The following is a 130436-nucleotide window of genomic DNA, read 5'->3' as shown; positions in this document are numbered from 1 at the left end:
AAAAAAAAAGTAAAGAAAGAAATGATAGAAATCCTTAAAAGTTCAGTGCACATGACATACATGTTTATTGGGGGTTTAAAAAAGATTTTTGTAGGTCTGAGCTGGTACAGAGTAGCACAGCACAAGTGTGTTTACAGGATTTGCTCCCTGCATGACTAGCGTGCAGACACTTTGTGCTGTGGCATGGTGGGTGCCTGATAACTGGGCAGTAGCTGCACATTTTAAATTTCATGCAGAGATGGGATAACAAGATGCCTTAAGATTGGGATGCCTGTACTGGAGAAGACTGAAGGAAAAAAATTGTCCTGGGAGTTGATTCTGAACTAAATGAAGAAATATGGATATGTATCCTGGCTCCCTCCAACAGAGTCAGACTTGAGACTCTGAGCTTGGTTATTATCAATGGCTTTAATCCACACTTTAGCACAGGACTGGAACATAGATCAGGATACAAATCACACAGCATTCAGATCAGAGCAAAGCACTGCTAGGCATGGTTGTACAAGAGAAGTCATCACAACACTGGGCACAACCCCTGGATCCCCCTTATGAAGGACGGCATGAGCACAACTACTTGCATGGGACTTGTCTTTCAGCTCAGGACTGGGCAAGCAAGCAGGCACTCCAGCGGGTGGGGTGGCTAACCAGCTCCGTCTGTTCGCACTGGCGCAGCCTGAGGTGCATCATGGCAATGAAGGTGGAGACAACTCGGCCAACTCATCTCCTGGTTCCATGTCTACCACTTCCTCCTGCGCTGGAGGTGTGCTGGCAGCTGCAGGCTGGCTTGGGGATGGCTCGACTGTGGGGGGCCAGGTGAGGGAACGGGCTGGCGGCTCAATCTTCTCCTTGACACCATCTGACACCTTAGACAAGGGACTGTCTATGTGTATCCCAAACATCCTTGTCTGTCACTCCCAGACCACTCGGCCCCTCCCTGGATCCCAGACCTTCTCCAACCATATCAAGGGTTCCTTCACAGGGCTCATGACAATCTGGCTGTGACAATTAAAGAAGATGGTGTAAATTAAAGAAGACTTTGGGAACAGGAAACAGAAGCAGCTAGTAATGAGTGTGTGTGTGTGGGGAAACACAAGGACTTGTTTTTTTCTGGTGTGTGTAGAAATTAATGTGAGGGATGATTTGTGTGGATAAAGAGGGCCCTGGGCCATCCAAATGCCTCTGGAAGCTCACAAACAAGGCATGAAGGTGAAGGTTTTTCCATTATTTGTTCCTGGTGCTGGGTGTCCAATGGTACATTGACTCAAACCATTGAGGCTCATTGAGCAACTGTGAATAACAACTGTCGATAGAACTATCTGAATTTGCAGTGATTAGGATCTCCTGTGGGTTTTTTGTTTTGCTAACTCACAGCCCCATGTGAGTGATTTGAAGAGTGGTGGGCTGGAAGTGTAGCCCTTTCCTCACATGCCCTTTCCCTGATGTCAATAGCATCCCCACATTGATGTTAGCTCAATGGGTTGGTAGGAAGGCGGGTACAGTGTGACAACATGAACTGTATCCTGTATGTGGAAGGAAGGAAGGAACGCAAACCAGCCAAACTAAATCCTCCTTGTTAACTTCACAGCTGCCTGCAATCAAGCTATTTTCTCTGTCCGCTTCTCTTAAACAGGTTATTAACCTTGTAGACTTTAACTGGCCCAATTTATTCCATGTTTTTCCAAAATAAAATGTTTTTATTTAAGGTTTTAGACAAGCAACAAGTTTAATAGAGAACGTTATTTTAGGAAAAATAACTAATTAAAACAAGCAGAGATACATCCAGTTATACCTATTATAGACTGTTTCCCTAACCAAATCCATACTTATCTATTTGCATCCCTCAGCTCAGCTTCTGGGTCTCTTTGTAGTTATCTCATGGCTCCTTTCTGCTCCAGTGCTCTCTTAAAGCGTTTCAGCTTTTTAAATTTCGAACGCTCTGACTCCACAATACCTAACATGACCTATATACAACATTTTCACTCCCAAACTTTTAGCCTATCAGAAGGAGAGTAGATTCCTAGCTAAGTTTCTATTTCTCCTTAATTGCCGGGTTCCTAGGCTGAACATTTGAGCTTCCTGTGCAGAACTTCCTGAGCAAAAACAGTCCCGTTAACTTAAACCTTCCTTTTGACCCTCCTGTGCAGGAGACCCTTTAAAGGCAAAAGCAACCATTTTATAATCCAAGTTTAACAAGAAAAACAAACACAAAATGGCTAAAAGTCCTGTTCCTTCACAGCTGGCCTTGGCCAAATAATTGTCGCCATCTCGTTGCCTAGATGGTCCTGAGTTAGGCCATTGGTCCATCTAACTCTGTATTTTATTTATTTTCCTATATCCTGCCTTTCTTCCCTCATGGAACTTAAGGTGGTATACATGGAGTTTTCAGGCAGGCTCCTTTTCCAGACATCAACCAGACCCAGACATGCTTGGTTACAGCAAAGTAGTGGTCTCATATGATTTCAGTGTCTATTTCAGGGTTTCAGACAGGTCTTTCCGATTCCTACCTGGAGATACCAGAGATTGAACCTGGGACCTTGTACAGGCAAACCATGTCACAGAATTATGGCCCTTCAGTACCCTGCTTCCAACAGGGGTCTACAAAATGCTTCCAGGACGCTTTCAGTTAGGGTGTTCAGTTAGCATTCTCTATTGTTTGTCTCCACTTGGTAATCAGGTAGGTATCCTGCTTCTGAACATGGAGGTTCCATTTAGCAATCATAATTGATAGGAGGGGCTTGAATAGATGAAGGTGGGGAGGGGCAAGTAGGAAGAGTTTTGCAGAATGGGTGGACTTGTAGCACTTCCATTTTTTGAAGGCACCAGGTTCTCCTGTTAAGTACCCAGTTCCTAACATATTGTGGAATGACAGACATGAGCTCTCCGTGGTCGCATGCTCAGAATAAATCCAGGCCTTAAAATAGAAGTTGCCAAGACAGTCTGCTTGTGAAAGGGTAGGTGTGGCATTTGTCCTTGTCTCAGATGTGACGCAGTGCTTTCTGTATGCTTCAGTAAGACACTTGCTCAACAAGGTTGATATGTGCCCGGGTTTTAGCCAGAATATTAGACAACTTTCTGGTTATTCTTATACCATAGCACCGTAGATGCAGCAACTGCAGTGAGGAACCAGTGAGCAAACAGCATATAGTCCCAGAGTACGTGTCAGTCTAATTCCAATACTCAAATTTTAACCCTTTTACATGACTAATACTGTTTTCTCCCAAATGGGTTCATTGCCCGGTGCGCAGTACAGCCAAAAGACCACACCCAGGTTGAAGGGTCTAACAAGCTTTATTTCATTCTGGCCAGAAGAGGTGCAAGGCGATAATTCGCAAAACAAGCACACCCCTTATGGGGGGGTGCTACACTTTTATACAATGCAAGCAAAAATCATGACACATTCTAATTGGCCCCCTAATGCCATCCTGCCACCTTTCCATTGGTCAATCTTCTAACTTATGCATGCCATCATTTCTTATGCACCCAGCACATTAATTTCTCCACCCATATCTGCATTCCAAGCTAGCCATCACACAACAGCTTCCCAGCACGTATTCTTGCTGATAAGCTTCAGCAGGGCATGTAACTTCTCTAGGCCTTGTAACATTTAGTTTCTCTTCTGTGCATTTTTCTTAAAAACGCTGGCTCTTGAGTCATCAATATTGTTAAAGAATACAGAGGTGTTTTTTTTTAATAGGACAGGGACATTATGGGTTTTATATAGTGTTAGTTCTACTCAGAGTAGTCTAAATGAAATTAATGGCAAACTTGCATCCATTATTTTTAATGGGTCTACTCTAAGTACAATATAGTTAACTACATCCTTACACGCACACACTTTAATGGTAAAGTCAGTAACAACTGGGAACAGATAATATTCTTCTGGTGTTAATCAGAACTCTTCTAAAACAGACAATCAGAGGTGGTGTTAGGGGGTGGCCCAGGCAGTCCAAGCACCAGGTCTTTTGCACTGTGCCACAGATCTCCTGCCTATTTAGCCCCTTTTTAACCTTTTTTTTTTTTTGCTTACGTACCCATCATTTTCCTGAGCTTGCTAAAATCGGCTTTCCTGAAATCCAAGGTCCATGTTTGACTATATTCTCCTTTGGCTTTCCCCAGAATCCCGAATTCCAGCATTACGTGGTCACTTTCCCCCAAGGTACCGACCGCTTTAATTCCCGTGACCAATTCGTCCGTGTTTGTTAAGATCAGGTCCAGGATTGCCGATCCCCTTGTTCCTTCTTCTCCTTTTCGAAAGAGGAAATTATCAGCAAGGCCCATCAGGAATTTGTTGGAGGCTTTGTGCTTCGCAGAGTTTGTCTCCCAGCAGATGCAGTCTGTGTTGTATATTCTCTTTCAGAGATATCCGGGTAGTTGAAGTCCCCCATCACTACTACTTCTTGCCTCCTTGAGATTTCAGAGATTTGTTTGTCCCGATTGGATTCCTCCGTTAATATACCATGAGCTTTGCCGTGCATCCCTTTCTCTCTCCCAGTGTCTCCTGTACCCTTCAAATAGTTGCGTTTACAACCCGCTGTCTTTGGATCGGTATTTAAGCTATCATCTCCATCCCCAAGAGGCTTTAGTTTAAAGCCCTCTTGATGAGTTTTGCCATACTTCTGCCAAAGAGATTCTTCCCAGTCCTCGTGAGGTGCAGCCCATCTCTTGCCAACAGTCCCCCCTCCAAGAAGCTTAGACCATGGTCCCAGAATCCAAACCTCTCCCGTCGACACCATCTGCATAACCAGTTGTTGACCTGCAGTATCTTCCTTTCCCTTTGTAGTCCTCTATCCTTCACGGGAAGAATTGACGAGAAGACCACCTGCGCCCCCAAATGCTTGACCTTCCTACCCAGAGCCTCATAGTCCGAGGTGATCTGTTCCAAGGTGTTTCTGGCCGTGTCGTTCGTGCCCACATGGATGAGGAGAAAGGGGTACCTATCTTGTTTCCCAATGAGCCTCGGCAGGTTGTCAGCGATGTCCTGGATGTGCGCCCCAGGCAGACAACAGACTTCCCGATTCATTTTGTCCGGCTGGCATACCGGTGCCTCTACCCCCCTGAGCAACGAGTCTCCAACCACCAGCACCCTCCTCTTTTTGCCGCGAGCAGTGGTTGCATCAGCTTCCTTCTTCTGGGGTGTGGAGTCTTCCTTTGCAGTCAGTGTCTCTTGATGCAGGTGAGTTATATTGAGATATAGTTGCTCAATGATGGAAGAGAATAAATCAATACAGCTGATGAGATTAATTCATGTTATAAAGCATAGTGATGTGTGGTTCTCTGAAAATTAAAATATAAAATCACCATGCACCCAGGCTTAGAAAGACCACTGGGGAACCCCTATGACTTTTGAATTGGATTTACAGTTGCTTTCAATAACTTAATAGTGTAAGGGGTTAGGTTTGGATATGTTTGGATGAATATATTGCTGGTCTATAGCTGAGGCAAAATATTGCCTCACTGCTGGACACAGACAGAAATTAGAGGCCAGAAATGCCTCACTCTGAACAAGTGACTGCTAAACACCAAGAGCAGCCCTAGAGGTATATGAAAAACAAGGTGGGAAAGAGAATATACAACACAGACTGCACCTGCTTTAAGAACATGTTTTAAAATGCCACTGCACTATATGATTCTATGGGATGCATTCAACTAAATCCTACTCTGCGTACACCCACTGAAATTGATGAACCTATTAGTCATGTCCAGCAGCTTCAAGAGTCTACTCTGAGTAGGAGTAACACTAAATACCACCCTATATCTGCACATCATTAATTTGAGTTCATTTCCATAGTTCAGGCACATACACTTACAGAAATCAATGCTGGCCTTCCAGATGGCCGATGGTGACAAATGTATATTTGATACAGAGTGTGTAAACTCCATAATTTGTATACATTCTTCATTAGTTCCCAGCTGACTTCCACCACTGGGGTGTCCTGGAGAAAAGGCACTTATGTGTTGCTTCAGCAGAGAGGTGCCATGAGACACTGAGTAATTGAAGAAATTAGATATAATGTGAAGCAGAGGCAAAGCAGATGATGCCATCTGTACCACCTCAGATATGCATGAGGGGAAACGACTTCATTGAGAATTTCCCCATTAAAAAAATCCCATTAAGTGAAAACTGAGTATGTCAAGAAGACTAGGTGCATGTGTGTGATGGTAGTTTCAAGCATACACATTTGTTCTGAGGTGATATAGTCAGGGTAAATACAACCCAATGTAACTGGAGCAGAAGTAATGAAATACAGTTAATATTCCAGCTTTTCAAAAGCTTTAGGGAAGAGGCAGCTATCCCTTTTTGGCCCGAGGACCACATTCACCCTTGACCAATCCTCTGGGACTGCATGGCAGCAGTGCACATGGCCATGCACACACACACACAGGGCCCTGATCCTCAGCTGATGATCAGCCAAGATGGGGATTATTACCTCCTCCTTGCTCATCATGATCAATCTGATGTCCAGGGAGGGACACCCATCACAGCGCTAGGTGAAGAGGTTTAAAGTTGTTTCACCCTCTCCAGTGCTGTGTCTGCATTAATTTAGTTTCTTTTAGCTGCCATCGCAAGAATCAGTGGGGTCTTGGGGGGAGGGGAGAAAAAATTGCTAGTTGGGGGGGGCAGAATCCAGTCCCCTGGGACAGAATTTAACTACCTAACCAGAGTGTGAAGGGCTTAAATCTACTGGTATTAAATTAGAATAACCCTCGAGTCTTCATTGGAGTAGAAACCCTTGGCTCTGTGTAGAAAAGCAGGGCATAATGGGGCCCAGCAGTTAAAAAGCTGAAGGAGTATGCCTGCCAAAAATCAAGCTCAACTGACCTTCATTTTTCCCTTCCTCTGTGAAATTCATTTGATAAACACTGTCTGGCAAAGCAGATAAGAGAGAGGGGGTTTGCCCCATTTCCAGGAATTTCCTCCCCCCCCCAATGAATCATTGAAACCCTATGAGTCCAAATGTTCTAGGTGACATGTGTCTAAATCCTCTTTTCAGTTCAAAATGTACTGCTCACTTAGCAAAGAGCACAACCTGATCAAGAAAACCTGTCACAAATATATTGTTAGAGCTATAGAGAGCCAAAGGACCCAAAACCACATGATTAAAAATGATGGTGACATTTGGTGGAATTCCCTTCCACACATACACACCTCAGAAATGTGAGGGTATGGGGATATGGCAATTGTCCAGTAAATACCCAGCATGGAATCAACCAAAGTTTACAGGGCACAGCAAACAGCAGTGGTGGCATTTACTGTATCAGAAAAACCGGTCCACCATGTCCTGCTTTCAAGGGTGTAGAAGTATATATCCCTTTGAGTTGTCATTATTTTGCCTCCATTACAGCAGGAAAAAAGCTTGTTTTATACCAACCATACTAGTTCTTCCAAGCTACGCAGGAAATGGATTGGACTGAGAAAGACCAACCCAAATTGTGTTTGCTTTTTGACAAATGTGTAGGGCAGTACAATATCTCAGAGAGGAGGTCAGGTCTCCTGCTCCCCTGGTGCATTCATTATAGCTGCCCAATTTCCCTGCTTTTTAAGTTTGATAGAAATATCTGTGAGCTATAGGTACGTTCTTAAACTGCAAGGTTTTTTGCCTATTAGTGAATTTCTCTGCTTTTTAATCCCGGAGATAAGAAATTTTATTTATTTATTTATTATTTAATTTGTATCCTGCCCTTCCTCCCAGCAGGAGCCCAGGGTGGCAAACAAAGTGCTAAAAACACTTTAAAACATAATAAAAACAGATCTTAAAATACATTAAAACAAAACAGCGTTAAAAACATTTTTAAAAAACAACTTTTAAAAGGGTTAAAAACATTATTAAAAAACATATTAAGCAATTCTAACACAGACACAGCAATGGGATCCTGTGCAAGTTTGCTGAGAATGGATCGATCATTTGCATGCTTATTGAGTTCAGTGGTATCTACTTCCATGCAATCATGCTTAAGATAGGTAAAACTGACCATGGGGAGGAGGGGGGGGAGATTGAGTGGGTGGGTGGGCACTGGGCAAGCCCCTTTCCAGAAAAACATTGTGAACAGCATCATTGCTTTTCAGCGTTTCCCCCACCTTTTAATTCTACAGCAGGCACATGAAGCCTCCCACCCAAATTTAAACCAAAGCTGTCCCTGGCCACATTCACAACAAACTGTTATTTCACTTTAGGCAGTCATGGCTTCTCCAAAAGAGTCCTGGGAAGTGTAGTTAGTGAAGGGTGCCGAGAGTTGCTAGGAGATGCCTTGATCCCCACACAGAGCTTCAGAGTGGCTGACTGTTAAACCACTCTGGCCACTGGAGCTCTGTCAGTGGAATAGGAGACTCCTCTCAGCACCCTTCACAAACTACACTTCCCAGGACTCTCTGGGGGAAGCCATGACTGTCTCAAGTGAACTAAAGGTCGGGCGTGGGTGTGGCCCCAATTAGGCAAGCCCAGCAGCTGTGAGTCTGGCTTTTAGAACACTGACAGTTTTTTACTGAGCATGCCTGACATTATCATGGAGTTCAAGGCAACATTTCTTAAATTAATTAAAAATCAGCCAGGTATATATTTTTTTTACTTTTAAACTGCAGAAGATGAAGGTCAGAGTATGGGGCAAAGTCAGTATCACGATTACAGGTACTCTGTGAACATGGCTGATTTTTAATGAATTTCAACAGATTATGAGAACTCTGACAGAAAAAAGTCCAAAAGGGATCTTGGTTTTCCCCCCTCTCTTTTTACACCTTGATCTCTCAGTTCTCTCTGACTGTTTTGTGTATCACCATGAAAATTTACAGGCCTGTTAAGCAAGTGTTTCTGAGTTCAGGGCTAAACATTTTGTAAGATTTTGTTTTCAAATGGGTTTATGGGAACCATCAGAATGGCATGGGGGGTATTTTCAATTTAACATTGCAGTATGTGAAAAATCTACGCTGGCTATACTATACAGCCACTCTTGTGGCTGTATAATACTTTGAGCCATTTAGGAGCTGTAACAAAATGTTACAGTGTGGAGTGTTCCAGCCAACCATATCTTCGTTTAGGACACTCCATTTCATTTCTACCTCTCTTCAGTTGTTTTGTCAGTCAGCATTTAGTGGCTACTGAGCATGCTCACTCCTCGTTCGGCTGTTTTTTGGGATGGTGGTGGTGGTTGTCTGCTTAGGCTTATTTATTATTATTATTATTTATTATTTATTAAATTTATATACCGCCCGACTAGCAATAGCTCTCTGGGCGGTGAACATAGCAATGCAATAACAAAAGAAATACAATAAATGACACAATATAATACAAGAATAATACAGTCTAAAATCAATACAGTAACATTTTTAAAGTTAAATCAATTTAGATTAGAATGCTTCAGAGAATAAGGTTTTAACCTGGTGCCGAAAAGAAAGCAGAGTTGGTGCCAGGCGCACTTCCTCGGGGAGACTGTTCCATAGTTCGGGGGCCACCACTGAGAAGGCCCTAGATCTTGTCACCACCCTCTGGGCCTCCCTATGAGTTGGAACCCGGAGGAGGGCCTTCGTAGTAGAACGTAGTGTACGGGCCGGTTCATATTGGAAGAGGCGTTCTGCAAGGTAATGTGGTCCCGCACCGTATAAGGCTTTATAGGTTAATACCAACACTTTGAATCTGGCCCGGAAACGTATTAGCAGCCAGTGCAAGCGGGCCAGAACAGGTGTTATATGCTCGGACCGCTTGGTCCTTGTTAGCAGTCTGGCTGCCGCATTTTGCACTAGCTGTAGCTTCTGAACTGTCTTCAGAGGTAGCCCTACGTAGAGCGCATTGCAGTAATCCAAACGCGAGGTTACCAGAGCATGTACCACTGATGTAAGGTCCTCTTTACTCAAATAGGGACGTAGCTGGGCTACCAACCGAAGTTGGTAAAACGCATTCCTTGCCACCGAGGCTACATGAGCCTCAAGTGAGAGGGAAGAGTCTAAAACAACTCCCAGACTCCTTTAGGGGGAGTGTAACCCCGTCCAGGACAGGGTATATATCCACCATACGATCAGAGAACCCGTCCACCAACAGCATCTCAGTCTTGTCTGGATTGAGCTTCAGTTTGTTAACTCTCATCCAGTCCATTGTCGTGGCCAGGCAACGGTTCAGCACATCGACAGCCTCACCTGAGGAAGATGAAAAGGAGAAGTAGAGCTGCGTGTCATCAGCATACTGATGACAGCGCACTCCAAAACTCCTGATGACCTCTCCCAACGGCTTCATGTAGATATTAAAAAGCAGGGGGGACAAAACTGACCCCTGCGGGACCCCATACTGGAGAACCCATAGTGTCGAGCAATGTTCCCCGAGCACTACCTTCTGGAGACGATCCTCCAAGTAAGAGCGGAACCACTGCCAAGCAGTACCTCCAACTCCCAACTCCGCGAGCCTCTCCAGAAGGATACCATGGTCAATGGTATCAAAAGCCGCTGAGAGATCAAGGAGAATCAACAGAGTTTAGGCTTTGTTGTATTTTTGCACCCCTTGGAGTAGTGATCTTTACAGATGACAATCTAATTTTATTCAAGCACTGTGCTAAAGGCCGATCCATTAAAAGCCTGAGGGAATCCATAAAAAGCCTGATCCACTGAGAGCCATCTAGGATATGAATCAACATAGATTTTTTGTCAAAGAGAGGAAGCCTAGGATATTGTTGTGTAAAATATTGGCTGGAAAACAATGTTTTATCCTGTTGTTTTTTTCCAGGATAGTTTTGTTTTGATGGAAATTCTTCCTTAGCTCTCATCAAACCTCAGGTACAGAGATATCAGTGGGACTGAGAACTGTAGTGCAGTGATTAATTGACCATTTTCAAGCAGCAATCTCATATACAATAGTTCTCTTTTTATTGCTTTCATAAAAAAAACCTGTTTCCAGCTTTAGTTGTTATCATATTCAGAAAAAGCCACAGTGCAAACACATACAGAATGGTTAAGAAGTTCGCAAGAATCACAGGACTAGCTCACACATAATGCTAAGCCAAAGTTTATTAAATAATGGTTTAGTGTTACGTGCAAACTTTGCCCTGCAGCTTAATTATGGTTTGTTTACTGCCAACAAAGCACAATGTGAAGCCTTTGTTTGTTACTGATTTATGACTTTTGGTTTGTTAACTATGGCTTGATGTTATTTGTGAACCTAGCACTCTTCCTTAACCATGTTTTTTTAATCATCCCCCTCAGATGCTCACCAAACTACAAAGACACAAGGCAAGAGTAGCTGAAAAACAAAACAAAAGTTGGAAAAATAAACCATGGTTTATTTAATCATCTGTAGGACAACTTATGGTTAGCTCATGGTTTGTTAAACAAAACCATGGCTCAGTGTTATGTGTGTACCAGATTATAGTGTAATAATCCAGTGATATCCTCATTTCCTTGGGGTATAGGCTTTACTGAGACACATTTTATTCCAGAAGTATTAGGAAAGTACATTCCACTATATAATTCAGGCACTCAAAATAGGCTTGTGAACATCCCTGATGAACCCAGCATTTAACACTATTTCAGCTTCTTTCTTTTGGTATACAACCTGTATATTATCTTACATAAACAGCCCATTTAATTTTCTAAAAAGGAGAAACAGCTGAATCAAGTTCTCTTTTAGGGTAATTATGTAATCAAATTTAAAGCTACTTGATTCAATTTGAATAAAAAAAATGAAAAGCAACACTGTCCTATTACAACATGTCCCCTGGTGACAATAACTGAAAGAGTATAACTGAACATCAGGCAAGAGCAGGAGGAAAGACAGAAGCTCCCTGGCTCCTAGCAGCATTCAAATTAAGCTTGGATGTAATTTTTATCTGTCAAGTGTATTTCCAGTGAAGGAAGACGGAGTTGATAAGTGTCAGGCCCAGGATGCGACTCAGGAACCAGACCAGAGGTTGTAGTTAATTCGTGTTTTATTAGAGTAATGTCCAACGAAGACTGCACTTTCTCATGAAGCAATACAGGGATACAGGTCCTGCGACATTGGGAGAAAGTTGACAGAGCAAGGGGCTGCTTCCCGCCTGTTCTTTAAGAAGGGGCTAAACGGGCGTGCAACCTTTCGCTTCTCCTTAACTCCCCCTCAGGTACTGCCCGCCTTCCCCCCCTTCTCTCCTGTCTTTTCAACCATCTGCGTGTGCGTGGTGAGGGGGGAGGCATCACCTCCTCCTCTTCTGAAGTGTCCGATTCCCCTATGGGTGATAAAGGAGGAGCTGAGGGTAAACCATCTCTCCGCCTTTCTGCTGTGATCAGCCCTCCCTCTTGCTCTGAGCTGCGGAGAAGGGAGGGCCTGGGAATGTCTGGGGGGGATTCTAAAACTTCAAGGCTCTCAGGCTCCCCGTTGCTAGGCGACCCTATCTCTGGCATGTCCTCTGTTTCGGCTTCGCTCCACAGAGGGTAAGTTCCTCCCTCCTCCCTCTGCCAGCCATTTGAATCCTCTTCTGACAACCCCCCAGGAGCCCAGCTCATCCTCCCGACACCATCCCCCTTCTCAAGCTGTGCCCCCCTCCCCCTGTCTGGCTTGGGGCGGTGAGGAAAACGTTGATGGAAAAGTTTTACTAACTCTGGAGCATGCACATCATCTGCATTTTCCCATGATCTGTCAGCCACTCCATAGCCCTTCCAGTGAATCAAATACTGCAGCTTGTGGCGTCTGATCCTGGAATCCAAGATTTCCTCAACTTCAAACTCAAGCTGCTCATTTATCAGGAGTGGGGACCCAGGAGGCTCCTCCGGCTGCAGCTCACTGGGAGGGGCAGCTTTCGTCAAGAGGGATCGATGAAACACAGGATGTATTTTAAACGTGTCAGGTAGCTTCAGCCGGTACGCCACGGGAATAATTTGAGTTTCTATTTCAAAAGGACCCACCCTTTTGTCTTGTAATTTTCTACATTTGCCCGGCATCTGGAGGAAACGGGTGGACAGCCATACCTGGTCTCCTGGTTGAAGGGGGGGGGCCTCCTTCCTGTGCAGGTCAGCAACTCGCTTGTACTCTGTTTTGGCTTCGTTTAACTGCTGTTTCAGTGTTTGTTGCGCCGCTTGCAATTCTTTTAGGAAGTCCTCAGCTGCCGGTACCAGCATTCCTTCTGAGCTGCTTGGAAAGACTTTAGGATGGAATCCATAATTCGCGAAGAATGGGGTTTGTTGAGTGCTGGAGTGTAGAGAATTGTTGTAGGCGAACTCTGCAAAATGCAAATATGATACCAAGTCAGTCTGTTGATAGGACACATAACTTCTTAAATATCTTTCCAAAACGGCGTTCAAGCGTTCCGTTTGCCCATCTGTCTGGGGGTGATGGGCGGAGGAGAGTTTTAATTCCGTCTGCAACTGTTTCCACATTGCTCTCCAAAATTTGGCTGTGAACTGAGTTCCTCGGTCTGAGACTACACTGTTTGGCAACCCATGCAGTCGGTAGACTTCTTTGATGAATAACTTGGCCGTTTCCTTAGCCTCTAAGGCCCCTGCAAAAGGGAGGAAATGCGCCATTTTGGTGAGTAGATCTACCACGACTAAAACGGCTGTCATTCCTTGGGATTTGGGTAGATCAGTTATAAAATCCATGGAGAGATCCTTCCAGGGTTCATGTGGGACAGGTAGCGGTTGTAACAGTCCTGCTGGTTTTCCTGTTTGTGTTTTTGTCCGCAGACAGACAGAACAGGACTTTACATAGCTTTCAATATCCCTACGCATTTTAGGCCACCAGAAGTCCTTGGCCACGTTCTGAATGGTCTTGTAAATCCCAAAGTGTCCCGCTGTGATGGAATCATGGCACTGGCGTAGGATTCTGAGCCTTAATTCTCCTTCTGGCACATATCTGGCTGTTTTGAACCATAATAGTCCATTCCTCCAGTGAAAGGTTACTTCTGAGTCTTGACTTTGTCCCGTCTCCTGCCCATATTTTAGTACGTCTGCATCTTCTTGTTGTGCCTTTTTGAGTTCCTCTTCCCACGAAGACTGGCATGATCCCAACATTAATTTCTCTGGCGGGATCACGTACTGAGGCTGGTCCTCGGATTCACTTTCTTTGTACTGTGGCTGTCTGGATAAGGCATCAGCTCTCTGGTTTTTGGCTTGGGCTTGGTAAGTGATCTTGAAGTTAAACCTGGTGAAGAACTGGGACCATCTTATTTGTCTCTGGTTCAGCTTTCTGGCAGTTTGGAGGCTTTCCAGGTTCTTGTGGTCGGAGCGAACTTCGATCTGATGAGGGGCCCCCTCTAGGTATTGTATCCAGTTTTCAAAAGAGTCCTTGATGGCCAGCAGCTCCTTCTCCCAAACTGTGTAATTCTTCTCTGCAGGCTTTAACTTCTGAGAGAAGTACGCACAGGGGTGCAGCTCCTTTCCTTCTTGGTCTAATTGCAGAAGGACCCCCCCGATAGCAAAATCTGAAGCATCTGCTTCCACGATGAAAGGGCGGGTCGGGTCAGCAAAGTGCAGAATGGGCTCGGAAGCGAACCTTCTCTTCAGCTCCTCAAAGGCCTGGGTGGCATTCTCTGTCCATTGAAACTTCTTCTTTCCCCTTAAACAGTCAGTCAGAGGAGCTGTCAGTTTGGAAAACCCTGGAATGAACTTTCTGTAATAATTGGCAAACCCCAAAAACCGTTGTACATCCTTTTTGGTGACAGGTTGGCCCCAGTCCAATATACAGCTTACTTTCCCTGGGTCCATCTCCACGCCTTCCGCTGAGATTCGATATCCAAGGAAGTCTAGAGACTTGAGGTCAAATCGACATTTCTCTAATTTAGCATACAGGTGATTTTCTCTCAGTCTCTGCAACACCGTCTTCACATGCTGGTCGTGGTCTTCCTGGTTCTTTGAGAACACCAGGATATCATCTAAGTAACAGATTACATATGTGTCCAACAAGTTTCTAAACACGTTGTTCATGAATTTTTGAAAAATTCCTGGACTTCCACAAAGTCCGAACAGCATGACCAGGTATTCATACTGTCCGTAAGCGGTCAAGAACCCTGTTTTCCATTCATCTCCCTGCTTCATCCTGATCAGATTGTACGCTCCTCTCAAATCCAACTTCGTGAAGATTTTTGCAGAGCGCAGTCGGTCCAACAACTCTGAGATCAGGGGCAGCGGGTAGCTGTTGGGGATGGTGATCTGGTTCAATGCGCGATAGTCGTTACAGGGTCTGAGTTCCCCCCCCTTCTTTTTCACAAACAATAGTGGCGCTCCAGCAGGGGATTGTGAGGGGCATATGAATCCTCGTCTCAGGTTTTTATCCAGGAATTCCTTCAGGGCCTCCCTCTCAATCTCTGTGAGAGAGTAGATTCTCCCTGATGGAATGCTGGCTCCTGGCACTAGATCAATCGCACAGTTGTAAGGGCGGTGGGGGGGGTAAAGTCTCTGCCTCCTTTTCATCAAACACATCTTTGAATTCTTCATACTTTGGCGGCAGGGTCACTTGCTTGATCTCTTGCACTGCCCCCGCTAAGGTGTTCTTGATTCCTTCAGGTTGACAGTTCTCCTGGCAATACTGTGAGGTGAACCACACCACCGCCTCCTTCCAACTTATTGTGGGTTCATGCTTTGCTAGCCAGGGCATTCCCAGAATCACCTCAAAGTTCGAGAGATCTGACACGTTTAGCGAAATGAACTCTTCGTGCCCGGGGATTTGAAGTTTCACTTCCTCCGTGGCTTGTGTCACCCCTCCTGACTTCAGGGGTCTCCCATCGATAGTCTCCACAGCTAGGGGAGCATTCAGTTTCCACCGGGAAATTCCATGACGCTTGACTAACTTTACATCAATAAAATTTGTGGAGGCTCCACTGTCAATTAAGGCAGTGGAATTAAACACCACTCCTCTGGAAGTTGTAATCCAAATAGGCAAGACCAACACCCCCTTTGAGGGAGGTTGGACCGTTGGGGGGCCTTTATACAACGCTGCCCCCAGTCCACCGGCCTGCACGTGGACTGGGTGTTCTAGTTTCCCGACGGCTCAGCTTTCCCCCCTTTTAGTCCACAGTCTCTGGCCACGCGGCCCGGCTTTGAACAATAAAAGCGTAAACGTTCTCGGCGGCGTCTTTCCTTTTCTTCTTCCGACAGTCTTGGCCTAGCCCCTCCCTGTCCCTCAGCTGCATTACCTGCCATTCCTGCAGAGGGAAGGGTCTTGCTGCGAGATGCCGAGGCTGAGTATCTCGGGACCTCCTGCTTCCTTTCCAGGCGCCTTCCTTCCATCCGGTGATCTATCTGTAGGCATAGCCGGATGAGCCCTGGTACGTCAGCGGGGGGGGAGGTCCTGGCCAACTCATCCAGGATTTCAGCATTTAATCCACTCCGGTACATAAACATCAGGGCGGCGTCATTGTAACCAGTTTCCTGGGACAGAATTTTAAAAGCGTTAGTGTACTTGGAAACAGTCCCTTTAGCTTGCTTCAGAGCGCCTAGTTGCCGCGCTACTGTTTCAGCTCTTTGCGGGTCTTGGAACATCTCGGTCATCTCCTGTATAAATCCTCTGTACCTTCTTAAGACAGTATCTTTTCTCACGAGATACGGAGTCACCCATTTTGCAGCTTCTCCCTCCAGGAGGCTAATCACGAAGGCCACTTTAGCCCCATCATCTGGAAACTCCATGTGCCTGACATCCAGATATAACTCACATTGAGCCACGAAAGTTGCCAACTGATCACTTTGTCCCGCGTATTTTGGGGGCAATCCAATGGGAACCTTTACTGCGGCAGCATCTGGTCTATCGTGGCCTTCAAGGTTTGATTATCCGTCTTCAGCACCTTGACTGCTGCTAGCAGGGCTTGGACATCCGTCTGCAATTCAGCTACCTTAGTCCTCAAGAGTTTCACTTCTTCCGTCTCAGAAGTGGAGTTCGTCCCCCCCACTGCTCCCTTTGACATCTTGTCCCAGTCAAGTGAAGAGAGCGTTGAGGGTGATTTAGGTGGCTCTGTCAAGCTGTCAGGCCCAGGATGCGACTCAGGAACCAGACCAGAGGTTGTAGTTAATTCGTGTTTTATTAGAGTAATGTCCAACAAAGACTGCGCTTTCTCATGAAGCAATACAGGGATACAGGTCCTGCGACATTGGGAGAAAGTTGACAGAGCAAGGGGCTGCTTCCCGCCTTTTAAAGAACAGGGGCTAAACGGGCGTGCAACCTTTCGCTTCTCCTTAACTCCCCCTCAGGTACTGCCCGCCTTCCCCCCCTTCTCTCCTGTCTTTTCAACCGTCTGCGTGTGCGTGGTGAGGGGGGAGGCATCACCTCCTCCTCTTCTGAAGTGTCCGATTCCCCTATGGGTGATAAAGGAGGAGCTGAGGGTAAACCATCTCTCTGCCTTTCTGCTGTGATCAGCCCTCCCTCTTGCTCTGAGCTGCGGAGAAGGGAGGGCCTGGGAATGTCTGGGGGGGATTCTAAAACTTCAAGGCTCTCAGGCTCCCCGTTGCTAGGCGACCCTATCTCTGGCATGTCCTCTGTTTCGGCTTCGCTCCACAGAGGGTAAGTTCGTCCCTCCTCCCTCTGCCAGCCATTTGAATCCTCTTCTGACAACCCCCCAGGAGCCCAGCTCATCCTCCCGACAATAAGACATCCAGAAAACAATCCTCTTCAAAAGTAAAGGCATGTGAACCAGGCTGTCAGTATAAAAGAATTCATAGAAGAAGACAAAATGTGAACCCAATGAAATACATCTCTCTAAGGGTGCTTCCAGACTGGGATGATATTTATTTATTTATTTAACAGATTTATATCCCGCCCTTCCTCCCACTAGGGCCCCAAGACAGCAGCACACAATAGCAGCATACAATAATTGATGTTCTGCTTTAAGCTGAAAGTGGAATAGTAACTCTTCTTCTAAACTTCTAACACTCTGTAGCTAAATGGACAGTCCCCCATTCTACAGCACCAAATGTTTGGGGAAGATTTTCATTGGCATCATTGTGTAGGGGGAGGGGTTAAATAATCACTTCACTGCACTCCAGATCATGATTCCTCCACCCCACTTTGATGCAATTTAGGAGAGGAGAAGAAAAAGAAGAAAGATCTAAAGACAATGCTATTTGGAAAGGTTAAAGCGATTCCTCATTCCTAAAGGCAAGAGACAGACCTTAAAAGAAGGAAATGTGGCTAGAGCACAATCAAGAAAATGGCTCAGATGATCAATCTAATTGGCTGGAATAGCAGCTACACTTGGATAAATGGCCTGTTTCAGGAAAGAACCTTTCAAGACTTATAACCCACTTGTGAAGACCTTAGCCAAAACTAGCGGTTAAAAGTCAAGCTAGATGTTAGAGTGGTGAGAGGTGGAGAAAGTTTAAAGAATGTCATGGGCAGATAATTTTAATGTGATTTTCCAGTTCCATAATACACAATAATCATGGTTGTATACTGCGTATTATATGTAAACATTCAATTAAACAATGCTTAATACATCCATAATTACTACTGCATTTGTTTTACATCGATTCCAGTACAACAAAAATGGTAATATTTTTTTCTCTAAGACTCTTCACTGAATAGATCTTTCCCTGCCATAACTGCCTATATCTTGCTATTTTATTCTTTATCGTTATAGCCCTGATTTTCCTCTTCAGAGCTTGGTACAGTATATTTTCCACATTTTTGCTATTAAAACTTGAGCAGCTATAAACATATGAAAGACCAAAACAAAATAACTTGGGGGAAGCTGGTGTTCTATATTTCCTAATAGCTTTCTTAAGGGATCTCAATGCATATTAGCACACTCTACCCCACCTCTTTCTACCTGAAGCTACTGTGCTGATTGTTGGGAAAAGGTGTTGGAGAGGGGGGGAGGGGCAAGAAGAGGTTCAATTCTCACTTCCTACATGCCTATGCACGCCTTTCAAATTTCTCCAATTCTGTATGAATTTGATACAAACCAAGATTGAATTATGCTCTTGAACGTCTAGTTTGCTCCTGAAGTCAAGTCATATGATTTGTTTTTGTGTGTGGCAGAAAGATTTTTTCCAGCCCTGGAGGTGCTTCTATCCATATTTTAGTTAACTACACATTATACTATAAACTCTAGAAACTAAAACAAGAAAAAATCTGATTGATAAAGGTGAATACAGGTTTGGAAATACAAAAACATAATGTGATAGCACACATTTCAGGTGATCATTGCTGTAACCCATTGAAAGGTTGACGCCACATATTACCAATTTGCAATTGTTCTCAGCTTAGCAAACAGCAGGGACAGGCGGTAGCTCCTTATGTTACAGAAGACCCATTTCATTATGGAGAACTGCTCTACCTACCATTTTAAGAGAAAAGTTTAAGGATCTTTAATATATATATACTGCTGTCGTATATGGTCAGCAATAAGATTTTTGTGAGATACAACTTAACATGATGTTTAATACATATGTTTTGGTCCAAAGTGATTTGTCCTACTTTAGATTTTAGTATGTTTCACAATTGCTTGCTGTGTAATAAACAGTGTTGTTACTTTAAATCTGTATGCTGGTCATCAGTCCTAATAACTTAGCTCCAGAGCAACATGGAACACAGCTGTTTTGTAAAGTTCTGATTCCTACCAGTACTCACGAGCCTTCCTACTTTGTTTTTACAACTCATGAAAGTCTACATGTGACTCTGTGAGTTGGCTGATATCAGAATTTTGAATCAGTTGAAAGATAAATTCCACTTGCTTTTCATAACCTTCAATAGATATCCTTTCATTCAACCCATGGAACCTGATTAAAAGAAAGAGAAACAGCTTTTTTCATTCCATTCTAAATTTGTCATTTACATTAGAATTACATGGAGCACAGCAATATAAGGCTTCCGATTAGGAAGACTAGAAAGATTCAGCCATCCTTGTCAGGAGCACTCAGATGACACCAAATCTGTTTCTACAGTCAATGTTCTATTTTTTTTAAAAAAAGATCATAGATGAGAAATTGGTATTTGGAATTATATACTTTCCCCCGACAGTTTTTAAGAGTGTGCCTACCACTACAAATTTCAATCAGTCAATTTAAGCTGTTTAACTTACATGGGTGCTAGCCAAGGAACCCTGTAAATTGAAGCTTATTTTTTTAAAATCATATCCTGCCTTTTCACTAAAAAAGTGCCCAGGGGAGCTAAAAATAATCATTAAAACCACACACACAAAGCAGTAAACAATAAAATACTAATTAAAAAAAACAGAAATGTAAAGCAGCAAACAGGTTCCTGAAGGTATGTACCCTCTTCTCCTATAAAGGCATGCTTAAAAAATGCCATCTAAAAGAAAAGAGAGGAGCCAGAGAATTTCTTTGTATAGGGTATTTCAAAGTCTAACTAAAGAACACTCCATCCCTGGTTGCTGTCCATCTCACTTCTGACATTATTTCTAGGAATCTCCAATAAATAATTTTCAGCAACCCAAAGAAAATTATACTTCCCAGACTACTCTAAGTTAGCTATGCACTGAAGTCTTGCATTGGAGGCAATTTCGCTTTCTATATACACATGTACACAACAAGGACTTTAATTAAAGATGATACCCATATTATAGCCATACTTGAAGAAAATACATAAAAGGATGAATTAAGTCAAGCCCTGAGAATGCTTATTGGCCACAGAGGGGTGTAACATTTTGAAATCTGATTTGGACTGTTCCTAGGATCACGATAGTGGCCTGAATGAATCTGGACCATTATTGCTTATGCCTGGGCTTATGACTCAAGCTGTAGCTGTTCATTTCTGTGAACCCAGCTAATGCCAATAAAAGCCTGCAGGCAGGAAAGCCCAAATGATGAACTCACACAGCCCAGTTTATAGGCCTACAGCCTAATAAGGCACTTTATCAAAAGCACCAGCAGGAGAGATGCCTTTGTTAAATATGTATTAAAGAATATAATTGTTGGGAAAAAGGAATATATATGCAATGTGGGAAACTGACTTGAAGGCACTTAACAACAACACATGGGCTTTTCTACCCACAAAGTTACATGTGATACAACTCCTGTTTATTACAATGATGCTTATTCTGAGATAGCGGATGGTCCATGGAGAAATCAACTGGACTTTGACTGGTGGCTGTAAAAAGCCCTGATTTGGGATCCATGAAAAAGAACCAAGTTGGGGGGCATAACATTCTTCAGCAACCACTGACCAAGAGTCCTAACCATGTCCATTACAACAGAAAGCAAGGCCTGGGTGAGATCTGTTTGGGTTTACAAGTCTGGGGCACATAGATAAACCTATTTGTTACTTTTATTTCCTATTACTGTTTATGAAGTATGCGTGTCAAGCTTGTTGTGCAAGATTAGGAGAAAAAAGTGTTTTATTGCTTTATACCTACCTGGCTTGTCTTGAGTTTCCATACAAGTAATAAAAGACTCTTTGGAGTTCAGTTCTAGGTGGTGAAACTTACTACCTGTTACAGGAGTCCAAGAAATCGTAAAAAGACTGAGGTATAAATTTCAGAAATAAATAAAAGGAAAAAGGTTGCCTCTTGAACGGAAACCTAATTTCCAACTATGGCTGCAGTGCAGGCAGTATCATAGCAGAAAGAACTATAGTACAGGTTCTAAAGAGATGCTTCAATTCCAATTTGCTTTTTACAAGGACAGGTACAGGATCTAGATCTCCGTCTAATGTCTTCTGACTAGTAGGAAAGTGTTATAGACATAACCCAAAGCTTTAGAATAAAATGCTTCTCTCTGTCAAATTTCAGTTGCCATGTCTCATTTGTTTTGATAGTAAATTATTCAATTTCTCATCTGATGTTTTCCCTAGGAAGAAATTGTCAAGTAGAATACAATACCTTGGTAAATCATCGGATTTAAAGATTACTGGGTTAAATCGATAAATGGCATTTGTAAGATTGCCATAGTGTCTGCTGTCAGTGTTTCCAACACATATACCTGGAGGAGAAATCAGTATTTTAAAAAATAAAGCTGGTAATATTGAAGTCAGTCCTGTATCAATATTTATTATTTATTTATTACATTTATACTCCGGCTTTCTTTTTTATGAAACCCAAGGAGGCTTACATATGGTTCCCAGGTGGTCTCAATATTGCAGACTACCGGAATTAAATTCCTAACTTCCTTTGAGTTCCACTGCAAACTATTTGCCATAATTTCCTTAGGAGCTCCTTATATCTATTGGAACAATGGAAGACAATTAAACGTCTCAGTAGAACTGTGTCCCTTGTCTCATTTAAATGTTAACACTTTTCTCAATAAGATATTTTAAACCAAACTGGAATACTAGTTAGTGGCTTTAAACTGGAACAGAATAAAATTACTCAAGACAGTCCAAAAGCCAAACTGCTTTAAATGGGGGAAATATATAGCTTTGCTTCAGCTCCACACAAACAGTAAAACTGCATGTATGAACCAAGAGATTAAACTCAAGGTACACCATTTGCTAATTTTCTGTTGGCTTTGTTTTTATGACCACCATTAAAACTTCCCAAACATCTTAGGTTAGAAAGAGAGGAAAACAACTGTTTCCAGTCATTAACGGTGAGTGAATGTGGATACGCACGCAAGTGGTGGTGGGATAAGATAGAAAGAGAATATACACAAAATGGAAACAAAGTAGGGATTATTGGGTGGAAACAGGACAGGAAAACAATAATCATGCATTTGCCAGTACCTGGAACTACACTGCCAACATCTGGGAAAACATCCAGGATGGTCAGACGGAAAACCTGCACTCCAAAGGTCCGGTCGTCCCAGGGGCTAACTGGAAGAGGATCAAAGGCACTCTCCACTTCTATCTTCACTCTCTTATCATCAATTGTTTTGTTTACTATATCCAGGACCTAAGAATACACCCAAAGGAATAAATATGCTAAAACAGCAAGGTGGCTTCCACTGTGGTATTAGCACAGATTCAAAACTCTTATGTAAAACTCTATAAACCAGCTACAGTTCTCCAAGTAAAGGTACACAGTTAGGACAGGTATATTTCAGGGGCCTCACTGTGGAAGTCTGCTTTCCTGTTACAGAACAGCCCAAGTAATAAAATAAGCATGAGAACAGTAAAACTAAGGGATTTCAGGGACTACTTCTAGCCTGGTGATACATTAAGGGCTACTTCAAGCCAAGAAGGGAACAGATACTCCTAATATCAGCATCAGACAGCTTCTGGATTAGTCAAGACAGGCATAAGTAACAGAAATCTGCTAATTGCCCAATCAACAGAACAGAAACTCATGCTTGTTGTCTCCCAGTCCTCTATTTGAGACTTCAGAGTTTCCAGCGTCTTTTTACTTCAGCATCTGTCCATGCCCTGGCCCCTTGCTCCATTGCCTCTGTCTTGCTACTATCTCTCTTCAGGGCTGAACCTGTTTTAATTTTACAGTAGTCTTAAGTAAGACTCAAGAGGCTACTCCACAGCTCCAGCCTGCTCTGTGAAAAATTCTAAGGATAAAACATAGTCATAGTACCTCGTCAACTGTTTGCGATGTATGGATGCGGAAATTCACAGTTGCATTTGCAGATGGTGGAATAACATTTGACTAGAGCGGTGGGGGGGAAAGAGAGGTCAAAACATGCAACAACAAATCACCTAAAATACCACCTTCCAAACAAAGCTCCATCAACCACTAGTAATTTCTCACTTATCCTATATGCATCCTACTAATATGAATTTAGCCTTACAAAATTATATTTATGGGAAGGTAATCCTTGCTGAAGTGTTATTGCTCATCTCCTTCCCTTAAGCCACTGTACTGATACTGAATGTAGCTCTGCTGTTCCTCTTTGGCAAGGTAAGGATCCATCACACATGCATGCACTTGTTGCAGCATCGACCTATGCTGGGTGGCACTGAATGGCCCACTTCTCCTAGAGAAGGGTGGGCAGGCCTGAGCTTCACTCAACTCATCCATGCCTAGGCACGATTGTCTGTTGAAATGAGTACATGTACAACTGGCATCTCCTCCTTCATACAGAAAGGCTTGGGTCTACCTTTTAAATTTTAGAATAAAAGATGCAAACTGTATGTCCTGTTTCAGTATTGGGCCAATGAGTGCATGATAAGTTGACTTCTACCCTTCTCACCTCAAAGTACTGGGGCATCTTTCCCCGGAGCATTCTCTTAGGGTGAATCACTAGGTGAGCAGTGTATGGCAAATGAAAAAGTATAATTTCTATTAATGGTAAAACGATGATGCTGTCAATTAGAAGCATAATGGAAAAGGTGCATAGTGCTCTCACAATATTTTTAGAACCAACAATAATCCTTGTTGCAGAAAGCTGAAAATGACTAATTCAGTTCCAACATGCCTTGTTGCTAAAAGTTATTTACAACATAAAGCTCAAAAATTACTTGGTAAAGAATATATCTGTAGTTAAGCTTTTTAGGCAATATACTATACTAGCACATTATAGCTGAACATATTTACATAGGGCAATTTGTATCACAGGACAGAGCTACACTGGACAGCAGACCTGTCTCTTTAAACATGGGTCTGCTCCAATCATGGATAATATAGAGCAGTGGTTCCCAAAGATTTTCTCCCCATAGACCACGTGAAAATTGCAGAGGGTCTTGGAAGACCGCTTAAAGTTTTTTCTGCCTGTTGTAGCAATTGTAGTGTGTTGTGCCAGATGCTATAGGATTTTAATTGAATTTTTACAGACTTGCCATAGACCACCTGAATGAAGCCACAGTTTGGGAATCCCTGAAATACAGGATCAGTTGTGATTTTAAAGTGCAAAAGGGGGTTGTGTACAGGGGGTGCTAAACTGTCTCATGGACCACACTCTTCCACAGTTCCTTCCTTCCTGACCCTAATGTACTATTTTCCCTCTCCTGGATTCCTGTACACAAATGAGCCCACCAGAGAGTAAAACAGGTGGGCAGAGGGGTTGTGGGTTCAGCCACCTACTCATGCGTCCTTTTTGTGATTTATACCACACGTGATTGGGCCAGACATTCTTAATGCTTATAGCTTGGGAGACTTTTAAATAAATAGAAATATGGCAAGAACAAATTCTTTCCCATTCCACCACTGGGTGTCACTCTTTAACTATCATACCAAGTAAAAGCCACTTAGCCAAGTAATATTTTTGAGGAAGCCTAAAACCAAACACTACACACTCTTTGACGTTATATATTCAGTTGCTGTTCGTTTATCTGACTAACAAACTTCTTTCATTGTTCAGGCAACCTCAGGACCTCTTCATAAGTTACATCTTCTTATGCCTGTCACATAAGACTTTTAGATATACACCTATAAATGTTAAGTGAGAATGTTACAAATAGCTGTTTGTATTACTGTACAGAAACACTGATCAGAGAACAGTCTGGCTGAACCCTCAGTGGGTGACATACACCCAGTAGCGAAACAGGGTTTTTTTGTTAAGAAATGCGTGGAGTGGCTTTCCCATCAACTTGCTGTAGGAGCTAAAATATTGGGAACATGAAGTTCTGTTTTAGTAAAACTCCCCTCTTGCAGGGAATGACTGAAACTAAAGCTTTCTGTGCCAATAGCACTAGAAATTAAGCCTTTTGGACTCTAATCAGGGGGACCAGACACAGTCAATAACAAATCCCATACTAAGATGGCAGGTATTGAATCAACATTCTTAGTTCAAGGAAGGATGCCAACAGTAATAATAATAATAATTTAATTTTTAGGCCGCCTATCTGGCCGAAGCCACTCTAGGCGGCGTACATATTAAATTCAATAAAATACAAAATACAGTAAATACAATAAAATACAAATAATCATCAGTGACAGAATAGCAGCAATTGTAATACATAGCAGCGGGGATTGAGTATATAATTAGCCCATCCCGATAGTCTCAAAGGCCTGACCAAACAGCCAAGTTTTTAATGCTCAGCGGAAGGTATCCAGGGAAGGGGCATGTCGAAGATCGAACGGGAGGGAATTCCAGAGAGTGGGGGCCGCCACCGAAAAAGCCGTCTCTCTAGTCCCCACCAACCTAACTACTTTTGTTGGTGGGATTGAGAGAAGGCCCTGCGTGGCAGATCTTGTCGGGCGGCATAGTTGGTGACGCTGGAGGTGCTCCTTCAGATAAACCGGGCCGAAACCATATAGGGATTTAAAGGTTAACACCAACACCTTGAATTGGGCCCGGAAAACTACTGGAAGCCAGTGTAGATTAAATAATACTGGTGTAATATGATCACGGCGACGGCTGTTTGTAAGTAAACGAGCCGCCGCATTCTGTACCAGTTGAAGTTTCCGGACCATTTTCAAGGGTAACCCCACGTAGAGCGCATTGCAGTAGTCTAATCGAGAGGTGACCAGGGCATGTACTACCAGTGGGAGCTGATGAACAGGGAGGTAGGGTTGCAGCCTGCGTATGAGGTGTAGTTGGTACCAGGCTGCCCGGCTCACTGCCGAAATCTGAGCCTCCATGGACAGCCTGGAATCAAGAACAACCCCCAGGCTGCGGACCTGGTCCTTCAGGGGCAATTGTACCCCATTAAACCTCAGGTCAACAAACAGTCAGCCTGCAAGGACAATTTATCACTGGGGGACAGGGAAGAAATGGATTTGCATTCTCTGTAATTCACTGGTACTAGTAATATTAAATGCCATAACTGTAGTTCTGAGACGTTTAGACCCTCATAATACTTTATGGAAAATCCAATGAATTTGTACAACAATACCTTGATTCCTGCATGAAACATAGTGATTGCAGTAGTAGTCCGAACTAAGGCATTAGTGGAAGGTGTCTGTTCAAGAAATCTATGTAAAAATTCAGATGACAAAGTTCTTAGAGATCAGAAGTAAACTAATGTAGAATTTCTGCATTCAACAAACTAATACCAATATTTTAAATCCATAAAAGAACATTCATTTCTCATTTTTTATGTACAGCCTGCCTGTCTTCCCCTGAGGTTGCATTTAATAGTGGGGGGATATTGCATTTTCACCACACGGTCTATTCATTTCTTTGTAATTACAGCATGAAATGGGCACCCACTAGATATTGTTTGATTTCGTGGTATTTGCCTTCCAGGACCCAACTCATATGCATGTATTATTTTGCAAAATTTTAAGGAAAATGCTTAAAAAAATTATATAGCAGCTGCATGCTCTCCTGCTGTATTCCAGCACAGGAGCTGGTCAATGACCAAAATAAATCTATCAGGAAAGCTCATGCTGCTGCATGAAAAATGTCATGAAGTACCACTTCTTTCTTACCTGCCAACAAGTGGCCCAAACAGCCACAGATTTGACATGATGATGTTTAGAGGAAAGCGGAACTGAAAAGAAAGGGAGACAAAAGCAAGCAGACACCAACAAGTCAGGGCTTCTTCTGATGTAACATTTGACATTCAAAAGATATGTTAAAGTGATTTTGTTTGTGCACATTTTAGAAATTGTTATAGATAAAAGGTACATCCTCTGTATTTAGGAAACAGGCCAATGGAAGAGTGGTGTGGGTGGGTGGGTGGGGGGAGAGAAGAGAACTGTGTACCAAGGAACAACTCACAGGGGAAGGGAAGACCTGAAGTACTGGATCATGCCAGTAACTTTGCAAGGGCAGGACTGCAAGGCTGACCTGCCAGACATCCAAGATCCTGTTTGTGGCATTGCTCTTGGACAAGTTATACACACAAAAAATCTGCAATGGAGCTTTTTAGTGTAATATAACTTTCCCATTTCAACTAACTTTCTAGTTTATTAGTTCACTTCAAGGAACAAAGCATGTTTCAGCAGTATAAGAATTAGTCCCGTGCTAATTCAGCATCCCCATACTTCAGTGAGTTTCTAGGCTGGTCAAAGGATATTTTGCTGTTACATCCAAACTGCCAGACTATGATTTGTACTTGCCCTCCAAACCAGCATTGCAAACCACAGTTTCAAGCTGTTCAAACTTTGAAGAGTAAGCAAAAACCATTACAGCTTGTTGGTTCAGATGTAATGGCAAACTATGGTTTGATCAAACCAGGAATGAACGAACTCAAGCCAAGTGTGTGATTGTGCGAGTGTATGAGCACTGTAATGCTGAATGATGCTGTGATGTTATATCTGAACTGAGCCACTGTGGCAAAATGAAACCTGTTGAAAAAAAGAAAAAGCTGCCACAAACTAAATGAGTTGGGAATGACTGAAAATTATTCAACTTTGTCTAGTGACAAGCTTAGCAGATCATACGAAATCTAACAATGATAATGCCAAGGTCATTTCACTGAAATTGCATGAAAGAGCATACACTGTTGAATACTTACGTCTGGCGCCAACTGCTCAAACATCAAGATTTCCGGCCCATGACCAAACAGATTGGGCATGGGATGCTGTTCCAACCTGTAATAATAAGCACCTGACTATAACAATCAAATGCAAGAAGAAAAATAAACAAGCTCCCCTCCAATGTACTATTTTGATTTATGAATTTAGCCAGATTAACAAGTAGTAAATAGTAAGAATATCTGTTGATATCCTTCACCTAAAAAACTAGGTGCTTTACAGAACACTTAAGATGACCAGTTCTGCCCAGATAGGCTTACCATCTAAAAATCCTTCCGTGACACAGGTAAGCATAAAATTACAGGCAGAGTAAGTTGGGGGAAGGGGGAGAAGAGCCCATGGTGGAGGAACCACCAGCCAGGGCAGAAGCTGGGTTTTCCCTCCCTCCCTTTTGGTACTTAGTCTTTCAATGGGATGGAAAATGACGCCAACCCAGAGCTGGTGTAGTTTCTCAACCTTGTCTGGGGTGGAATGGAAGGGCTTTCGATCATGTAGATGTAAGGTCTCCCCAGATCCACCCTTTTCACCTTCTACCCCATTAAAGCTTTCTTAGGAAGCACCATAGCTCAGTGGTAGAGCATCTGCTTTGCGTGCATGTCCCATGTTCAGTCCTTGGCATCTTCAGGTAGAGCTGGAAGAAACTCCTGCCTTAAATCCCAGAGTGCTGCTGCCGGTCAGTGTAGACAATACTGAGCTAGAAGACCAGTGGTCTAATTTGGTATAAGACAGCTTCCTATGTTCTGCTGTCATAACAAGCCAGCCTCCAGCGGTGAACTTCCTTCTCCACTTTTGAACTTCCTTCTTTGGAAGCAGAGGGAAGTCTGCAATGGCCCCTTAACTACCCTCTCTCAGTGAGCTTGAGAGTGCTCACTAAGTTAAATATTTTAGTTCCTGCCTTAAATAAGTATCATGAAGCTGTCAGATTTCAAAACAGATGGAGAAAATTCATGTTAAAACTGTGTAGATATCTTGTTATTTCTATCTGGCCCTTCTACCCTACAATGGGGCACTCAGGGCAGCTCACAATGCCATTATACACAGTAAATAAAAGCACTAAAATAACATAAAATAGATAAAAATATGTAGAATACAGTCAACAATTTAAGTAGAGTGATATTAAAAGGGGACAAAGAGGTAAAACTAGAAACGGGTGAAAATAAAATCAGTTTTAGGCTACATCTTCAGTCCTTATCTGAATAGAGGAGGATAAAAGCCCACTGTAGCGTGGCTTCAGCATTATGTGAAGAACTGTTTTCTTACTGTTCATTTCCTGTGCAAAACCAAAACTTGTCCATATACTTGAGGCACAGGAACAGTCCTCAGCAAACACAAGCCTCATGAGTGTGTGGCAAGACACTGGAAGGTATACCATGGCTGCAATAAATGGACAACAGTTCCAAGCTGTCTACAAATATTGGTGGTACGTTTTCTAAAAATCAAATTAATCCTCCCTCAGTAAAGACACACACAAACCCCTGCCCCACTGTACCATCAGTATGTATTATAAAATCATGTACAGTAAGTTTTCTACTCTAACAAGTTGCTAAGTATGCTTCTACAGAAGCCTTTACACTGCATTCTAAAAGATTGTGGGCACTGGCAATTTTTGTTTGGGCGGCAGCTCTGTAACACCAGGGCTACTACAGCAGAAGCCTTGTTTTGTACTCTACTTGATTTCAACGAGGAAGTAATACAGTAAACTCCTCAGATGACTGAAAGGCAGATAGGGATATGTTCTCCATATTTAAGACTAAGATATGCATGGATTAGGCTGTTAATGGTTCTCTAGGTCAAACACAGCACCTTCAGTTATTACCAGAAGCTAAGAAAAAGACAGTGTTGGAACAGTACAGGTTTTATATGACTTCACTGTCCCATTCCCAACATGACGTAGGTAACTGTGTCTATCACTTTCGCTCAGTAAAACTAGGGAGAAGGCAAATTTAATTTTCTATCCAATTGCAGCAGGGCACAGGAATGAATGGGTTGAGCCACAGGCTCAATGAAAAAAGCTTCTTCTTACTCATGCCTTATTTCTCTTCCCCATCCCGAAGTCACTTGAAGTGGGGAGGGGATAGGAAGGAAAATGAGAAGTTCGAGAAAGGGGGAGAAACAATGAGATATGTAGGCTTCCATTGTCTCTCCTCTCTTCTTCCTGGTTACTTTTGGGTTAACAACGGGAGATTTAGCTTGCATTCTCCAGGGATTTAGATAACATTCAGGGGCTGCAAATTGCTATCCTCTGTTTTAGAAAATAACAGCATAAAATGGAATAGAATGTATGGATGTCTCTTATTTCAGAAAACCTAAGTCCACCACAGGATTCTATAACCATTAGTGTTCCTTAATTTTGAAATATTGAACTGGCAACTGAAGACACTTCAGAGCAAAAGTTTTACATAACATCTCTAGGCTGCAATCTCAATGGAGCTTACTTTTTAAGTAGCCATGTATGGGATTTCACTGTCACCAGGTCAGGCAAACACTCACCTGGCCAATGCTTCAGAAAGAATACCAATACTTGTCCTCTTGGGTGGTGCAGAAGAATGACCAGGCTCTAATGTCACAGTGAGATTTGCTGTAATTGCACCCTTTTCTGTAATTGCTATTCTAATAAATGGGGAAAATCCATTAATGAGATTCCGGATGTAACAGCAGAGTTTCTCACTATCTTCTAGATGAACAACCATTTTTATTATTAGGTCTGGCTTTTGTCAGTAATACCAACAGTAAATAGGATCAGAAGAATTTTGCTTAAAATATATAAATGCAAAACTGTATGCCATGCTTATTGTCTATGGCCAATTCACAACCCTGCTACACAGCGCAGCATAGCAGGATACTATGCCAATGTCCATTTAGCTCCCTCAGCTCCAGGAAATCCCACACCTATCCAAGATGAAATGTCTCCAAGGCCAAGCTACCATTCTTCTTTCAGCATTACTGCTGTGCCCAAGAGGAGGAGTGGCAACAGCCCTAAATTAGGAGCCGTAGACCTGCACATACTATTCCATAGCTGGGTGTTTTTTTGATGAGGCACTCACATAACTGAGGTTAATCAGTTATACTGAGCCTGAAGGAAGATGGGGTGTACAGTAGGACCCCTCTTTTCGGCGGCCCGCTTTTCAGCGTTCCGCTAATATGGCAGCTTTCAATTCGAGTAAGGCCCACTCATATGGCGCTTGTTCCACTTTTACGGCATTTTTCGGGTGTCAGGCGTCATTTTATTGACGGAGTTCTGCTTTTAGGCGGGGGTCTGGAATGTAACCCGCCGTATGGGTGGGGCCCTACTGTATACATTTTTAACACTCCAGAGCAGGGGTGGGCAAAAGGTAAGTCAAGATCTACAGGTAGATTGCTTGGTTATTGCAGCACATTATGGACAATGTTTTACCCCCAACTGTTCAACAACAGCAACAATGGCATTGATTGTGTCAAATTCTCATCTTTCCTTACTTACGTAGCTACTGGTTTATCTATTCCAGTCATGATCCCATCGAAGATAAAGCTTCCCTCATCAAGCAAGAAAGAAAGTTGAACTCCTCTAGATTCTAGCTCAGCCACAATCTTCATTGCTCCTTTTTGACCACCCACCTGAAACACCCACAACAATGACATGTCACCAAATCATGCCACTAGCCTACTATTCTGCGTCAGGTAATAATAAGTATCCAGTGCTTCAGTGGAAAAAGCCAAAACTATAAAGGTGCACACATGCATTTTTCCACACACCCACACCCACTTAACCTTCTACTGGAGACAGCAATTGATGTGTAATGCTCCAAATCATTCACCCTTGCACCTAAATGAACAAATGTCATTCCAATATATTACTTGTGGTCTCTTGCTAAAATCCTGCACTCATAGGTAAATTGTGTCACTGAATGAGACATCTATCCAGCTAAAACATATTCACTATTATGACACACAATAGTCAGCAGCATTTATTTTTTCATAAAGCTCAACTTTTTGTTTGATTGTTGGGGGCAGGGTAGGGCAGATCCGGGAAATGCAATGCTAAAAAACATTAAAGATATGCCTTCTTCCACATTCGCAAATCCCACATTTCCATGCTGCTGAAAGTTGACTAACCAATAGGTACCTATCACTGCAGTGTGTGGAAAACTTTTTATCAGGACAGCACAAACTCCGTTAAGGAGTCTCCAGGTAAACAGAGCAGCAAGTTGACCTACTGAAGTTCAGTATTTCAGCCTTTGGGGTGAGCTACACATCTAAAATTAACAAATATGGGGAAAATGGCACAAAAGAATACCTCTTCATCATGGCCAAGACCAATATAGAAAGATCTGTGAGGCCTGTAATTTCGTCTCAGTAAGAATTCTAGTGCATGCAGAATCCCCTTGAAGAATAAAAACAAAATATTAAATATTGTCTATTTTGCATCTTGGTTAGAAAATCTGTTCCATATTTGAGAGTAATAATAATTTGACTACCAGAGCTCATACATGGTTCATGCACCAGTTTCTTTTAGTAAAGCACTTTCCAAGTCATAGGCATTTCCGCTATCCATCTTTCTCCTTTCTCTTACAAAGAACAGGATAAACTGATCCCCCAAAGCTTCTATGTAGAATTTTTTAAAAGCATTATTTCTTTCTTTAGCAGTACTATTTGGGTCTGCCCATCCTGTTCAATAGTCCCTTCCTGGTCAACTGACACAGTGAAGTAGCATGCAGTTAAATGGTGTTTTGGTTCAGTCAGAGGTTAGTACAATGTCACTGCATTCTCAAATCCCTCCCTCTAATCTGGGGCCAATCCAATCCTTCATGCTCCTCAGAGCCGTAATTTGCAGAAAAGAAACAGCAAACAGGTTTTATAACTATGAGGCTGAGATGAAACATGTAGTTCCACCCTTATCGCTGTTGTGGTGCCCTAAGAATTTGACCTTTTTGATTTTATGACTCTTGATTCCATTGCTAAAACTGGGATTTTTATATTTAGCAGTCCTTTCCTCCCCTACCTTTATTTTTTGTTATCCCTGCTTAAACTGAAAAATTGCAGGGCCTGAGGCAGAACCTATGCACTAAATAGTCAATTTGAAGCAAAGGAAAATATACTAATATGACCAAAAAGGTGCCTTTTAAAGGGCATGAATAAAATATGAAAACAAACAAATAAATAAAAATATGAATGCTTCACCTCACACCGTGAACAGAAGGCAGTGAATAATCATTAGTACATCAAATGTCATGGGACATCTGCAACTCACAAAAGGAGGTATATTTACAATGTATACCATAACAGAGTTTTTGTTATCCAGTGTTCCTCTTCCATATATAAACCCATCACGCTCCTCAGCAGAGAAAGGATCACTGACGTCCCATCCATCTGGGGAAGCTGGAACAACATCTATATGCGCAATCAGCATGTAGGGCTGTAGCTGAGGGTTAGTCCCCTGGACTGTGAACAGGTGGCTATATTCCCCAATAATTTCATGTTCAATGAATGTTGCAGAAAACACTGCAGGAAAGGCTTCAGGAAGGAAAAAGAGAGGGGGGAGTTTTTATTTATTATTATTACTGAATTTATATCCTGCACCTCCCTCCTAAGGAGCCCAGGGCAGCAAGGTTTCCTCCCATCTATGAGGTTATGGATTGTGCAAATCAATAGAGACATTAACATTTTAAAAGAGTGACGTTTTTCATCTTTGCAATAGCTGGTACACTATAATGGTTAGTACATTTCAGGAAATGGTTAATTCAAGGATGTGGAAAGGCAGTCTACAGCTCTTGATAGTCCCCCAACCCCATGGGCCAGGAGGGGAAACAGATTTAGAAGCAAATAAGGAATAATAAATACAGAGACTCTGCATTCACATATTCTTTTCCCTCTTTGCTGATGTTTATAACACCTGGAAAAAACATTGGCAGCTTTTTTTTAATAAACTTGTTGTTAATGTTGATTTTAATGGATATTTTATAGTCTTTGCAAACTGCTTAGAAGTTTTATTTAAGTTCAGCAGTATACAAATAGTGTTAAATATATAAATAATAAATAGAAACAATGAAAGTCACTCTACACCTAATCTCAATCTTTTATGATTCAATCTTATAGGATTGTATTGTACCAGTACTGACCATGAAGTGTATACAGCCAAAATAATACTAAATCATAGAATCATAGAATAGTAGAGTTGGAAGGGGCCTATAAGGCCATCAAATCCAACCCCCTGCTCAGTGCAGGAATCCAAATAAAAGCATTCCTGACAGATGGCTGTCTAGCTGCCTCTTGAATGCCTCCAGTGTCGGAGAGCCCACTACCTCTCTAGGTAATTGGTTCCATTGTCGTATGGCTCTAACAGTTAGGAAGTTTTTCCTGATGTTCAGTCAAAATCTGGCTTCCTGCAACTTGAGCCCATTATTCCGTGTCCTGCAGTCTGGGACGATCGCCAGGCTAAACACGTCCAGTTCTTTCAGTCTGTCCTCATAGGGCTTTGTTTCCAGTTCCCTGATCATCCTTGTTGCCCTGCTCTGAACCTGTTCCAGTTTGTCTACATCCTTCTTGAAGTGCGGAGACCAGAAATTAATTCACTCTTGTATAACAGCTGTAATTCCTGCATTTATTATCATACTTAGAATGCATGTTGAGTGCTCAGTGGTTTTCCCATGAATTATCTCAGAAATCTTTAGAGCAATCTTGTAAAGTAAGTCAGTATTATCACTGCTGTATAGCAGATGAAATTGGGGAGGTGAGCAGAGAGAGAGAAAGGCTTACTTAAATCCCCCTTACAAATTCATAGCTAAAATGACATTTTTTGTGGTTTGTACTCTTAGGCTGCAATTCTTTCTGGGAGTGAGCCCCATTGAATTCCATAGGACTTACTTCTGGGTAGAGATGCATAGGATTGCGCTGTTAACCCTGATGTTACATCAGCTGTCCCATCACTTTTCTAAGCTAGAATAGATCTAAGAAAACAGATCTACAGAAAGATCTAAGAGAAAATGTTTTTTAAAAGGATGGTATCTTCTAAGACAGAAATGGGAAAATGGATCCTGGGTTCTCTCACCCTTGGCAGGCCATTTGGATAGGTGGGTGGTGCTTGTCCCCCTGTCATCAGTATACCATCAGGCGAGTCATTTTTCCTTTGTAGGAAAATCCAAGCCTAGACAAGCAGAGTTTGATGTCACTTCTAATTAGCACAGCTTCAAGCTCTCTTTCTGCAGTGGTCAACTGTGCTATTGAACTCCTCATGAGGAACATGTGATGTCAGATGTGAGGCAGGTGGGCGTGGCTGGGGGAAATGGCCTTGTGGGACAAATTGGGACCTATGCCAGGCCTAATTAAACTGGTGGGCTGGAAGTTCCCCACTCTTGTTGTAAGATTTAGGAAGATAGAAAAAGACCTTACACCAAGTCAGATAATTGGGCCATCTAACTCAGAGCCTACACTGTCCGACAACAGCTTTCCAGGGTTTCAGACAGAAGTCTTTCCCAGGCCTATCTAGAGATACCTGGGTTTGAACTGGCAATCTTCTCTACCACAGAGATACAGGCCTTCTATGTAATTTATCACAGAGACAAATGCCATTTAAAAAAAGATAGATTTTATAATTGTAAAAGCCTATATTAAAAAGTTCTTCAATTCATTAAGCTGCATTCCACTCCATAATAATCCACATTTTCATCAGGTTTGTGCTCAGTTCTGTCAAAAACCCACACACTCTTTTACCATGTAAAGATTAGATCTTCTATGGATTAAATGCCCATCTGCCTTTAAAAAGCAAGAATGTAAATTCAAATACCTTTACGAATATATGGCTCAAATTCTGCCAGGGCTGTTGTATTCTGATCATTTGGCGAGAAGGAAACCGTTTGCATTCTGACGGCACCTTACATAAAACATAAGAAATTTTGTAATTTTTTCAGACAGGTAATTATTAAAAACAGTAGTGCAATGAGCTGAACTCTTCTTCCCTGCAAAACAATGTAAAGGCTATAAAGATAGCTTCCCAAAAGATAGCAAGTATCATTATTATCAATGGGTTGACAGCCCCTAGAAATGTCAGTTCCAAGAGTTACAATATTACTGAGAACATTGTGAATGGCAGCTGTGTTTGCGGTCTGTTGCATCACTGAATGATGTACAGATCCACACATTTAGATGTGTATATGGTGCTTCTGATCAAGTGGCTCAGTGAGATCCTCAGACTTCACTGAGCAAAAAGTCTGTACATCTTGAATCAGATGTTCTTTTCACATGGACAGCAACATTATATAATGAATGCACGGAGTGGAAACTGTACTCGTTGTCTCCACCTCCAACCTCCATGAATCCATTGGCTGTGTAGGAACAGTGCCTATGCACAAAGGTTCTCTCTATAATGAATACTTTTCTTTATTTAGGGGCCCGGATCATACACACAGTTCCTTTGCAAGTACCACTAGTATGTACATATGTTCACAGAGCTGCTGAACACATGGAAGCTGGGGATGGGAACACCAAGTGTGTTTCTGCTTCACCCTTGTGTTTGTTGCACACACCTTCTGACCATATGAAAAGGGTTCCACCAAAAAGTGTGTATACCTCTTGCTTGGAGGTTAGCCAGACAATGGAAAGGAGCTTGTATGAGTGGTTCTACCAGAATATTAGGTGGAATGAAGAGGTTTTTTAATGTTAATTGATTGATGTTTACAGGTGACATTTAAAAAGCAAATAACTGGAAGATAGTGTTGTGTGACAGGCTGCCAGCATAGCAGAAGCCCCAAATCTGAGCCAGTAACAAAGAAAAAGCACTAATTTACCATGACAATGGCTAAAGGCTAAAGTTGCAAAATTTAGACAGGCTATAATTTTGCTCTCTGGAATTACCATCAGTGACTCTACAAAGATGCCTGAGACAGAAACATTTACTTTGAAGAAATAAGCACTTTCCCCACCTGATTTCATCTTTGCGTTTGTGACTTGGCAAACTAACTTGTTTTCCCACAATTATGGGGTATAAATTCTATATCCACAGCTCAACAAATCAACCTTCTTCAAAGACACTTAAATACAGGAAGATCAGGAACTATAAAATACCACCTTACTATTTACTATGTGTTTGAAATTCCACTAAGCACTACACAATGAATAAAATAGACAGGTGTCTGCCAGAATGGTTTACAATCTAGTAGACACATTGACACTGCACAAATCAAAGATGGTTTGATGAAGAGAAAACAAAAAAAATTGTTAACGCCTTAAACAGCTAGGGACAGGGTATCTCAAGAATTAGAAAATGCCTATATGAATGTGCCCATATCTTTTGGAGTTTGTCCTCTGGATGCCCTTCATAATTAAAATAGATGGTGATTTCATAATTAAAATAGATGGTGACTTGGGAAAGGGGTTTTCAGTGGCAGAATCGTGTGTGAGACATCCCTCTCACACAGATCCATGAGGGACCAACATTATTATCATTGAGACAAGTTCACAACTTTAAAAAAAATCTCCAGCGCTTTTAATATGCGATTTGTAGTTCTGACTCTTTATCGGATTTTCTATTTCATTCTGATTCTACTGTTTTGTTTAGTTGTTTATTATGTTTACTATGTACATTCCTTGTGTTTTTGTAGCAGATTGTTATGTGTAATGTTTATTTTGATACCAAAGATGCTCTATTTAGGAGTTAATTGTGTTATATAGAATGAAGGAATTCTCTGGTTTTTTAATTTGCTGTTTATTTAAGATGTTTTAACCTATACTGCAAACTGCTTAGTTTAAATATAAGCTGTATACAAATTGTTCATATAAATAAATAAAAATAAATAACTGTGGCTGCTCATTTGATTTGTATATATTCATTCTTTTAACTAGCTGAATTTTTTATATTCTTAAATATAAAAATAGCATATAAATATTCAAAATAAAATTAAAAACCTAGGAGATCAGGTATATTCACAACATAACAATCAGGTAGCACGGCATTTATTGACATTGGCACTTGATTGTAAAATGTACCTTGGGTGTAAGGAGAAGCTTATCATGGAGAACAAGATAACTAGAAATATCAAGAATTGGCTAAACAGAAGAGACACACATCCACACTATCAGGTTCCTCCCAAATAGCTATTTCCCATACGGAAACTGAGTCTCCTAAGAACCTGCTTTCCTTTAACCATTTGATACAAGCATGGATAGACTGACATATAACAGCATTTAGCATAGAGTTTACATAATCCAATATGTTTGCAACCAACTGTATATATATAAAACACCAAGCCTTTAAGGCATAGGTCACCAGCTTTTTTGAACCAGAGAGCATATTTCAAATTTTGAGAGAGTGCTGGGGGCACCAGTAACAAAACAGCTGCCATGGGGGCATGGCATAACACAAAATTAGATAGTTGTGGTGAAACTTTTCCCTTAACTGTATTTGCATACTAGAAAAGGCTTGACCTGTTGAATTTCTGCCACCTATATAGCTATTTAAGGCACAAGAACCCTGGTTTTCCCCAATGCAAACCCTAAAGTAAAGTCTAGGCTGACATTTTGTACCCACTTATCTGGAAGTAAGCCCCATTACACACAAATACTTACTTCTGAGCAGAATGTATACCATTGTACTGTGAGTTAACTATACAGCTCATGCAAAGCAGGAGACATGCCTAAGCCTCTTTACAAAGTTTTCACATTTGCCTTTTGGGGGGAGAGGGGTGCTTTAACATTCACCCACAAATACTGTGTAGTAATATTTGCAGAAAATTATTTCTAGGCACTACCTAATCTCAGTTAAACTTAGCATAGAAAAGACGCATCCTGGTTGCTAGGGAAAAAGGAAGGGCAAATTATGGAGATTCATAGACTAGAAATAAAGACAGAAGCAGGAATAGTGCACTAAAAGGGAGGGCAAAGCAGCCACTCTTTACAACCCCAGGGATTCCTATTGCCCAGTGTCCAAACTACTCACTTATCAATCACAGCTCTGACTTCACTCATTGGCTAATAACACTGATAAGCAGGAGCAGCCAGGCTGGCTCATTTCACAGAAACTGTGTAGAAAGACACCTGCACATTTTGCTCCATAACTTTCTTTCTAGGAGGGCTAGAGACTTATTTTTTTAAATGAAAACTCAGATTTTGGACTACCTGACGGGGGTGCCTCTGAAGGCCTTCACGAGTGCCACAGCACCCGTCGGTGAGGGCTTGGCAATCCCTGCAAGGAAACATATCAGGAAACAAAATAAAACCCATACTGCCTTCAAGTAGCTCACTTCTCAGACATGAACTACAAATCTATTGATTTCATGATATGGACACTGGAAATACACATTAAGTCCAATGATCATGTACTGTTGTGCAAGAAATCACAATGGATATTCAAACTAAGCTCAAAATCCATGTTTTTCATATTTGGATGGTGGCCTCGAGATCCATATCATGCCTCCTATTTGTGGTCGGATTTATTTGTTAAAACATGATTTTTGAGCATCCATACATGTGGGCTTTTTTGGGGGGGGTGTCTAATTCTCTTTTACATTTTGTCACGCCCCTAGGTCCTCCCCTTTATGGTGATTGGTCCTTAAGAGTAGTTTGCTTTTCGCAAGCTTTTCCAGAAGAGTGCAAAAAATAGATAGAAAGATAGAAAGAATTAATTTGCAGGCTTGTGTTTAAATAGAAATTTCTTCAACTGCAAACGGTGCAAATTATTATTATTTAGTATTATTAACAAACTTTACTGATTTTTTTTTATAAATACCCTTGTCTGGGCTGTTACATATAATGTAATACATGCTACTTAAAATTTACTAACACAGAGGTGCATTTCAAGTTTTCAATGATTTGTTCGCATAACGTCGCAATACAGCTTTTCAGTGGAAATATTATTCATTAAACATTTAATTTTATGTTTGATCACAAAATAGTAGTTAACAAGAAAAAAGCATTTCAATATAGCTACAGAAGCCCGAAGGAGGAAGTGCCCCAGTTCAGTACCGGAAGCAGGGATTAACTGTAAGCAAGAAAGAGCAGGCATGGACAGAAGGTGGGATTTAACCCAGTCATCCACCAAAAATAATAATAAAAAGCAGGGAAAGACATCCTCATTACAGAGGTTAGAGCGGTTAATAATCGGGACAGAAATAACAATCATAGCAGGGTACAGGAAGTGCAGATTTCTGTATAGTAAGTCTGCAATGGTGGGGAACGTGATATGGACATTGAGGAATCAATGGACACAGAAGGGATTGCGAATTAAAAGGTCTGGATAGGCCCTAAGTAGCATCTCAACTATGGGTCTAACTGAAAATATTAACTTTTACACAAAGTGATGGATCCTTTATTTTTAGAATGTACTTCATAAGCATAGATGCAAGCTATGGGTTGCATTCAGTGCTGATCCTACTCAAAGTAGACCCACTGAAATCAACGAACCTACGTTAGTCATGTCCATTAACTTCAATGGATCTACCTTGTGTAGGACTAGCAATGGATACAACCCTATGATTTAATGGTGGATTTGAGGGGTAGTGTGTAAAATGTAACCAGATTTTTGCACTGTGGGGGCACTGAAAAACAGTGGGTCTGTGATTTCTGTGGTGCAGTCTGTGGACAAGGATGCAAGCTGCAATTCTATAGTTTTGTGTACTGTGCATATAATAATTATGTGAATTCAGGTAAGGAGAGGTGTGTAGATGCAGTTACAGCTCACATAAAAGTAGTGTAATGCTACGGAACTGAGATTGCAATCCTATATACACATAGATTACTTACTTCCAAATAGATATGCTTAGGATTGTTCTTTAAAGTATTTGATACTATAGAAGACATTTATTCCATTTTATACATAGGGAACACAGAACCTGAGATATAAGTAATGTAAGTATATAAATGCAATAAAAGGATAAGGTCAGAGAGCATCTCTGGAGAGTTCTTATTCAGAAAGCATCACTATGCCATGTCATGCCCAATGGAAAGAATACTAAACATTCAGCTACTATAATGTTAATTTGGGAGGCTGTTCCAGTACAGCAAAACAATGGCTGAAAAATTACCAATAGTTTTTGACTGACATTAAAATGTCGATTCTGACTTATGGTGACCCTACTAATAGGGTTTTCATGAGGTTGAGAGGCAGTGACTGGCCCAAGGTCACCCAGTGAGCTTCATGGCTATGTGGAGATTCAAACCCTGGTCTCCCAGGTCATAGTCCAACACCTTAACCACTACACCATACTGGCTCTCTGAATGACATTACTGTGGCAAAAATCTTTTGATTCTCACTTTAGCTAGGAAACTGTGGGAAATTCATGCTCTGCTTTCTCACAAATGTTCTTTCTCACAATCACACACATTTCTGTTGGCTGAGATTGGCACAAACAGAGAAGAGCTAGGTGGGTATTTAGCCTGCAAAGCAATGCAAAACAAACCTTTGCATATCTATTCAGAAGTTAGCCCCATTAAGCTCAGTGGGACTTATTCCCAGGTAAGTGTATAGAATTACAGCCTTAATTGAAGGTTGGGGGACTCCAAAGCCTGTAACACCAGAGGAGAGAGGAAGCACACCTCCCCACCAGTACCAGTGCACACTTACTCTTGACCTTGTAGTTGCTTGAAGGAAAGGCACTATCACATACACATTATCAGACACAAACTAGAAATTAAAATAAGGCTGTAATCCTAAACATGCTTACTTGAAGGTTTACTCCATCAAAACCAGTAAGACGTACTTCAGAAAAAATATGTTTTAAGACAGGAGTGCTAATGTGACATGTGCCGTTATTTCTCTTTCAGAAATGTACCCTGAAATGCACTTTTTTTTAGATCATTGTAGACCAGGGATGGAGAAATATGGCCCTCCAAATGTTGGACTCCAACTCCCATCATCCCCAGCCAGCAACGGTCAGGAATGTGGGGAATTGTGGTCCAGCAATACCCGGAACCACAGGCTCCCCAACCCTGCTTCACACACTGTACGTAATGATCTTAACGCCCCCTCCCTATTGCTTTACTTCAAAATGTTGTAAGCCAGCCCTACTACGTGTGAGGGCTCTCCTGCTCATTCTGCGCTAGACTTCTCCCCAAAGTCGAGTCCTGATGGCAACACTACTTTGCCCTTCATGTTCCCCCTTCCCAAGGATATTTTCTAATGCGTCCACAGGCTGTGCGACGCGAAATAGTCTGGGTTTTTTTGTAGTTTTTAGTATGTGGGAAGCGCTAAGGGAACGTCTCACGCTGCTGCTGCTCCTTCTGCCAACTCGTCTCACCCCCCTCTTTTTTTTTTTTACCTTGGAGTACCTTCTTGAGCTCCCGTCGCTCTTGAGCACTAAACGCAGACTCCACACGCCTCTGCTGGTCCCTCCGCGGCCAAAGCCTAAGAGCCAGCGCCGGGGGTTGGATGGAATAGGTTCGAGCAAGGACTACGATCAGTAGGGTTAGCACAGCTCCGCACAGCCCCAAGAAAGCAACCCACAGGACCCCTCTCACCCGGCTGCTGAACGCCGCCATCTTGCTGCGCTCTTGTCGCCACCCGGGGGTACCTTAGCAGACAAGCTCGTCTTCCTGCCAATCATTAATGGAGCTGGTTATTCTTTACACCCCGATGGGAAAGACTCCTTGATAGTCTTGTCTTGAAATGTTTACCAAAAAGTACCTCGGGATTTCCATAGAACTCTCCTACAAAGGGCTGGGTAATATAAGCTTGCTCTGTATGCAGTTGTTTCTTGAAGACCCAAATATAAAGTGAGACTTACTTCCAAGTAACCATGCATAAGAGCGGACTGCAGGTGTGCTTAAGACTGCAGCCTCGAGCTGCGAACATATACTTCCTGATGAGTTTATTCATAATACGTTTATTAGAAGCATTTAAAAATCTCAAGTGAACTCGGTTTCGTATTTCACAGAGCTCTTCATGACATTAAAAAAATGGGAAAGGAGAGAAATACTTTGGTGATGTAGAACTCGATCCGCAGTAAGTTAAAATCCCAACTAATAAGGCTGCTGTTCACACTTGGGAATAAGCCCTATTGAAAGCAGTGGAGCCTACCTCTGAGTAAACATGCATAGGATTGCACTGCACAATGAAATTGTGCAGATAGGTGTACGGGGCCATTAGAAAAAAATAAAGAAACAAGTTCATTAACATCTTTATTAGGACCAACAAGCTTTCCAGCACCTCATACTCAATTCAGGATGGATCTTAAAAGGGGGGAAATAGGGGGGACTGTGGAAGATGTTCCTGGTCATAGTGAAAAACCCAAGCCTGCACTTTGTATAGAGTGGTGGATGTATTAAAACATGGCAATCTTTATATTAACAAAGGCAAAGCTGGAGATTGTTTTCAGGTAATGCTGTAGGTAATTAGTTGAAGCTAAATTGTGCCCTCCAAATGAACTACTAGCTGGGATGGGAAGAAGAGTATGTTTCAAGAGCAAATATTTATTGTGTCATAACAACAGACTGGGAATAGGGTTGCCAGGTTCAGGGCCTGAGACTGACCCTGTATCTTTAGGAGAAGAGAAAGTTAGCCAAGTGCAGGTGTTCTTGCAACACTGTAATGGGAAAAAACACAAGGTGGAATTCTCCCTTTCCCCTGCACAACTTTTATAAAGATACAGAAGACCTCTTGGTTGCCAGGCCAAGGACCCATTTCTCAACCTGCCCCACCCCCTTTCCTTTGCAATGGTACAGTACAGTACTAGAAGTACAGTACTGGCTGGCTGGCCATTCCAGACCTGGGTCATAGCTATTTGGAGGGAGTGGTGGCTCTGGAGAAGAAAGGGCTCATCCACACTGGAGTTTAATGTGGATTTGAAGATTCTTGTGTCTCGTGTGTGTGTGTGTTTGTGCGTGTCCAGTTTCCCCCATATCCAAATAGCAGCCCACACTCTCTTCCCTCCTGAAACTGGATTTTCCCAATGCACATTCCATTAAGGGAAGATAATCCAATATAAAATCATATGTTACCCAACTATTGATATACTGAAGTCATTATGTGTGTAGTTGCTCTTTGTTTGTTTTACACGTGTGGTGATGTTTTGCTAGGGGTGTCTATCATTACACCCCCTACTTCCATTTTGTTTCCAGAAGCCTAAAGGAAAGGATGCAGTCTGCCCTTTTCCACTGGGTGTTGGTTAAGGCACATTCACAGTATTTTTATTTTTTTAAAGAACTCTTTTGTACACAATTGCTCTTGTACAAAATGGGTGTATTAAAATTAAAAATTAAATTTACCCTTGCAGGTACAGGAGGCAGGAAAGGAAGTGGTAGCTTTTCATAGGAGCTACTCCAAATTCTTATCTGGCTTGAAGTGACACTTTTTCTTTTTTACTGTTCTTTTGTGCAAATGTGGTATATTGGAAAACGTGTATATCAAAAGTAAACAAAAAAATCAAAAGGTGTACAGGCACATGTAAACAAATATCAGTATGCATGTCTACAAGTGATCTCAGGCTTCCTGGACTGGAGGAACGCACACACTTAAAAAAATTAATTACTGCTTTTTGTGAAAATCTGATATATATGGTATAACTTATTACACTCAGCTAAACATGTACCTGCCTGAGTGCCCACAATGGACCTCAGGTGTCTGGAACTCATGGTGGGTGGGAAGTTCTAATTGAAGGGAGGTATAACAGCACACTGCCTGAATGTATCCCATCAAGCACTGCCCACTAATGTGGATGGGAAACATCAGAGGCATAAAACTGAAAGCACTCATACATGAACAAAGGTACACAATTGAGCACACAGAAACAGCAACCCACATTTGCATGAATGCTCTAGTGTGGACATAGCCAAAGAAAAAAGGATTTTTCTTTTTCTTCCTCTTGAATTATTCCCATATGACACAGTGAGGGAAAGTTTTATTAAAGCCTCAAGGCATCCCCACCCAGCCCTGGAAATCCAGGTACTCGGTATAAACTGAGGGCTTGAGTAAGTTCCATTTCTTCTCTTCTCCTCCCCTCCCTCTTCCTCACCACTACCACCAAAATTGCACTTTAACATTCTGTGTCTCAACTGCTGTCAACCTAAATTGATAGACTCACAAGACTTCTAAACTTTTGGTTCCTTTTTCCACCCCTGAGGGCAGAAATGAGAGCTGTCCACAAGGAGTGATGGAGGAATACAGGATTTTAGTATAGCTTTAATTGGGCAGCTATATATCCCCATCTCTACTCTCTCAACAAAACGTAACTGCAAATACAAGATTTGTCTTTTTAATGTACAAGTTTCTATATTTTTGTGTCTCTGAGGAGAACCCCCCCACCTTTATCAAGTTTCAAGCAGAAACCACTCCTTATTTTTCAGTGGCTCTGTTCCACTTCCAAATTGACAGGCACTCAACTGCCTGAGTTCTTTGTTAGAGGGAAGGATGTACCCAGCTAGATAAATGGATGTGCATGCATCTGTGGCCTTAGCCCCTGCTTCCCTAATGACAACAAACTTCTTGACCTATATGAGGGGGAGCATAAGGTATCCAATAGGTGTTCACACACTTATTATAGCAGTCTTGGTCATGCTGCTGGGAGCTAGTTCTGACTTTTCCCTGTACTACCTGAACTTCTACATAGACTTCAAAGCTGGCTTCATTAGACACCACATGGGGAGGGAAAGGAATGAAAATGTGTACTACAAACAATAATGATGCAATACTTTCTTCAAATTATTGATCTGATTCAGATGTCAAGTTAAACCATAGTTTAAGATGTGATCAGTAACTTGAAGATGGTGTAATTATTATTGTCTGCAGTAAACTCTGGTTTGTCTGTGGCATAGCAGGAACAGGGAAGGAACTTTCACATTAAACTGTGTTTTGTTTTAAATTATAGTTTAATGTGACATGCAAAATGGGTCTCTGTATACAGTAGGGCTGGGGAACCTTTGGCCCTCCAGACGTTGCTGGACTGCAACTCCCATGGCTAAACATTGGCTGTGCTGGCTGAGGCTGATGGGAATTGAAGTCCAACAACATCTGGAGGGCCAAAGGTTCCCCAGCCCTAGTATATGGCTTTTTTTAAAAAAAAGGCATCCTCTGTTTCAAACGGCCTCTGGAGATGAGTTATCATTTATAACACAACTAAGGAAACTTTGATGTTGTAATCCAGGGTATGTTTGCCCACTCTGGATGATTCATGAAGTTCTCTTTCCATTGCAAGTTGGGCACCCTTTATCTGGAAGTTATAAAGTAGCTGCATAATCTTATCCAGATTACATCTCGTTTTTTTATTTTTTAAGACAATTCTAAGAATTAAACACTTGACTTCAGCTTTAAAACCATATATTTTAAAAGTTCCAAAATTACCTACATAAAGTACACTTTTGAAATCTCTTTGATTTTCCACTGTTTATAACAATGTAGATTTTTTGTTTGTTTCAAGTTATTTTCATTTTTGGCTCCTTTTTTAATTTCTAGACTACACAATGGCCTGGTTCACAAGTCATACCAAGTCAGACCATGCCTTAGTGTGAATGTGTGAGCATATGACCTCGGGAAGAGGAGATCACCACTACTTTGCTCGTTCCTGGTTGCTTTGCTATTGCACCATGCTGAGCTAAACTTAGCATGTCATATGAAACTAGGTTCATGCTTTAGCTTTTCTGGACAAAACACGAGCTATAAACTATAGGACAAACCTTGGTTACAGGTTATGATTAGTCTGAAGAGAGCTAAACCATGATCCTGGGTTCAGATGACACAATAAGTCAAACTATGGCTTAGCGCAATCACAAAACAACAGACCTGTTTTGTTTTTTCATGTCCTTTGGCTGGAGCTGTATATCTCAGGCTTTGTATTCACTTTAGAACATTTACTCTTAAATCATAGGCTTTACAGATTCAACACCTTGGGGCTCCAAGAAGGCATTACAACACAAAACTAAAACATCAATAACAATTTGCATCATTTACATTTTTATGTAAAAATTCATTCACATTTACAAAATAAAATTAAAAAAGATAACTTTTTTCTAGGTTAACTAGTCAGGCAGGTTGGCCTGAGAGGTAGATTCTCTTCATTTCTGACATACTTTAAAGAAAATCATGGGAGTGTTTGAATAGGTTAGAACATCTTGAGAGGGATCAGATAACAAACCAAACACTGCCCTTGAACTTTGCTCTGTCAGTCAATTTAGAGTCCTTCAACCAAAATTGCATATGAGGTGAAGCCTAAGCACTGAGTAGGCTATAATCTAAGTATTTTTAATATAGTACTTAGGAGGTACAATTTATCCTTATTCTATCCCATACAGAGTATGTATGGGACTGGCAATCAGGTCCAGGAAAATTGGTCCCTTCAGAAGCTATGTTTATTTCTCAATATGAGCTTAAGGTGAATGTTTTGTAAATGTTTAGTTATTGAGACCAGTAAGTTAAAGCACCAAAATACTGTGGAAGTAGCTATTCTTTTAAATTTCTAAACATAACGTAGGAGTAGTTAAAAAGGCCATTACAGTAAATGAAAATATTCTCTTTGACTTCTATGTACACTTAGTCAGGCCATAGGTCAAATAAGCTTAAGAGTTTTGGATTCAAAGTACTAGGAAAGGGTCATTCTCTGCATGTAGTTTCTATGGAAACAAATATACCGCCCACTCAAACAGAAAGGTTCTAAAAGGGGGGGGGGAGTTGTAATGGAGAAGATAGCACTACTTCTAGACAGTGGTTTGATGAGTCTTAGTACCACAGCAAATACAGCACATGTTCCAAGAAATTAATGATAGCCACTAAATATCCTTGTGCATTTAGAACACAAAAAAGTGTTGCATTAGGTTGTAATTATAAATGCTGAGGAAGAAATGAGCATTAGCATCGGGCATGTTTAATCTCAGTGTGAAGTCCATAAAGTCAATGCACACTTTAGAAGAAAATGTCCCCTTGCAAACCCAAATTGCTGCACCTCATTAGAGTGTTGTCTGGTGATCAATTAAATGCTCTTCGTGTTTCCTTGTATATCTCTTTATAAGAACAAGTCTGATGGTGGAGATTTCCTAAGTATGTATGTATGCTAGATACATGTTTATGGGTTGATAAGCATTGCTTGAAGTGTGGGATAAGGCCTAGAGAGAAACCATAATAGTCCTGCTATTCTTCTGCTTCTTCTAGTTATATGAAGAGTATTCCCTGAGTTCCTTCTTCTGTCGCCCATGCCAACTGCTTCAAGAATCACTTGCTCTGCGTTCCAATAACCAGACAGGAATGCAGGGAGAAGAGAATGCCAGGTAAGAGAGACACTATGGCTTCTGTGCTACAAAAGCACCCGTGGTCCTGTGCCAAAAATACACAAAGGCCATTGTTCTTGCCATTTAGAGACATCTTCATAAAGGAATATCACAGTCAAGAAGTTTGCCATCATATGAGTTCCTTATGAGCTCACAGGGCTGTCTGCGTGTCCGAATGAAAAATGCTTCCAAACATTTCCTAGGAGAAAAGAAGGATTTATATTAGAACTGATGCTGAAGGCACTAATAACAGACCAGAAACAGACTAAGAGACAGTATGTCTCATTTACTACCATATTTTTCTTTTAACTTACCTCTTCTAAGTTTTGGAATTCAGCACTGCTGTCTTCCAATGAGTCATCAGAGATAGAGACTTCTATCTGACTTGACCCCTGTAAAGAAACATGATAAATCACCTGTTACTGTTTGCAAGCTAAAAAAACATGATTGTTGCTAGTCAGCCATTTATTTGTTTAAAACCAAAGGCCAGCACTAGACTGTAAAAGATTCAGTTACCAATACAAACATCAGTAGGGTGAGAGATCAATATACATTTATTTAAGATGATCTCCCCAGTGTGATACAGCGATAGACAGTATATAGCTATTGTATAGCTTTTCAGCTGCTACTGCAAGCATCGCGGAGATGGTTTTCATGGCTGAATGCTAATATGGGATTTATTTTGACTTTATTCTTATCTTAAATAGGAAATATATTTGCTCATGTTGTATGTATGTATGATTTGCATTGGCCTATGGCTACAAGCAATAAATATTTATTGTATCATAGTATGGGATATAAATGTCATTTGGAGGCACTATGACATTTTTATAATGTTATGTTACACTGTTCTGGCAATAGGTTTACACTTACTTCAGCAAGCTCCTTGAACATTTTCTGTATTGTGTAAGGAACAAGTCTTAGAAGATATTTCTACACACCTTTATTAAAGAGTGACATGCCACATATATACATGCACATTTCATTGTTGGCATACCATGCATTTATTTTGTTGTATTAATTTATTCATTCCCAAGTACTAAAAGTCTTGTAAGAATAGACCAAGACATCAGTTCTGTGAATAGCTTGTTGTTAGTGGAGTTTGGATGATGTCTTTAGTAGGAAGATTGTTTTTTAAAATACATGTTTTTTCAAACATTTGGGCAAAATAACAGTTTGCCAAGGGTGAGAGTAGAGTGGTAATCATTGGAAGTTTTAAAAAAAGTGTACACAAATATCTGCCATGAATGTTGTAGACCCAGATGTTTTGTGTGTGGTATTGGAGAGGTTTCTAAAAATATTGTTCTATTTTTCCCCTCACCCCCCCAATTTCTGTTTTCTACCAAATCTCAAGATTTAGACCCACCCTCACTGTGGAACAAGGACTTAGTCCTTTGCCCCACATCTAAATGATAACTAGATGGTTTCACCTTCAACAAATCTCTTAGGAGCAAATATAGCTGCTGTACAGCAAAGATAAGGTGTTTCATCATGTCAGCTGAAGGCTGGGTCAACAAGTCCGTTATCAAGCAAAGAAATGCAAATAAGGAAACCAGAACCAAGACTACCCTATGACTTCAGCTGTTGAATGCAATATGATGGGTCTATTTGCTAGTTTGTTGCAGGCTGACTCACACATGTATGTTTCTAATCTGATAGGTGCAGCATCAAGTAGTAACTCACAAATCTAAATGAGTCACTCACATCACAGATCAAAAATACAATCAGAATTTTTGTTATTTCCTCTCTTCACATACAATGCTTTTTTAGAATCAGTTCATACATTCAATTGTGGGTTATTAGAGCAAGGTGTCATCAATATGCTGATGACACCCATCTCACTTGCTCCTTTTAACCAGATATATTGAGGTAACGAGAGCCAGTGTGGCGTAGTGGTTAAGGTGTTGAACTACGACCTGGCAGACCAGGGTTCGAATCCCCACATAGCCATGAAGCTCACTGGGTGACCTTGGGCCAGTCACTGCCTCTCAGCCTCATGAAAACCCTATTCATAGGGTCGCCATAAGTCGGAATCGACTTGAAGGAAGTACATTTACATTTTTATTGAGATAATAGGCACAGTGGATTAACGTTTGCAATTAGTAATGGACTAGATAATGGCAAACCAGCTAAAACTCAATCCATGTCAGATGAAGGGTACCTATGGTAATGAGTTTGTTTGATCTGGGAGTCACTTGAAAGTTTATCTCCACAAGAGTTAGCAGAATCAATTACTGTTCTGCATTTGGGGCTCTTTCCCCACATTTCCATAGCGAGCCTATACACAGGATAGAATAAAAAAGGCACACCTGTGAAAGCTTCTAGAGAGAAAGAAGTACCAAAGTAGGATGACCTCTGCAACCAACTTCCCAGACAGCATTCAATTTAGATGAACCACCAAATTATAGATTGCTGTTTGTGTGCACATGCATGCACACATAGAGCTTAAATTTGTGGAGGTTACCATGCTGTGATGCCTAGTCCTTGCTTTTTGCCCCCATCCACAAAACGTAACATTTCTTTACTTGCACATATCCAAATCCAATGATTTTTTTAACAGGCTTTGCTCATTACACTTAGACTGGACTGTCAACAACTGCATGTGTTTCATTTTCATTTCTAGTTTCATCAACTCTGATAAGTTTGCAGGAAGAGTAGACCACTATCTTTTCTGTAGACTCTAACATAGCTAAGGTTGGGCAGAAGGAGTATAGAATCATAAAATGGAATGAAAATGTCACCTCCTGCATGCATATACTTCACTTGCTTCCAAATCCATCATTGTCATGCGTTTGTGCTATAGCCCTGGAGGTAGTCAGGGCAGCTTGTAGCCCATATCCCCAAAGCTAGCACACAAACACTTACCCGTTGGTCAGCCACTGAACTGTGCCCGTTTATGACTAAATGGAGCCTATTACTTCATTCTCCTCAAATGTCTTCCTCACAGCATGTTTTAATAGAAAGAATATTAGCTTTTTTTTAAAAAAAAGTCTTAACAATTAGAGCTGCCAAAATAGGCTTGAAAATGGGTGGAAAAATCTGATTATCACATAGGCGATTATTAGTCTTAATAGGATCTCCAGTGGTTAGGAGTGAAGCTGTGAGTCTCAGTGGTGGTAAGTGGGAGAGGGCAACAGGTTTGGTCATATTTCATACATACTATACTGGTTAGAGCAGCCTTTCCCAACCAGTGTGCCTCTAGATGTTGTTGGACCACAACTCCCATCATCCTCAGCCACCATTTCCAATGGCTGAGGCTGATGGGAGTTGTGGTCCAACAACTTCTGGAGGCACACTGGTTGGGAAAGGCTGGGTTAGAGTGTAGAACTAAGACTGTAGAGACCCATGTTCAAATCTCCACTCAGCCATGAAACTCACTGGATGACACTGGGCCAGTCAACAACTCTCAGCCTAACCTACCTAACAGGGTTGTTATAAAATGAGGGGAGGGCCACATATGTCATCTTCTGTGTCTTGGAGAAAAGGTGGGATAGAAGTGTAAAAAATAAATGAAAAAGCCTATTAGCTAATCCAATTGCTGACTACTAACTTAAGACAAGGTCTGAAAGTAAAACAGAAAAGTATGAAACGCACACACACATGAAGAGAACTGCCCTTGCGTGGCTAAAGGTAAAAGAGTGAACACACGGTGAATCATCTATACCTGTTGTAGGACAGGATGCCGTGTAACTCTGTTTCCATTAGCTGTTGCAAACAAAACAGCATCATGGATGGTCACAAAGAGATGACTATGCTCAAGGCCTCCTTCTTCAAAGACTCCTCCGGTTCGGATATCATCATACACTTGGGCTAACAAAGGAGACAAAGATACATAGATTGACTGTAAGCAGGAGCTGCATGCTGGAAAATTATCTGTGTCAGGGCATTTCCTGTATACTAGATTTGCTGTGGAAAAAGGCATGTCCAATTGAGTGAGTGCCTGTTACCCAAGGCCTACACAACACAATGTTTTCTTATTTAAAGCCAACAGAACTTGTTGCAATTGACAGAAAATCTCACAGGTAAATGGAGCTAGGACATAGCCCTATTGCTATTCCAATTTGAAACACAAAAAGTCTGAAGGATTAAGCAGAAGGATTAAGGGAGACTGTATGCCCCTAGTGGGAAAATAGGTTTTTCATATACGCTCTTAGAAACAGTTGGCTCACATGTGGCAGAATATTTCATCTGGGGCAAGAAGTGGTATGGAGAGGGACACTGGTGTTTCATCTAAATGGGAGCATTTCTTTGTAGGAAATACACTTCTTTCACCTTCGCTTTTCATATGCATCATCCGCAGTTCCTGCTCAGTGTTACCTGCCATTTTCCCCATTCACACAAGCAGGCATTCTCTGGGGAGGATTAGTCTTGTTTTTTCATTGTGGCCCCACCCTCTATACATTTCCACTCCCTCTGGTTGATAAGGTGACCAAGTATGCTCAGTCTGTTCTAACAGCTGCAGTAAGTTCCTTTAAAAAATACCCGGAAGTGTGACTATCTGTGTTTTCCCTGGTAGGATAATACAAAACTTTGTTTGAGCAGTGTTATGCTTTTGCACACAATTTAGGAGTAAAAGAAAATAAAAGCACCATTTGCAGCAACATAAAAAAGGCCAGCAGAATGGAGGACAGCAAATGGAAGTTGCTCATTAGCCTTCAGGAAATGAAATAAACAAAGGGAAGAGGAGGGAGTGGGCGTGGAGAGGGGAATGATTGACATACCCACCTGATTGGGTTAGTTCGGATTTATGGGGGAAACTACGTGATAGTTTCTGTTTGCTGGTAACATCATGCGAACCATGCAAATTTAAAAGAGATGTGAGTAGCACCAAACATACAGTAAACCACCGTGTAGATTAGCTCTGTGTTACTAACACCTAAGATTTGGCGATTCACAATGTTTGGAACCTTGCTCAACACTCCAACATGCAGAGTGATTAATGAGTTTCATATTTGTTATTTTTTAAAAACAAATACTATCATCATATAACATTCTAAGGAAATCTCATAATCCTTGAACAGTTGTGGGATATCAAGGCTATTTTAGGGTACTCTATGGGTGAGACACCCCTGTTCCACTGAAGGCAAAAGGCAGAAGCCCCACATGATTTCATAGAACATTTGTGAACACGATTGGCTGAATTAGAATCACAAATAAAATACCCTACACTTTTGCCTCAATAGCTTGGCCTTCCCCCTTCCATGTTTCCAGCTTTCTTCCATATGATCAGCTTTAATTTGCCTCGGCATATCAATTATATGCTTTTTCCAAGAACAACCAAGTCCAGGAAATTTGAGGTATAATCCTACTTCTTATGGTTAGGTAAAGTCACACATTTACAATCATTAGGAATGTCTAATGATTTCCAAAAAGAAAACCACTGGGTATAAAATTAACGCAGTGAAGCAGAACAAAACACCAACCCCTTAATCATGTAAGTCTCTTATTCCTGTCTTTTTATCTGCTTTTGTGTGATTTTTTTTAAAAAAACCTTGTGCGTCTTTTCTTCTGGCTACAAACAGGCATGCACTATGAACACTTTAGCTGCCAAAGCAGCCACAATGAGGCAAGGTGTTTAGACCAGGGAACTGATACAAAACCAGGTCACTTTGGATATTTAATCCCAGCAGAGGAACAGAAACTACATGCAACAATGAGTTTCAGTTGTGTGATTCTTCCCCTGATTTTTTTAATGCTACTAAGCAGTAAGAAACTCCTCTGTCAAGAGTATGAAGAGCATGTAGGGTTTGCTTAACCCTTCTGCTTTCTGCCATATGACTTTTTATAGCCATACCTCCAGCTGCTTTCCCAACCATAGTGGGGGGCAAGGGGAGATATGGGGTCCACATATCTTTTCTCCCTCAGGAATAAAAACAAATTGATGACAGCAATTTTAAACAAATAGCCTGGCAGCTTCTGAGGCTACTTTGCATTTAAAAAAAACTTGGGAGGGTGTCAATCAATGATGCCACATGCTGTTTCAGCTTCATCCTCATTCAGATTAGGAAATGTTATTTGTGCTCATGTTGTGTGTTTAATAAGACCCACTCAGTACTCAGGCTACACTGTACACAACTGCACTTGTAAATTTGTCCATAATATGATGATTGTAGGAACTACAGCCTACTCTGCTGTGTAGATGTTTGCAATTCATAAGAAGGTGGTCAGTTTCACATGCAATACCTCTGCCTCCAGCAGTGGTTCTGTCCCTCTTAAGGACCCTCACAATGGAAAACAAATAAAGCATTGTTCATAGGGGAATATTCTTACCAGGTACATTTGCTAGGAAGACTTTAATCCCAATCTTCTGATAGTTGGTGCACAGCTACAGGAGGAGACAAAAAAAAGTATTTGCTTTCACATGATTTTATAACACAAAATCTGAGAAAACATGAATTTAGGATACACTCCAAATTCAAGACATGGTACATTAGGATACTAACATTACCAATTTTATAAGTTGAATAACAAAAACCAAACAGTATGTAGCACTGGCTTTTCAAAAACATGCAGTTCAGGTGATGATATTAATGCAATGTATAACTCTTAGGGATGGGGAAGAATATCTGCCAAATTGGACCTGGCACCGGATTCCAGCTGAATTCGATAGTTCGCCACCCTTTCGGACCAGCACCTATTTCTTTTTTTTTTACAATAATTTTTATTCAAATTTTCATAAAACATAGAAAACAAAATCATAAAACATTCAAAGACAAAAAACAAAACAAAACAAAAATGATTAAACAAAAAAAAATAAAATGTTGACTTCCCATTTGTCACATATCAAATCAGTTATAGGTCTACAATATATAACAATCCTGTCTCTTAAATCATATTATAAAATCACTTTCCTCCAGTAGTTATCTTAATTAATCATCAAATCTCATAAACATTACTTTATTCTTTCCACAAAAAGTCAAAGAGAGGTTTCAATTCTTTAAGAAATATATCTATCAATTTTTCTCCAAATAAACATGTCAATTAATCCATCTCGTTAATAATTATAATAATCTTATTGTCATAATCATAGTCCAAATAAACATTTCGATTAATCCATCTCATCAGAATCTGTTAGGTCCAATAATTTCAATAGCCATTATTCCATTATCCCTATTAGTTCCATCTTCCATCTTCAATAGTCCTGTTAAGTCCAGTAATTTCAGTGTCCAATCTTCCATTATCAGTATTCCATAATAATCTTGCTGTTGTAGCCATAGTCATATAATAAGAGTCTGATGGGAATTTCCTCTATCCCAAATATTTTCTTGCCATCCATTCTGAATAGGTTGCTGAAACATTGTTGTAAATTCATATCTGTGTTCTTCTTTTTTAGAAAATGCACTGGCTCATCTCTTAAGAGTTTTTCCATTGTCACATGACTGCAGTTAATTCCATAGATTTTCTCTATATCAAGCTCCATCACATCATTCCAGTCCAGAAGATTATCCAAGCCATTGATAACTTTATCTCTAATATCTTCATTAATTTCTTCAGAGATAACGTTAAATTCCAAACAGTAGATTTTATTTCTAAAATCCATAAACTCCAGATCTTTTTCCAATTCCACATTTGTTCCAATCTCCAGGGCTTGTATCTTCCCTTTATTTTTTCTTTTCTCATCTCTGATCTCATTCTCCTCTCTCACAGGGTCCCCTATTTCTTTAAACTCCTGCGTCATTTTGCTCAGTTCAATTTTCATCTCCTTACTACCCTGTCGCAGGGTTTGTTTCGTTATCTCAATCTCATCCATTATTTTCTGAAACATAATTACTTCCAGATTCTCAGCCACTTTCTTGATTGCCATTTTTAAAACCACGAAAACAAAGCAAAACAAAAATAAAGAAGAACCACTTCTTATTTCAGCAACAATTGGGTTAATATTCCAGGCTTGATGACATCACAGTATAAACAGAGCAACCTGCCTTATCTCTCTATGTTCAAGAATGCAAAATAAATTTAGTTCCCAGCATCAAAACAGTTAGTGGCGTCGTGAAGAAGCAGATTCGTCAAAATAAAATAGACCAAAAAGAGAATAGTCCCAGACAATATAATATTCCTCGGAATAGAAATCAGGAATAGAAATCCCTCTTCTGTTTATTATCTTTAGAATGCACTTCCAGGACAGCTTTTTGCGACAGAAACAGAGATAAGCTGTTAATTTCGTGAATAACAGAGAAGAGCTATATCTCACCCAGAAGTTGTCCAAAGCCGATCAATCTGACAAATCTCCTTTTGCTGCAACAATTTAAACCACGTAAAAAAAATAATAGAAAGAAGGGTGCTTGCCTGTTAGTCCGTTCTCTCTTTCAAGAAAAGATAAACGTATCGCTTAAGCAGATAGAGCTTGTTAGGAAGTCCGTCCGGCATTGTTGGCTGGACCTTATCTCATAAATTAATGAAATCCAGTCCTCCCAACAAAAACAGGCTTTGAGGTTGATCTCTACGTTTCTCCCTGCCCGGGAGAAATTTCATCAGTCAAAAAAAAAAATGTTCTGACTGATTTATATCTGAATAAGCTTCTTTTGAGGCGGGAGCCCGTCCCCAAAGCAGGCACAAGCGAAGTCACCCTTCCCGGAAGTCTGGACCAGCACCTATTTCTTGCTGTGGGCTGCAGCTGTAATTGGCACGGATTTTGCAGCCGTGGCTGCAAATCGGCAAGAATTTATTCTTTTGAACTTTGCCCCCATTTTATGTTGTTATTTTCGTAATGCTCCGTAAATGGCACATTTCCATTAAGAAGCCAGCATTTCATGCCCTTGTGACCTTCGTTACTTGTCAATCAACTGCTCACCAAGCCCCAGGCATTGCTAATAAGGAAAAGTAGCCTGAATTAGCCAATTTCAAACCATGTTTCATCGTACTTGCAAATACCCATGCCACGAAGCCTCCTGGGTTCTTTCTTTAGCCCCGTTTTTCTCTGCTCTCATGCTGCCTCGCGTCCCCAAATTTTAGGAACCTTAGTATTTTACAGAAATGTTCCCAATGAAGCCAACTTTGAATCTAGACTGTCCTAAGTTAAACGGTAACCTGTTCACAAGCCTGACACCATTTGGCTCCTATCCAAGCTTTTGCCTTGGAATCTGGAAAGCACTTGTTGAAATTACCAGAGCCCTTTAGAGGTAACCAGCTATATTGAACAGTCTGAATTCAGTCTGTCCAGTTGTAGTCAGGATGGCACCAGCTGTCCAGCACTACCTCAAGTGGGTCCGTTTTGCTTTGCTTGTTTGCTTGGAGCGTGCTCCTATTGGCCAGTACAGGACTCTGATTGACCTCCTCTTTATTATCAGATATGGAGAGCACATTGATTGGAGTTTTCACAAGACTGATATATGCAAAGATGCTTCTGCAATGTAACAAATGCTTTCCAGGTTTTGTGGCTTGCCTTCTGTATCGGTCACTAATGATGACCTATGCACGAGAGGAATGGGAAACTGTTCTTCTCTTCCCAGAGGGTCCTTCGGGATCCGCCCTTCTTTGGTAAAGAATAGATGAACAAACAACACATGAAGAGACATTTTACATACATTATAATACCAGACCTCCAATTATGAAATTTTGGCCACCGGAAAAAACCTAGTAGATTTAATCACTCCAAAACACGCATAGCAGATTGAATTGACAAATGCAAGAGCAAGCACAAACAAAAAAATGGTGGATCGGAATTAGACTATCGGAATGCAAGCAGAAACCATGCAACAACCCCCCTCCCTAGTAACCCTACACCTAACCACTGGAACAGCAATAAGAATCACTAAGTATTCAACTTTATTGGTTTAGTTCACATGTAATGCTAAGCAGAACCATGGCGTAGCCTTGGGTAGTGCAGCAGCAGCAGGACTGTAGGAAGAGCACAGTAGCCACAATCCCCTTTCCAGAACCCACCTGTTCACACTAAGCCATGGTTTGGCTTAGCATTTCCTAGTCATAGAAACAATGTGTTTTTAAAATGGATATAGCTTGATAGGATTCAAAACACAAGCTGCACACCTTGTGTGTTCTAATTACCAGGCCACTGGAGAGCTGTAGTTATGCATATGTTGCAGCAGATTTTTCTTACTCTGTTGTTTGCTGTAGACCCCAACTATCCTCTTGACCATATAAGAATATATGAAAGTCATAGGACGTATGGAAAGAGCTTAAGAAATATGTTGGCTACTAGCTATGTTTGTCTCTGACCAATGTTTATTCTGCTTCAGCAGTCTTTGTATCTTGCATCTAATTTTATTGTTGTCAAGCTTATGTGCAACATTATTTTCATCTCAATACTATGCTTGATCCCAGACTCCCTACCATTGTTCTTTGTTGACCCCTCGCACTAGTACAGCATTTATTATTGCTTGCCAGTCTCTTTCTGCTATATTCCAAGCTTCTGGCCTTTGCTCTCATCCTTGCCATAACCATGTCATACAGCCTCTCCTGACTACTGACCTGTGATTCAGCATCTCATTCTGACTGCTTAGTCAGCCATCTTACAACTGCCTCAAGCCAGCCTAACACTACCCTGTGCCTGCCAACTTTTTTCTTTAATAAAAACATTTCAACCCTTGTTCTTAAACCTAGTTAACAGTGCTCAAGGGGAAATTTTAAAGACAGCAGCTTCAGTAGGCAACGCAAGATCACAAAAATATACTGTTGGCAGAACCAAGAGAAAATACTGACCTTTCCCAAAGCTTTTGTGCCCATCAGATCCACAAAGCAAACACCACTCATGTCCAAAATAATTGTGTGGAAGTTGACAAATGGGGGTGCTGCGACTATAGGATCAACATTTGATGCTGGGATGTCACTACAGGTGCTGCTCCGATGACTAGCAATGCTTCCCTGGTCACATAAGGCATTGGCCTGCCTTGCAGATGGGTTGAAGGCAATGTAGGATATGCTGTTGCCATTGGCAGCTGTCTGGTTGTTGTTGGTATCTGTTGGAGACATGCTTCCAAAATCTTTCTGGAGCTCTTGGAGAGACATAGTCTGTAGCAAAGAAAAAGGTAGTACGTTCAAGATAAAATTATATTTATTTTATTGATTATATGTTGATTACACATACTATACAGCCACAAGAGTGGCTGTATACTATAGCCAGCATGGATTTTTCACATTCTGCACTGTTACATTGAAAATACCCCCATGCCATTCTGATACTTCCCATAAGCTCATTTCAAAACAAAACCTTACAAAACTTATAGTCCTGAACTCAGAAACGCTTGCTTAACAACCCTCTAAATTTTCATGGTGATACACAAAACAGTCAGAGAGAACAGAGAGTTCAAAGTCTAAAGAGAGAGAGAAAAACCCAGACCCCTTTTGGATTTTTTTCTCATAGAGTTCTCATAATCTGTTGAAATTCATTAAAAATCAGCCATATTCACAGAGTACCTGTAAACCTGTTACTGACCTTGCCCCCTACTCTGACCTTCATCTTCTGCAGTTTAAAAGTTAAAAAAATACCTGGCTGATTTTTAATTAATTTAAGAATTTTGCATTGAACTGAATAACAATGTCAGGCATGCTCAGTAAGAATCAACTGTCAGTATTCTAAAAGCCAGACTCACAACTGCTTGGCTAGGCTAATTGGGGCCACACCCACACCAGAGTTTGATTTCACGCGAGACAGTCATGGCTTCCCTCAGAGAATCCTGGGAAGTGTAGTTTGTGAAGGGTCTGAAAGGAGACTCCTATTCCCTGAGAGAGCTCCAGTGGCCAGAGTGGTTGAACAGTCAGCCGCTCTGACTGAAGCTCTGAGGGGTGAACTCTCAGCAACTCTCAGCACCCTTCACTAACTACACTTCCCAGGATTCTTTGAGAGAAGCCATGACTGTCCAAAGTGAAATAAAGGTCTGGTGTGAATGTGGCCAGAGACAGCTTTGGTTTAAATTTGGGTGGGAAGCTACCTGTGCCTGCTGTAGAATAAAAAGGTGGGGGAAACCCTGAAAAGCAATGATACTGTTCACAATGTTTTCCTTTGGGAAAGGAAAGGGGCTTCCCCTCTGCCCAGTGCCCACCCACCCAATCTCTTCCCCTCCCCCCTCCTCCTCTCCCTGCTCCTCCCCCAGGTCAGTGTTGGACTACGACCTGGGAGACCAGGGTTCAAATCCCCACACAGCCAAGAAGCTCACTGGGTGACCTTGGGCCAGTCACTGCTTCTCAGCAGCAGAGGAAGGCAACAGTAAAACCACCTCTGAATACCATTTACCATGAAAACCCTATTCATAAGGTTGCCATAAGTCGGGATTGACTTGAAGGCAGTCCATTTCCATTTTCAAACATGACTGCAGAGAACTAAGTATGCAACTGATCAAAGACTTCTCCCTGCTCCTCTCCCATGGTCAGTTTTACCTATCCTAACCATGATTACATAGGAGTAAATCCCATTGAACTCCATAAGCATGCAAATGATCAGGCCTAGATTTCCCCTCCTACCCCTCTCCTCTCCCTTCCCCTCTTCCTTCTTCCTCCTCCCCTGCCCACTCCAGCTGTCCCTCCCTCCCCCCCCGGTCAGTTTTATCTATCCTAAGCATGATTGCACGGGAATAAATCCCACTGAACTCAATAAACATGCAAAGGATCAAACCTGTCCTCCCCTCCTTCCTGCTCCCCTCCCCTCCTCCCCTCCCCATCCCTTGTGCTCAGTTTCACCTATCCTAAACATGATTGCAGGGGAGTAAATCCCACTCAACTCAATAAGCATGCAAGTGATCAATCCATTCTCAGCAAACTTGCACAGGATCCCATTCTTACCTCCTGGATTAAAAAGCAGAGAAATTCACTAATAGGCAAAAAACCTTGCGGTTTAAGAACGTGCCTATAGCCCACAGATATTTCTATCAAATTTTAAAAAGCAGGGAAATTGGGCAGCTATAGTGAATGCACCAGGGGAGCAGGAGACCTGACCTCCTCTCTGAGATATTGGACTGCCCTACAAATTTGTCAGAAAGCAAACACAATTTGGGTTGGTCTTTCACAGTCCAATCCACTTCCTGTGTAGCTTGGAAGAATTTGGTAACATGTGCCCCTGAGCATATGGTGAGTGTTGGCAACACCTGCAATCAGCCCAAATAATGGAAACAAGACGTGCTGTCTTGTTTTAGCAGGGAGGAAGCAACATTGTTAAGTCAGTTGATATCGTTCAGAATATATGCATATATATGCACATACATCACCTTTTTATCATTGTTGGTATCTGAGATGATTAGGAAAATATCAGAAAATGCCATATATATTATTTTTTAAAAAATATGACCATAAAATAGTCTATAGGTGCATGCACTGTTAGTTTTTGTTTTTCCATACAGTCTGTGTTTGTGGTAGTCCTTGCAAACATCTTGTTGTTCATCGAGTAATTCCTGTTTCATATATGCTGAGGAATTAACCCAGCGTTTTCAAGACAGCAACACTTGGCATAAGCAGCAACTTTTAAATTATGCTTCTCATTTTCATTTAAGTCATCGGCAGAGCAATCCTAGGGAAATTGGCTGGAGGGAAGTCACCACATCCTAAGCCCTCCCCAGCTTGCACCAACCAGGGCAAAAAGTGGAGAAGGAAGTATTTTTTTCCTTTTTCTGCAGTGGCAAGTTTTCTTTTAATCCTCATTGACCATAATGGTGGAGGAATTAACTATGTCAGTTCTATGGCTGGCACAGTTTGGGGCCATTTGGGGAACATGTTGGCTGGGGGGGGGATCAGAGGGCTTTGGATCCCATGGATTCAAGATTTACCCCAATCTGCCTCCAACATGTCCCTTTTCATCCCCTACTGCTGTTGGAGTGATAGCAGCAGATCTTCCCACAACCTCATCAAGGAGGCTTCTAGCACGGGACCATTTTCTTCAACTCCGAACCTCCATGTCCAGCCACACACTTTCTAGAGCAGGAAAGAGTGCTTATGTTTGATCTATCAGTCTGAGCCAATTTAGCTAGTAGAGATTATGGGAGCTGTAGCTCAGCAAAAGAAAGGCAAGGTTCCCCATCCCTGCTGTAGGGAGTTTTGGACACAGTAGGACTTCCTTGAGTAAGCATGATGCTGTAAAAATATAAAATAAAATTTTGTAACATTTTAAAAGCAGGGTTGTATCCACAGTAGACCTAGTGAAATTAATGGACCTAGTGAAATTAATGGACCTAACTTAGTCATGTCAGTGGGTCTACTGTGAGTAGAATAGAACTAACATTAGATACAATCCTAACACATTTATTGTGTCATCTTGAAGTTGCTGAAGAAGGATAAAATAGTTGAATTAGGTTGCACCACTAAATCAGATTCTGTTAAGTTAAGACTCAGTTGAGACAAAGGCATTCTCTCCCACTACAGATATCAGTAAAACTAGGAAGACTGTACTGGTACTAATCACTGCTGTTCTGAATGGTTACTGTGTTAATCTTGATCAGTCCGTACCTCTTGCGTTTCATGGCCTTTTGGCATGTTCAACTGTTTGACTGTTCACGTTTTCTCCCTTCTACACCCATATATTTCATGCTTCAGATGAAGTGGGCCTTAATCCATAAAAGCTTCTGCGAGTATACATCTTCTAGCTTTTAAGCTATTGCAGGATTCTTTGTCTGCATTTGCTACAGCTGATATAACATGGCTACCTATCTGGAATTGAAAATTGTCTTAAACACACATCCTCTTTTTCCCATAGATTCATGAGGATTTTTATTGAAGAGTTCACCAGTGCATGAAAGAACAACCAGAGGGTAAAATCCATATGCCTTCTGCACTGCCACAAGCCTCTCCTGCAGACAAGTGAGGACCAAACTACATCAAGGAAATAGAGCAAGTGTCTTTACAGATTTATAGCGTATGGAATAATAAAGGCACATTTCTTACAAATGTTTTCAATATTTTGTCTCTGAGGAAAAGGGATTTCTTTCCCCTCAATGAGTTGCAGTAGTGAGTGCAGCACGAAATGTGTTGCATGAGTGCCATGGGCACCTGCTGGATAGTTCCTGTGACATCACTCATGATGAATGACTCAGTCACTTACCCAGAATATTATGTGAACTTAAAAAAAACAAGACAAATGTATTTAATTTTTAAATATTCTGTAGAGGCTAACTGCTCCCCTGTTATTCCTATCAAGAGCAGGAGTGGTCATGGAGGGCAGTGAAATCTCTCCCAAAGTGGTAAACACCAGTAGCAAGAGTTTTTTCTGGCTGTGGCCAGTCTTTCTGCAGTGCTGTCGCAAAAAGCTCTACATTTTTAAAAATTGTTATAACATAGGTAGGGCTCTTTTCATATCCCCCCCAAGGCCCTACAACAAGGTTACCCTCACTGGATCGTCACCTTGTAGTGGTGAGTGGGCTTGCGTGTTCCAATGAACCCTGTGAGTAATGCCATCGGAAGTCATGTGCTCCCAGCAGGGTCACCCATGGCGGTAAGGTTGAGGGAGAGGAACCAGACAAAGAACAATCCAAGAATGTCCTCAACGGCAGAACAGGTGGAGGATAACAATGTGTATGTTACAACGGCTGTGAAGGCAGATGAAGGCTGCAACAGATAAAAGACTTCCAATCGCCGTGGTACCCATGCCATTGGATCAAAGTATTTTTCTGTCAAGATTGTGTGTTGATCATCGTGTGCCGATCTCCCCACATAGAACAAATTCACGCACAGGCATTTCCAACCAAATTATCTTGGAAGACAATCTTACTCGGCCACGAGTGATCGCCAACCACCACAACAAGGTTGCCCCTTTAATCTATAATGTAGTTTGTTAAGCATGCTGGGAAAAGATGCTCTGTGAGGGGCAAACTACAGTTCCAAGGATTCTTTGGGGAGGAAAATGTACTTTAAATAAATGTTTTTCAACCGGTGGGGCATCCCCCCGGAGGGCATAGTACATATTTAGCAATAACAGTTGCTAAATTACCTTATTCTTCCTGAAGAGAGACTTTAGTTTGCTTGTTTTTTCTGATGCTGCCACCACCTTTTCCTGATTCTTCACATACTTTTTCCTGGCCAAGTACACTTTTATGGGATCCACACCAGTCTGTTTAATTAATTAAAAAAAGACAGTAAGCTAGGTTGTTTTTCTGCCTCAACCTTTAGGTGTTCAAGCAGGGAATTCAATGAAGCTGTACGCTGGAAGTAGGGATAGACAAATCTGTCAGGTTTGGTTCTCCCAGTTTCTCATTTTTCCAGTCTTAAATTCTGTTCTCCACATTTCTGCAGCAATTCGCAATTTTTAAAAAAATATCCATATGAAAGTTCTTCAGCATTTCAGTGCAGATTTCTCCTAATAAATACATTGTTGTATGCAGTTTTGACAATTTTCACATTTTTGCCTGCAAATTCTCCTAATATAATGCATTTTTGTATGTTGTTTTTTTTATGCCCATTTTCCCCTAACATATACATTTTTGTAAACATTGTTTTGTTGGAGAACTTTATCACATAATTGGATAAGTGTGATTTTCAAAGGATGGTTATGTTTCAGTTTTCATATTGCAAATTTGATAAATTCAGTTTAAATGTGAACTGGATTGAATTTCTCCCCCATCCCTAGTTAGACAATTCAGGATGGACAAAATAAAGTAGTTCTTCACACAGCGTATGGTTAAACTGTAGAATTTGCTCCTACAAGAGGCAGTGACGGCCACCAACTTGCATTATACAAATTAATGGAGGATAAAGGTATCAATGGTTAGTCAGCTGCCATGGCTATACTCTGCTTCCATGGTCCAAAGCAATATGCTTCTGAATACTATTTCCTGGAAACCACAGGAGGAGAGAGTGCTGTTGCACTCAGGTCCTGCTTGTGAGCTTCCCACAGACAATTGGTTGACTACTGTGAGAAAAGGATGCTGCTGAATTACATGGGCCATTGGCCTGATCCAGCTGGCTCTTTGTATGTTCTTATCTGCAATTTTACTGTAAGTGGAAGAGCTGAAAAGCAATGGGGGGGGGGTCCCCATACATTTGGAAATGTTTCTTCCTTAATTGAGCGTGGGTGAGACTCATTGGGAAGCAATGGGCAGGGCTAGGATATTGGATTCTATCTGAAATCCAAACAAAATGTTTTAATGGAGCTGCGGGTGGCAATTTTTCCAGTGGCTGTTTCTGTCTTCCAATAAGCTCTTGGGCAGTGTGGATAGAGGTGGCAGTGATTTATTTACTTATTTTAAGAATAAAATAGAGGAAGAAAAACAAGAAAACAATAACATTTCAGGAGAAAACAAGAGAGAGGGGAAAAATAAGAGTTAAAAGGCCTGGGAAAATAAAAAAAATATTTTCATCTGGCTCTGAAAAGACACCAGAGTATGTGCCCAGATGAACCTTTCTGGAAGAGCATTCCACAAGCGCAACACCTGACATAGGACCTCTGAATGTGATCTCAGTGTATGGGTAGGCTCGTGTTGTGTTTTCAAGAGTGCATGGTTAAAAGTGGATGACTGATGCTGCTTAACTTTGTCCATTTTCTCTTGAAATTTCACCCTATCCAGCTTCTTCCTCTCTCCATTGCCTTTGGATTCCAGGCTTATCACTGCAAGGCAGACTAATCTCTGAAAACCTATGATGTGAAAAGCCTAGTGGTTTAAATTTTTATTTACTTAATTATTCATTTATTTATTTTTACCCAACATTTGCAGGGAACTAAGTGAGAGAACCAAAGAAGTCCAATATGCACATTTGTTTGTAAGGCATTTGCTGTTGCTCAGTAAGTGAGATCATAAATGCAAACAGTGGTTCACCACCACCTACACAGTGGAATTGTTTCTTACCTTGGCAATAACTTTCTCCCTGAATATTTCTGAATTAGCAAAGTACAGAGGGGAGCAGTAGGTGACAATTTTAATTCCTTCTGTTTCTTGCACCTGCAAAGAGAGAGAGAGAGGTTGACAGGGTTCAACTGGTGCAAAGTAGAACCTTTTTCTTATGCTCGTCTAGGGCAGGGGTTCTCAAACTCTGGTCCATGGACCACCAGTGGTCCACGAGCTTCGTTCAGGTGGCCCATGGCATGTCTGTATTAAATATTCATATTGATTTTTAATATATTTATATTGCTTTTATTTTTTTATATTGTATTTTATTATATTACAATTTGCATTCCATAGAATTTGAATTGGAATACAATATAATACAATATAAGAAATTAAAGAAGCATTTTATTCTATTACAATTTGAATTCTATAGAATACAATAAAATATAATATAAGAAATAAAATAAGCAATAGAAATACAATTTAAAATCTTACAGCAGTGCATTGCAGTTGCTACAATAGGCAGGAAAATCATTGTGGTCTGCCAGGACCAGTAATTTTCAAGTGGTCTGTGTGGGGGAGAACGTTTGGGAGCCACTGATCTAGGGAGAAATGAATATGCATGGTAGTGGCTGTATTGTGGCAGCAGGCTCCTCCCCCAGATCTGTTTGGTGGGTAAATGCATGTCAGTCCAAGCTCTCGCGTAAAAAGTTGGCTGGCAGAATCCCAGCTTTTAAACAGGGCTATATGTTCCCTGTTGCAGGTCTGAATGTGTAGCACCCATTAACGTGTGCAGTTTCTGCATCTACCTAACCTACTTCCTTAGAGTGGTGTCACTTTGGTAGGAGTTGCTGCTTTCCATTAAGGAAGGGGTTCAGTAGCTGGTTCCTATCCGTTTGAATTCCAATATTCTGGCTTTCAGTACCAATCCACCATTTTTTGTTCCCAATTGTTTGCGCAATTGCTGAGTCGTGTTTTTTCCCAGTGAAAAAAATAATGTAATTGCTATTGAAAATGCTAATGAAAATGCTTATGCTGTAGGCACTTGTTCCACTGAGTTAAGTTAAGAATGCATCTGCTTAGAGGAAACCTGATTACAAAGACCATAATGTAAAATTCGGACCAGATTTTTTTTTTATGTATTGATGACAGCTGCAACCCGCCACAAAAAATCAGTGCCTGTCTGAAAACAATATGATTGTCAGATTATGTCAAAATCTAGTAATAAATCCAAATTAGCGAATATTCTCCCCCATCCCTACTTTCCATGAACTCTTTCAGCTTAGTTCTTGCTAGGGAAAGGAACACAGGGAGAAAGAAAAAGATCAAGTAAATTTTCCTAGTATTGCACACTTTTCATCTTTTGCAAATGTTTAATAAAATGAAGTTCCTTCCAGCTAGGCCATGCAATTGGGCCAAATATGCTATAAAATAGAATCTTTGTGAATAGGTTGCTTGTCCTCCTCCCCATTCTGTACAGCTCAGAATGTGTTTGTGCATTCTTTACTAGTCAGTGTGTGATTGGCTTGGTCTGAAGTGAGCCACTTCAAAGTGCATTGGGTTTCTTTCATGAAACCCTGTGCAATCAGGGTTCCCATTTGTACTGTGTGTCAAGAAAGAATGGTGTATTTGTGAGTTCAGGCATTGGAGACAGCATGGCATATGGATCAGAGATATGGACTCCCAAAATAACATGGTTCAACATAAAGACCCCATGACCTTTAATAATCCAGATCTGCTAACAAATATGAAATGTGGAATTTTACATACCTCAAGCAAAAAGACAACAGAAAGTCTTGTGGCTCTTTAAAGACTAAATATTTGAAGATGCCACAACTCTTCGTTGTTTTTGCTGCAATAAATTAACACAATTACCCCTCTAGAAATGGTTAGATTTTGGCAATGAACCTCAAACCTCACTGAACAATAACACTCAACTTTGGCCATGAATACTATGAGTTAAATTTATACTACAAACAGAAGCTAGACTCAAATCACATCAGATGATAAAACAAACATCTCATTTGTATATTGGGCATATAATGGTAAAAACAGGAGGAGATGGGGAGATTAATTTGCAGCTCCATTTACCTTGTTGTAGACTTTGGGATTCTTGTATATGTCAGTAGCAGCAACAGGGCCAAGGACACAACCATTGCGACTAGGAAGGAAAATGAAAAGAAACTATTGTCAAAATATAGGTAGCCTAAAGAAGCAGTTTGAGATAACTTTTCTATTAATACAGCCCAATGATGCAAGTGGACTACAAGAGGAAGGATTGTGTGTTTAACTTCCTAATTATGGCACAACTAATCCCAGCTATAGTTCTGACTGTTAACCCACTGTCAGTCTGCTTGTACTGTGCTATCAGCAGGCTTCAGCATCTGCAGGGCAGACGAAGGAGCCATCTTATGAAACAGAATCCATCTTCTCAGAGACATGGAACGGCAAAATAGAAGCTGTGCCTAGCTGTCTGGGAAAATTAAAATAATGGACAACGTCTTCATTACATGAGGAAATTACTCCTACAACAGATAGAGACCAAGATTGCAAAACCATAACATGGTACCAGGAACTAGCTCTCCCTACTATATTCTAAAACATCATAATCGAAAATTTAAGACGAAGTTTATAAAACAATTTATCCCAAATTAAGAGAGATGTTGGGAGAAAAGTGCTGTAGAAGTAGTGGCCTCTGCAATGGGAGGGAATAAAATTAAGGAGTCAGGCCAGTAGAACTATGTGTTTGCGCCATCCTTTGAAAACACCATGAGTGCCAACAAATACCTCTGTAGCCACCATTTTGCTTTGTCCAATGGAAATCTCTGGTGAGCACAGCAACAACATTGGCTCAAATCTTTGTAAACTGACTAAATTGATTATTTGATTAGTCCATTGGCGATTAGTCATGGCTGAGTAAGATTGTCTTCCAAGATAAGGTCTTTAACAGTGGGTCCGTAAGTGACTGTGGAGGCCAATTCTGGATCCACACAGCCTCCCACAGTGAGGACATAGGTTTCCAGATGGAAGATGGTTGTGATAAGGATTTGTTTGACATAACTTCCACTTAGCTCATTTGTCCCGTTTGCTCTGTATTCGTGCTTCTTCAAAGTCCATAGCACCTTTGATAATAGCCGACCTCCATTTGGGACACTCATGGGCCAAGACTTCACAGTTCTCGATGCTCATGTTACATTTTTTTAGATTCGCTTTAAGAACATCTTTAAACCTCTTTTGCTGTCCACCGATATTCCTTTTTCCATCCTTAAGTTGGGAGTAAAGTAGCCGCTTTGGAAGATGGTGATCAGGCATTCGAACAACATGGCCAGTCCAGCGAAGGTGATGTTGAAGGATCATTGTTTCAACACTGGTAGTCTTTGCTTCTTCCAAAATGCTAACATTAGTCTGTCTGTCTTGCCAAGTAATTTGCAGAATTTTCCGGAGGCAGTGTTGATGGAATCTTTCAAGAAGTTGGGAGTGGTGTTTATAAATGGTCCATGTTTCACAGGCGTACAGTAAGGTCGGTAGTACAATGGCTTTGTAAATAAGCATTTTGGTCTCCCTGCGAATATCCCGATCCTTGAACACTCTACGCTTCATTTGGGAGAATGCAGCACTCGCAGAGCTCAGACGATGTTGAATTTCAGGAACGATGTCAGCTTTTACAGAGAGATGGCTGCCAAGATAGGGGAAGTGATCAATGTTCTCCAGCATCGCACCACTAAGCTGGATTGATGGTGCTACAGAGGGACTATTTCGCACCTGTTGATGAAGCACTTGGTTTCTTTAATATTAAGTGAGAGCCCAAGCTTTCCACATGCTTCTGCGAAGACATTTAGGATAGTTTGAAGATCTTTCTCTGAATGTGCGGAGACTACATTACCATCGGCATATTGAAGTTCTACAACAGAGGTTGACATTAACTTACTTTTTGCTTTCAGCCTACTGAGATTAAAAAGCTTTCCATCTGTTTGATATGTGATTTCCACGCCAGTGGGAAGTTTCCCCTCAATAAGGTGTAGAATCATAGCAATGAAGATAGCAAATAAGGTAGGAGCAATGACACATCCCTGTTTTATGCCTGATCTGACTCTGAATGGATCACTCTGAAAGCCATTGTTATCCAAAATTATCACTGTCATGTCATGAAGGAGTCGCAAAATATTCACAAATTTATCAGGGCATCCATTTTTCAGAAGGATGGTCCAGAGAGCCATTTGATTAGTCAGATCAATAAACGCCATATATAAAGGTTGATTCTGCTCCCAGCATTTTTCTTGAAGCTGTCGTGCAGTGAAGATCCTGTCCACTGTCCCCCTGGAAGGGCGCAAATCATTTTGAGATTCAGGGAGGACATACTCTGAGATTGGTAGGAGGCAATTTGCAAGGATTCTTGCAAGGATTTTACCTGCGGTAACAAGAAGAAAGATACCTCAATAGTTCCCACAATCTGTTCTATCACCCTTCTTAAAAAGGGTGAGAATTATGGCATCCCTAAAGTCTTCCGGGATCTCCTCCCTCATCCAGATTTTTTCAATGAGCTTATGTAGTTGTTGTGTAAGTTCAGGCCCACCTTCTTAAAAAACTTCAGCAGGAATCCCATCAGGTCCACTAGCTTTGTTGTTCTTTATTTGGTTGATGGCTTTACTGACTTCATCCAAATTAGAGAATACTGCAAGCTCGTCTCTAGTTTGTTGTTGTGGAATTTGCGAGAAGACCTCACCAGCCACAATGGAATGGACTGCCTTCAAGTCGATTCCGACTTATGGTGACCCTATGAATAGGGGTTTCATGGTAAGCGGTATTCAAAGGTGGTTTACCATTGCCTTCCTCATCAGCCACAATAGAGTTACATTAAGGAGGTCGTGGTAATGCTCTTTCCAGCGCAGTGTAATAGACTGTTTATCCTTAAGAAGTCTGGTACCATCCACTGAATGTAAGGGATTTGTACCATAATTTGTTGGTCCATAGATGGCCTTTGTGTCATTAAAAAAGCCCCGTGCATCTTGAGCATCTGCAAAGTTCTGGATTTTTTTAGCTTTTTTTATCCACCAGGTGTTCTTAAGTTCTCTAGTTCTTCTTTGGACCTCAGCCTTTGCACTGGCATAGGTTTTTTTTTCTTAGCAGCACAGTTAATGTCTTTCTGCCATATCTGGAAGGCTTTCCTTTTCTTGTTGATGATATGTTCAATCTCACTATCATTCTCATCAAACCAATCCTGATGTGTCTTAGTTTGGTATCCAATAGTTTGTTCACATGCTGCAATAATGGATGTCTTCAGTTTAATCCAGTGTTCCTCAACATTTTCAGGGAGTTCCGTCGGTAGATGTTTCTTGAGAGTTGTTTGAAAGCAGGCTCGCTTACTAGGATCTTGAAGGGCATGGCTGTTCATTTTACGCCTTGGTTTTCTTCCTTGGAGCCTATGTTGAGAAACAATATTAATGGCCATAGTGGATCGAATTAATCAGTGATCTGTCCAGCAGTCATCAGCACTCATCATGGCCCTAGTGACGACGATCTCCGGCATGGACAATTACTTAATCCAGGAGATGCCAGTGTTTTGACCGAGGGTGCTTCCAGATGTTTTAAATTTATTTTTCTGGCGAAAGAATGTGTTTGTAATAACAAGATTATGCTCTGCACATTTAGTCAGACGTAGAATTCCATTCAGGATGCTGTTGCCAACTCCTTCTTTCCCAATGGTTTCTGGCCATAAATCACACCCAACTCTTGCATTGAAATTGCCCAAGAGGATAATTTTATCCTCCTTAGGTATCTCTGATAAGAAGGTGTCCAGCTGGTTATAAAAATTTACTTGATGTCTTCATCTAATGTTGGTGCATAAGCACTTAGAATAGTTGCCTGCTGGTTTTTGGCAAGTTTTAACTGAAGATTTGAGAGTTGTTCATTAATGCCAATAGGAACTTCTGACAAGAGCTTCACAAGATTATGTTTAATAGCAAAGCCTATTCCATGTGTGGACTTATTTACTATTCCCCTCACCCTCCCCAATTGATAACAATCTAAATATTCAAGGGTGTGAAGAAGGGTGTGTCTATTAGATAAATTGCCTCATACATACATTAAAAAGTTGAATTGGTTTCACATGATAATTTCATGGATATGTTTCACAATATTCAAAAGAGCTGAAAATTGCTGCGTTGTGAATATGCTAGATGGTGAAATTTCATACAGCTGAATTTTTGTTATGAATGTGCCCCCATGTGGAGATATTTGATAACACATCATGGAGTAAGCTAGTGTTTACAAGCTTTTCTGCTTCATAAATATCAACTATCACCAGATGGGGGCACATTCATGGGAATAATTTGCCATCTGAAACTGAAAGGGCAACATCATTTTGTGATAACTTGGCCACTGAAAAAGTGAATATGGGAATGAGACTAAGGGCATTTCTGTCTGGGTGGTTCCACAAGATTCTTTGCAAGATCAGAATTCTACCATGCTGATTCACATATTATCCCCATGATATGGAGTTCTCTGCTGCCTGAATTTGTGAGGCCACTTTGGGCAAGAAGTCCTGGGGATTCCTCCTAGCACTTAACAGGAAAGACTACCGATCACCGCCCATCAAAGCTGGGCATGAGCAGAGCAAAGAATGCAAAAGTCCAGTGGGAAAGCCAGTCTTTGCTTCCTTCTCTTTTGTGTTGCCTACGCGCTCTACGTGGGGCTGCCTTTGAAGACTGTTCAGAAACTTCAGCTGGTGCAACGAGCTGCAGCCAGAATGCTAACTGGGGCTGGTTACAGGGATCATACAACTCCCTTGTTACAACAGCTGCACTGGCTGCCAGTCTGTTTCCAGACACAATTCAAAGTGCTGGTTATGACCTATAAAGCTCTATACAGCTTAGGTTCAGGCTATCTTTCAGACCGTATCTCCCTATACGAACCTGCCTGGGCCCTGAGATCTTCAGGAGAGGCCCTTCTCTCAGTCCCAACACCTTCACAAGCTAGACTGGTGAGGACGTGAGATAGGGCCTTTTTGGTGGTGGCCCCTAGGTTGTGGAACTCCCTTCCTAAGGAGGTAAGAATGGCCTCCTCTGTGCAGTCCTTCCGTCGGCAGGTAAAGACTTTTCCTACAGGCTTTGGGACCTGAAGGTCTTAAGGACAGGGCTTGAAGTGGGTGCTGTACTGTCATTGTTTTTCTGCATGGCTATTTAAACTGAGTTTGCAGTATTTTAAATGTTGTTAAATGGTTTTAATATTTCAATAGTTTAATTATATTTTAATGCAGATTTTTGTGTGTTCTTAATTATGTGTACTTTTTATCTGGAAGCCGCCTTGAGTTCCAGTTTGGAAAAAGGGCGGGGTATAAATAAAGATAATAATAATAATAATGAGTGGACAGATAGATGAGGCAGTGGCAGAGCAAGCAGAGATTGCTCAAAGTAGCTGCAGAGCCACCTCTGTGCACACCTATCCATACAGGCAGTGACAGTGAAAAGAAAGCAATGCGTTCGCTCTTCTGGTTCCTTGCTTCTTCTTTGGAGCTACCTTCCACTCTAGCATCAGCAATCAGGCAGTGGCTAGGGGTAGCCTGTGACACTCACTTGCCCTCTATTGTCCAGCAACTGAAAAGCATCAATGTGCATAGATCCATGACATTATTCATTATGAAGGTAAAGTGGATACCATCTCCAAGTGCCTGGAATCCGTAAGTGGATGGATGGGAAGGAATAGGCTGAAACTAAATCCCGACAAGACCGAGGTGTTGCTTGTAGGAGACAGGGGCAGGCTGGGGGATATAGACCTGGTATTCAATGGGGTAAGATTGCCCCTAAAAGACCAGGTCCGCAGCCTCGGGGTCATTCTTGACTCCCAGCTGTCCATGGAGGCTCAGATCTCGGCAGTGAGCCGGGCAGCTTGGTATCAATTACATCTGATTAGGAGGTTGCAACCCTACCTGCCTGCCCATCTGCTCCCAGGTGTAATACAGGTCCTGGTCTTCTCTCGCCTAGACTACTGTAATGCGCTCTATGTGGGGTTACCCTTGAAAATGGTCCGGAAATTGCAACTGATACAGAATGCGGCGGCACGTTTGATTAAGAACAGCCGCCGCCGTGATCATATCACTCTGGTGTTGATAGATCTACACTGGCTACCAGTTGTTTACCGGGCCCAATTCAAGGTGTTGGTATTGACCTTTAAAGCCCTATACGGTTTCGGCCCAGTTTATCTGAAGGAGCACCTCCAGCATCACCAATTATGCCGCCTGACGAGATCAGCCGTGCAAGACCTTCTCTCGGTCCCACCAGTTAGGACAGTGAGGCTGGTGCAGACCAGAGAGAGGGCATTTTCGACTGTGGCCCCCACCCTCTGGAATTCCCTTCCTTTTGATCTTCGCCATGCCCCTTCCCTGATAGGTTTCCGCCGGGCCTTGAAAACCTGGCTGTTCAGGCAGGCCTATGGGACCTCTGGGGTGGTTTAGTTTTAATACTGATATTATTAATTATTATTATGATTTTTGTGGTTTTATTGTATTTATTGATGAAATTGTACGTCGCTTAGAGTGGCCGTTGATTCGGCCAGATAGGCGACTCAGAAATAAAATTTATTATTATTTATTATTATTATTAAAGTGAAAGAGCTCTACAGCAGGGGTAGGGGACTGGATCTGGCTAGTTCATTAACTCCTCCAGCCCTTGCGGGCCAAGTTTGACACATGGTCAGGGTGATTAGGAGTGAGACCTGACCCTCACAGTCTACACTGCACCATTCTCTAACATGCTTGAGTCCCAGGGTGACCAGATGCGATGTAGGACAGGGTTGTTGTTTTCTAAAGTTGCATAGAAGAAAGTTTTTGGTAGATGCCCTTTTCCTCTGTTCTGCAGTACTGTGGTTATCCATTATGAAAAGCATCATATGGTACTCTCCATATAACACTCTCATTAGAGTTACCGTTAGCTGTACAAGAGTCCAGTCCTCTGTTGCATCTACTGTTATTATCTGGTTCCACATTCTTATCTACACTGCAGGCATAGGAGATGCCAAGGTCAGCCCTGCCAGCATCATCTGAACTCTGCATTGCCAGAAGTGATACTGGTGCAAGGTCTTTCCTATCTGGGAACAGTTTCTGAAGAGCAATTCATTAGTCTTTTTCTCAGGTGGAGAAATCCTTACTTGGTGGACACCTTAGTGGAGGTGTTTCTGAAATTGCCCCAATGTTAAAAGTGAAAACTAAAAAAGTAGAGGCCTTTCCACCATCTTCTCCCATACTAAAACAGCTGCATCAGAAGATGCCCTCTAAAGACAAAGGCTTTCTTTTGGCTCATTTACAAGACTGAGAGCCAAACCAGATGCAATGTTTGTCACACGGTTAGCCCTTGCATAGCTGATTTAAAAAAAAAAAGCCAATGCATTTGGGAGGGGGGAGCTGAATTGGGACTGTGAAATGAAGGGAGGAGGAGGCCTCTAACAATTTGTCCCTGCCTTGGTCACAACTGGAATTACGCCTGCCATGCCTCCTGCTACTCACAATGGAGGGAAAGTGCCCACTGGCACCAATAAAAGCTTTACTCCCATTGCAAATAGAGGCAGCAGAGTGGTGGTGATGGGTGGTGTTTCCAGTCAGGACTGCAGCAGGGACAGTGGCTTAAGGGCCCCTCCAGACTGGTGTTTTATTGCATGTGTAATCTGCAAAAATGTTCTTCACACAATAATAGTGTTTAGTGGTGGATTTTTTTTTTGCTTTAATTTGGTTTGTGATGCTTCCCCAATACCAGCACGTTATTGCTGTCTGGAGGGTGCAACAAAAACGGGAGAAAAATAAACCAGAACATAATTATTGCATTTCAGCAGGAAGTTACACAATATATACTGATTGGCAATGAAGCAGTGTACCCACTCCAAAACTTTTGCAGAACCAAGTAGTATTGAAAGCCAAGTAGCATCATAAGCACAAATCATCATGAATGCACAATAAAAATGATGTCTGGAGGGACCCTAAAACTTCCCAGTGCCACAGTCTCATTCCAGCTTGGCTCACCCATACTAGTTATATTTTAAAAAATCATCTACACAAGGGCAAGTTACATGATCTAGTTTGGTTCTGACTTTCTCTCTGGGTAAAGTTACCACAAAGAAAGATCAGCCTAGCCCAGCATCACATTTATCTCTTATATTGATGGAATGAGTAATAAGTGAGATTTCCCTTGTATGTATAATGGATTTGGGAAATGTAGGATAGGTGCAACAGCTGTTCTTAAGCATGACGTAAATACTTTCATATTTATACCAGCCTTGAAATATATTCATGACAATGGCAGATTAGGTAGCAGTTATCTGAAACTGACATCATTGTTTACTATCAGGGACTGGTACTTTCATGTTACACGTGCTGCGAGTCACACCTGCCTTTGAAATTTTGACCCAAATGTTGGAAAATGTCCCTGCTTGTACATTTCTGTTACAGGCAACACCAGGATAATACTTACAACTGAGTATGGAAAACCACTACCAGGATGGAAAAACCCACTCCCACTGCGAGACCAAAGGGCAAGCCCAGGAAGAAAGCCGATAGGAAGCTCACCACCCAGACCATCTGTGGAAAGACATAAAACACAGCAGGTCACTTCCTTGCACTGGGAACAGGGAGGGCTGTCGACATTTGGATGAAGTCAATGGGCCTTTAACACACATTTTTAATATGAGAAACTATGGTTGGGATATTGTAGCTTAAAGTTATGTTCTCTTCTCAGACATCTAAATTCAGGCAGATGTGGATAAATGTACTTTGTTCAACTGAAATTTCAAGAAAGATATTTTAAAAGACCCCCAGTTATAAGTGAACAGATTCAGGCATCTGGATTATGGCACCACCTGTACAAAATGGTCGGAACAGTGTTTCTTTGCCAATAAGAGATTTGGTTTAGATCTTAAATCTCTATTCTGCTTAGAAAAACTGTAGACCTCAGCTGAAATATTGAAACTAAGGACTTCATCACAGCAAATATTGGACCCAGTTAGTCTGGTTGTATAATTGGTTTAGCTCTTTCCCTGTGCAGTTCTGAAAGTATTCAGATTGGTGCCTTTTTGGTGAAGTGGTTGTGTGTTGATTTTTTGGGATGCACACCAGTGGGACCTATAGCAGCTGGATCAATTGAGTGCAATTGTTTGTGTAACTGTGTTCCTAAGGGCTACATATTTTTTCAGGTGTTGTCCAAGCATTCGCCTGCCATGTGCAAACCCTGGTTTTCCTTTGTAGCCTCTCCTGCCATACTGGGGCAGGAAAAGCAAGACACAGCATATGCTGCCTTGGGTTTCTATGATGAAAGAAAGATGGGGTATAAATATAATAAAAAATAATATTGCAGTGGTGGCTATTAAAGCACTAGACTAGTTGAATAATTGAGCTGAACCCCCCCCCCATTATATTGAGCATTCATACTTAAGCCAGCATTTTGGCTCCTATCCTATACATGCTTTCCTGGGAGTAAGCCCCACAGAACTCATTGGGCTTTACTTCTGAGTAGAAATGATTTATTGATATAATTTACATCTCTCCTTTCTGTATACAATTTACTCAAGGGTATGTGGCTGTGAGTATGGCAGTGAATGTGTAAAATAAGTGCTCTCAAAGGCAATGACATCATTCAGTTGTTTAAAAATAACTACTTGTGCAGCATGCCAGTGGAGCAGGTATTCAAGATTGAATTCAAGTCCATTATAATGTATAACACATTCATAATCCCATACTCAGAACTTCAAAACATTATGTCTTGACTTTTATTTGAACAGTATTTTAAGAAAGTTATTGATGTCTGTGGCTGGACAATTTGGATTACTCTTTTCACTGATAAAGCACTTTCTGGAAAAACTTGTAGGACATTGGCACAATTTACGTAAATGTAATTTACTGTTGCAAATCTTGTTCAAACAAAATATCCAACAACCAAACACTTATAAACCTCTTTGCCTTTTCCATGGTATTCATATTAGTGAGGTTTACATCAGTCAGTGCCAGGAACCCTTATCTTTTTCTTTCTTTCTTTCCTTTTTGAAGGACTTCCCTTCCCTGGAGAAATATTTTAAGGCTTGACTTCTAGATACTGAATTGAGCCAACATAGGAGCTGCTTTTTGTTAGATTGTTTTGTTGATCTAGCTCAGTATTCATTGGAAACAGCTCTCTTGGGTCTTTGATAGAGGTCTTTCCCATACCAGAGAATGAACTTGGGACATTCTGCATGGAAACCTTATGCTCCTCTCAACCAGTATTATTAGTGTTGGCAACAGGGTCTAAAAGGCAGTTGCCATCTTAGCAATAGACTTTGGCTGTGTTTTGAAGTCACAATAAACAATGTTATGAAAACATGGGTTATGAAGCTGGCTTGTTTCAAACAACCATAGTTAAGATTAATGAAACCATAGTTAAGATTAGGACTCTGATGTAATGCTAAACTGCAGTTAATTAAAAATGGAAGCAAAATCATCTAGTCTCCTCATGACTGCATTGGAGGGGGAGGAAGGAGTGTACAAACCCAAGGTTCATTCTCATCATGATAAACGATGGTTTATCATCATGACATCTCTTTTTTTTTACAATAATTTTTATTCAAATTTTCATAAAACATACAAAACAAAATCATAAAACATTCAAAGACAAAAAACAAAACAAAACAAAAATGATTAAACAAAAAAAATAAAATGTTGACTTCCCATTTGTCGCAGATCAAATCAGTTGTAGGTCTACAATATATAACAATCCTGTCTCTTAAATTATATTATAAAATCACTTTCCTCCAGTAGTTATCTTAATTAATCATCAAATCTCATAAACATGACTTTATTCTTTCCACAAAAAGTCAAAGAGAGGTTTCAATTCTTTAAGAAATATATCTATCAATTTTTCTCCAAATAAACATGTCGATTAATCCATCTCAATAATAATAATAATCTTATTGTCATAACCATAGTCCAAATAAACATATCGATTAATCCATCTCATCAAAATCTGTTAGGTCCAATAATTTCAATAGCCATTATTCCATTATCCATATTAATTCGATCTTCCATCTTCAATAGTCCTGTTAAGTCCAGTAATTTCAGTGTCCAATCTTCCATTATCAGTATTCCATAATAATCTTGCTGTCATAGCCATAGTCATATAATAAGAGTCTGATGGGAATTTCCTCTATCCCAAATATTTTCTTGCCATCAATTCTGAATAAGTTGCTGAAATATTGTTGTAAAGTCATATCTGTGTTCTTCTTTTTTACAAAATGCACTGGCTCATCTCTTGAGAGTTTTTCCATTGTCACATGGCTGCAGTTAATTCCATAGATTTTCTCTATATCAAGCTCCATCACGTCATTCCAGTCCAGAAGATTATCCAAGCCATTGATAACTTTATCTCTAATATCTTCATTAATTTCTTCAGAGATAACGTTAAATTCCAAACAGTAGATTTTATTTCTAATATCCATAAACTCCAGATCTTTTTCCAATTCCACATTTGTTCCAATCTCCAGGGCTTGTATCTTCCCTTTATTTTTTCTTTTCTCATCTCTGATCTCATTCTCCTCTGTCACAGGATCCCCTATTTCTTTAAGCTCCTGCGTCATTTTGCTCAGTTCAATTTTCAGCTCCTTACTGCCCTGTCGCAGGGTTTGTTTCGTTATCTCAATCTCATTCATTATTTTCTGAAACATAATTACTTCCAGATTCTCAGCCACTTTCTTGATTGCCATTTTTAAAACCACGAAAACAAAACAAAATAAAAATAAAGAAGAACCACTTCTTATTTCAGCAACAATTGGGTTAATATTCCAGGCTTGATGACATCACAGTATAAACAGAGCAGCCTGCCTTATCTCTCTATGTTCAAGAACACAAAACAAATTTAGTTCCCAGCATCAAAACAGTTAGTGGCGTCGTGAAGAAGCAGATTCGTCAAAATAAAATAGACCAAAAAGAGAATAGTCCCAGACAATATAATGTTCCTCGGAATAGAAATCCCTCTTCTGTTTATATCTTTAGAATGCACTTCCAGGACAGCTTTTTGCAATAGAAACAGAGATAAGCTGTTAATTTCGTGAATAACAGAGAAGAGTTATAGCTCACCCAGAAGTTCTTTAAAGCTGATTCATTTGACAAATCTCTTTTTGCTGCAACAATTTAAACCAAGTAAAAAAAATAATAGAAAGAAGGGTGCTTGCCTGTTAGTCCGTTTTCTCTTTGAAGAAAAGATAAACGTATCGCATTAATCAGATAGCGCTTGTTCGGAAGTCCGTCCGGCATTGCTGGCTGGACCTTTTCTCATAAATTAATGAAATCCAGTCCTCCCAACAAAAACAGGCTTTTGAGGTTGATCTCTACGTTTCTCCCTCCCCGGGAGAAATTTCATCAGTCAAAAAAAAATGTTCTGACTGATTTATATCTGAATAAGCTTCTTTTGAGGCGGGAGCCCGTCTCAAAAGCAGGCACAAGCGAAGTCACCCTTCCCGGAAGTCTATCATCATGACATCTCAATGTAGCTTTTATAGTGACTGCTCAAGTTACTCTGTACATTGCATGCAGTAACAATCTGAATGTTCAGCCCAGCTATTACTTTTGCTAAGCTCAGTTCACAAACATTTATTCATAATCTATTCATATGTATTCATAAACTCCAGCAACAAAATTTAATTATATTAAATTTGTTATCAGACTAAATATGCAATGCATCTTATTCAAGGATGACTTTTGTGTACTTGAGTTCTTATGGAATATTTGTTGTTTTTCAATAAGAGACATAGTTGCAACATATCTCCATAACTATGTGGACTAGATTTTTGCCTTTAAAAAAAAAAGGCCCTGACATTCTCAGCAATCCAGATTTTATGATGAATTCCAAGAGGGATTTCATGTATGCGGAAAGGCAAAAGGCAAGCACCCTTGGTTGCAATGCCTCTGTGTTACTCTAGGATTCATGCTGCTGGTGTTTTACAAAGGAATGACTTAACCCACACTGAACAATATGTTCAGACTCCACCCTTCTCTGTAAAGCTGTTTGAGACACTCACACAGTCCAGCTTGCTTTTTTTCCAGAGGTAGTAAGGATCAGTCAATTGCTTGAGAGAATTCTTCAGGTTCACAGCTATCAAGGCTCCCAACACAGCCTGCCATAAAGATCACATACTTTAAAATGGATGACAAAAAGCCTCAAGAATATTGTACTCTTTAGGTATCCCAGTGGAATGCTTATTTGCACCACAGCAGCTATACTTACTTTTACAGGAGCATGCTGTAAAACAGTTATTGTTGCAAATGAATCATTCGTGGAATTTAGAATGATTATCCCCTTTCTAACATAGGGGCTGCCTAAGTAGGCCCAATTGTCTTGTAGATCAATTCTTCCTAGAACTACATCACAGGCAAAAGAAAATGAGCAGCACAATCCTGTGCATGCTTACTCAGCAATAAGTCCCACTGACTTCAATGGGGCTTACTCCCAGGAAAATGTGTACAGAAATGTAGCCTTAGTGGCAGAATTGTTCAGACACACAAGAAGTCAATCCTGTCCCTTCCCTGGTTCCTGTCAGTTTGTTCTCTTTTGTTACCAGTTATAACCAAAACTCACCTTGACATTCACAATGGCTTTTGTGCAAACTCGCATATTAACTTAAATTTTTTGTCAGTTTACCTAGGTTCATTCCAATTTCCAGACCTAAATTCATTTACCTGCAGAAAGTTCCACTGCAGTTAGACTAATTTTCTGGCAAGTATACTGAATTTAGTTAGAGCATTATGCTTAAGGTAAGATTAATTGGGAGCTAAAAAGCAGCCAACTTAAATTTGTTTGGTAGTTTGATCAATGCATGCCTGTTACAGAAAGGTCTCCTTTAGTTAAAAGGTAGGGAACTTAAGACCCCAAGCATACAACCACAATGAATTTTTATTGGTTTTATACCAGTTTAACCACTGGCTTCTTCCAAAGAATTCTGTGGTTCGTAATTTGGTGAAGATATAGGGCATTCTGTGATAGAAATCCATAGGTCCTTCAGAAATATATTGTTCCCAGGATTCTCTGGAGATAGAGAATGACTACTAAACCAGTTTTGTAGTTTAAGTCTGTAGTGTAAATATGGCCATAAAGGAGAAGGTAATTCTGAGCTACCAAGCCTAGAAGCTTAAACAGATATTGGTGGTGGAATTTTTACCTTGGGAAGAGGGCCGAGGTAGATCCCCAAAGACAACATGGTTATCATGACGACCACTGCCACACAAAAACTTGCCATCTGAAAAGAGAAAAGGAATTTATCACAAAGGGGACATTATTTATTTATTTATTTATTATTTTATTTATATCCTACCATTCCTCCCAGCAGGAGCCCAGGGCGACATGCAATGTATGCCATGTTATCTGTCAGTTGAGGAACCAGAAAGTGATATAAGTAAGTAGTTCAATAGCTGAGGGAGGGAAGTAGTGGAATAGAAAAGTGGCTTCTATCCTAGCCCCACCTCTTGTTTGAAACAGATCCTCGTGTTTTTAGTTGTCTTTATATGAGTGATCATCTATTCTTATTAGCAGTTACATTGTTACCACAAAAGAAAGAAATGTTACATATGATAAAACTGCATTTAATAGGAGAAACTGGCTATTTAAAACATTGCACAGTTTCAAATTATGTGTAAATACTTTTGGTTATTACATAGATTGGGGTGGGGAACCTGTAGCCCTCCAGGTGGCGCTGGACTGTGCCTGTCATCCTGATGATTGACCAATGGCCATGTTGGCTGGGACTGACGGGAGTTGGAGTCCAACAACATCTGGAGGGCCACAGGTTCTCTATCCCTAATATTAGATAGGAACATAGGAAGGAATGTAGGAAGCTGCCTTATACTGATTCAGACCATTGGTCCTTCTAGCTCAGTAGTGTCTACACTGACTAGCAACAGCTTTCCCAGCCCTACCTTAGGAGATGGTGGGGACTAAACCTGGAAACTTCTTTATACAAAGCAGATGTGCTACCACTGAGCTAATGCCCTTCCTCTAGATATATACTTCCTGCACAATTTTCCATTTATTACCTTTTCTTTAAAGAATGTAAGCACTTCTGGACAAGCCTGCGGACCCCTGGACCCCTGTTAAAGTTCAGAGCTGCGCCTAGCAAGGGCTTCTGTTGTTTTTTAAAGCCAGATAGGATAGAATAGTATAGTTCTGCTCTATTTGTTTAATGAAGTATAGCATTTGAAATTCAACAAAGCCTGGCAGCACCTTAAAAACCAACAACTTTGTTATAGCATAAGATTTCATGGGCCACAGTCCACTTTATCAGATACATGAAATGTAGGGCATGAAGTGGATTTTGGTCCACGAAAGAGATTGGTCTCTTAAGATGCCGAAAAACTCTTTAGGAACATAGGAAGCGGCCTTAGGTTAGAGACAACTTCCTGTTGTGCCAGTTCCAGTGTATCTCCATCTCTCTTTTCTGAAAATGGGGGCACACGACTATAGTCAATCTCCACCCCTTTTTACTCTAAAACCCTGGTTGGATCAGCTTGAGTGTTGTTGCTTTTAAAACTTCAGCTTCAGACAGATTTTGCAACTGATTGGTAGATCAACCCATTTGTCTTCCAGGTGTGGCCAATGGAAATGCTTTGCTGCAGGCTCAGGCAGTGACAGTGAGTGGCCCAACACTTTGCTGTGGTCAGTCCTGAAAGGTCTGAAGTCAGCAGTGGGGAAGGGAGGTGTGGCCAGCAGAGGACAGAGTTGCTTCAAAACATAGCCACAAACACAGCCTTCCCTTTATTGCTCTTTGCTGCAACATACCTACTCCTCTGGAAATTGTTTGAGATATAGTGATACAAAATCCTGTATGCAAAGCCACATGACCAACTACAACAGGAGGAGGCCTTCCAGATGTTGTTCAACTACAACTCCCACCAGCCCTGTCCCTGATGGGAGTTAGAATCCAACAACATCTGGAGGCCATAGGTTCCCCACTCCTGAACTGTAAGAACCATCAGCAATACCTGAATTACTACAGATGAAAAACTGGCATAATCTAAATATCTGTTTCTGAATCTGGCAAATTTAAAACTGGCATGATTAGAAATGGCAAATGTTAGTTAGTGAGCTGGTGCATTGTGGTAGTGATCACTCATGAGAGTAAGATTGTCTTCCAAAATATTGGAAGGCACCTGTGCGTGAATTTGTTTTATGTGGGGAGATGGGCGCACAACAATCAACACACAATCTTGACAGAAAAAGTCTTTGATCCAATGGCATGGATACCACAACGATTGGAAAACGTTTATCTGTTGCAGCCTTCATCCACCTTCACAGCTGTTGTAACATACACATGTTATCCTCCACCTGTTCTGCTGTTGAGGACATTCTTGGATAGTTGTTTGTCTGGTTCCTCTCCCTTGACTTTACTGCCATGGGTGACCCCGCTGGGAGTACATGACTCCCATTGGCATCGCTCACAGGGTTCATTGGAACACACAAGTCCACTCACCACTACAAGGTGTTGATCCAGCGAGTTTGCATTGTAGTGTAGTGGTGAAAATGAAGCTCCAAATCAAATAGTTCCTGGTTTACATCTTACCTCGGCCATGAATTCACTAGGTGGCCTTAGGCAAGGCACTTTCTCTGAACCTCAGCCCTCTGCCCTCATCTGAAACATGGGGATAATAAAACTGACCCACCTTATAGGACTATTGATTATATTTTAGAAGTACTGTAAACATTTGTAAGCGCTATACGGATTCCAATGATCTGATTCTAGAGATCCACCAGTGTGGCCGATTCTGACGTAATAACGAACTATCAAGTTGGTTATCTACCTGCACTATAAAAGGGTCTTTTGAATTAATTTGAAAGTTATGGCATTCATGGCATGGGAGGATGCTGTGAATTAACTATTTTAGATCCCAAGCCCTCCTCATGTTACAACCCCAGGGCAGAGAGAATGAATGTTCAACCAATTCAAGCTCATCCATGGTGTAGAAATGGTCACTGTTCTTCTTGCAAAGTCTCCTACTTTGAGATGAGAGCTACACAAGCAAATAAATAAATAACCTGAGATTTTCCTCCAGCTCCATCCACAGCTAAGGTTACTGAAAGAGCGCAACAGATCACGTGGATTTTGAAAAAGGATCCAAAAAAGTTGCTGCAGCCCAGGGCCAGCATTTCCTATGAAAAAAATGAGAATGGACTAGTCAGTTTAAGTGGCAGCAACAACAAACGACATGACGTTTCTCGTACAGTGAGGTTCTTTTGACAGCTATTTCTGGGATGCAAGAAATAGGTCAAACGATTTTTCAGATTCTTCTTTCATATCTGGGGGTGGCATTATTCATACAAAAGATTGCTGTCACCATTTCTGCATAGCTGCAATCCCATGTCCCGAGGCTCATCCACACCTCATTATTGCTTCTGCTTGCTCCAGAAGCATCCTAAGACTCTGAGTCAAGTCTGTAGACCATGTGACTCTCTTGCAAACTCTCAGACCAGGAAAATTCTAGCAGGTTTCTCTTAAACACAATCCTAACATGAGACTCTCATCCTCAGTGAATCATCTATTCAGCAGCAACCAACACAGAAAGGTTCTGCAGAAGTAATCTGTGGCACACTTAGATGCAACTGTTGTTTTTTTTAAAGCCATGGGTTTTTTTAAAAAGCCATGGTCCAACCAAAAGTCCCCATGTGTCTGCCTGCTCCAGATTCGTCTCTGAGCCAGGGGCTAGTCTGCAGCAGACTAGCTGACTAGCACAACCTTAAATGTATGAGAGCCATTGAAAACAATGGCACTGGGACATGCACAACATATGCTTATTGCTGTTATTAAATAATTATAACCTTTTCTGCAAATAGGTACCCAGACTGGCTTAAAAAAATGAAAAAAAACCCGAGAATAAAATGCTCTATTAAAAATAAAATTAAAAACAGCCAACCATGCAAAGCAGCAATTGTTACAACCAGTACAGGATATTCAGTCACTCCATCTGGCAGTTGCCTCCATAAGGCAGGGACAGGGAACCTGAGGCCCTCCAGATATTGTTGGACTCCAACTCCCAGCATGGGCAATGGTCAGGGATGATGAGTCCAAGAATATCTGGATGGGCCACAAGTTCCCCATTCCTCCCATAAGGCCATCTCTTCATGTGCAGCAGATCCTATCTGCCCTCCACGTGATTTTCTCACCACAGCACAGACTGCTCCTTGCTTTTTTTATGTGTTGTTGAGAAAATTGCCCAGTCTACTAGGTGAGCAATTCCATGCCAGTGCCTTGCTGTTTGGAGATTATTATAGCTCAGCCTCCTCCAGACCCTACCAATAGTGGCCTCTTTGATTATAACTTTTAATACGGGATCATTTGTCTATGGTGGGTGTCATAGTCCTTAAGTACAGTAGACCTACAGTCTGAGGGGGAACTCCCCACAGCTGTGCTTGAATTGCAGGGAGGTCCCCTTACATTATTATGAAGGCCCTCTTAGATTCCATTTTTTATGGGCTAAGAAGGGTGGCTGGTTAAAACTGAGGTGGAGAGTCAGGAGTAGGGCTTGTAAATTTCATTAAGAGCCCCTTACCTTTTGCCCATAGATCAAGCACTACCTCTCTAGGGAGGACAAGTCACCGGGTGGATGTCAACCCTGGGGTGAGTGGCAGTCTAAATCATTCTTCTTGACTTTTCTCTGCAAAGAATCAATGAACGTTACCTGGTTAGGGTCCACATCATAGCCATGTTTGGTTCCAAGAGTTCTGCCCATGGCCAGGTTGATGACATAACCTACAATGGCAAGTGAGAAAGCTGTGCCAATCATGTCTTTCCACTTGCCCACCTCGGGAAGAGTAGCAGCCGGGAAACTAGAATCAAACGGGGGGGGGAAAGAAGTCAAAAAACCAGATAGCTGAAGATGAAACCAACAGACCAGAGAGATGCTGGCGGCATTTTTTTGTGATGTGGAAGCAAAATTCAGTTCAGCCACTTTCAAGATAACAGACACTTATGGACAAAGATACAGCTGCCAATTGTCACATATTTGAGGTCAAATAGCAAATATAGCAAACCTTATAATCATCACAGTAACATGAAGTGAATTGTCACATGTTTTATACAGCAGTGGTTATTATGCACTTTGCAATTATACCGTGCTTGTAATTTATCAATGGACTGAGTCATATAAATCAGGGCTTGCATATACTGTCCACTTCAAGCCTGCCCTACTTTCTACTCCATTTAGAGATGTTGCAACACACCCAGTCAGTGGAAGTTCTGAGCCCTGTTTCAAGTTGTTTTCAAAAGGGCACACGATTTTATCTATTCTCTTCCCTCTCCTTCAAGATGCCTGGTGGGTAGGCAAACTGCAACAAAGGTGGAGTAAAGAAACCTCCATTTTTTTACCTCTTTGCACTGCTTACCTTGCTGCAACCATCTGCTAACTTTATGGTTTTTAGTTCATGGATCTCTCATGTCATACCTGCCATGGTCTTTATTCCAGAATTTTAAAATTATTAAATACAGTGGGATTTATGAACTGGCATCATTAGAGTATGCCTGTTCTGCAAGAGAAGTAGCTCTTGGAAAGAGAATAATCAGTACAGTTACTCACCCCATATTAATATGGCCAACAACTGGCATGTCATATTTCTCAGACATATTAAAGCTTCCAGAAACTGCAGTAGCTACTATGACCTGAAATCAAAGCATAAAAAAGGCTTTAGCCTAGCACAATTTTTTCAACTTTTGGTGCAAGCTAAATTTGTTAACATATTCCTTCAGCAGAAAACTGGACCATGTCTGTGTAAATTTTAATTCGCATTAAGTGGGGGAGGGATCAATTGTGAGGGGTGTATAAACACAGAACCAGAGTTTTCCTATAGTCACTGTATGAATTAATGTAGAAGTTGATCCTGCATGATCAGATCCACTAGCTATGTTTAAATTCATGGATACATTGGACGGCTGTGTTTATTGTCAGGATACTCAGTTTAAAGTCCCTATTTCATATAAAAAAGATGGTGGCTACCTGCTAGATCAAAGTATAGAATCCAGAATTCTCAAAGACTTATGTATGCTTTGCATCTTGGCACCCTTTTCTGGCATCATAAGTGACAGCAACTGTTATCTGCATGTCATACACTGTATTGATAGAGAGCATTTCCATATGTAAGAGGCTGGTTTTTGCTTAAACCTGTTCTTAATATAAATGTAAAATTGAAACTGGCCACAATATTCATTTGAATTATGAATGGTTCTGTTCTTACGTGCAACAACAATAATCACACATTTGTAGAAAGAGCACCCAAGATACTCAGGATGATATAAACTCCACAAGTGAAAACACACTTGGCCCCTCTAGTTTTGAGTCTAACCATACTCGAAACCTCTTCTGTAATGTATACTCTAGCCTAGCAGATTGAAGTCTGCCTTTGTCCATGGTTTTGTTAAAAAGCCACGTGATCTGGCACAACTCTAATGACTTGTGTGAAGTGTGGTTGATTAGATGAGCACACGGTTTCTCCCCACCAAGCCTATACAATATTTATATTTTAAAATAAAGAAGGGGGAATCAAGGTTTATTCCAAACCCAGAGAGAAAGCAACATACCCTTACTAAGGTTGCTCTCTCACTGATCTTTGCCCATTCTTTCATTTTGAAAATGCAGGAAAGTTTTTTTGTCTGTGTGTACCCACTCCCTACAATATGAACATACACTTTGCTTGAAAAAACTAAATGAGAGCAGTAGAATGGTGATCCCCTCACAGTACGTTTGCAGTGGAGGAAGTTACAACAGAAATGGTGGAGAGCTACAGCTGCTGGGAAAGCAGCTTTTAAAATAGAGGTGGGAAACCTGTGGCTCTCCCAATGTTGTTGGATTACAATTCCTATCAGCAACAACCAGCATGGCCAATGGTCAAAGATTATGGGAGTATTATGGGAATATCTGGATTACCACAGGTTCTCCACCCCTGTTTTAAGGGATTGAAGATCAGAGAAAAATGGAGATATGGCTTTGGGTTATGGCACTGAGAAAAGAAAAGGGAGGAGCACTCAGCATCCCATTCAATGTCTGATGATAGATACCACATTGAGCAACCCCCAAAAACTGGACATTCTGTTGGGGTACCGGAGGAAACTCTTCCCTCTTCATCCTGCCATGGCTTATTTGGGCAGGTTAAAGGTGATGCTGGAACATGGGCAGGATCGCATGCTGGTCCCTAACAATTGTTACAATAGTGCAACAAATTAAATACCCAGAAAAGAATTCAGACTCTCATTACAGTTAATCAAAGCTGTAAGCTGAATTCCAGGTTGCAGCAGGTAATTTAAGGACGGCAAAAAGCACCTGGGGTAGGTTAGGGGACGCACAATTGCAATGTGACCTCACTGTTTTGATTACTGGTTTTTGTGGGTTTTCTCTAGTTAGTTTATTGATCTGTTTAGAACATTTCCGTGTTCCCTTCAGTAAAACTCTAAGGGTCATGTATGCAGAACAAAATCAACATAACAATGAAAATTCAGCAAAACAAAACCACAATAAAAAAACAGCTCACTCCACATACTGGAGTGCCCATCAAACTGTCTTTGCCTGGAAGATTTCTTAGTTTCTACCTGTCTGATTTCAGATGATGAGGAAACCCAGAGGAGGGCTTCATATGATGACCGTAGAATTTGGGCAGGCTCATGTGGTAGGAGGCTATCATTTAGGTCCCAGATCCCAGGACTACATAAATACATACAACTAGATCTGGGAACAGAGTTTGTCTTGGAGCTGGCCACTAAAATAATTTTAACAAGTCAGAAAAAGTTTTTATGCAGGCATACTTCTGTGTTTTACATCGATGCAACAAGAAATTCCCATTCTCACAGCATCTCTTCTGCACATTGCAGTTTTTGAAAACTGAGTAATTTCTGCTTTTTCTGCTATCCTATATCCACCACCACCACCACCATTCACAACAGAATAAAGTAGATGTAAGATGTTCCTGTATTGGAACAGCAAGGTTCATTTCACATTATTGCAACAGCAAACTTTGGAGTGATTGCAAATTGAAACCAAAGACAAAGTCTTCCTAAATCTTTGCATTTCCCACAGCTCTAATTACACAAGTGCTCCCTGGGTGTCAGCACGTACATTGGCCTCCTGCCTCCCCAGTCACCTGAGGCATGTAGGCATCTTACTACAGCTTCCTGTCTTATCACGTTTCAATATTTTGGAATACAGCGGTATTATCTGCATGTACATTTCCTGCTGTGTAGTCTGAGGATGTTTTCACTCAGACTTGTTGAAACATGAGTCAAGTTTAATCTGACCATGCCAATGCATTTTTCTTCAGTGATCTTAGCTGACCTGAGAGTGCAACTTTGCATAGTTGATTAAATCCATTTGATATATAGGTTAATAATGCAGTTAGCATCAGCAACAGGTTTCTGAGCCTGCAGATGAGCAACGTCCCAGCATTTTTAATATCAGACTTCTGCATGGACCAGTTTGTCACTGGCATGTGTACAACAGGGGCATAGACTCAAGACCGGTATGAAGTTGGCTTGTTTAGCAAATAACCTTTGTTATAAACCACAACCTCAGTTGATAAGTAATGCTAAACAGAACTTCTTTGAAAGTGAAACTAAACTTGTCATAAATCCTCCTCCTTGCCAGGTGGAAGGAGAAGGAAAGGGGGAGCACATGAGCCCAAAGCTTCATGCATAACTGTGGTGCCTCATCCACATAGTGCCAAACCATGGCTTAGCATGACTTATGAACCAGGCCACTGTCTGACAGCTGGGCAAACGTTATTTCAGCAACAAAGGCAATATCTTGGATGGAGATGGTTGGATTCCCCTTGACAAATTACATAGGGAGAGCTGTGCTAGTTTGTTGCAGCAGAAACAGGCAAGTGTCTTGGGAAGCCTTAACTAATTTATTTGTGGAGAGGATTTATAATGGCACAAGCTTTCGTGGCTCAGTTTATCAGATGTGGTGGACTCTAGTCCACAAAAGGTTATACCGTAATACATTTGTTAGTCTTTAAGGTGCCACAAGACTTGTAGTTGGTTTTTCTGCAATAACTGTACATATATTGTGCAAAAGAAAAAACAATCCAAACATTTGCAAAGGACCCAGGAGACCTCTAGTGTAATCAGAAACGTGCCAGCTTCCTTATCTCAAATCAGACAGCTTGAGTAGATTATTACATCAGTTTCCTCCTTGGCTGTATTTTGGACCACTCTGCTAGCTAAATAGTCAACAGCTTTTTTATAAGCGTATCCCTGTGTCTGAAGAGAAGGGAGGGAGGGCACTGACTACAATGAGGGTTCTAATCTCTAAAGACCTTGATAAAAGCAGGGGAAAGAAAGTACTCAGGATCTAATGCTTACTATAACAATCTCCATGGGAATGGGGACGCGAATCTTCTTCATGTATTTCATATTCAGCTCTTTCACAATAATCAGGAGCACAATGCTGATCAAGGCAAACACGAGGGAGGCCACATTGGTCTTAGGCAGGTTTTTGCAGATATCGATAAAAGTCTAGAAAAAAGAAAAGGATGAAGCAAGTAAAGGAGAGCAAGGAGTCTCTTCAGCATGATGGCAGAACTGGATGATGTGCCTTGGTGTTTGCTGTCCGAGACAAAAGATGGTACATCAGTAGTCATTATTTAGCTTAGTAGTCTATAGCTGATGGTAGCCAGTTCTCAAAACAGCATAAGAAGGCACAATCCCTGCAGTAACCAGCTATGGATTAATTATAGGGTCAGTAAGTAGGGCCTGACCAGACAGGATGCATTTAATAGGACTTCTTGTTTCAAACAACGGCATCCAACTGAGACTTTAGAGTAAGGTACAAGAGACGCACAGCAGGTAACTGTGGACTCTATAATTCCACGAACTGCTTTCTCCTAATCCCTTATAATTAAAATGTGGAAGAATTAATTGTAACTCTCTGATACTTATGTGCACTTTTCCTAGAATTATACGAGCCCAAGAGCACTTCTGTACCTTTCAAGAGTGATCTAGGAGGGGAAAATACTAAGTGCAACTTCTCCTGTCATGTAGAACTATATCAAGCAAGATCTGGGAGACTTTGCAATCCTACAATTCTTTTTTAAAATATCTCTCCTTTTTCCCCTCCCGGCATTTTCCTTTGTTCAGTCCACTCAGTCATATTTCCTTTCATAAATACAGGATTTAATAATTTGTTTTATTTTTCAGTTTCATGTTTTAATTTCTTGTGTGTTAAAGCAAAGACAAGAAAATCATTTCAGCCACTCATTATTATATTTATACAGTAAGCCAACTCTTCTAGGGCCCAATCAGTTTATATTCACCTGGGGAAAGAAGTCATTAATATAATTCTAGATGGATTTATCATAATCAGGCATGTTTGGGCAATAATCATAATATCAACCTCAGATAGCTCACTTACATAAACGATGGCAAGGGGCCCTGTGTAGGACTCAATCTTCAAGCCAAATATATACTTGAGCACTGAGATGAGGATCTGCAGGCCGGCTGCTGTCATGAAGCCTCTGATGAAGGATTCTGAAAGGTAGATAGCAACGAAGCCAAACTGCACAAATCCCAGGCATATCTAGTATGGACAGACAGGCAGGCAGACAGACATGTCAGATGGAATAGTGGGTGGAACCTCTCAGAAAGATATCCTGCTACAGTCTGGAAGTATCTTTGGTGTGGAAATGAATGATATCACTGTTCCAAGAGGGATCTCCTCCAGTGTAGAAATATGGCACCAAGCCAATATATGTGACCAATCCCTGCCACTGGACAGATGAGGTAATAGGAGGTGAAGTGAGGCAGGGATCTTCCTGGGCCACACCAATATTCATCTGTAGTTTACTCCCTAGAAAGAGCATGCCCGTTATATCTTGGAAGCATGAGGGCAGTTCTACACATGAGGTGGCAAACATGGTATACTGGTATTTCCTGTTAGGAAACAGGTGAAATATGGATAATGTACACACAAAAACATGGGTCTTTAAACATTTGTGGTTATATGTGGGGTCCTGACCCAGTCAGAGTTTCCAGAAAGAATGGGTGTACATGGATGTTTAAATGTGCATCTTCATCCATCCTACACAAGCAGCCATCTTTGTTTTCTGCATTGCCTGCTCTTATTTACACACAGGTAGCAAACTCGCTCTGAGCCTTACCCGCAAAGTAGTGATGAATATGGTGGCCACACAAAAACATCCATTCTGATTAAGGAGAATGCTAATTCAGTATATAGCTACAAAAGTGACTCTGCTACAGATATATATAATTTTCTCCCACGGCATATATTCAGCTAGTAGCTGAAAAGTACAGGGAATATAAAATGATCTTACAGCCATTGTTCTAAATTGTCTGACTGGGAAGAATTAAGGCCTCAGTGTTTCTTTAATTCAGATAAAACATTTGAATTTTTGGTCTCAAAAACCAGCAGCTTATCTAGTAGTATCTAGTGGTACAATGCTGTACAACATCAAAGTAACGTTATGGAAGAAAACAGATTAAGTATCAATGCACGTTTGCAAACCCAATCAATCAATCACCAACTTTAAACAGGATTGATTGTTACCAATGCTGGTACAGTAATCACTTTGCTTTCCCTTTCCCTCAACGCACGGGTAGCTATTGTACAACTCCATACAAAGCCATCTGAACCTTCTACCCTGTTCTGAATACAGGACATCCTTACCTGTATTATGGCTGTCAGACAAGCCAAGGTGGCAGAGATCTCCAGTCTGGCTGCTTCCATGGCTGTGTTGTCAATCATCATTTCATTGGCTGTGTGATTAAAGTACTGGAATTGGGAATCAGGAGCCAGCTCATGGCAGACATTCCCCACAATGATACTGATGACTGCAAAAGTACCTGTGGGACAGACACACAAATAATCATTCACACAGAAACCATGTATGCAATGAGAATTACTGCTGGTCTTAAGACAGCTGAGGACTGCAAGTCTATATAGATGGCTGGGCTACCCATCTGCCTAATTTCCTCTACATGATTGACAGCAAGGTGGCATATGGCAGCTAATTGGTGGATGACTAATATCTATAAAATGACCTTGACTCTGTTTTTCCTCAGCCTCATAATTATGAAATTGAGGCTGTGCAGCAGGAATGGGGAACCTTACTGTAAACTGCCCAGAGAGCTTCGGCTATGGTGCGGTATATAAGTACAATAAATAAATTAATAAACCTGTGGCTTTCTAGGTGTTGCTACATCTCTATAATCCCTGACCACTGGCCATGCTGGCTGGGCTTAAGGGAAGTTGGAGTCAAACAGCATCTTTTTTAGGACAACAGGTTCCACACCCTTGCTCTGCAGTTATTTCATTAATGTAGTTGGGACATCAAACAGAAAGACATCCAACTGTTGTACTATAACACTTGAGGAGGCACATGTTCAGGCACTACAGTGAAAAGGTTATCTTACCTGGGACCATTTGATGAACACCTCCGAGCAAGAAATAGGTTATCAGAGGGAAGAATGATGAGTAGAGCCCGTTAATTGGAGGTAGGTTGGCCAGCAGAGCAAAGGCCATGCCTAAAAAATACAAGTGAAAAACAGATCAGACTCTATTCCTAAAAGATGTCCAGCTATGCTCAAGGCTGCAGTATGAAAACAACTTGCCACTCACAACATGACAGGATCCATGTTGCAGGGATCTTCTGGTATCCCACCCATTAAAAAAGGTGGTACAGCCCTGCACAGAACCTCATCATAGCAGTACATCCAATATGGCACCATCAGTCTATCAGAAAGTCTTGGTAACAAAGAAGAAATTTGTAAACAGCAGTAAACAGCTATGCTAAACAAGTAGGCTAATGGTGAGATTAATGTTCTGCTATTACTGAAGGTGATATATGAGGTTACAGATAGCTGGATATACAACCAAGTATATGCAAATATGGTTCCATGTTTCAGAGCCTCAGTGCATACAGTTAAAAATTCTCCACATGGAGCAGTCTTATCACTAAAACTTCATGGATTAAGTAATGGTGCCTTTTACTGATGCCCAGTCCCTAGGAGGACCTGCTCACGTGATTTCCCCCCACTTTTTGGAGAAGATAAACTGTGTGTGACAGTGATTTCTGTGAATCCCAATGGACAGTGTCAATGTAAATACTCATGGCTGTGATGATTGGTAGCTACCCATGGTGGATTTTTAAAAGTATGGACCAGGGCAGAGTAAATAGGCATAAAAATTGCATTTTAATCTCCTATTCCATTAATTGCAATTATGAATTGGGCCATAAGCAGAAACATATTACCTGCCATAATTTAGACAGGTGTTAGAGCAAGATGTATACAAATTTCCCCAAATTTGTGCACTGGAGAAACTACCAACTTTCATGGTTGGCAGTAATATGGGTTTTCTCACCTTGAGGCACTTGAATAGTCCCAGCACTGATTCCACCAAGGACATCAGGCACAATGTAATCTTTGATTTTATATTTTGGAAGCCATACAAGTATGGGAAACAGGCTGTACAGGATGAGTTTGAGTCTGGATGGTGAACATCTAGTGAGAAAAGAAAAAAGAGGATATAAAATTTAATAGGAAACTTTCCCACTGTTATATAGTTTGTGTAAAATGATAAGATGGATTGATCTTTATTACCCAACACCTCATGCAGTCACTGAAAAAAGCTGCTATTTTGTTCTTGTGGTTTTCTACACCCACATGGTGCTGGCAGGAATAACAGAATGAACAATGGAAAAATGTTTCACTCCTATTATTTATAATTAGCCTTTCATTGTGTTCCATGCAGTAATGGGTCAGCACCCCGTTATCCCAACCTCCATCAAACTCTGGAGAACATGATATTTAACTAAATTCTGTTGCTCGGGTTTGTTTTTAATGGCACACCAAAATTAGGATCCTGTGTCCAAACCAAATATATTTGTAACAAAATCATTATAACCTGGGTTGTTACTGGAAGACTAAACACAATAAGGATAATAAGCCATCACGTTATTAGTTCAAGCAGCCCTAGTACAACCTGCTCAGCCAATTAGCTAATAGAACAAAGTAATCCTGTGTGGCCTACTTCAGCAATGGGCATAAGAAATCAACAGGATATAATTGCACAGTTAAGCACTTAGTTAGCACTGATCCTATGTTTGCTTCAATAGAACTTCCTCCCAAAGCTGCCTTGTACTGAGTCAGAGTATTGGCCCATCTAGCCTGGTACTGTCTGCTCCTGGCTGGCTGCAGCTGTTCAGAGAATCAGGCAAAGATCTTTCCCATCACTTGCCACCTGACCCTTTAGCAGGGATTCAACCTGAGACCTTTCCCGTGCAAAGCATGCGTTCCATCACTGATTTAGAGCCTACCACCAAACGTACACTATATAACATTGCAGTCCTTTCAGGCTGGACAAAGATACAATTATTATTACATCTTTTATGATAGGAATGGGGAACCTGTGACCCTCAACAAGTTGTTGGACTCCAATACCCATCATCCCAGACAGCCTGGCCAATGGTATGAGATTATGGGAACTGTAGTCCAACAACATCTGGAGGGCTACAGGTTCCCCATACCTGCTTCATGCCATCATAACTACTGCATTACAGCATCTGATTTTTACTGCAGAGCAGATTGAAAAAAAATCCTCATGTAAATTCATCATCATTTTAGTGCAAATTTCTCCTAATAAACACATTTTTATGCAATTTTGCCTAATACCCACATTTTTGCAAAGCATTTGCCACCTTGGGCTCCTTCTGGGAGGAAGGACGGGATATATATCTAATAAATAAATAAACTTCCCTAATATAATGCATTTTTGCACATCATTTTCACTAATACATGCCGGGCAGCTTTGTATCAATTTCATCTGATACAGAAACTGCGACCCTACCTTCCTGTTCATCTGCTCCCACAGGTGATACATGCCCTGGTCTCCTCTCGCTTAGACTACTGTAATGCGCTCTACATGGGGTTACCCTTGAAGACAATCCGGAAACTACAGCTGGTACAAAATGCGGCGGCGCGCTTGATTAAGCATAGCCGTCGCTGTGATCATATCACCCCAGTGTTAATAGATCTCCACTGGCTACCACTTGTCTACCGGGCTCAATTCAAGGTGTTGATGCTGACCTTTAAAACCCTATATGGTTTCGGTCCAGTTTATCTGAAGGAGCGCCTCCAGAATCAACAACTATGCCACCTGACAAGATCAGCCTCACAGGACCTTCTCTCGGTCCCACCGGTCAAAACAGCTAGGCTGGTGCGGACCAGAGAGAGGGCTTTCTCGGTTGTGGCCCCCACCCTCTGGAACTCTCTTCCCCTTGATCTCCGACATGCTCCCTCCTTGATAGGCTTTCGCCGAGCCTTAAACACCTGGCTTTTCAGGCAGGCCTATAAGATTGGGGTGGATTAGTTTTTCTGTTGTATTAACTGAAGTTGATTTTAGATTAATTGTGACTGTTGTTGATGTATATTGTGTTTTTATGATATTGTAAGTCACCTAGAGTGTCCGCTAACCCGGACAGATAGGCGACTCAAAAATAAAATTTATTTATATTATTATCTATATTTTTATGCACACTTTACCCTAATATATGCATTTTTGTATTTTGACTGGAGAACTTCACTGCAAAATTTGGAGTAGTGTGAATTTTGAAGGATGGCTGTGTTTTAGTCTGCATATTGTTCTGGAAAATATGAATTTGGTAGGTTCACCTTTAACATTTATTTTATCCTGCCCTTCCTTTCACAAGGAGCCCTGGACAACAAACAAGAACACTAGTAGCATTTTAAAACATCCTAAAAACATACATCTTTAAAAACATATTAAAACAAAACATATCAAAAACATCTTTAAAAAACAACTTTAAAAACACCTTGAAAAGTAATTCCAGCACAGACACAGACTGGGATAAGACCTCTATTTAAAAGGCAGAGCTCAGTGATCAAATGAGGGGTAAGATGATCTTTCAGGTGTCTTGGTCCCAAGCTGTGTACACCAAAATTAGAATCTTGAACGTGGCCCAGAAGCTAATGGGCAGCCAGTGCAATTCTTTCAGCAGTGGGGTAACATGTTGGAGATAACCTGCCCCAGTGAGAAATTGCACTGTCACATTTTGCACCAGCTACAGCTTCCGGATCAACTTCAAGGTCAGCCCCACATAAGCACATTACAGTAAACCAGCCTGGAGGTTACCAGTGCATGGACAACAATGTTCAGTCTATCCCAGTCCAGAAATGGCCACAGCTGTCTTACCAGCCAAAGCTGATAAAACACACTCCCAGCCACTGAGACTACAAACCTGCTCTTTCAGAGGAAGTACAACCCCATCCAAAGCAGGCAACTGACCAATTATCCAAACTTGGGAACCACCAACCCACAGCACCTCCATCTTGCTAAGATTCAGACTCAGTTTTGGTCCTTATCCAGCCCACCACCGAGTCCAAGCACTGGTCCAGGACTTGCATGGCCTTTCCTGTTTCAGATGTTACAGAGAAATAGAGCTCGGTATCATCAGCATATTGCCAACACCTTGCCCCAAATCTCCTGATGACCACTTCCAAGGGCTTCATATAGATGTTAAACAGCATGGGGGACAAGATGGCACCCTGTTGCACCCTACAGCACAACTGCCAGGGGGCCAGAAGACAATCACCCAATGCTATTCTCTGAAAATGACCCTGGAGGTATGATCAGAGCCACTGTAAAGCAGTGCCACTGGTACCCATCTCACCAAGTTGGCTCAGAAGGGTACCATGGTCAATGGTATCAAAAGTCGCAGAGAGATCAAGTAAGAATAACAGGTTCCTACTCCCCCATCCTTCTCCTGATAAAGGGCATCCCTCAGGGCAACCAAGGCCGATTCAGTCCCATAACCAGGCCTGAACCCATATTGGAATGGGTCCAGATAATATGTTTCATCCAAGAGTACTAGCAATTGCTGCACCACAACTGTTTAAATCACCCTCCCTAATAAGGGAGTATTTGTGACCAGGCTCTAGTTGTCACAAACCAGTGGGTCCAGGGTGGGTTTTTCCAGGAGCGATTGGATCACCACCTCTTTCAGGGTAGCTGGGACCATTGCCTCTCACAAAGACACATTGACCACACCCTTGATCCACTTGGTCATACCCCCTCGGCAAGTTTTAATAAGCCAAGAAGGGCAAGTGTCAAGAGGACACATTGCTGGCCACATTGTTGCAAGTACCTAGTCCACGTCATCAACTGAAACTGACCCCAAGAAGTTGCAGCAGATATTGTGCTGGACATCTTGCCGGGGGATACAGTATAGATGGCACATCAAGACTGCAACAGAGGCAAGCAACTTTATCCTCAAAGAGCCTTGCAAACAATTCACAGTGGGCTTCCAAAATGTCTAAAAGTCCCATTTCCTGGAGTTGATGTCAACAGACCCTTGACAATACGAAAAAGCTCCACTGGACAGCTACTTGAGGATGTGATAGAAGCAGAGAAGTGTGCCGCCTTCTCTGCCCTCACTGCCACACAGCAGGCATGGTTATGATGTTTTACTCATGCCCGATGAGCCTCACAGCCCATCTTTCACAACTTGTGCTCTAGCCATTGTTCAGCCTGTTTCATTGCCCTTAGTTTGCTGGTATACCAAGATACAAACTGGGCTTCTTAATGCCGGAGAGGGTGCTCAGGGGCAACTGTATTAAGAGCCCAATGTGTCTTGTTGTTCCACAGCGTAACAAGGGCTTCAACGGGATCACTTGCTTTATCTACTGGGAACTCCCCCTGGGCGTTCAGAAATCCAGTGGATTCCATTAGTCTCCAGAGGTAGACTATCTTAATCTGTCCGCTACCCCTGCGGGGCATGATTGGAACTGTAAGTCTAAACTTCAACAGAAAGTGGTCTGACCACGACAATGGGATGACATCCACACACCCCATCTCCAGACCATCCTTTCCTCCATCTGGAGCAAAAACCAAATTGAGGGTGTGCCCTGTCCTATGTGTTGGAGTGGTGACAACTTGAGACAGTCCCATGGTCATCATGGACAGGCCCACCCTTAGTATGTGCGGGACCCAGGGCAAAAGCATAGTTGGGGGCCCCCCACATTCTTTCTCTCTCTATATATATATTGAGAGAGAGAGAGAGAGAGAGATTTTATTTATGAATATATGTAATTATAATATTTACTGTTAGATATGGTAGTCTATTTCTAGGCATATTTTCCCATCTTTATCTTCCTAACTAAACAATTGAAAACACTTTGTGCAGAACCATTGTTTTAAATATCGAGGATGACAGAATTTAATCATTTCTGTAAATGTCTGGGCCTGGCTGCTTTGTTGATGGGCAATTACTTTCGGATTAAAATTAAAATAATACAAATATAAGAAACTATATATAATTTCACAGTGGATGAGCGGCGGCAGCACAGGGAAGCCACTGACTCAGGCACGCAGCCAAAGAGCAGGCAGGAGATTCAAACCTCCCGCCTAAAATCAGCTTGGGAAGCAGCTGGCGAGATGGCCGCTGCACAGCTGAAGAGAGAGGAAAAACCCCACCACAGCCCAGCTTCTCAGATCGCCAAGCACGGGGGCCCCCCAAAGCATGGGGCCTGGGGCAACTGCCCTGCTTCCTGGTGCCTAGGGGAGGCTCTGATCATGGATGCCATGAAGTCCTGAGCCAGAACAGAGGAAGCCTCAGCATGGACATTGAAATCACCCAGGATGATTGTTCTGGATTCCTCCAATAACATAGCCAAGACAGCATCCATCGGCTCAGTTGGCAGGGTATTACCCTGTTGTCGTGGATGGATCACTCCCTGGTGAGATTTAAATTGGCTGGGGCTGATTGCCTCCCACCATGCAGGAGTAGGGGACCTTTTAAGATGGTCCATCTCCAGAAACTTACAGAATCTGAGGGATTCCTAAATGCTCTGGGATATTTTCCAGTTGGCATGACTGACACTCCTGTGGAGGTTCTGGACTTTCTATGGAAAAGTGAAATGGGCAGGGCCATTAGCATGATAACTCCTAAGCACCATCTGAGGCCACATGAGTCTAGAGACTCCTTGATTTCAGAGGCAATGAAGCAGATCAACTGATGGCTAGAGTGCAAGTGGCACAAGTCTCATGGTGAATACGACCAAACACAGTACAGGTAAAAGTGCCTAATTATGCCTACCATTTGATGGCAGCAGCAGTGTAGAAAGCATACTTCACCACCACTGTGTCCTCTGTGAGCCGTCCAACATTACTTCATAGAGTAATAAATTTATTTATTTATTTATTTATTACATTTATATACCGCCCCATAGCCGAAGCTCTCAGGGCGGTTTACAGCAATAAATGAGCTGATTAAGTCCAGTCTAGAATCAGGAACAGCTAAACACTTGGAAGCCTGCTGCAATAAATTTGTGAAGCGCTTTGAGGGCAAAGTCACTCATATTCACTCTGAACTTGATGCCACTGTTGCTGCAAGTTCTGTGGAGATGTCTGGGATAAGTTTCAGTTATCACAGCCTGAGGATGTGGGCAGAATGCTTGCAAAGATCTTTTGACCCCTGTGCCCATCATGGCTTGTAAGATCTTCCCAGGATTGACTGGGTGGTTTCAGGTTCCAGTTAATGCTGCATCGCAGAAGGAATGAAGTCCACTACCTTGAAAGAAGCAGCGGCACAGCCCCTCAAGAGGCCTTTCCTGGACCTTCAGTTACTAGACAACTACTATTCAATTGTAAATATTCCTTGTTTGGCAATGCAGTTAAGAACATGGTGGCTGGCCAGCTGCCCATATGTTTGGATGAAGCAGATTATCTAGACTCATTTCAATCTGGCTTCAAGCCTGGGTTTGACATCAAAATAGCCTGGGTCATCCTAATTGATGAACATTGTTGGGAGAGACACAGGAGGACTCTCCTAGATCTTTTGGGAGCTTTCAGTACCACTGACCATGGTATTCTCCTGGAGTAGTTCTGCAAATTGGAAGTTGGGGGCACTGTTATGGTGGTTCCACTCCTACAAGCAGGGCTACTACCAGAAAGCAGCATTGTGTGATTTCTGCTTGGGCCCATGTCACTTGTGCTATGACTCCATATTGTCTCCCACACTATTTAACTTTCATATGACACTGCTAGGAAGTGTCATCCAGGGCTTTGGAGTATGGTGTCACCAGTATGCTGATGACACTAAATTCTCTGCATTCTATCTGAATCTGGAAAGATTGTCCAGATACTGGACTAGTGTCTGAAAGCAGTGATGAGCTGGATGAGGGACAATAAACTGAGGATGAACACTGGAAGACATATGTGTTGTTGCTAGATGGCCCTTGAGTCCAGTAATTAGGGAGATAATCTGTTCTGGATGAGGTTGGACTCCCCCTGAAAGAAAAGGTGATCCAAAGCTATCACTAGAGGCCCAAATAGCCTCAGTCAGGGAGGACTGCCTATGTCTAGCTCCAGCTTGATTACCAGCTATGGCCGTTCCTGGACTGGGACAGCCTGGCTTTAGTAATCCATGTTCTAATAAACTTAAGATTGGACTATTGCAACACTCTCTATGTGGGGCTCCCCTTGAAGACAGTCCAGAAGCTGCAGCTGGTACAGAATGCGGTTGTCAGATTGTGATGCCAGGCACTGAGTAACAGTAATATATCACTGATCTTCAAAGTGTGGCGCTGCCTGCCTGTGAACTACAAGAACTTTGTACTGGGTACAGAGCCCTGAATGGCTTGGGGCCCAGGTACTTAAAGTAGTGCTTTCTCCTGTGACCCATGCTTTGAGATCTGTGGGGGAGGCCCTGCTTCTGGTTCCATCAACAGGTTTGGCCCATTCTGCAGTGACTCAAGACAAGGCCTTCTTGGTGATGGTGCTGATTGTCAAATTCCCTCCCTGTGGAAGTACATCTGTCCCTCAAGTATAATTCAAGATGCATTTGTGTAGCCTTTTGTGGGATTTTTTAAACATATTGTTTTATGATTGATTGTGTTTTATAATGCTGTTAACCATCCTGAGCTCCTGCTAATAATACCAATATTAGTATTCAGGTGAATGGATATAGCTTAGTGGTAGAGAATCTGCCTTACATGCAAAGGTCCCAGGTCCAATCCCTGGCATGTCTAGGTAGGGCTGGAAATGACCCCTTCCTGAAACCCTGGAGAACCACTGTCAGTCAGGATAGACAATACTGAACTAGATTGACCAATAGTCTGACTCATTTTAAGGCAACTTTCTATGTGAACAACAACTACTACTACTACTCCAGGATACAATGACACGGCAAAGTTGCAATAGCATAGTGACAGCCATTGTAATTCTAAGTCAGTCAAACCGCTATGCCGTCAAAACTATGATGGGGTAAGGGAGAATAAGTGGGCAGAACTGGAGACGTGACCGGGTGGGGGTCAGGGGAGAGAAGAGCTGGAGAAGAGTTCATCTATCATTCCTCAGGGCTAAGTCTTCCATCTTCCCTGCCAGTATAAAGTGACAACAGCAAAGCAACTGTTGTAACTATATACATCTCAATAGGAGCCAATGGGGAACCCAAGGTGACTGCCTCCCATTCTCCCTCTCTGCCCCTTCTTACTCTGCCTCCACCCCCAGCCACAATGTAGGATAAGAGTTTTGTTTAATTCAGCAGTAAGTCACGGCAGAGCATCAGGAGTATAAGCCCCACCAAACCAACAGAGCTCACATAGATCATGGAATAGAGTGGCATGTTTCTGACCCTATCCCTAGAGCACTTGGAACAAACAAGTAGCAACTCTGGTCATGGGAACTCTAGTGAAAGAGCACAGTGCTCAAACTAAAGGATGGGGTTCGATAAAACCTTTGCATTGCCTGTTTCAGCTTTGTTTTTGCAGTGCAGAACTACACATTATGTGAAACACATAGCATGCAATGGCACCAGCAGCTTTTTAAATTAATACTGAGCGTGGGGAGGGAGGGATTTTTACTGGGGCCACAGTACTCAAGGAGAGAAAGTTTGACTCTTAACTCTCTAGCAAAAATCACCCCCGCACAGCAATTACTTTCAGAAGAAGAAAAAGCTCCCATCGGCACCAGCTTTTTTTCTAATGATAATTGGCATACAGGGAGGGGGGGCTTTTTGCGAGATCATGGCAGTTGTTGGGGTGCAGAGAACAGCAGCAAGATGTTGCAGAATAGAGCTATATTGAACACATGGTCTCCCCTGCACCCCATAAGCTAGCCTGCTGGCTGCAGGTGCCATGGAAGAGACTGTTTTGTCAGTTTTGAAGTATGATTCCGTTACCAGCCTGGTCAGCTTTTGTACATGGAATAGGAGGGGGCTCCATCTTGAACTTTGCCTCAGGTAGCAAAATGTCTTGGGCCAGCCAGTGGAGGCTGGTCTATTAGGGCAAATGGGGGCCCACCAACCTCAGACTGCCTTCTTCCTTACAACCATTCAGGGGGTGGCCCTGCTTGTTATTGGCTGTGGCTCCACCTACTGTTGGTGGGCAATAGACACCGCTGCGGCCAGCCCTGCCTCATATGAGCTTCCCATTACATTCTTCTTTATTCACATGGCTGCTACCTTTTCTCCTTGTCTCTTGCAAAATGTTTGTTCTCACACAGACATATCTGTGTGCAACATTAGTAGCATTATCTAGACAGGATCCTTGGAGGTACAATTAGGCTGAAGTTAAACCATCTCCAGGGAGCCTTCATCTGGGCTATTGAACTCAGCTGGTGATTGTGGCTGAATGGCAGTTCTTCCTCTACAGTTTTCTTCCTTCTTTTCTCTCCTGACACAAAGGTGGCCGTTTATAAGCTGCTGCTGTTTGGGCTGTTGGGTGATTCAAGCCCCTGCCTGTGGAGGCCCTGGAGCTTACTGCTGGCAGAGTCAGCTCCCGCCTTCCTGCTCTGAGACTTCCCCTTACTTAGATTAGCATGTCCGCCCTTCCTTACTTGTGATGTTTCCCTGACAAAAGTGTTCTTCAGCTGCTGTCCATGTTTGGGCTACCAGGGGACTCAAACTCCAGACTGAGGGAAGCCCCTAGAACATATGGCTACAGCCATGAGCTATTGCTCTCCTAACTAGTGAGCTATGGCAAATGCTAGGAGGAGTACTGTGGGTTCTTCCTGGCAGCATGCATGTGCCTTGTGTGTCAAAGAAAAGATGAAATGTGACATCATCATGGCATTACTGGAAGTGCCATGCATTTATTGATACGTGTCTGGGAGCATCATAAGAAGCAATTGTGTGATTGGTGGGTATGGACATATTTGTTGCTAAGGTCCTCCATGGGCTTGGATGTCTTTGTAACTACTAAAGCAATACTATACATGTCTACTCAATATTAAGTCCTGTACAGGTCACTGGGGCTTACTCCCAGGTAAGCATGGGTAGGGCACCTGTGGCCCTCCAGATGTTGATGGACTCCAATTTTCATGGCTATTGGTTGGGGATGATGTAGTCTGTAGCATCTGGAGGGCCACAGGTTACCCACCCCGGGGTAGTGAATGGCAGCCGTTTGTTACATCTTTTCTTCCTACCACTGTTGTTGCACTTTTGACACTGCAGCTGGGAGGCCATAGCACTAGCTATGCCGGAGTGAATTCTGGCAAAGCAGCAACCATTTTAACTAGACTATAGGACTGGCATGCTCATTGCATTTATGACAATGGGCCTTAAGCATGCCTAAGAGCCTACTGCTGTAGCTACTTTACTGGAGCACTCATGTCACGTGCAGCTTTCACTATGAGATTCATGCCAACACACACCTCACTTTGTGAGATGGTGAACCTTTGTGATGGGGCACCAACTGCAAAAACTGAGTCTGTACAAAGGCACTTTACCAAAAGGAGAACACAAGCAAAAGGCAACCCAAGCTGAAAGCATAAGCAGCCCACCAGCTAAGAGAGCCAGTGTGATATACTGGAGTATTGGACGAGGACTTGGGAGAGAAAGGTTCAACTCGCCACTCAGTCATGAAGCTTGCTAGGTGACCTTGGGCCAGCCACTGTGTGTCAGCCTAATGTACCACACAGGGATGATGTGAGGACAAAATGGAGAGGGAGGAGAACCACGTATCCCTCCTTGAAGTTCTTGGAGGAAAGGTGGGATATAAATGTAAATGGTTATACATTTATAATAAGCTCCTTTTGAAATTGTTCAAACAAAATTCTTGAGAACTATTCTTGGCACTCCATCCTGTGTCCCCAATCCTATCTTACGTTTAGAAGCGGGACTCATCACGGTAGAAGCCCGTATATGGATGTCCAAATTTAAATTCTGGCTAAAAATGTTGTTTGCACCCGTGGGACTGCCCCACTTACGTTAATTGATGCTTTCTACTCAAAATGGAAAAAGTCCTTAATCACTAAATTATCATCCTTAGGGTTCTCCTTCTCTATGATTTTGGCGCTAGGCTACTCTAAAGCAAAATCCTGCATCTTCCAATGAATTTATGACATTGAATTGCAAAGTCATTTAGCCCGGGCGGCAGCATACCCTGATTTTAGGTTTAATACAAGGCCATTTGCTCCCGTCACTATTTGTTCAACCTGACCGTCCCCAAATTTAGAAATGCATTTACCCTAGCCAAATTTAACATCTTACCCTCAGCACTTTTGGAGGGCAGGTTTAAAAAAAATCTGTATGCTGAGCGGGTGTGCCCTTGCGATGACGGAGCAGTAGAGTCTGTGGGTCATGTTTTACTCCACTGCTCATTTTACCGTGACCTCCATTCTGTTTTAATTACTCCAATTCTACAAAGAATCCCTACTAGAGACGAAGCTTGCTATATGGAATACCTTTTATCTGACCTAATTCCCCAGGTATCAGCTAAGGTAGCCAGTTTCTGTGCAGCTGCCATTCTCTGCAGAAAGTCTTTGGTAACACCACAACCTACATAAGATTTAGAATTGTTTTTTTTAAAAATAGAATCCCCCAGAACTTTTAAAGTCTGAATTTTAACGATAATTGCTTACTGTAAAGATGTATATTTATTTGCTGGTCTATGACTGTAATAAAAATTTATCTATCTATCTTATCTACATTTATAATAAGTGGTAACGACTAAGGATACTGCTAGTCTTTATCAGTCTTTACTGTGTCGGGTATAAGAGGAGTGTGGCATATTTGCCACTGAACCAGCTTATTTTGAATTAGGAAGCTAAAGTAGTTATGACTGTAATTAATTTTTCTCCCATAGGTGGCACTATTCTCAGGAAGCAGCTACTCCTTTGGCACAATTCCACAGCTCTGTCTACTTAAGAGACCATTCAGTCACGTTGGGTGGAACCCAAATCTAAAGTCAACATGAGAATTGCTGTGTAGTCCAAAGTAATGCATCCAGTTTACTTAATTAATACTTGCTTAGCAGTGCTTTCACCCAGCCAACATCTAGAGAATGTGTACGTCAAATAGCCATCCACCAAAAGTCATGCAGTGCAATATAAACACATACTGCTGAGAACATTAATGTTCTAGTTCCTGTGGCTGATTGTAACTTGCTTATTTCCTGTGCTTAGATTGTGATTTTATGTGTATTTGTACATGCAGCTTATGATATGAACTTTGTGTGGTCTTTGTATTCTTGTGTTCTGTATCTAAGCAGGTCCTTCCCACCACCAGTTTTAGAAAAGGTTAGGAACTTAGAAGATAATGGTGGAAATGTGTGCCTCGCCATGCATATGACACGCCATCTGACATAAAACACTTTTATGTAGTATGGATAGGAATGGATGGACCTCTCAGTTTTGGTTCTCTCAGTTTCTCATTTTTCCAGTCATGAGTTCAGTTCTCCACAGTTCTGCAGCAATTTGCAATTTTAAAAAAATAAAAATAAAATTCTCATGAAAATTCATCAGCATCAGTGCGAATTTTTCCTAATAAACACATTTATGAATGCAATGTTGCTGTATATGTACATTTTTGCAAAGCAATTTCCCCAAATATAATGCATGTTTTTATGTTATTTTTACCCATTATGCATGTTTATAGGCTGGTATAGCACAGTGGGGAGGAGAGCCTGGCTGGGAGTCCAGAGTCTGTGAGTTCAAATTCCCGCTCGTGCCTCTTGGGTGTAAAGGGCCAGCTAAAGATCACCCCCACAGTGAGTGGCTCAGGGGTTACATGCCCTGCCACCTGTGTAGCCGTGGGCAAGCTGCATAGTCCCAAGGAGCCCAGTTGCCCCCCAGCTGGCAGTTGCGGACAAGGAAGGGGCTGGCTTGTGCAGCTATGGCAAGTTGAGCAGGCCCTAGCCAGCTGGGGAGGACTAGCCTCAGAGGGAGGCAGTGGTAAACCCCCTCTAAAAACCGCTTACCATGAAAACCCTATTCATAGGGTAGCCATAAGTCGGGATCGACTTGAAGGCAGGCCATTTCCATTTCCATTTTTCATGCATGTTTATGCACATTTTACCCTAGTATATGCATTTTTCTACACATTAGCTGGCAGGAGAATTGCATTACACAATTTGGCAAAGTGTGAATTTCGAAGGATGACTGTATCTCAGTTTGCATAGTGTGTCCGAGTGTGGATTTGGTAGATTCACCTTTAAATGCAAACTGCATTTAATTTCTCCTCATGTCTAAGTTTGGGGTCTGAATGTAAAGTGAAGCATTGATATGGGTAATATTATCTAGGAACTGTATGGAGAATGTGCCCCATCATATGACAGACAAATTTCAACCATGATCCGTCGCTGAGAAAGAGGAGCACAATGGCTGTTCATTCTAACCATGTCCACTCATCAGGACAGGAGCAAGTAACTGCATAGACCACTTCTGTGTGTGAGTTTGTGCCACGAATGGCTGTGTGAGGAAAAAGTGGAGGATGGAGTGTGTGGCATAAGAGTCACAGAACAGTATAAGGCCCCAGAAGTTGTTGCATCTTCTCTCCCAACCCCCTCCCAAACACACTGGCTCACACACACACCTGTTAATGATGCACCGGGAGGCATATGGTTCATTCTGTTAAGAGACTGATCAAAACTCCCTTCTCACTCTGACATTTTCTAACTGACCTCAGACCTCTATTTTTCCCTTTGACTCCTCCCTTTCCCATGTGTGTCTAGTCTGTTAGACTGTAAGCCTCAGGGTAGGGCCTGTCATTTATTTAGTTTTATGTACCACACCTCGTTTCTTTAGGTAAGCTAGAAATAATAAATGTAATAATAAGAAGGAATAATAGCTAGCCCCATCTAAAGCCACAATGCATAAAATGATTTTAATTTTGCTTTGAAGTGATAAAGGAACAACAACGTAATTAAAAATAGCTTAGTGCAGGAATAGGGAAACGGTTGCCCTCCATATGTTGTTACACTACAACACCCATCATCCTTGATGCCCATTGGCCATGCTGGCAGGGGCTGATGAAAGTAGAGTCTGTCTGAAAGGTCACAGGTTTCCCATCATTGGGTTAATGTGACAAAACTGTAAGATTCATCTGTGGTTGGCACAAATGCCTTCTTGTTCTTCACAGTTGTCTTAGGTCCCATCTGCACTATACATTTAAAGCAGTATTATACCACTTTAAACAGTAATGTCTTCCCTCCAAACAATCCTGGTAACTGTGGTTTGTTAAGGGAGATGAGAATTGTTAGGATAGCTACAACTGTCTTAACAAATCTCAGCACCCTTAAAACCCTTGCCGCCATGAGAGGAAGGGTGGAATACTACTACTACTACTATTACTACTACTACTACTACTACTAATATATAAAAACTACAGTTCCCAGGATTCTTTGGTTCTTTGGGGGAAGCCATGATTGTTTAAACGCAGATGGAGCCATCCTTTTAAAAAATAATCCTAATATGTATGGGGGGGGGAGTTAAATAGAAGACTGAGCCAGATTTCTTAAAAGATGGCTATCACTCTTATTATTTCCTTTATGAAAATAAAGCAAACAGTTTCTATATCTGCATCCCCATTCCTAATTACATTTTTCTGATGGCTAGTGTCGGAAAGATGTTTGGTCTTCTATTTGCACAGTTTGCTTATTCTAATATCTTTTGGGTTTGACAGTGGAAACATACTCATCTGTTACTGAATAATAACCTTAAAAAAGAGAAGTATTCATAATAATATATTCATAATAAGATGTTTCTTCTTCCCCACTTCATTCTGATGCCTGATAATGATTGGATATCTGGTGCTGCAAAGACCAAGGGTTGTATCCTGTGCTAGTCCTACTCAGAATAGACCTATTGAAAATAATGAACATGACCAGCTTAGATACATTAATTTCAAGGGATTTGCTCTAAAACTTAGTTGGATACAACCCCAACTATGCATTACTGCAAATTCTGCAGAAGAAGCTGTTGGAAAATCATAGAATCATGGGAAGTACCTCAAAGGTCAGGTCATTTAGTCCAATCCGTATCTCATGCAAGGAATCCACCATTACAGCATCACTGATTGGTGGCCATCCAGTCTCTGCTTAAAATATCTCTATCTGTTTCAAGTTTTATGGAAGTGCTGTGATTAAGATAACTTCTTTGCTCCTGGGATAAGATGGACTGGGCAATGTATCTTTAAAAGTTTATATTGGATTCTGTTGAAGATATAGACTGCATTACACCACTAATTTATAGCATTCCACATACCTGAAAAGATTCTTTATTTTCTCTCCAAGGGGGTAACTTCTACTTTTCCTCTCAAACTCTTCATCAAAGTAGTTGCTAGAATAAGCTGGACGGTTGATGATGTAACGTGGCCGAGCTTCATTCATCTTTGCGCTGCTAAGTCCTTCACACAAATACGAAATGGAAGGGAACTGGAGTAAGAACTGAGCATCACCAAGAGAAGGACCTTAAGTAAGGTAGGCAATTCCTCTAATCCTTGTTTGCAATAAGTCTGGCTTTTAGATTTTCTTCCAAAGTCCCACCCCTTTCCCCTCCCCTTCCTGCAGGAGAAAAGGGCGGACTTTTCTTGAGACATCATTGCCTCATGGCAGGCTGCATGAATTTTTAATAATCAGTTACTTTATAATGATGTGAGAGGTAGCATGAGTTCAAGAAACGTACACATGACCAAGTGTCAGGTAGTTGCACACTGTAATCGTGGCTCTGCCACTGTATTGCTATTTAGCCTTGGGCTAGTCACCCAGCAATTGTCTAGCATGAAGAAAATGGGGTTAGGGATTATTGCAAGGGTGAATCAGCATGCTCCTTCAATGATGGGTTGTGGTTAGACTTCACCCACATTCTAGAAATCTTCTAAAGTTTCTGCCACAGTGCCTTGTGAATCCTTCCCTGCTTTAGGAGCCTGTAGTTTCACCTACGTTATGTGTATGTTTCGAACTTTTGCTCTGAATGCTTTTATAGCTGTGATCTACAACTCACTGCATACACTGTAGAATTAAGGACAACTCAGAAATGTAACAATTTGACCTATTTTAATTATAATAATGCCAACCATTCCTGTTCAACCAGTCCTCCACAGAATCAAGGTGTTTCCAGAGGCAGGTAATAAATAAACTCCTCAAGGGGCAGGCCTTAGTATAAACAAAGCTATCAAAGGAGGGGGGAAAAGCACTTTTGCAAGATGATAAGTCTGGAGGTGGAATGAAAGAATATGCAGAAATAGAACAAGGATGTGTATCATTATTTTAGTATTGCACTTAAGCATTGGGTGTCTAGTAAGTGGGCAAAGGAGCAGAGAAGGAATCATTATAAGGGATAGACAGAGATCATGAAGCAATTGTGGATGTTGTTGTGTGGTTTATATATTTAGAGTGTATTAAATTCACAGGGCAAACCCATCAACTGAAGGTTGATACTGATAATGCATCAGGGTAGAAATATTTTGATCTGATAACCATATATGAGTAAATAAATTCAAATCATGCCAATTCAGACTTGAAATTCTTGTTAAATTTTGGAACTTCAGCACTGAAATGTATCCTGTTTTTAAAAAATGCTCAGTTATTTGTTTATCTTATTAAAAACTGTATTAATTGATCACAGCGAAACAACAAAACAAAAACAAAACATGACCACATGTGTAAAAGTAAAATAAATATTAAATAACATAAAACCAAAAATTGTTGAAAAGGAAATAGAATTGCTCATAATTTCAAAGTAACTGATAATGGATTTCTCCTGGAAGGGCAGGTGGGAGGAAATAATCAGTTTTGGAGTGACCCATTTTAGTAATAGGTAATCTAGATGACTTTGATGCTGTGTAAGCCTGCATCCCAAGCTCACACTATTTACTTCTGAGTTGACATGCTTAGGATTGTGGTGCATGTCTCTCATAACAAATTGTATCTCATTGTCTCTGTATCCAAAACTCTGGACCCACTTGGATGAAAGACTTCACCTTATGACCCTTTCTATTATTTTTTTTTACTAGCTGCCAGGTATACTGTATGTACAATTTCCAATATAGACTGGGAGTTAATAACAGGTGGCCTCCTGCACCCCACCCTGAGACCACCTAAGGGAAGGAGAGGGTGAGAAAGGGACAGCAAAGGTTGCCAGGAGGGGAGTTTCTGCTAAAACTTTCTGAAATGGGTAACTTATCATTTCTGTCATCTTGTCAATAGAGGGATTTAGCCCTTGTCATTCATTTTAGAATTTATATTCTCGTGAGAATGTAACAAAGGACTCCTCATGGATTGGGCCCACTTGCTGAGCTTTACTTCTCTGCCAGGAGCATGTGCAAAAGGCAAAGCAACATCTTGATTCGTAATGAAGGTTTAGAAGAGGCTGTGGCTGCAGTGGAATACAGAGGCCCAAAGGGAGGCCGAAATCAGATCAAGCTGGTACTTCAGGGATTGCACACAGGAACATAGGCAGCTGCTCTATACCCAGTCAGACCATTGGCTCATCTAACTCAGCACTGTCTGCAATTACCGGAAGCAGCTCTCCAAGGTTTCAGACCTGAAGTATTTTCCATGCTTTGCTGCATGCTAGGGATTGAACCCAGGAACGTTCTACATGCAAAGCAAGTATTCCTCCCATTGAGCTACTATACTTGACAACTATGTCTTCCAAGCCAGACACAATTCACAATGCCAATTTTTAATTGTAGGTCCCTAAATACTTCTGAGTTGTACATACCTAAGTAAGCTTGTCAAATATAAGAAGTGTATACTTTTTAAGAACATGTCATTGTGCCCTTTTACAATGCGGTAGGGAGAATTTTGGTAAGCTCAGTGTTTCTTACTACTACCAAACCTTGCTTGATACCTTGGTTTGTTAGCTGCCATATGAACATATGCCTCCGTTTCCTGGTCAGTCTTAACACCACAGCTTCATGATTCAAATGTCCTTTTCTTGAGTGAGAAGTGTGGGGAGCATATGAGTCCAAGACTTGCCACAGTGCTTTCTCAGAACACTATACATCTGTACTAAAACATTTCAGAGAAACTGCACAAGTCAGAGTTCTCCCTCCAGAATTACATCAACTATCATCTGAGAGTCATCTTCTAATTGCACCCAACTGCAAATGGCGAAGCTAGAAGAGGCATTTTTGGCTGTTACTCCCTAGCTTTGGAACTGCCTTTTCTGAAATCAGAAGGAAGCATAAGCTTGATGAGCTTTTGAAAACAATATCAGACTTTATTATTTGTTTAAGAATTTAGTGTTTGGAGAATATACATACACACCTCCCTATTGATGTTCTTGCCTCCTGTGAATCTAAAACAGGAGTGTAGAATATTTTTTTCTAGCATGGGGTCATTGGCTGTCTGGAAAAAAAAATCTATTGGGAGCCACACACCAAGTAAAAAGCACCCAAGGAGAGCTTTGAAGCTGGATTGGGCCTGCTGACAACCAACCCGATCCTCACTTTCAGAGGTGTCCACGGGTCAGGTGAAATTAAGGGATAGGTCAGATGTGGCCTGCTAGATGTCAGTACTCCACCCCTAAACTCAAAGATATTTGGTTATAACCTTAAATGAAGCAAGAGACAATATTTGTTTTGTAAAGAAGCATGAGTTAAAACTACTGCCTGGGACCCTAGGAGGCAGAGGGGGCTAAAGGACCCCCTAAAATTGGGCAGAGAGACTGAGACCTCCTCAGGACATGCAGGCAAAAAAGACTGCTGTCGTCGTCAAGTCTGATAAAGGAGACAGAGAGGAGCCACGTGTTCTCCATGAGACAGCAGCGACTGCCAAGACTTGCTTGTGGTTTCTAGGGAGCAGGCATTAGCTGTGGTGAAAGAAGCCCAGCTGAGCTGAGGGAGCTAACGTGCAGAAAGAGAGGGGGACAGGGTTGATGCTGAGCTCTGAATAGCAAGTGCCTATCCTTCTCTAAAATATTCATGGACTGTGTCTTGATTCATGATCCCTTTTGAATTTAATTTTAAATTTAATATTCTACCCATTTATACCCTATCCTCTCCTTTTGAAACAGAGCAGGATTACCATCTTATTGTGCAACATATGTTATGTTTACTGAGAACTAAATAATTTTTAGCATCAATATCAATCAATATCCATATAATTTGTAAGCAACCCCTCCCCACAATCTTTTGATTACATTTAGGACTATACAAAAAGAAAGTATATAACCTTATTATTGCTTATTAAATTAACAGATATAAAATATACCTGAAAAGTAAGCAGTATTCATAATATACTTTGAGATTGCTTTGACTCTGCCTCAAAGAGACCCCACCTTAAAAAAAACTTCTAGAGTACCTAACTACAGTCAGCAAAGTGCTTACAGCATCATTACAGAACCTGGGTGCAATTCTGTAGTGGTTAGTCATGACTAAATTCCATTGAAATCAATGGAACGTATGCCCCTGGGTACAATCCATACCCTCTTGAAACAGTTGAATTGTTGTCAGTTCCACCACCCCAACCATAACAAACTTCAGAGCCTGTTCATAAGGAACATTTAGCCTATCAATGAAATAGAATGAAAGGTGGAGCATGAAGACCTTCCTCTTTCAACATGCCTTTTAAGTAGAAATACTTCTCAGTCTGCATCTCTGTTAGAATTGTTTCTAGATTTTTTAATTGTTTCATCGCTTTTGTGCTTGCCGCCCTGGGCTTCTTTGGGAGGAAGGATAGGATAAATATTTAGTAAATAAATAAATACATAGATATACAACAATTCAACTGATAGCACAGCGTGGAAGTAACTAGTTACAAGTAACAAATTACTTGTAATTCATTACTTTTTTGAGTAACGAGTGGGTAATTCCTTTACATTTTGATTGTAATAGAACTATGAGTAATTTCACTACTTTTGTGGAGTAATTGTAACATTTCCAGAATTACTTTTGGGCATTACGGGGGGGGCAGGGGAAGTCTTCTGCTCCTCTGATTTGTGGATGAAAATCATGTGCCTCAAACTGGGCTTCTGTGCAGTGTTGCTCTTTCCTCATGCTCTGTGGGTGGGTAGGAGGCGACGAGGAAGCAGGTAGAGAGTGAGACGGGGTTGAGTGGAGAAAACAATTATTTTAAAAAATGGATAGTGGTGGTGAAGAATGGAGTGGAGGGAAAAAGGATCCGGAGGTTAAGAACATGGATAAAGAAGGAGAAGGAGGCAGCAGCAGAATGCAGATAAAGAACTGTGGAGGTGAAGGATGACAACATGTGTGTGTGTGTATGAATACTGTGTTTGCACTTGGCACACAATGTGGCCTCCATCACCCTCTCTGGCCACTGTGCTGCATTTGCAGTATTCTAACTTTTTTGTATCTCAGGGGAAAATGTTTGCTTGAGTGAGTGTCCCTTAGTTGGTGGCAGGGCAGGGTCTGGGAGGTGGTTAAATGAGAGAGATTATGCTGGCTGGCTGGAGTGGGGGATTGCACTTGGTTTGATGTGCAAAGATCTGAGTAGTGGCCTCAGCCTCCCTCCCCACCACCCTTACCAGCGGAGAGACCACCATTGCTATCTTATGAATAAAAATAATTATTCTACTACCTCTGTATATGTTTGTTTATTTTTAATGTTGTTTTAGGCTACTTAGAAGTGCAGCAGCCAAGGCCAGCACCTTGTAGGCATTTTTTAAAGTAACTGAAATGTAATGGTGATTACTTTGGAGGAAAAGTAAAGTAATCAGTTACTTTCAGAGCAATTGTAATTGTAACGGTAATTACTACTTTTTTTGGACCATGTAACTTTAACTGTAATTTATTACTTTTAAAAAGTAATCTTCCAAGCTCTGACTGATAGGATATGTGGCCTGTGGCTGCATTGTGAGCTGAGAACAGAAATCAAGATTCAGGCTTAATTCAACATAGAATTGCCACTTCCAGTGACATTGTTAGGGGGTGGCCCAGGGCACCCAGGGCTATGCAAATTTTATGGAAACTTGTGTTATAGACCTGTTCCCTAAATCTTTTAAGCACCTTGCAATGTTGCTGGCCGCTTGGTTCACTGATCCAATGGCCCTGAAGCAGGAGGAAAATAGGAAGTGGGGTGGTTAGGCTAGACGCAGGTATGTCCACCTGAAAAGCAGGATGATTATAGGTCTATCCAGTGCTTTTTTTGTTTGTTTGTAAAAAATGAGGTGCTGGTATTCAAACCTTGACAGAAGTGCTGTGGGTGCCAGCACAAAATGGTTGTCATGGGCAGCCAAAAAAGAGGTGCGGGTACCAGTGAGTACCATCACACAAAAAGTCATGGGACTGCCAGAAAAGAAGTATGATAGTATCCCAGCTAGTCTCTCCTTGTTTCAAGCATTGCCCTACTTCTGTGCCTTCTGAAGCTGAAAATAACCTGATGGGAAGCTATATTATGGAATGCCAAAGTGGTGTATTAGATAGTGCTTTGGGTTTGGGCCAGAGGCAACTGGGTTCAAATCCCTGAAGAATCCAAATGATCTGTGAAGTTTAAAGGGTGGTCTTGAAGAGGTCTCTTAGCCCAAGGTTAGGCAATATGGTGCCCTCCAGATGTTGTTGGATAACAACTCCCATCATTCCTGGCCATAGATCATGCTAGGTAGGGCTGATGGGAATTGTTGTTTAATATCTGGAGGGTGTCACATTGTCTGTCCCTGTCTTAGCCTAACCTACCTCAAACAGTTGTTGGGACGATAAAATGGAATACCCTCCATGTGCATCACCCTGAACTCCCAGGAAGAAGGGTGGGATAAAAATGCAATAAATAAATTAGCTACAGCTACATATTGCCCCACTGACCTTGGGAACAGTTGTTTGATTGTGATTTGAATATTTGCCTTCAAGTTGCATAGTGGTTCCCAAACTTCGGCAATCCTAGTTCTCTCCCCTTCAGTTATAACACCATTTACTCCCAGTCAGCAGCCTGGCAGCAGCATTCTACGTCTGCTGCAGTTTCCAAACTACCTTCAAAGGCAGTTCCACGTACAGTCCATTGAAGTAGTCTAGTCTAGAGGTTACCATTGATCACTGAAGCCAAGTTATCCCTTTCCAGATAGGGATGTAACTGGGCCACCAGGCCAAGCTGGTAGAAGGCACCCTGTGCCAATGAGACCGCCTGTGCCTTGACCAATAATAATGACTCCAGGAGGATTCCCAAGCTATGCACCTGCTCTTTCAGGGGAAGTGCAGTCCCATGTAGAACAGGCTGTACACCACTCATTTAGTCAGAGGAAGCACCCACCAACAGTATCTTGGTCTTGTTTGGATTAAGCTTCAGTTTATTGGCCCTCATAAGAGTGGCCAGCCTGAAAAAATGTTTTATGCATTCTTGTTCCAAACAGGTACCAGGAAGACAGTTTAAACACATCAGCCTATACCTATTCCATATTTATTTATTCATTTATTTATTATTTGATTTATATCCCACCCTTCCTCCCAGCAGGAGCCCAGGGCAGCAAACAGAAACGCTTAAAAACACTAAAACATCATAAAAACAGACCTTAAATTACATTAAAACAAAACAACATTAAAAACATTAAAAAAGGCTTTAAAAACATCTTTTTAAAAAAAGATTAAGAACATATTTTAAAAAACACATATTAACAGCAATTCTAACACAGACGCAGACTGGGGTAGGTCTCAACTTAAAAGACTTATTGGAAGAGGAAAGGCTTCAAAAGGCACCAAAAAGATAGCAGAGATGGTGCCTGCCTAATATTCAAGGGGAGGGAATTCCACAGGATAGGTGCCACCACACTAAAGGTCCGTTTCCAATATTGCGCAGAACGAACCTCCTGATAAGATGGTATCTGCAGGAGGCCTTCACCTGCAGAGCGCAGTGATTGACTGGGTATATAAGGAGTAAGACGGTCTTTCAGGTATCCTGGTCCCAAGCTGTATAGGGCTTTGTACACCAAAACTAGAACCTTGAACTTGGCCCGGTAGCAAATGGGCAGCCAGTGCAATTCTTTCAGAAGCGGGGTGACATGTTGGTGATACCCTGCCCCAGTGAGCAGTCTCGCCGCTGCATTTTGCAGTAGCTGCAGCTTCCAGACCAACCTCAAGGGCAGCCCCACATAGAGCGCATTACGGTAATCCAGCCTGGAGATTACCAGTGTGTGGACAACAGTGGTCAGGCTATCCCGGTCCAGAAACGGCCACAGCTGTCTTATGAAGATAAAACCTCCTCTGGGGATGAAGTTTTGATTATTGTAACAGTGTATAGCAGGCAAGAGCAGGAAGTGAAGAATGCATTATAGAGGTGACTCTGCTGAGGAATATAGGTCAACTAGCTGAATAATTAGCTCAGTGGAAATATAGTCAGGAAATCAGAACAACAATCAAATGCAAATATGTAATGGAAACTTTAATGATCCCATGCAGCTGCGGATGCCAGTTTTTTTTAAGACCAATTCTTATATGCACTGACTGGAAAACTGGACTGAGAAATTCCTGAACATCTAGACACCAACCTGGAAGAATGAGTCATATAACTACTAGTGAAATATGGGAATCACTGTCAACATTTCCTGTGAGATGATATCACTATTAATGTTTTCTTTGTTGTCCTACCTATGGAGCCTTTGGACGTCCTGGCTGAGGAGCTAATATTATATGGGGGGGGGGAGTGATAGCACATTTAACAGAGCACATGTTTTGCATGCATAAGGGCCAAGATCCAATCCCTAATTTCACCACTTAAAGTATCCTAGGTAGCAAAGCTGGTAAAAACCTGTGCCGTAGGCCTTGGAGGACATATGTCAGTCAGAGTAGGCAGTAGCAGGGGCTTTGCTGGAAACTACCTAAGCCAGTGATGATGGGAGCTGGAGTCCAGCAAAATTGGAGAGACACAGGTTCCCCATCCCTGCTTTACAGCCTGATCCTATTCTTATTTACACAGAAGTAAATGCAACTGAACTCAGTGTGACTTCTTCCAAGTCAGCGCGCATGGATTTGCAGCTTTAGATTTCCAGTGTTTCAAAGCTTGATCCAGGATTTGGCCAGGATTTGAATTTTGCTGAAAGTGTAAATCCCCCCATCCCCACTGGTTTCTTATTCCAGTATTTATTTCAGCTTTCTGAACAACATGCCATGGTTTTATTATTAGAGGCTCAGGTGTGTTGAACCTTTTTTCTTTATGTCTTTCCTTCTGAGTGAAAGTGCTAGCAGACACTCTCACAAATCAGGAACAAAGCAAGAAGGGTTGAGGGAAAGCAAATGTCAGAAGGACAAAAAAGTCCCATGATTAAAATTCCATCTAAAACAAACAAGCCAATGATGTCAACATCAGTAAGAATCAAGTTTTTGAGATGGCATTATCAATGACCTGGCCCTAAATCAAACACAAGTGGAAACTTTTCCGATTTCAGAACTCAAGAGAAGTTGGGAGCCATACAAGAGAAAGCACGGAACAGAAGGCAAAATAAACTGTCCTGAGACCTTCTGAGATGTGGAGAACATAGTACATAGGCAGTGAGGCTCTGCCCTGACTAGTATACATTCGTTTCAGATTTTGAAATCCATGTGTATAGGTTGGAGGCAGAATCAGTCATCATGATGCTGCCTTTCTGCCTTTGTGTGTTCATTTCTCCACAGCATCATATGAAAAGAGCTCTGATGGGAATTATGGCAGGGATGGGGAATCCGAGGCCTAGGGGCCAAGTTTGGGCTTCCAAGCCTATTTCTCTGTCCCTCAGGACTCTCCCCAGGCCAGACCATCTTCCTAGCCATCTTCCTTACTGGCCCTGCTTCATACCCTCCCTGAGTGTTAAAGCCTCTTGTGGTACAAACTACCTTATTCTACAACGGTAAAATGCCCATTCATAGCTCTGCCCGCTTTTGCCTCTGGCTCTACTCACCACTGGCACATATACCCTGGAAGGTTGCCCAGAAGGGAATGTGGCTCTCAGGCTGAAAAATGTTCCCTCCCCTGCATTATGGTGATACAGAATTATGTAATTATTCCTTTTTTATTTATTAAATTGATATCCCGCCCTTCCTCCTAGAAGGAGCCCAGGGTGCAAATGTGCCATAACTAAAGAGATAAGCATCCCCACTGTGCTGGGGGCATTGTGGGAAATTAAAATTGTCTTGTGTGTTGTCTCAAGGGATCACTAATGTGGTGTCTGTGGGCACACAGGTCTGCAGGGGCCTTCCTTGGTACCAACAGGTCCTCCTCTCCTACTGAAATTAGTCTTGAAATAAACAGTCTAGTGTAACCAAATGAATAGGTTGCGATATGTGCCTGTTCGGGATGTGTGTGGTGCCCACAACACTTTATTGAGTTTGCAAATATGTCAATGGGCCCAAAAAGGTTGGTGACCCCTGCTTTAAGAGGAAAGCCAGAACACCTTAGTACAGGGGTCACCAACCTGTGGGCACATTTGCATTTTAGAGTCAATACTGTGGATGCCAGCCCCCCTTGTTACTTCTCTTGCCTCTCTCCCAGATCAGTTCCCTGCCCCCCCCCCAAGTCAGTAGGAGCAATTGACCCTGCCTAATCTCTTCAGAGGCTGGAACAGTCCTGACCCATTATGTGACTGTAACGAGGGGCAATTTTCAGTTAAGTTGCACTAATTGTTACCCCTGTAAGTTTGCCGCCCTGGGCTTTCCCAGTGTAATAAAAAATAATTGTAATTTTAAAAGCTTAAGGTCTGAGATGAAGTCTGGCTTGTGCTGCTGATCTCACATACACAATAGGCGGGTGGACTCAGCCAACAGTGCTCTGAGCCATGCTTGGATCACTGTTGCTCCCCATTTCTGGGCCAGCAATGGACAAAGGACCCCACCAAAGGGCACTTTACTCCATCGCCTACTCAAACCTGGAACCAGCCCTAAGAAACAAGGCTGGGATTTCTTTCACATCCAGGTGAGGTGCTTAGATACTCATCCTGGTCTTACTGACTTTAATGGATACGTCTTTTGATGCAGATAGGGGTGCAAACTCTCAACTAGGACCATTAGTTGTTGTGTGCAACTAGCTACCTGCTATTAGAGCTAGACTCTTGCAGAGACTAGTCATGGAGGCCGAGCTCTTTGGATTACAAACCCTAACAGGGGAATAACTGTGTAAAGCAATTCAAGATAGGCAATCCTCCCTGATCCCTGCTAGTATTAATGAGGAGGAGGGCAGGATTTCCAGGAAACTTCGTACTATCCCTTTTGGAGAAAGTTTGATGGTGGAGGTCCTTGACCTCAAACTGGAATTATACTCAAAAATACATACGCATTTAATGGAAGTGAAATGTGAACCTTTCTTTCAGTTATTACTTAAAAGTGGGGGAAAGAGGCTTTGTGTTTGACCATGAATGAATCCCTTTATAAGCAAAAATCAGGGTGAAAGTGTAAGATGGAGATTAAACGGACTTGAATACACCATATTGGACATACTACAGTTATGAAGGACAGCCTGCCAGTGGCAGATATCAAATTTCACTTCCTTGGATGACAGCAAGGAAGGAAGTAGTTGAGAAAGAGTTAGGTAAAAAAGGAGATCCAAGTTCAAATTTGCCAAATTGCACATTGCTGTTAGGTAGGAGGCCTACAGTGTTCAGTTCAGCATCTAAAAAGGATGAGACAGGGGAAATTAAATTTATTCAGCAGTCTTTCACCATGCCCATAAAACTCTATGAGAATAAATTAGTTAGTATGGACAGCAAGAGAACATGGAGGCTGACAAGATTATAGCTGAAGTCTTTTACTGCAAGGTGACATAACAGATGAAATACTGTTAATGTTGCATGCCTTAACGAATGCAAAACTCATACAGCAGAACCTTATAATCGTAAAAGGTAAAGGCAACGGTGTCCCCGCACTTATAGTGCGAGTCGTTTCCGACTCTTAGGGTGACATCTTGCGACCGTGTATATGGGGTGGGATTGCCAGTTCCTTCCCCGGCCTTTCTTTACCCCCCAGCCAGAGCTTGGAAAAGTTACTTTTTTGAACTACAACTCCCATCAGCCCAATTCAGTGGCCATGCTGGCTGGGGCTGATGGGAGTTGTAGTTCAAAAAAGTAACTTTTCCAAGCTCTGCCCCCAGCATATGCCGGGTACTCATTTTACCGACCACGGATGGATGGAAAGCTGAGTGGACCTCGACCCCTTTTACTGGACTTCCTCCTTCCGTTGGAATCGAACTCCGGCTGTGAGCTGCGTTACTGCCAGTGTGACATAAATGAATCATGAGCATTTTGAAAGAAGCATGTTGGAGGCAGGAGAAGTATTTGCATTCTAGATCTTGTGCCTCAGGGAGCAGTGGTTGCAGTCCTATGCAGATTTAATGCCCCAATTAACTCAGTGGGATTCATTGTTAAGTAAACATAAACAAGACTCATCTGCCAGGTCTCAAGCATTTCTCCGGAACCAGGAGGTAGACAAATCCATGGCTACAGATCTACAAACCTTTCAAAATCCCCAATGCCAAATGTTATGAGACAAAGGGCATTTTCACACTAGATCCTTCAATCCAGTTTTGCATTTCCTGGGTCCGTTATGCAACTCTAAAATCTACATGGAACAGAAATGTGCAACTGATTTCTTTCTCAATGATATTCTACCTTCTGTTCTACTTTCCACTTTAATAACATTCACATACATACTAGAAATGGCACAAGCAACTTAAAGGTGCCAGTGTCATATACAGCTGCATCCTTTATGACAGTGCCACATAGTGTCATGTATGCTCAAACCTCCCTCTGTCTTGATAGTATAATTGTTGAGCTCTTATCCTCCATTTGATCATCATGGTTTGGAAAAAATGAAAGTCACATTGAGGTTCTTGGTTGGTATGGATTAATCATAACTTGGCCAGGTCATAACTTGGCCTGTTCAGTCTGCTGAATAGTTAGCTGATGGGCAACTTCAAGGCCCTTGCTCTCCCTTCTTAGGGTTATTTACCTTTAAACTTGACTTGGACCAGACAGCCCATCAAACTGAGGACTGCCCTCTATAAAATAGAACACATGACCACTCTGTTCCACCTACATTTACTTCATGGATCAGGGCCTGAATGAGGGTAGATTTCTCTCTCTCTCTCTCTCTCTCTCTCTCACTCACTCTCACACACACACACACTTGATGCCTTTGATTAAAATTGAGCTTTAAAAAAATCTTAAAATCTTGCTGTAGGCAATAGTTTAGGTTTGTGGGCTTCCTAGAGGCATCTGATTGGTCACTGTGGGAAAGAGGATGCTGGACTACCTAGACCTTTGGTCTGATCCAGTGAGGCTCATGTTCTTGTGCCTTTGGGGCAGTCATTGTTGGATTTTTATGGGGAATATAGTGCTATTTTAAATGGCAAGGCCTCAACAACACTAAAGAGTTCTAGTGAAGAATCAGACCCTGCCCCTGCCACCCCCACCATCCCCCACCCCAGGATGGCTGTACATCTTATTTTAAGAGGGCAGTTCTCTCTCTGAAGGGCTGGCCAGTCCAAATCTAATTAAAGATAAAGAAATGCAAGGTTGAGCAGGGGACTTAAATTTGCCCATTCAAGATTTAGCACCTGGACAGCAGACTGAGCAGACATACGGGTCACCTGGTTACAGTCTTGTTCTCCACTATGGTGAGGTGCATTTTTCTCCTAAATTTGTAAGTATGAGTATAAATTAGCATGTACACATTTATGCAAATCTCTGTCCTCATTATTGGTGGCATTTCCACTTTTTTGTGATAAAAATGCTGTGGGTGCCAATACAAAATAGTTGCCATGGGCAGCAAAAAAAAGAGGTGACAGTACTCAGTACAGGTGAATACCGTCGCACAAAAAAAGCACTGGTTATACTAAAAAACAACTGCCCGTCAACTGTCTGGAGTGTACATAGGCCCCAAAACAGCCAGTGGCCTTACATTGATTCACACCTCAGGAAGGGCTCCTAGCATTAGACTCCACAGTACAGAAATGCTCAAACTTTCTGGCTCTAACATTCTGATTAATCCTTGCAAGCATATTGTCTAACATGGGTTAATATACTGGTCAGCCTTTAGTGTTGTTGTAAGGCAGGGATGGGGAATCTGTGCACCTCCAGATGTTATTGGACTACAACTCGCATCATTTCTGCTCATTAGCCATGTTGATAGAAGTTGGAGTCCAACAACATCTTGGACTGGCCCAAGGTCACCCAGTGAGCTTCATGGCAGTGTGGTGATTCAAACCCTGGTCTCTCGGTCATAGTCCAACACCTTAACCACTAACACAAGCCTGAAATCTCAGTCTCTTTTGACCAGCTCTGGACTTTTGTACCAGAGTGCCCATCCTGATTCCTACATTCCTGCTGTGGTCTGTATTTCTCTCCCCCCCCCCGGTTTCTTGAAGTCCAACTTCTCCATTGTAAAGGAAGATCTATCAAGGATGAATCAGTTTTTGATGGCCTTGCTTCTCTGTTCATTTAACAGCAGCATAGCATGAATAAATTAAACAGTGAAATGTTTTCTGTCATCTTCATATTAGGAAAAGCTTTACTAGTTAAATTTCTGTGTGTTCAGCTACTGTTAAAGGCACTGGATTAAAGCCAGTAAAATGAAGGATTGTATAGACCAACACAAGGTAGGATTTTTGGTTGTGTTGGTGGATTAATGCACTGTCTGTCTATGTCATACAGTCTCCTTTCCATCTGGTATTGGTGGCATCACCCTTTTTTTGTGACTCCAACAAAAGTGAGAATCCTAATCAATTCACATGCACTTCTTATTTTTCAACACTTCTGAAATTGAACCAGGAGTGACATTATTACATGATTAAACAGATCAGTCCCCAACAGGTTCCATTGTGAATAACTGCTATAACAATGCAGGTTTTTAAAAATCTAGTCCACCAAGAGCAATCTTTTTTATTTAGTGCCTTGCTCCATATGGCACCCTGTATGGGGGGGGGGGGGCAGAGACAGGGAAGAAATTTCATTCAGTTTGCATTTAAAGCCAGATCTATCAAATCTGCACTTTCTGATAATGTGAGAACTGAAAGATAGCCATCTTCCATGCCATTCTCCAACCAAACAATTTTTACAAAAATACATCCATTAAGGGAAAGTGTGCATACAAATGAATATACTTGTGAAAATAACATTAAAATGCATTATATTAGGAGAAATTGCTTAACAAAATATGTTCATTAGTCAAAACTGCATATAAAATGTGTTTATTAGAAGAAATTCTCACTAAAATGCTGAAGAATGTTCATGAGGATTTTTTTTTTAATTGCAAATTGCTACAGAACTGATTTTAAGATTGGAAATAAGAGAAACTGAGGGAAATGAAAGAGACAGATCCTTCCATCCTCAGAGAGGGGACCACATACATTGTTCTGAGCTCTTTGGAGGAAGAGCAACATAAAATCTAAATTAATTATATTGTGCATTTAAAAAAAAATAACAGAGTCAATATGGAGGAGGATAGAGGAGCAGCTGGAGGAAGGAGCAGATGTTCAAATGAGTCTCTTTTTGGTACTATGCAGGCTTGAGGTGGTGATCTTTTATAACATTTGGTTGGTCTAATAAAGGTTTTGCCCTAATATGGATTTTGGTGGGGGGGTTTCTTATGGGCCAACATGGCTACCTTTACATTTTGTTTTATGTGGAAAATACCAAATTTAGTGGTACAACAGCAGGATCCTAAACTAGAACCAGTTTGGATGGTTCTTCTCAGTGGTTAACACACTCTGCTTTCATGCTGATTGGCTTGTAGGACGCTGGAGATGTAGGGACCTGGCTGGGACCATGCTCTCAAAAAAGTAAGGGGTCTAAGATCCCCTGAGACCCTTGATGACTACATCCCTGTTCATACCTTGATAAAGGTTTTGTGGGTGCCAGAACAAAATGATTCCCATGGGCGGGGGGGGGGAAGAGCTGATGGTACTTCATACTGGTGAGTACTGTCACACACAAAAAAAGCCCTGAGACCAGGATTCCTGACAGATCATCTTACCCCTTATATACCCAGTCAATCACTGCACTCTGCAAGTGAGGACCCCCTGCAAATACTACCTCACCAGGAGGTCCATTCTGCACAACATAGGATTTGGGCCTTTAGTGTTGTGGCACCTACCCCTTGGAATTCACTCCGCTTAAATATTAGACAGGCACCGTCTCTGTTGTCTTCTTGGTGCCTACTGAAGACCTTCCTCTTTCAACAAGCCTTTTAAGTAGATACCTTTATTCCAGTCTGCATCTATATTTGAATTGTCGGGATTCAAGCTGTGGGAGCTGGCGCCACCGAAAAGACCATGGAGCCGCCACCGCCTTCAGTTTGAACAGGCTTCAGGGAATTGTGACACTGAGATGCAAAACACTGCAGGGGAAAGGATGGATGTCTTTTGAAGACAAGGTCTTCAACTCTGAGTTTCTTTCCTGGACATTTCCCCCCCTTAATAATGTTATTTGTTATTTAGTTTAATTTTTGTAAATTGTACTGCTTTCATTGATGTATTTTATACTTGTGTTCATTTTTCTTTGTAAGTCGCCTTGAGGGCCTTTGGCCAAAAGGCAGGGTATAAATATTTTTTAAAATGTTTTAAGGGTTTTTTTTAAGATGCTTTGTTTTTAAGATGCTTTAAATATTTTTGTTGTTATATTATCACTTGTTTGCTGCCCTGGGCTCCTTTTGGGAGGAAAGGAGGAATAAATATGTAATCACCATCATCATCTGAGGAAACATTTCCTCCAACTGCTCAGTAAAGCTACCAAATATGGCTTCCATTGACTTTTTAAAAAAACTAGCACACATAAATTTAATCTCTACCGTTGTTAACATAAATGCTTCCTCGTTTCTCTTTATTTCTGTTCTTCATGTGCCAAGGAACCTGTGTATTTCATCTAAAGATGAAGTCAGTCCTGAATAAGAGCTGCTTTCTGCATTTCCAGGGATGGAGAATCTGCCATTATGTGTTTCTCTTTCCAAAGAGGCCTTGATGAAACTGGAAACCTGCATAGCACCTAAAACAGCTTAATTTCAGTGGCCTTTGCCTGCTACCATACTCCATCTAAAGACTTACCAGATGCAGATATGAATGCCTTGCATGGATATCATCAACCAACTTTTTCCCCACCTCCCTTGTGTTCTTTGAGAGCCAGTGTGGTGTAATGGTTAGAGTTTTGGACTACGACCTAGGAGACCAGGGTTCGAATCCCCACACAGCCATGAAGCTCACTGGATGACCTTTGGCCAGTCACTGCCTCTCAGCCTCAGAGGAAGGCAATGGTAAACCACATCTGAATACTGCTTACCATGAAAACCCTATTCATAGGGTTGCCATAAGTCAGGATCGACTTGAAGGCAGTCCATTTCCATTTTGTGTTCTTTACAGTCTTTACAGTCTAGCCTGATGAAGAGTTCTGGAGAACTTGGAAGCTTGCACACTATTTTGTGACATTTTTGCTGGTCCAATAAAATATATGGATTTTGGATTTTTTCTTATGGGCCAATATGGCTATCATTATGTTTTAGATATATACAGATATAGTTAGAAAATATACAGATAACATCAGCAATAAAATGAAGATAAAAATCTCAAATGGTATTATACAAAAGCAGCAAGCAACAAAATCATTCTCTCTTTCTCACTGTGTGTGTGTTTATAAGAGATTCAGAAATAAATAAGGCGTGTTTTGCCTTTTTAAATTTTCCTTTCTCTATTCTGTATGCCTATTAAAATGATCTTAAATTCTGCTCCCAAAGTAGTATGTCAAAATAAAGCTCCCTGTTTTTCACCAGACTTCTTGACTTTTCAGCAGCTAAGCTGAATGTCAATGTTTTCTTTTGCTTAAATTAAATATTTGGGAGCATTTATAGATGATTTTCATAAGCAGATGGTCCTTTAAAGTGAAAGAAGTAGCCAGCAGTCATTCATAGGTCTTGCACTTTCCACTGCTGCTGAGCCTGTGCCAATGTTTAATGTACCACTTCACATAAGTTTCAAATCAAATTAACTATGCACTTGGCAACCAGAATGAGGACTCCGAACACCTGGCAGCTACTACGAGTAAAAGAACCTGAAGCAATTGAGTTAAAATAGAGGTGCTTGTTTCATGTCTCCCTCTTTGAGTCCAAAACTATGAACAGAAATTAAGCCAACAAGAATAAATGCACATAACACTTGGTACACTTTTCTTCTTCATATAGCCTGAGATTTCATTTTTCATGTAATGAACCCGCCTGTGCTAAGCTAAAGATTTCTGGGATTTCCCAAACTGATGCCGTTATTCCTAACTCTATCAAGAAGTGCATAAATTATAAGAGACTCAGAGAGCATATTAGGTTACCATATATTGAGTCATTCCTTTGATCTATCAGGTCTAGTATTATCTGCTCTGACTGGCGGTAGCCCTCTAGGAACTCTGGCAGGGACTTTCACAGCCCTGTTGGCTGAAATCCCCCTTCCAGATGTTGGTGGACTCCCATCAGCCTCCACCAGAATGGCCAGTGGTCAGGGATTATGGGAGTTGTAGTCTAGAGGCAAGGGCAACATGCTGCTCATCTCTGCTTTAAATGAAGTCGACAGAGGTTGAACCTGGAACCTATTAATGAAAAGCTTATTTATATACTTGTTATGTGCCTTCAAGTCAATTACGACTTATGGCAAATCGACTTGAAGGCACATAACAAGTATATAAATAAGCTTTTCATTAATAGGTTCCAGGTTCAACCTCTGTCGACTTCATTTAAAGCAGGGATTTATATACTTTATATATAAGCAATTTATTTACTTACTTGTAAACATCCCACCTTTCCTCCAAGGAGCTCATATGAATTCCCCCCCCCATTTTATCCTCACAACTACTCTGTGAGGTAGGTTAGGCTGAGTGACAGTGACTGGCCCAAGGTCACCCACTGAGCTTCATGGTTGAGCAGGATCTGAAACTGGATCTGCCCAGTCATAGTCCATCATTCTAACCACTACACTGCATTGACTCTCAGTGATCAGTCTAGCCATGAAATGAACACCAGGCATTATCCTGCACTTTCAAAACAAAACAAAACACACACACACACACACAAGGAGGGATGGCATCTCAGTGGTGCACAAAAATAAGCATTTGAAAGTCCAGTGTATTTTAAAGACAGTCCTCAGGTGCACTGTGTTCTCAGCCACGCTTTGTGACCAATGATCCTCACAATGTCTGATCTTGTGTCTGCAATGGATTATGGATTATGTCCAGAACTGTAATAAAAAAATAGGAGGCTGTCCCAACAATTTATCTAAGTGTTCTTTAGAGTAATGTAAGTGGTGTCCCATTTTATAATGAAGGACCCAAACCAGGAACAAAAAGGAAGAAAGAGGGAAGGCACCAATATTGGAGGGGGGGGATTAGAGACTGTGAACAAACAAATGATCATTGTTCATGTGTCAGTGTTGTACATCTAAGTACTGTTGAAGAAGAATACATTCTAAACATGTTGGACTATGAAATTCTTATTTTTATGCTTCTTTGTAACATTGGTCACATCCACACGATACAGTTTAAACGCATTTATACCACTTTAACAATTATGGCCTCCCCCCCACAAAAAAAAAATTGTGGGAGCTGTAGTTTACCACTCACATAGCTATAATTTCCCGCACCCTTAACAAACTTCAGTTCCCAGGATTCTTGGGGGAGGGGGAGGGACTCATGACTGTTAAAGTGGTGTAAGAGAGCTCTAAACGTATGGTGTGAATGCGACCAACTGTATTTTCTTTTTTATATATACTGATAATATTGAGGCCTTCCTTTTTTTTCTTTTTTAAATAACCATTCAAAGCTAATTTGTTCTCAGGCATTGATCAATGATCCCAGTCCAGCTAAAGTCTCACTGAAACCATTGCAAATAGTAATGACTATGGATGGATATGTCAGTTCTCTTTCTAATTTTTCCAGGTTTAAATACAGTTCTCCACATTTCTGCAGCAGTTTGTATTTTTTTAAAAAAAAATACTCATGAAAATTCATTAGCATATTAGTGCAAATTTCTCCTAATAAACACATTTTTGTATGCAGTTTTGACTAATGTATATATTTTTGCAAGTAATCCCCCATAATATAATGCATTTTGTATTTTATTTTCACCAATACATTCATTTTATGTACACATTCCCCTAATATATTCATTTTTGTAAACATAGTTTGGTTGGAAAAGTGCATTGCAAAATTCAGATAAAAGTGTATTTTGAAGGATGGCAATGTTTCGGTTCTCATATTGTTTTGGAAAGTGTGAATTTGATAGATTCGACTTCAAATGTGAACTGAATAGAATTTCTCCCCATCTCTAATTTAAATGCATATCTTTATACATTTGAAGA

The 130436-nt window shown here is 41.5% G+C and overlaps 2 protein-coding genes and 1 long non-coding RNA gene across 4 annotated transcripts; 1 reads left to right on the top strand and 2 right to left on the bottom strand.

The window, feature by feature from the left end:
- Window positions 1–18259: 18259 nt before the first annotated feature.
- On the bottom strand, window positions 18260–42803 carry PM20D1 (peptidase M20 domain containing 1). Of its 2 annotated transcripts, XM_061632128.1 has the most exons (13): window positions 42357–42802; window positions 35894–35980; window positions 33389–33624; window positions 32408–32494; window positions 31595–31728; window positions 30625–30744; window positions 28116–28191; window positions 27085–27146; window positions 26547–26625; window positions 23347–23418; window positions 22551–22719; window positions 21712–21811; window positions 18260–19651 (listed from the first exon to the last, which is right to left on the bottom strand). In XM_061632128.1, exons 1-13 carry the CDS (start codon window positions 42574–42576, stop codon window positions 19522–19524), a joined length of 1572 nt encoding a protein of 523 aa, XP_061488112.1. In that variant the 5' UTR covers window positions 42577–42802; the 3' UTR covers window positions 18260–19521. The 2 variants fall into 2 exon arrangements, with proteins under 2 accessions (XP_061488112.1, XP_061488113.1); XM_061632129.1 differs by lacking the exon at window positions 23347–23418 and having other exon boundaries at window positions 42357–42803.
- Window positions 42804–42968: 165 nt separating this feature from the next.
- Window positions 42969–63094, top strand: LOC133387414 (uncharacterized). Its single transcript, XR_009763475.1, has 3 exons — window positions 42969–43039; window positions 48173–48288; window positions 62924–63094. It is a non-coding gene; the product is annotated as an uncharacterized LOC133387414 (long non-coding RNA).
- Window positions 48419–110606, bottom strand: SLC26A9 (solute carrier family 26 member 9). Its single transcript, XM_061632127.1, has 20 exons — window positions 110467–110606; window positions 95329–95468; window positions 94380–94490; window positions 93634–93809; window positions 92362–92526; window positions 91314–91466; window positions 87544–87626; window positions 86650–86797; window positions 85010–85123; window positions 82143–82220; window positions 81006–81101; window positions 76439–76545; window positions 68076–68145; window positions 66006–66098; window positions 64154–64273; window positions 58948–59256; window positions 54559–54613; window positions 51953–52098; window positions 48603–48680; window positions 48419–48487 (listed from the first exon to the last, which is right to left on the bottom strand). Exons 1-20 carry the CDS (start codon window positions 110589–110591, stop codon window positions 48440–48442), a joined length of 2415 nt encoding a protein of 804 aa, XP_061488111.1. The 5' UTR covers window positions 110592–110606; the 3' UTR covers window positions 48419–48439.
- Between the last annotated feature and the right edge of the window lie 19830 nt (window positions 110607–130436).

This window comes from Rhineura floridana, chromosome 6 (assembly GCF_030035675.1).
Source record: "Rhineura floridana isolate rRhiFlo1 chromosome 6, rRhiFlo1.hap2, whole genome shotgun sequence".
Lineage (NCBI taxonomy): Eukaryota > Metazoa > Chordata > Lepidosauria > Squamata > Rhineuridae > Rhineura > Rhineura floridana.
This window is presented reverse-complemented; position numbering and strand designations above follow the sequence as displayed.

Bases quoted from the DNA above. Each gene is read 5' to 3' on its own strand.
- PM20D1 (XM_061632128.1), bottom strand. From the start codon at position 42,576: ATGGCGGCGTTCAGCAGCCGGGTGAGAGGGGTCCTGTGGGTTGCTTTC. The intron at 27,147-28,115 runs GTAAGTATTCAA...CTTTCTTTTCAG, and splicing joins TTGAGCAGTTGGCGCCAGAC to TTCCGCTTTCCTCTAAACAT. The intron at 22,720-23,346 runs GTACTATGACTA...GTGTATTCTTAG, and splicing joins CATCGCAAACAGTTGACGAG to GTCCTGGATATAGTAAACAA.
- SLC26A9 (XM_061632127.1), bottom strand. From the start codon at position 110,591: ATGAATGAAGCTCGGCCACGTTACATCATCAACCGTCCAGCTTATTCT. The intron at 91,467-92,361 runs GTAAGTGAGCTA...TCTTTTTTCTAG, and splicing joins GGCCCCTTGCCATCGTTTAT to ACTTTTATCGATATCTGCAA. The intron at 48,681-51,952 runs GTATAGATGATT...GTTTCTTTACAG, and splicing joins GGCATCCTGTCCTACAACAG to GGGTCAAGTCAGATAGAAGT.